Raw genomic sequence first — 143,648 nt, forward strand, 5'->3', positions numbered from 1 at the left:
GTGGTGGCTGGGGCATTACCTAACATGGAAGGACATTGTTTAAAAGTTCCATTTTTACTTTCCATCCATTTAATTTCCGCCAGGAGGAAGTCAGTGTGATGCTGCCTTTGTTATGTTGGCTTTTGCAGGAGTGGCACCCAGCCACTGGGCTGCGTCCTCAGCCCCACTGCCTGTCTTTAACAGAAGAAGACAGATGGCGGGCACAGGCGGGCGTGGCACACGTGCATGGAGGCTGAGGCAGGAGGATGGAAGTTCAAAGCCAGCCTTGGCATCTTAGGGAGTCCCTAAGCAACTCTGCAAAACCCTGTCTCAAAATACGAAAAGGGCTGAGGATGTGGCTCAGTGTTTAAGTGCTCCTGGTTCAACCCCAGCACCCTCCCCACCAAAAAAGAAGTGTCAGGCAGAGCCTCCGGTAGGATCGTAGTTGGGTTTTCAGTCACCCTCTTAGGGCACGCCATGCCACTTTTCCATTAAAAAAGTCAGGCAGCAGTGTTGAGGGTGAGCAGAGAGCAGCCGCAGCTGGCAGTTCTGGCCCTAAGCCCATCAGGACCTCTGTGCCCACTCTCCACTGGGCCGGCCCCGTAGGGCAGCTCAGCCGCCAGGAGGGGAGGCCGCTCTGCTTCATGCACTGGCTGACCAAGTGTTCAGGGCCCGGACCAGATGTCCAGGTGCTGGGACTGCAGTGAGCTGCCACCCAGGAAATGGCCCTCCTGGGAGCAGCGGCCTCCTGGAGGCGCACACAGCCCAGAGATAAAGGAAGTCGACATGGGGTGGGGGGCAACTGATTAATTTGTCTATTGAAATGGAAAGCATACTTCAACACCACCAGCTGTGTAGCACCCACTCTGCTGCCAGCTCCCTGCAGCAGGCTGCAGGACCCCACGCGACTGGTGACTGTCTTGGGAGGAGAGCTGTGGTAGACACTGCAGATGGTACCCTGACTTCTAGGCCATCCAGAATAAGGACTGTTTCCCAGCTTCTCCTGCAGCCAGAGGGTCACGTGATCATGTCTGGTGCCTGGATGGAAAGTTGCCTTGTATGTAAGTCTTCTAGGACATGCTCTTCAAAAAGGCAGCTTGAGCCAGGCACAGTGTCTCACGCCTGTAATCCCGGCGATCTGGGAGGCTGAAGCAGGTGGATTGCAAGTTCAAGGCTAGCCTCAGCAACTAAGCAAGATCTTCTTTCAAATAAAAATAAAAAGTGCTGGGGGGTGTGACTTAGTGGTAAAGTGCCCCTGGATTCGATCCCCAGCACCAAAAACAAAAAAAGGAGCTTGATCAGTGGCAGGCACCTGTAGTCCCAGCTACTCAACAAGCTGAGACTGGAACATCGCCTGAACCCAGAATTTCAGAGCAGCCGTGGGCAGCTGGACAGCACATAAAAAAAAGAAAAAGAAAAGAACGGGAGCTTGCTCTTGCTGCTGAGATTCTTCTCCCAACTGGCCTGCCATGAAGGCTGGGCCTGGAGCACGCTGAGACTCTGAGGGAGAAGCCAGGTGAAGGAGGCTGGGCAGCACCGAGGGCCGGGTCCTGTGCTCAGGGGCCTGTTGCGATGCGCTGCCTGCGCTGCCTGCCTCCAGGTTGCCAGGTGAAAAGTTCTTGTTTTGCTTAAGTCACATTTTTTTTCCCATTTGCTTTTTTTTTTTTTTCTTTTTGAGGCGGGGGGCACTTACCCACTGAGCCACATCTCCAGCCCTTTTTATTTTTTTAGAGACAGGGAGTCTCACTAGGGTCTCACTAATCGCTGAGGCTGGCTTTGAACTCTCCATCCTCCTGCTTCAGCCTCCAGCTGCTGGGATTACTCATACTTCAAAGTAAAATCCGGGGCAGCAGACTCTTTCTAAGCCTATCTTTTTTCCCATGCTGAGAATCCTGGTTATCAAGGGCACCAGGGAAGCCACTACTAATTTTGGCTTTTGTCACCATGACTAAACCTAATCATGACTGCTGGGAGGGGCTGTGGGCCTGCCGCTGTGGCCCTGGGAGAGGGTCCGGTCACTCCCGCGGAGGGCAGGGAGGGCACGAGGAGCCCTGTGGGTTCCCAGGGCAGGAGGTGGGGTGGACTCCCAGGACCAGCTCCTGCTGCCTGTCACTCTTGGGGAAGGGAACCTGCAGGGGACCGCTGAGGACAGTTAAGCCACAACGGGCACAACAGCCACCACCTCCTATCACCAGGCGCCTCTGTCCCAGGTGCTGGCCTCTCCTCACACCCTCACCTCTAGGGCCACGACCTGGGGATACCATTTGGCTTCTTTTCTTCCTGAGTGTCTCTTTGGGAATGAGGGGACAGTTTGAACTCCCCCAAGATAGCCCTCTTTCTCTTGCCCCCGGGTCAGGCCCACCCATCAGCACTCCTCAGGCAAGAGGCGGGAACAGCCAGGAATGGCCAGATCGGGGGTGCGCCATTTCCCGGAAGGACATGGCCTCCCTCCGTGAACACGACGGGTTCTCTTAGCAAAGGTGATGCCGCAGCAGGGGGAGGAGGTGGGGGACCAGGCTGGCACACAGGGGTCAAGGGAGTGTGTTGGTACTGTGGGAATTCTTCTGTTTTAAAACATTTAATTTGTGCTTTTTAGGTACATACGACAGTAGAGTGTATATAAAGGACATGTCACACCCGGAGTGTGGCTTCCCATTCTTGTGGTTGTGCACGATGTGGAGTGACACTGCCGTGTATCCAGATATGCACACAGGAAGGTTCTGACCCTTCCATGTCCCCCGCCCCCATCCTCGTTTGTAGTCCAGCTCCCCCCCCACCCCGTGTTGGCAGCCGCCCAGCTGAGGACGTTAGCCTTGTGAAGCTATTCCACCACCTCCACACCTAACGTACACCGAGTTTACAAAATGGGTTATATCTTACTTCTACTTTTAACATTTATCAGGCGCTTTGGAACAGCTAGAAAGTCTAGATTTTTTTTTTTAAAGTCCTTAGCATCGTCAACTATACATACGGTCACGAGGAGGAAAACGCACCCACAAAACACTTCTAAACGCCCAGACAGACGAGGTGTTTCAGGTGAGGACGCCGTTTGTCCACTACGTAATGACAGTCGTCTTGAGTAAAGGGCACACGTGTAACAGTAGTTCTAATGTGAAAAGGTCTTCAGAATGTGAGCCCTCCGGCCCTCCACCGCCAGGGCTACGCACTCCAGCCCTTCCTAGACTTCCTTTTTTTTGGTACCGGGGATTCAACAACCGAGAGGCCCTCGCCCACTGAGCCGCACCCCAGCCCTATTTCGTATTTTATTTAGAGACAGGTCTCCTGAGTTGCTTTCTTTCCCCCCTGAGGCTGGCTTTGAACTCAGATCCTCCTGTCTCAGCCTCCCAGCCACTGGGATTACAGGTCACTGCACCCGATGCTTAGGAATTTTAACACAAAACGTACAGAATGTTTACGAATCCCACTTTTGTCATATACTTGCAATCTTTTTAGCATCTAGAAAACTAGATGTAGAGTAGGACTCGTGTGTCCTTTATATACACTATGTACACAGCAAAGTAAAACCAAACCCGGGCACGGGACAGTGCTCTGCTGCACCTCGCGTAAGCCACCGGGCTCCCCAGCCCAGCACCCAGTGAGAGCCACTCCACAGGGGGTGGTTACTGCCCCTCCAAATCATTTATATTTTACTTCTATTTTTAACATTTATCAAGCACTTTAGATTTTTCAAAAAAAAAAAAAAAAAAAGTACTCAGCATTGTCAACTCCACATCCGGTCATGAGGAGTAAATGCACACACAAAACACGGTTATAGTATGAAAAACGTCTTTCACATACAAATCGTCTTCACAGGACCCCTCTTGTCACGGTCAAAGTCTTCTCCGTGTCCTCTAACCCAGTATGTGTATTTCTCAAAGCATGTTCGCAAAATTCTACTCCTGAAATTTACATTTAGCTCCCCTGTGGGAAGAGTGGGGACCACGGGGTCCTCAGCTGTGCCAGACCTTCCTTGGCCCCGAGCTCTAAGGAAATGGCTCTTTCTCTTGACTGCTCCCTGCTATGCTGAGAGCTTCCCTCGGGCGTGCAGGGGCATTACGTAACATGGAGTGCTGCCTGGGCGAATCCTGCTTTCCATTCCCAGTCCTGTCACTTCAGTCTCCCTACACTGAGGCCGTGACAGCCACCACCTGTCACCACACTTGCAGTTCTTCTCCGGACCCAGGTCTCTCCAGCATCAGTGGGCAGAGGGGAGGGGGCTGAGGCCTTGTGGGCCTTCTGCAGCCTCCAGTCCCAGGGGGTCCCTTGCTGCTGCCACCTGCATGGCTGTTAGTTCAGAAACGGGACAAGGGGCGATAGGGGATGAAGAAAAGACAAACAGACACACCTAGAGAGAAAGCTGGGGACCGGTGGCTCTCATCCCCTGGCGAGGGACGAATGACCGAGCCAGGCCAGCACGTTTATCATCGAGGTTTCCTTTGGGAAAGTTTCTTCAACACAAGCAGGACAAAGGTCGCGGCTGGGGGCAGCCCAACGTGACCAGACTCTGTTCACAATTCGTCACCCCTGCAGCTAGTGTCTGGAGTCAGAAGTGACAGTCCCATAACAGGCTGGGACCTCTTCTGAACAGGGCATCACCACAGCTAACTGGGCAGTCTCACCTGGGCCTTTGCACAAGTTCCCAGCTCAGATGTGCTCCTGTCGCCGGCTTGAGGACTGTAACTTGGATCGCTGCTCCCAACACCCTGTCTGTGGCTGGTGGCACCTGGGCAGCCCAGGCCAGGTCATGTTCTGGGGCGACTTCTCCCCCTTCATGGCTGTGGCGGGACGGGATGCGGTGCAGGCCTGGGAGAGACGAGGCCCGCCCCCGCCCCCATGGGCCAGAACAGGGAGTGGGTTCGCCTCCCCCCCCCCCTTCTAGATTCGTTTTCGTTTTCTTTTTTGCGCCTCTTCTCACAGAAGCTTCAGATGCCCCTGGACGGACGTGCAAGCTCAATTCATGCCCACCCACTGCCACTGCCTCCTCTCCCAGGAGGGGACAGGCAGCTTCTGCGGCTGTGTGGGCTCAGTGGAGACGATCTGCTTAATTGTCAGGCAACGGCCACCACAGGTGCCATCCTAGGTGGCCCTGCCACCAGCTTGGGAGACGGGCTCCTGTACCCGTGAGAAGCCCAGGCGGCCACCTCGGCCTCATATTTCTCCTGGGGGCAGAAGCAGGAACCAGATCCCGGCCCTCGTCACACCAAGTCCCCGTTGCCAGGCACTGCCCTTCACGGGACTGTTCGCTGCTGGCCCAAGAAGCTGTGTGACCAGAGTGAGCCCAGGAGTGCAGGACCTGTATGTGCAAAGCCACGGGAACACGGACACAGAAGCCCGTTCGGATTCGGCAGCATTTTTATTTCTAAATAAATATCCAGTGACATGACTTTTCCGATCCTGAATCCTCAGTCCAGGGAGACAAGCAGGGGCCCAGCAGCACAGCCGCCCCACCCAATGCAGCCACCATCCCCTGCAGCCAGGGCCCCCAATGCCTGGCCCCAGTGTTCCCTGTTTAATTGTTTTTTCCTCCCTGGGGTCCTTAAAGAAAAAATAAACAACAATAAAAAACCCAAACTTAATTACACACACCTTAATTTTTAGAGAAAATATGAAAAAAAATACAAGACTCCTATTGGCTGTGAGAATAGATCTGGCCTTGTGGGAACTGCAGCGGAGGGCACTGGAGCCTCTGGTGGAAGCTGGGGCCTCCCAACCATCCCTCCCTTGTCATGTGCAAGTGGCTTCTTTCCTCTGGCCACCAAACACATTTTTCCTTCCAGTCCCACAGCCCCGAGGGGCTCCCAGCAGCCTCTTGCCTGCAGAGCTGAGAGTCCACACCGTGGGTAAGGGCCCTGGGATGGTGGGGAAATGGGATGGGGCAGGCCATGTTAGAAAGTCCTTCCTTTGTGGCCCATGAATATGCATTTGAGAAACGGCAGGAACCGGCAAGGAGCTAGCTCCTTATTCTCTGGGAGCCTGTACTTAGGCCTGGGCCCTGGAGGTGGGGTCCTGGGAGGACACCCTAATGACTCTGGCTGTAGTGTTGGGAACATCTCAGATTGAGCTTCTGACACTCCAACCAGCAGGGGAAACACATGGCTGCATTTTGGAGGGAATGGGGAGGGGACCCTATTTTGTATTTTAAAATCCTACCCTACAGCAGAGAGCTGTGAGATCCTCCAGCTGGAATCAGGGGCAACTCTCTACCTGGGCTTTGCCAGTCCCTGGACTGCGAAGCTAGTGAGGTCCTGGTAACAGCTACCCTGCTGAGAGCTCTGCCGGGGTGTGGGTCCATGGAAACAGGGACCAAGACTCAGGAGGCCAGGTCTTGCTGAGGGATAGGGATATCTGGCCAGTGTCAAGGAGGCCCCCACTTGCCTGTTTTGGCATCCACCGCACACAAAGGCATATACGGCAAAAGAGGACGTCTGCACTGACTGGGGCTGCCACGTTCTGGGCCAGGCAGGGCCCTGCTACAGCCCCACTGTGAGAGGGCCGGTGGCTTGGGCTGAGGACTGGAGGGCTTCGGCTCTGCTCCTGGGCTGAGAGGCTGGGCACCAATGGGCTGAGCCGTCCCCAGCCTGGTCCAGCCCACAGCTGACTTGACCTCTGGGGACTCAGGAAAAGCTCCTGAGGACTCCAATCTCAAGTTGCAGGGTGTGGTTGTTCCAAGAGGCCCTACAACCACAGGTGGCACTGAGTGTACGATTTATCCCAGGAAGTGGGGTGTCGGGGGCACAGGCCTGCTGTGGCACATCTTGGTTTACTGGCTACAGGGCCAGCATTCCCAGGGGCACTCATGGCTCTTACCTCACTCTAAAGCAATACCTTCTGAGCCACAGCTGTCCTGTCTCTTGGCTAGATCTGAAGCAGGCGGGAAGGTATAGCAAAACTGGATCCTTTTATATCTTCTACGTTTATTTACCGCCTGAAGTGATACTCCACCTGAAAAACACACCTGCAGGGCCTTCTGCTTACTACAAATCGAAGCCGGTCACCCTCACCTCTCGGGTTGCTCTTCCAGGCTGCTAAACCCTCACTTACCAGCAGGGGGCAGAGGAGACTCACAGGAGACCCAGGCTAGTGCTGGTAGCGCCCAGGAAAGGTCTCACCCTCCCCACCAGCAAAGCCTGGTGGCCTTTCTACCAAACCCCACAGATGCTCCCCACCATGACATTCTCAGGTCTCAGCAAAAAGTGGGAGGACAAGGCATGATGTGGCTGGGCCACTGGACCTGATGACAATAGTCTGAACCGAGAAGACTCCTTCTGTCTCATTGCTTCATCTATAAATTAAGATTAAAAAAAGAAAATCTTGGCAAGTTACTGAGCTTGCAAAACAACCAAACAACCTTCATCTCTGATATCAGACCCTGGATTTCAGGGGAGAAGAGAAATTAGCTCTGAGCTGGGCTAAGAGATCAATCTGGTCTCAGCTCCCTGCCTATTCTCAAGCAAGGGTGAAGGTCCCCTTCTTCTCTGACCTCTTCTTCCACAGCAAAGAAATGGTGGAAAACAAAATTATGCAAGGCAATGGGATGGCTTGAACTATGGGGTCAAGGTGTGGGACTCTAGGAAGGAAAAGACCACGCTGTAGCTCTATCAAGCACAAACTCACTTCTCATGCATAAAAGCAAGCGCGGCTTCCTGCCTGATGGCGACAAGTTCTAGGCAAGGTGAGCAGTGAGGGCTGGGCCTGGCAAGAATCCTAGGGGGTCTGCGGTCGGTCCTTCCTGACTCCAGAGTCACCCTGCCTGGGGCATAAGACAGAGAAATACACCTTCTACCACTCCAAGGCATGCTGGCCCATAAAGACCGTGGGCCCACAGTGTCCCACTGAGAGCCAAGGACATGCACGTGATGAACTGAATCACCTGAGGGTTCTGCTCTCGACTCCAGCTGGGACCCAGAGCCATAGGGGAACGTTGTCCACGCCTGTGGATGGGCGTAGTGGAGCAGTTACACAAAAGGTGGGTGGGAACGGGGTGTGGGTCACACGCAAACGACTGGCAGCTTGAGGCGGCAGGGGAGGCAGGGCCCGAGATGGTACCTCTGGGTGGGGAGCTGGCACCCCAGCATGGGAGACGGGCAGAAACCAAGATGGTAGGGAACTGAAGAGAACAGAACCCTAAACAGCAGTGAAGGTGGCAGCAGGTAATGGCAGGTGGACATACAGCTGGCAAAGGACCTCGGCTGGATGAACGAGAACAACGGAGCAGCAGGACCCAGCGAGGGAGATGGGATGCCGGCCGAGGCAGGAGGCTACCAGACTCCTGGACTTGGTAAAAGTGCATGAACTGAAACAGAATCAAGGCAGCCATGGCTGGCTGCAGACACCATTTTCCAGCTTCTCTCTAGGGGGCGCTCTGACCCCACAAAAGAGCCCAATGCCCCAGCCTGAGACCCAGGGCTGCAGCTTCCAACCAGGCTCTAAGAAGGGCCCAGCCTCAAGGTGGGCACCAGTGTAAACATTCACGATACGCCCCGAGCAGGGCAGCAGCTGCCTGCCCCGGGAAGACAGGCGGTGAGGTGCCAATCAGAGGTAAAGAAAAAGGGTCGCTCAGCTTTTCCTTCTCAGGGGGTTGAGGTTTCTGGCTTTCTGAGCCTGCACGAGGGTCAGACCCTGACCCCCAGGCTCCAGGCTCAGCGCTCCCTGCAGGCCCTGGCTCGGGCTTCCCTGTCCAGGCCGAACCGCTCTCTTAGGGGCTGCACAGGGGCTGCCGAAGCAGGAGGGGGCACTACCCGTGACAGCGGCCACTCCACTCTATGGAGGCCCTGCTCAGTGAGGAGTGGGGAGATGAGAGTTTCCAAAGGCCTGGAAAACTGCGGGCTAAGAAGATTCCGCAGCCTCACGTCACTCTCCTTCTGACACCCTGAAGAGGCTGCCAAGTGCAAGTACTTCCAGGGCCACGCTCGGTGTCTGTGGGTGGCAAGGCCCGCCTGGGCCCTGTCTGCCAGAAGGCGCGGCACCCAGCTCGGTCAGAACAGCTCCTGCTCGTCGTCCTCGGAGCCCGACGGGCCCTGGCGCACCTCCTCATACCACTTGTTGGTGAGGCTCTTCATCTGGATGCGCCCATGATGGAGGTCCTGGGGCGGGAGATGAGATGAACCTGGTCAGTGTGGAGGAGGGGCTTCCCCTGGGCTTGGGGGGGGGGCAGGACAAGGCACCAGGCAACGGCACAGTGTTAAGCAGCCAGCTTTGGGGGCACCAGGAGGGACCCCTGAGAAACAGGATGTGAGGAGGCAGATGGTGTGAGGATAAAAATGTGGCACCTCTGCCCCTTTCAGCAACTTAGTGAGACCTTGGCTCAAAATGAAAAATAAAGCTGGGCGTGGTGGCTCATGCCTGTAATCCCAGCAGCTCAGGAGGCTGAGGCAGGAGGATCGTGGGTTCAAACCTCTTGCTTTTAGAAGATTAAAAGGGAGGCACTGAGCAACTCAGTGAGACCCTGTCTCTAAATAAAACACAAAGTAGGGTGGGGATGTGGTTCTGTGATCGGGTGCCCCTGAGTTCAATCCCCAGTGACCCCACCAACTCCCCAAAAGAAAAATGGCCAAAGATGGAGCTCAGCAGTAGAGCACCCCTGGGTTTAATTCCCAGCATCCCCCAAAAAACAAACAAAAAAACCCCCAAACCCCTGCAGCCTCTAGAGTTATCCTCATGCTGGCTGTGTGGCCTCTTGGGCTGGAGCGGGGGCTACTCCCTGGGCCTCAGTTTCCTCGATGTCAGGGAGACCACGGCTGCCTCCTGCAGGTGGCTGGGATGGAAGGTGGTGCTGCAGCGTGCTGACAGCTGGCACCACGGCCTGAGCAGCAGAAGGTGCTGGGCGGCTGGAAGAGCCCCAGCCCCAGCGCAGGGCGTCCACACCGCCTAGCAGTGCACCATGGCTCCCTGAGGCCCTGGCCTGCCTAAAACTTAGCCCAGCTTCAACAGCTGATCAAGGCCCGGAGCCATCAACCAGGAGAACCTAACACGTGAACAGGCTGTGACCAAGTGAAGAGCAAATCCGCAGCCCAGGGAAACAGCAGCTGCACCCACACCCAGCCCGGGAGGCGCCCTCGCGACACTCCCTCCCCCAGCCCTCGGCCAGCCCTCCTGAGGGGAGGCAAGGTCCCACCTCTTGTGTCAGCCTCCGTGTGAAGAAGGGGTTCAGGTACTTGGCGTCCAGCCACATGAAGCCCTTGAGGTCCTGCCGCCGGATGTAGTGGGCCTCGTACTCCTCCTCGGTGAGCTCCGACAGGTGCTCGGACTCGATGGTGTTGCCCTGGGGGACAAGGCAGCCGGATGCGTCAGCGGGCACTAACTGGAAGCCCCACACCACTACCTAGAGGCTTCTGCCCCAGGTCACCAGTGTCCCCAACCCGAAGTGCCTCACACCCAGGCAGGGTGAATGTGGGTACAAATAGCCTCCTGGGAGCCCACGGGAGGTACGACAGTCTCTAAGAACATCATGGATGCCAGGGACACCTCCTGGCGAGTCAAGTCAGAGCAGGGGAGAGGGGAGAACAGCTCCAGAGAGGGGTGAAGAAAAGAGTGGCTCCGGAAGGGAGGACCTAGGTCTCAGGCACTGTGCATCTTCCTGCGCTCCCCAAAGCCTCACCAACAGCCACCCTTGGCCAGGAGGCCCAAAGGCCAGCAGCACTGGGAAGCAGGAGTTTCTGCTCTGCCGGAGGAAGCCGGACGAAGCCATGGAAGGTGCCTGCCAGTCCACCACCTCGCCTCCAGCAGGCGTGCTGGCATGTGCTCGGGAGTGGGGCGAAGGAAGTGCCTTCGGACGCTGTGGCCCACGTCAGCATCACCTGGAGGGCTTGTTGAAGCCCGAAACACTGGGCAGGAACCGCAGTTTCTGTCTCAGTAAGTCTAGGGTGAGGCCCGAGAATGTGCAGGTCTAAGTGCCCAGTGATGCTGCTGGTCTGGGACCCCACTGTGAGGACCACCAATGTAGAAAGTGGCGATTTCGAGGGCTGGGGCTGGGGCTCAGAGGTACAGCGATCGCTTAGCACGTGCGAGGCACTGGATTCGATCCTCAGCACCACATAAAAATTAATAAATAAAAAATAAAGGCATTGTGTCCAACTACCACTAAAAATAAATATTAAAAAAAAAAGAGAAAGTGGTGACTTCGAGCTTAGATTGTGGGAGCTGTGGGACCTCAGCTGGGTGAGTGGGACTCTCCTGTGCCTCAGCATTCCTAGAGGCAAAATGGGGACCAGGAGAGCATCTGCTTCCTGCAGGTACTCAGGATGGCCCGAGACAGGCACATGCCTGCACCCAAGAGAGGCCCCGCAGCAGTCCCCCTGAGGACCCCTCCTGGCCCTCAGCCAGCTGGCTCTCCAGGAGTGGTGGCAGCAGCAGCAACTTGTAAGAAATGACCATTTTGGGGGGCCTCCTCTAGACCTCTAAAACCCTCGTGGTAACCTTGTGACGAGCCTGCCGTCCATTCTGATACTCAAGCAAATGTCTGACCCCCATGAGAGATTTTGTTACAAACAAATAAGAAAGCTGGTGGGTGGGGAGAGAGGCCTGGGAGCTGCGAAGGGCCCTGCAGAGCCCTGCCTGGCCATGGAAGCTTCCTTCCAGTAGCACAGCCCTGGCTGGGGCCCAGTGTGGGGACGAGTTCCAGAACCACCCAGGCCTGACCTCCATGTTAGACCAACAGGGAAAGATTTCTGTGACCAGTTACCATTGGCCTCAAATATGGGAACCAGAATAAGATGCATTTCCTGAAACGTGGTGGGGGCGGGATGCAGGAGCCTGCAGGGAGGTCAGCAGGCCCACCTCTGCACAGGGCGGCAGGGAGGCACCAGGGCTGTTGGCCCAGAGGGCCGCCTGGTGGCAGGAGGGTGGCTTGCAGGAAGCAGAGGTGGGCAGGGAAACAGGATTCTCAGCTGGACTGCAGCGGGCCCTGGACCCCTCCAGCCCTAGTCATGCCCTCCCTGTCCTCCAGCCCCCAACAGGAAGTTTTCAGCAGACGACATGATTTTGAAACCTTCCAGCCCTGGGTCCCAAGAGGTGGCTCTGCTACTAGCAGGGGAGGAATGCCCCCAGGGCCCCAGAGGGAAGTACCAGAGCTTGTCCGTGGCCTCTGTGGCCTCATCAAACCCCGAGTCCGGACAGCCTGTCCACCCCAAAGTGCCTTGCTCCAGAACTCCAGTTCCTCTTCAGCACAGTGACTGCACTGTGCTCCGCGATGCGTGCTCGTGCATGTGTATTGCGAGCGCGCACCTGTGCATCATGGAGATGCAGGGCACCCTAGAAGCCAGGTTGTTCCCTGCCTTCTGGCAGCAGGCAGCAACCAGCGGGTCCCCAGCACGCCTGCCCCCGCCCTGCCCGGCCGGCACTGACCATCTTCTCCGTCTTGCTGAGGTTGACGTCCTTCTTGCTCCTGCGGCGCGCCTTGGCGTCCTCGATGTCCATGAGGCGGATGAGGGGCATGGTGCTGCCGCCCAGCAGCAGGATGGTGAAGAGCACGATGACGATGGTGGTGGTGCCGATCAGCTGCCGCTTCTCCATGGGCTCCAGGTCCAGGTGCAGGCTCAGGGCGTAAGGGATGGCCCCCCGCAGGCCTGGGGGCGGCAGGGTGGTCAGGGGAGCGCGGGGAGGCAGCAGCAGCGGCTGCCCACCAGGTTGCCTGCACCACAGCCCACGCAGGCCGCAGAGGAGTGGGGACGGGATGGTGCCCCTCCACCCGCTCCACGGCTACAGACATGTGATGAGGCCACTGACCCGCTAGGCTGCAAGGCACAGGTGCCTGTGCAGGGAGGCCACCAGGCCTGTGACTCATGCTGGCTGCTGTGGGCCAAGCGCTCCCGGGCGCCCCAGGCCTAGGGCTTTGTGCACAGCAGTCTCCAGTGCGCTCCACCACACACTGAGGAGCCAGGCCAGAGCACATTCGTCCCACCCGGGGCCACCATGAACAGCAGCAGCACAGGCTGCAGTCGGGAGGTGCCCCCTGAATCTGAGGAGGCTGCCTGTGCTGAGCCCCCGGCAGTGCTGGCAGGGCTCTGGCTGCCTGGTGGTGGTGACAGGCTCCTGGGGAGTGACAAGGGTGTGGACTGAGCAGGAGACAGCCCTTCACTCAGTCAGAAACTTCTGGCCACTCTGGCACCCCACAGCCAGACACAGGTGGCCCTGCCCCTGCCCTTGGGAGCTTCCAGAGTGCCTGGGAGGAGTGACCATCAACAAGGATGCAGGAGATGCTGAGTGCTGAGACAGAGGGCGGGGCAGAGACAGCGCAGGGCCCACACAGGTCCAGGATGGGGCAGCGGGTGGTGAGGGACACAGGCAGGGTCCAGAGCCAGAGGATGAAGCCAAGGGATGTGCTTCCCCTGCTGCCCAGCCAGCGCTGCGAGCCTAGCGGCCCTAGACCTGTCTCAGTGAGGCCATGCTGGCCCCACGACATCCAGGGAGGCACTCGGCAAGGTCTGCTCAGGGGAGCCCGATGAACCCCGAGCTCCCCAGGGAGTGATGACCTCGAGCACAGCAGGGCTGGGCTATGTCCTGAGGTGGTGCTGGCCGGAGCCTGAGGAGACCCCACAGGGGAGAGGGCAAGGGGCCTGCGGGCTCAGGCAGTGTGGGCAGCAGAGGGAGCCTAAAGCCAGGAGGTGGCTAGGGCGGGGGCTGACTGGGCCCAGCAGGTTGGCTGCAGGTGGCACCGGTGACCAGGTAAGGCCAGTTCCGGGGTGCTGGACAGGAGATGAAGAAGTGGAGACAGTGAGTGAGGGTGGCCTGCCCCAGGTGGCCATGGTGGAGGAGGGGACAGGGATGGGACTGAGCTGAAGCCCGGGAAAGAGAAGAGGCTGAAATGGGAATGGGCGGAGCCAGAGAGGCAAAGTCCTCAAAGAGGATCCAGAAAGACCTGGAAATCATAGAGGAAGGGCTATCAGAGGCCAGCTGGCCTCACCCCCAACACGCGGCTCTGCAGCAGCTGTCCTCCTGCCCTCACTCCCAAATATGGAGCCCCCGTGGCTTTGTGAACTATCTGACACAGTTCTTGGATTTTCTTGGGAGATTTTCACGCCCTGGGATCGACTACTCCAAAGAGTTTTTCTTTTTTGCACTGCAATTCTTATTACACATATAAAGCACAATTTTTCATATCTTTGTATATAAAGTATGTTCACGAAAAGAGTTTTTCTTCATTGGCAAAAAGGATTAAGAAAAAACCGGGGCTGGGGCCAGGGCACAGTGGCAGAGCGCTCGCCTGGCAGGGGTGGCCAATGGGTTCGATCCTCAGCACCACATAAAAATAAATAAAATAAAGGTATTGTGTCCAACTAAAAAAAAATAAAAATTAAAAAAAAGAAAAAATTGAGCTTCTCTCGTTGTATATGAGTCCATGTGTGTACACACACACACACACACACACACACGTTTTTTGAAAAAAGAGAAATCTGAGACAAATTTCCATTTGTGCCGCCAGAGAGAACATTATAAAGCATGTTGCTGTATCCAACCCACATGGAAATGTTTCAGTTATAATATTTAAACACGAAAGCACAGAGAACTCTATGTGTTGTTCAAAAATAAATTTAAAGATGGCTGAGGACCCGGTTCTCTAGGAGCCAAAGATTTATGGAGTCATTTCCATCCTTGAGGAAGTAGAGAAACATGATGGAATGGCAGCTGAGACTCTGAATGAGAGCGTCAGAACTCTGTAACTGAAGGAAGAAACACCCAGCATTAGCACACAGGCCTGGCGTGGATGGTGGCAGAGCCTTGCCTGCATGTGCTGGGCCTGGGCCCCATCCCAGCCCTGGATGACAGAGAATCACCACGTGGTCTGTGAGAATTTTAACTTCTACCTCTTTTATTTTGAGCCATTATGACTTCAGCCTAGAAAACCAGAATTGGCCTGGTCACCCCTGGGCTCACTGGCCTGTCCAGGAGAGGGGTGGACAAAGGAAGGGCACACCCTGGCTCTGTCTCCTGTGGTCACAGGATCCCAAGCATGCCCTCTGTCCCCCAGATCTCAGACTACTGTGGCCAGGTCGCATCTGGTAGGGGCCTGGCTTACAGTAAGGGCCGTTAAATGGGAGTTTTTTGGGGGCGGGTACCAGGGAATGAGCTCAGGGGCACTTGACCACTAAGCCATATCACCAGCCCTATTTTCTATTTTTTATCTAGAGACAGGGTCTCACTGAGTTGTTTAGCGTCGCCCCTTTGCTGAGGCTGGCTTTGAACTCGTGATCCTCCTGTCTCAGCCTCCCCAGCTGCTGGGATTACGCGTGGGTGCCACGGCACCTGGCCAAGTGGGAGCTTTTATTAATTTTGGCTTATGAGGCAAGTTGGCTTTCAGGATTTCTAGCAGGTGGCTTCAGGTTCTCCCCAGCTGGTGTGCACCTTTATTATAAAAATTTTTCATCCATTTACTCAAGATTTGACTTACCGCTAAACCACATGATGAACATCATCTTCGGGGTGATCTTGTGATCGCGGAAGAAGTTCAGGAGGTAGGAAAGCGGGAAAATGTTGACGGCTCTGCCGAACAGCACGAGCACCTGTTAACAGCAGAGAGCCAAGTCCCAGAGGGACACGTCAGCTTCTTCAGGTCCCAGTTTGCCCAAGTCAACGCAGACCAAAAACACACCTGTCACCACGCACCAGCCCCCCTCAGCCATGAAAGGTGTGAATGGTACAACACCAGGCAGAGCCAGCAGTGGGTGGCTAGAGACACAGGCCTGGATGACCCTTGTGGCTCCGTTTTCTCTGGGATCACAGGTGCACAGCATCATGCCCGCCTGGTTCCAAAGTCCGAAGAAAGGACCAATAAGTGTCAATGAGGGTTCTGGTAATGACAGCAGAACAGAAGCCAAAGGCCTTGCAGAAACATCCAGAATGCAACTTCAGGGCAACCTGCCTCCGATGGTGGCCACCATGGGACAGATCTGCGCTAATCCTCCCCATGGGGAAAACTCTGGAGGGATAAACCAGGTGTTTCTACCTCAGCCACAGGGACCACGCTCCTCAGGACAAGGAGGACAAGGAGGGAAGGACTGAGAAGGCCTACCTGGGCATTTTTCTTTGAGCAGAAAGAAAACATTCTACAAGGGGGCCACACACGGCCTAGCCCGTTGCTATGGCTTTTAGTTCCCACCATCTCCAAAGGCATTTAGTCTTAACGAAAAATAGTTTTATGGGGCTGGGATTGTGGCTCAGCGGTAGAGCACTCGCCTAGCACAGGCGGGACCCGGGTTCGATCCTCAGCACCACATAAAAATAAAGGCATTGTGTTGTGTCCATCTACACTTAAAAAATATATATTTTTTTAAAAAAATAGCTGTATGGGGTGGGCTGGGGACGGAGCTCAGTGGCAGAGCGTTACTTAGCAAGGCCCTGATCCCCAGTACTGCAAAAAGAAAAGGTAAAAACCAAACAAAATATAGCTTTATGTAAAGCTTGAATCTTGCCAACCCCAGCCTCCACATGAACGTATTTTAATCCTATTTAGTTTATTTCTCTTAACAAACATGACCTGAGTGTGCTTTGAGTGGTACGCCTCAGAGGGTCAGGTTAACAACGACTGCTCCCAATTATCCAGCGGTCCAGTGCCAGGGGCTGTGCTAAACATTTCACGTGTCCTATCTGCCTGTATCTGAATCTTGCAGCAGTGTTATGGAGTGGGTGCTACCTCCATTTTACAGACAAGCAAACCGAGGCAAGCCGAGGAACTGGGTGAAGCTGACTGGGCAGGAAGAGGTAGATCCAAGGTGTGAACCTGGTCGGACCCCAAAGCCCACAGTCTAGACCACTGAGCTGGGTGTGAGGGTGGAACTATCACTACCTTAACAAAACAGGGGCTCTGCTAGCCGCAGGGCCAGCCTGTGCCTGGTGCTTGGGGGGACTGAGCCACTGCCTGGGGTGTCCTCCCATGTTCCTCCCAGCCCATGGCTAGGACAGTCACCTCCCAGGTTCACCGTAACATCGAATCTCAGCTCCTACACTTTGTTTCAGGTTTAACCAAAGGTGGTCCCTTGACCAAGGACGACAGTAACGGCCACTGTACTTTCTGTAAAAGGCTTTTGCTGCTGTTCTCTTGTCCTGAAACCTGAGTTTGGAGGACAGACAACTGACAAACAGCAACAAGCTCCGGCCAAGTGAAAGGCAGAGAGAAGAACCCAGATGTCAGGGAGGACATCTTTCCCTAGGGTTCCTTATGTCCTCCACGGCTCTCCTGGGTGCCAAGCAGGAGGTCCTTACCAGTTTGCACTTGGTAGGTAAAAGTGCTTTAATAAAGTCTGCTTCCTAATAGCTGGGTTTTAAGTGGAACTGGCAATAAACAAAAAACAATTATGCCACACTCCAACAGGAAGGAATGTCTTGTAAATGCTTGAAATTAATGAGGGACCCAAAAAGATTAAATTAGGACTTAAGAGTACAGATCAGTTATTGGGCCTTGGGCTGAAAAAGAATGAGCCCGAACTGAAGAAACAGAGACCAAAGGAGAAACACAGGCAAGGACCTGGAGGTGTTGGGCCAGATGCCCAAATGCTAGCGGTCTCTGCTGTCACTTGAATCAGATGCTTGAGGGAGCTGGACCTTTCTTTCAAATGCTAAACATTTATTTTCCCTCCCAGTCCCAAAAAGGATTCCATTCTGCTGTAGATGATTACATTTCCCTTTTCCTTATTTATTTGAACCCGGGGTGCTTTACCACTGAGCCATGTGCCCAGCCCTGTTTTACTTTTTATTTTGAGACAGTGTCTTGCCACGTTGCTGAGGCTGGCCTTGAACTTGCATTCCTCTTGCTTGAGCTTCATGAGTCACTAGGATTACAGGAATGTGCAGCACTGGGCCCAGCCTCTCTCTTCTTTCTTAAAGGTATATTTCAATTGTTTTACTGCCACCCTCAGCCCAATTATAACCCTGTTTCCATGTCATAAGCATCACCTGGGTAACTCCCCTGGGTGATTCTGAGGAAGTCACCCAGGGTCTGGTAATCTTTACTTTAACCACTATCTAAGGTCATGCTTATAAATAGGCACATTTGGGGAAAAAAAAAAAAAAAAAAAAACTGCAGTAAGAAGGCAGTATACATCCATTATAAATTTTCCAGAAAAAGGTCAAAGAAAAAAATCATCCCCATTTTAACAACTGCTGTGAACATTTGTCAGTATTTTCTTTTTTTAAAAAAATGTATTATGAGAGTTTTTTTTTTTATTTTTTAAAAGACGTTAATGGATTTTTATTTTATTCATTTATTTATATGTGGTGCTGAGAATCAAACCCAGTGCTTCCCACATGCTAGGCAAGCACTCCACCACTGAGCCCCAGCCCCAGCCCCATCAGTATTTTCTTACATACATGGTTATAACAGGTTGCATAATCAATTTTGAAGTCTGCTTTTATCACCTAACATAAAATTGTATAAATTCGGGCTGGGGATATAGCTCAGTTGGTAGAGTGCTTGCCTTGCATGCATAAGGCCCTGGGTTCAATCCCCAGCACCACAAAAAAAAAAAATAAGAAAAAAAATATATATATGAGTTTGTTCTTCTTAGGAGAGACCGTAACATTCAAGTGCACTGAAAATTAAAAACTATGCACAAGTCCTTTTCCAGGGTTATTCAGCCACTTAATTTCAATCCCCCCACCCCACCCCGTCCCCCTTGTATATGATTTTTAACAAAAGAGACTTTAAAAACATAAGTGTGTCTATGTAGCTGTTGACTCTGAACAGTTAACAGTTACATAAATGAATCCAGAACATGTTATTGATCTACAAATAAGTATTTAAATTAAAAAAAAAAAAACAAAAAACAAGGAAAATACTTACTATGCACCAGATGACAAAGGAAATTTCAAACTTGTGAGGGAAACTAAAAATGGACAGGCCAAGAAATGCAAACACACATGTTTCTGAAACAAACCAAAGAATGGATTATTCAGCCCCAACTATTTTCTTCCAATACAGCGCAATACTATTAAGCAAACATGCAGAAGTCATGAGCCAATAAGGCACTTTCTTTTCATTTTCTGGAAAATACTGCAACCCATATTCTGGTCAAACTGTGCTTGGATTCCTTCTTTTCTGTCACACTAGCTACATGGGCTGTTCTCCAGGATTTCCCAAAGTAATGAGTCAACTGTCAAATACGAACTTCAATAAACACCATCCCACCCAGGGAAGATGATAAACCAAATCTGCCCATGTGCTCAGCACTGTTCTTAGCAAGGGTCCTGATAGCAGCCAAGTGGCAAGAGTTCAGAGCAAATGGCTGCAGGCGCCAGATGACAAGCATGAAAGGGCTTTTGGTTAACTTCCCCGCCAGTGCCACAGTCAAGTGACAGGAATGAACATATTGACTGCTGCTGCAGGTTAGAGAGCAGCCCGAGCCCAGCAGGACTTCAGGAAGAGATCCCCTTCCAGCTCTGGGCTTTGCTCCACAGAGCAAAGGAGCCCCGACTTTCTGTGGGCCAGCAGTCACTTGTGTATCTTAAGAAAAAACACTTTATAAATTTCTGGGCACCCTGCTTAAACTCTGATGACCTCCAGAACTGCCGATTAACCAGGGAGACACGGACTATATTTTAAAATAGCTGAACATCATAAAGCATTAAAACTGTTTAAAAACATTGCAGTAATGTTTTTTCTTCAAACATGAATCTTTTCTTTTTTGGTGCATGCTGAGGATTAAATCCAGGACCTCACACATGACAGGCAAGTTGTCTACCACTGAGCTACACCCCAGCCAAATGTATATATCTCTCTCTCTCTTTTTTAAATATACTTTTTAGATATATAGACCTTTATTTTATTCATTTATTTATATGTGGTGCTGAGAATCGAACCCAGTACCTCACACATGCTAGGCAAATGCTCTACCACTGAGCTACAGCCTCAGCCCCATATATCTTTTAATTTTTTTTTTTTAATTTGAGAAAGGGTTTCACTAAGTTGCTGGGGCTGGTTTCAAACTTGCAATCCTCCTGCCTCAGCCTCCTGAAATGTGTATCTTTTTAAAGTGAGTCCACAAGCTGAACAATATACTCACCCTTATCCTACTTGAAGGTTTTTTCTTATCTATTAAACATTTTTGTGATCTTTCCAAATCTGCACATTTAGAACATTCATATCTACCTTTTCCCTGGCAGTCTAAATTCTAATCCTGGGTGTATCACGGTTAACCCACCCTCTGCAGATGAATACTTAGTTCCATTTGATATTACAAGCTACAACACCACACCCCTGCACACAGGTTAGATTCCTGAAGACTGAATTGCCTGGCCCAGAGAGTACGTGCCTTTTACATTCAGACAGATAACTGCAAAAGATTCTCCAAGAGCAGCCCCTCCCATAGCTTGATTTCCACTCACCCTGCCAGAACTGAATATCACCAACTTGCCAATTTGCTTAAAAGTTGCCAATCTGATTGATAAGTGCCAAATAGAATTTGACGGATGTTTTGTTCTAGGTTCCTGTAATTGTGAGGATGAGGTCAGAATCTTTAGCCTGGGCTTTTGGAGAGGAATACTGTGGAATAAACACCCACCGGCCCTGGGATACAGAGGCCTGGCTGCCGGCGCCAATTCCTGGCAGAAGGCCACCAGGCCTCACCTGGGCCTCCTTGCCTCCGCATAGCCAGCCCTTCCTCCTGGAACTACTGCTTTAGAATGAGACAAGGCCCCTGAAGTGCCAGGGGATACTGGTGATGACAGCTTGGGCACAGTAATTCAGGGCTAGTGTAAAGGGACAGTGTGACTGGCTCCTTCACTCCCGGGATGAGCCAGGGAGGAGGCAAGTGGGAGCTCAAACTGGAACAGCTCTTCACGGTCCAGCCCAGCTCAGCCAGCACGTGACACCCCCAAATGCACCCTTCAGGATGGCCCGTGGGTAAAGGGCTCCCTGGACGAACCTGGGAATGCTGGGACAGTGTCCCTCTCTTAGAAACCCAAGATGCTCATCTGCTGAGAAGCCCCGGCCCACAGCCTGCTCAGCTCTCCCAGGATCTCCCAAACTCTTCTCCTATACAGCTCTGGGCAGCTGATCCTCTTCAGGATCATTTCCAAGGAGAAGTTTTGGACACGTCCCTTCAATACATTGCATGTCCCACTTGTCGGGAGCGAGGCTGGCCCTGGCGGTGCACAGCAGGGCGACAGCACGGGCAAGGAGCCCAGCGTCTGGTGGAGGTTCTGCCTCTGCTGCAGGGAAATCTCCGCCAACTCCCACCACAGGGCAGGAAGCCCATCAGGGCTGGAGGGCCCAGGCGCCAGCCACCAGGGAGGACTCACCGCACAAGAAGGCCACGGTCCGGAGGGTTTGCTGCATGAGGATCTGGGTGACCGGGGAGAGGTTATGGTGCGTGTAGTGCGACATCACGATGCCCGAGAACAGGATGGCCATGATGCCTGGAGAGGGACAGAGGGGTACAGACATGAGCGGCAGAACAGCACCTGCCATGGGGCGCCCAAGTCAGGCGACACACTCCTGCAAACCCCAGAGCCCGGGGCACGAGGGCTTTAGGAAAAAGGAAAATAAAATAATCCCGAGGCCTCCCAGGGCTGCGGGGAGCCGAGCCCTGGCTCTTCGGCACTGGCGCTGGCTGAGCTCCTTCCCTTCCCGCAGCCTGTCTGCTCGACAGTACCCACCCATGAACTGCTAGGGGGCAAGGGAACACGGGCCACGCAAAGTGCCCACTGTCCCGGCCCCACCACGTGTGCACCGTCACGGCCATCCAGGGGTGTGGGGCAGGTGCAGCTCGGGCGGCAGACAGCCTAAGGACAAGGAGAAGGGGCAGCTTCGGGGGCTTTTTAACTACTTCCCCTTAATCTTGAATTCCCCACAGCCATCATGTAAGGAGGAAAATGTGTATTTAAGCAGGTGACGCGTCTCTTCTTCAAAGCTCTCCACGGCCCACGGCCTGTGCTGCTCAGGCTCCGAGTGCCCAGTCTGTCCCCTGCCCTGCACCCCTCCTAGGCACTTGGCTCTGACTCTTCTCAGCTCACCCCTGCCCAGGTAGCAGGAAAGGGGTCTCCATGTAAAGTAAGGATGCTGGCATTTTAAAAAGCCATCAAACAAGGTGCCAAAACACACGAACTGCACGTCATATTTTATAACAAAAGTTTTAACTCAACTTGTGCCCTTCTGGAGAAGCAGAAGTCAGTTAAACTACCTTTCCATTTACACAGGGGTGAAGACGACAGGATTGTGTCGCAGACATTGCAGCTGCTGAGCTGAGTGTACACACAACGCCCTAAAGAAACCTGGCAAGTCCTGCTCCCTGAATGGCCCAGGTGCCTGCTGGCTGCGTGAGAGGAGCTGGGACGCTTTGTCCCCTCATTCTCTAAGGAAACAGCAAATTCCTTGGCTCTTTCACTTCCCTCCAGGAAGAGCCCAGAAACACTTCCCACAAGGCCTGGGCAGATCTCCTCACCGGCCCTGTCGGGACAGGGGCTCTCTGGAGCTCAGCGTCCCTCTGAATCATGGCTCTACTGGACAAAGGGTGAGCACAACAGAAACTTCAGTTCTTCTCAAGTTCACTTTTCCTCTCCCTAAGTTCCTGTTCCGTACTGGGAGGGAGAGCTGAGCCCTCTGATCTTGCAGAAAATGCAGGCACTGAGGCCATCAAAGGATGGGCTGGGGGTGTGGCTCAGTGGTGGAGCTCAGGCTCCGCAGGTGCAAGGCTCTGGGTCCAACCCCGGCACAAGAGCAAATCAACCAGACAAAGGCAACACCATGCGGAAAGGGCAGGGAGGGAGCACTGGGTGGCCTGGACCCCACCTCAGCTGGAAGACTGGGCGCCGGGTGCAGCGCTGGCAGCCCCTCGGCCACTCAGTCCCATGCTCACAGATCCTGGCTCCCAGCTGTGAAAGGGCTCTTTCCACCAGCTGACTTCAAGAGGGACCATCAATCCTCTGGCAAGGTCAGGCCTTTGTGCTTCTTACTTTGATGTAAAAGTCAACCCAGAGGAGCCCGAGCCACGCTGAAGTCACCACACAAGTGACCTCACACCCGATCGTCATTCCACCCACAGAGAGAAGCTGTCATGGCCATAGGAGTGGACATCAAATACCTATTCTAGAAAGCCAGGGCTGCGGGCAGTCGGATCTGACACAGAGTGTGGAAGTTCTCTCGGGACTGACCACTAGGAGAGCCCATATGGGAGCCTGTGAGACTCTTACCCCCAGGACCATCCTGCCCCAGAGTTCTTCAGGGGGACAGGCTCAGCAAAGAAGGGTTTAGCTGGCCTGTTTACTCAACACTCCTTGGGGGCCACACTGAAAATACAAAGAATAAGCTGGCCTCTAATCCCACCAACTCACAAGGCTGAGGTAAGAGGTTCGCAAGTTTGAGGCCAGCTTCAGCAATTTACCGAGGCCTACGCAATTTAGTGAGACTATCTCAAAATAAAGAGTAAAAAGAACCGAGGATGTGGCTCAGTGGTAAGCACCCCGGGATTCAATCCCCAGTAACAACACAAAGAATCAAGAGTCAGCAACGGGGCTGGGGCTGGGGCTCAGTGGTAGAGCGCTCGCCTAGCATGCATGAGGCACTGGGGTCGATCCTCAGCATCACATAAAAATAAAGATACTGTGTCCCCCTAAAACAAACAAACAAACAAAAAAGTCAGCAGGACGGAGGTGGACAGTGGGAGGGTGGTCATAGAAGACACTCGTTTTTCTGGTACTGAGGATTGAACCCAGGGTCACTTAAAAACCGAACCACCACATCCCCAGCCCCCCTCCTTTAATGTTTTGAGACAGGATCGCACTGATTACGTTGGGCCTTGCTAAGTTGCTGAGGTTGGTTTCAAACCTGCAATCCTTCTGCCTCAGCCTCCTGAGTTTCTGAGAATACAGGCCTGCACCATCACGCCCAGCAGACACGGCCTCTTTACCAAGGGCTTGCAGCCTGGAGGGTTGGCGGCCAATCTTCCTGCTTGTGTTTTTAGATGCCGGGAATCTGCTGCTCATGGGTATTTCCCAACTTTTAAAGACAGCAACTGATTCAAATCTTTAAAAATTCCCTGTATGAATAAACAAACCCAGTCTGGGAAGTGAGTCCGGACGATGCTGTGCCTGTGTGCTTGACCTACTGATGTTGGAAACGGGCCACCCACGGGGAAGAGTGCCCCACCCAGGGCAGTGCCAGGTGGGGCATATGTCAAGTTCTGGGCTACAGGAAAGAGCCTGGGCCAGCAGTGGGCTCCAGAGCCCAAGGGACAGCTCAGGTGTCTCCCCATGATCCCTCCCTATGCAAAGGGGTCCCACCACCACCCAGACCACCCCATCCACTGCAGCTGCCACCTGTACAGGCTGGAAAAACACCACAGGGGAACAGGGTGACCTAAGCTCACTCTTAAGTGAGATAAATGCCATGGCTATTTAAAAAAATACTATAAGGAAGAAATCCTGACACATTTACCTCTTTATTTAAACCTTTATTTAATTTATTTATTTTTATGTGGTGCCGAGGCTCCAACCCAGCGCCTTACACGTGCCAGGCGAGTGCTCTACCGCTGAGGCCCAGGCCCACATTTACCTCTTTAAGCAGGCAAAATCAGCTAGGTGCTGTGGCTCACGAGGCTGAGGCAGGAGAATCACAGGTTCAAGGCCAGCCTCAGCAACTTAGCGAGGTCCCAAGCAACTTAGTGAGACCCTGTCTCAAAATGAAAAATAAAAAGGGCTGGAGATGTGGCTCAGTGGTGTCCTTGAGTACAATTCCCAGTACAAAAGAAGAAGAAGAAGAAGAAGGGCAAAATCATTTTAGAAAGTAGGTAGCCGGCAGGCCACGCATAGTAGCACACGCCTGCAATCCCAGGGACTGGGGAGGATGAAGCAGGAGGATGGCAAGTTCAAAGGCAGCCTCAGCTAGTGCCCGAGTTAAATCTCTAGTACCAAAACCAAACTCAGCAGAGACACAATGCTTCTTGGAGTTCCTTTCACGGCAGTGCAAACGGACCAACACTTAGTAAGTGGCTGCACGGTATTCCATAGTGAGAATCTTCACTCTCACAGAGTGATCTGGAGGCTCCATCCAATCTCTCTCTGAAGACCCGGATTACCACAGCCCAAAGGCAAAGTGCAGGAGAGGAGTGCCCTTCCCAGGGCTGACGGTATGTTCCTGGCCTGCGCGGCTGTCCAGCGGCACCTGCAGCAACTCCAGAGGAGTCACTTCCCTCTGATCAGAAAACAGTGCCTCTTGGACAGAAGATACGAAAAACACTCCCTAAATGGATGCATAAAATGTATCTTCCCAACAGGGACTCAGCGCTAATGGCAGGGGGATAATTTTGAGAACCAGAGGTAAAAACAGGTAGGCGGGCCGTGACTCACAGGTAATGTTCAGTAAGCACCAAAGTTCAGAAAAGACAAAGTTGGCAGATGCCGGGAGCAGTTATCCAGGTGAACTGACTCAGGACTGACAACGAAGCCCTGAGGTCACAAGAGGCCCCCAGGGAAAGCAGCCCTTCCCCCTGCTTCCTCCTCCAGGCAATGGACTGCAGAGGGAAAAGGCAGGTCACCCACACCATTAAAAACCTCACCGCGGGTTCTCCCTGTGCCAGGTACTTAACAGCCAGGATGCAGCCAGGTGTGGTGGCTGAACTTAAGAAGAGCTCCCAGCTGAGACTCCAGGAGGGCAACACCACAGAGAGCCCGGCAGGTTCTGGGAGGTTGGAGCTGGGGTAGCTGCACGGAAAAAGCTCTGCGATTCTCCATAAGATCCCTTGAAGCCTTTGCCAGGATGAGATTCCAAGAGGCTGAGGACAGGACCACTGAGAGGTTGGCCCAGCTGGAGCAGTGATGTCGCAGCACATGGGACAAGAGGCCAAGGACTGAGCAGGGCATTGCTTTAGTTAGCACTGCTTCTCCGGAACTGTCCTAACGAAGTTTAAGTTGACCTCAGGCCAGGGGTGATGGCGCATGTGATTCCAGAGACTCAGGAGGCTGAAGTAGAAGGATTCCAAGTTCAAAGCCAGCCCCGGCAACCCTGCCTCAAAATCAAAAGGACTGGGGGTGTAGCCCAGTGTGGGTTCAATCCCCAGCACCACACACACACACAAAAGTCCAGAACCATATAAAAAAAGACAGTAAAATCTTAAACTTGAGTTCATAATGACCAGCCTCCAATAGAAAATTAATAGCAAGCAAAGAATAGGAAACATGACCTAAAACACAAACAAATTGATAGGACAGACCAATAATTGACAAAGATTGAAGGAATAGGTAAAGAAGCACTTTAAAATACCTATTATAAATATGCTCAAGAATACAAAGAAAAAAATGAGCATGATAAAGAGAAAAATGAAAGATATAAAAACGGGGTGGGGTCATGGCTCAGTGGCAGAGCGCTTGCCTGGCATGTGTGAGGCACTGGGTTAAATTCTTAAAAGAAAGGAAAGAAAGAAAGGTATTGTGTCCATCTACCAAAAAAAAAAAAAAACCAAAAAACAGAGAACTTCTGTAGATGAAACAACACAATAGCTAAAATGAGAAATACACTAATAGGATTAACAGATACCCAAATGGCACAAGAAAAGATCAGTGAACTTGAAGACACACTGGTAGAAACTAACTAAAATAAATCACATATGTATATGTGTGTGTATATATAAATAGTATCTCTATATTTAAATATGTGTATGACTAAAAAAAAAAAAAGAGCACACTGTGGGCCAGTAGCACACATGCAGTCATAACTGGAGTCCCAACAGGGGGGCAGAGAGAAGAAAAGAAGAAATAGCTAAAGAAATCACCAGTTCAATGAAGGCTATACACACCTAAACTATCAACCCAAAAATCTCCAGGGGGCTTCCCAGAGGAATCCCCAGAGAACCACACCCAGGCACATCCAAACCCAATGGCCATGCCTCTTCTGGGAGGGATAAGCTCTTTAAAAATTAAAATAAGAGTCATCAAGGAACTGGACTCTGTCACATCCTGGTGGGAATGTGACATGATACAGCACTTTGAAAAACACTTGGCAGGTTTCTAACAAAGCAAAATATATATTTACCATATGACCCACAACCTTCCTCCTGATATTTAACCCAAGATAAATAAAAACATGCATACATGTTCATAGTCCCAAAGGTAGAAAGACCCAAATGTCCTTCAAATGGTGAATGGCCAGCAGACTGTGGTGCCAAGAAGCGTTTAAGTTACTGATGTGCGAGAACACACACGCTTCTCAGGAATAGCACAAGTGAAGGAAATGAGTCCTGAGACCAAAGACACACGAGCTCCTTCACCACCATGTGGAGAAGGCGAAGCTCCAGTGACCAGAAGGTCAGGGCGTGCCAGGCTTGGACAGCCTGAGGGCATACGGGAACCCTGTGGGGAGATGGAACGTTCCACATGTTGACTGTGGTGGCAATGTGACTGCATATGGTTGTCAACGTCCACAGAATGTATACTTGGAATAGGTACGTTTACTACAGGTAAGTCAAACTTGGACCAAGATTTAAAATAAAACAAGAAAGAACAGAAAAGAAAAGCCTCCCTGTGGCAGAGAGCTAGCCAGCCCCACAGCGGGGGCTCCTTCCAGAACAAGGCCTCTGAAGGGCCTGCAGGGTGGGGTCAAGGCAGACCCTCCCTCTCCGCTGTTCAGCTGCCCCTCACACAGGGGAATCGGGAGCCAGGCTCCAGGTGCCAGCACAGCCTCCATCTCTAGGCCAGCGCCCTAAAAACTTGCAGTGGACACAGGCTCACCTCCCGCTGGGAGGAAGGCCTGTCCTGCATGCCTGACGCGGAGGGGGAGGGCTCCAGCAGCACTACCTGTGAGGGGCCACCCCTCCTGCAGCTGGGAGCAGGGTTTCTAGAATCCCATCCCAGAGCCATCTCCGCTGCTGGAAACCACACACCCTCCTCCCCTGGGTGCAGGGAAAGGGCATTTGAAGCTCAGGGCCACCACTTACTGCCTGTGCATCTCTGAGCTGATGACTTAACTTCCTAGAGCCTACTCCACGGGGCTTGTGGAAAATTTAAAAAGTGAACCCAAGCTGGGGCATGGTGGAGCACACCTGTAGTCCTAGCTACCTGGGAAGCTGAGGCAGGATGCTGCCTTCAAAGCCAGTCTGGGGAACACAGTGAGACCTCATCTCAAAAGACAAAACAAAATGGAACCCTGAATACAGGTTCACTGTGTCCAACACACCCCACCGTGATAGCATCACGTCACACTTTCTTGTGCCTCTGAACAGCCCTTGGTATGTGGTTTCACGATGACCTGTTTTGGAGGGACCAGGTTAGAGAAGCATCGGTTGTTGAATCAAGTCAACTACTATGCATCACTACTCTGCCAATTTCAGCTCTGACCTCAGGCAACATATTTCATTTCTCTCAACTTTGGGTTTCTCATCAGTATAACAGGGATCCTCACAGTACCTCCCTCCCACAGCCACCTACCTACAAGGGAGCCTCCTAAGACTGACGGTTAAATGAAAGAAGGTGGGTAAAGACCCCAAATGGCTGCGCCCTGGAGATGGTCAGGCCTGAATCTCTAGGCACCATGAACCCTCTTTAAGCCTTAATCCCTTCTGAGTTGACTCTGCCTCTCACGATGGAGAGTGACCCAAGTGAAAAACTTTTCGACAGAAGGACAATAAGCCATTGCCATAGTATTTCTAGGGTCTGTCACTTACCTGAGAGTGAGATTCCTTCTGCAAGCCCATAAGGCAGATAGGCAAAAATGATCATCATGCCAAACTCCAAGGAAGGCGTTTTCCTCAAGTCAATATGCTTTAGCACGTAAATGGCAATCGTCAAGGAAAACGAACCAGGGGCTCTTGATAGAGAAATCATAGAACTGCAGCTTTCCAAATGCATGAAGTAGACAAAGGAAATGAAAGACTTGAGCATCCCAAGGTTCCAATGGCAAACTAATCATCATGGATGCTTCCTACTCCACGGGGCTTGTGGAAAATTTATTGTTATAAAAAAGGGAAACTAATAAAACACTAAAAAGTACAAATTCCTATGATAAATAGGGGAAAATTCAAATCAATTACTTAAAAAATGCTGACTTAGAGGACTGGAGATGTGGGGTAACAGGACAGTCTGGGCTGCAGACACACAGAGGGACAGGCCACAATGCTAGGCCACCTTCCCACCTCCTAGGAGGACTCAGATGGGACCGTCAATGGGTGCCTGTTTCCAGGGACTCAAGGCCCAGTTGAAGGACTGTGTCCCCGTCCCTGCACACTTCTATACCACAGCCTTGTGTAAGGAGGGAGTCGGTGCCCGCTCACATGCTGCTCACGGGCCTAGACGGAGCTCAGGGACCCATCACTCTGCCTCACTACGCACATGCTCTGCAGAGAAGAAGCTCAGCGTGCAGGAAACGCTGAACAGGAAGGCTCGCTCTCCTGCCCATTCTGTTTATTGGTTCAATATGAAAAGCTGTCAGCCGCCTCGAGAGAGCTTTAGGCTTCTGGACAGAGGAGCCGATGGGAAAATTCAACAGAGTGGCAGGAAAACACTCCAGGCAAGAGTCTTCCGGCCATCTGTGAAACAAACTGCTTATGGAAGAGGGCCAGGTGGCCACGTCCCGGCTGGCGGCTCGGCGCGTGCAGAATGGTCTGGTGCCGGCTCATATTTTAAACATGATGGATTTTCAACGGCAGTTGAGGCGCCTTTGCCTTGACAGGCCTCTTTTCTGCTCTGGCTGGAAAAGCTCACGGTTGTTTAGAAACAAAATCAGTGCAAATAACTTAGACGGAGCTCACTTCCAAAGGCCCTTTCCAATCACGTTCAGCTGGGAAAAGATTCTGTCAATTCCACATTTTGGAAGAAATCCCATTTCCAATATTCTGTATGTGCGAACTGAGACAGCCGACAAGGAAAGTCATCGGAATGCAGTCATTATCCTGACAGCTGAGAACGTCCCCGGTCACACCTGATGACTCCACAGTGCACAGTGTTGTTAAGCTTGGAAAGTGATATCCTAAATTTCATGTTAAATTTTAATTCCTTGAGTCTAGAGTATTTCTCAAACCAAAACTAAACATGGCTTCCTTTAAACAAAATCTGGATTAAACTGGCCCCGAAGGAGCAGGAAGAGCCAGCTCCCAATGGGTGCCACTAGAGGACCCCACCCTGGATCACACCAAAAGGATATTAATGCAGAAATCAAGCCAGTGAGGGTGCCGAGTGCCGCAGAGCCAAAGAACATTTTGAGGAAGTAGCCAAGGGCTTGTAAAAATGTTTGCCACCCACTGACATCTGACGTATTCTTTCTTGTTAAACCTTCAGCTGTGCTAGGAAATAAAGGATAATATAACGAAGTCAAAATGTTATATCAGGCACAGTGGCACATGCCTGCAATCCCTACGATTCAGGAGGCTGAGGCAAGAGGATGATAAATTTGAGGCCAGCCCTGACAACTTAGCAAGACCCTGTCTCAAAAATAAAATCAAAAGGGCTAAAAGGCTGAGGATGTAGCCCAGAGACATAGCGCCCTGGGTTCAATCCTCAGTACCTCAAAGAATAAAAATCAATAAAAAGTTAAAATATTATAGACAATGTTCTTAGAAATTCAGAACTTAAAACTTATTTCTTGCTTATTTCCTTATTCCTTCATTATTACACTGTTCAGCCAGTCAGATGTGTATCTCCGTTCCCCCAGTGTGCCTGGGATGCTGCATTAGTTTCTGGGGACTGGGCGATAAGAGCAGCGTCCAGCCCCCCAGGAGCTCTCCCTAGTCTGAAAGAGAAACCCAAGATGGAAATGAATGGGGGGGGGGCAGGGAGGGCTGCAGAAACACGGCATGGAACTCCCACTAAGGGGGGAGTCAAGGAAGCTTCTAGAACAAACGTGGGCTGGATTTAGATACAGGATAAAGAAGAGATCAGGAAGGACCCTGCGGGGGTGGGGAGGCAGGGAGCCCAAGCGGTGGACGCACTCAAGTGCTTGGATCAGTGCGGCTACAACACAGGAGCAGGATGTGGGGACAGGTGGGGGGCAGTGGCAGGAGACAGGAGAGCAGCAGGCGGTAGTGTTTCACCCTGACGATGGGACAGGTTTTCATACCAGACACCTGCAGTGACCCTGAAACTGAGACCATGGCAAAAAGCCAGGCTGGAATGGAGCCGCCCAGAGAAGAAATGTCAGAGGTGCAGGGCGAGGGGAGGATTGAGGAGACATTAAGGAAGAAGACTTGAAAGAACTCTCCTTTCGCTCTAACAAAGACTAAATAAAATGTCAGAAGCCATAAAATTCAATTGTGGGTTTTGTCCTCAAAGGGAGGACACCATTCCCACGCAGCCATTCTATTCATTACACATCCTCCTCCACCCAGTCCCAGGACTCTCAGGACTCCACACACCTCTCTCCTCCCCGCCTCCTCCCTCCCAGAGTCACTCCTCCCCAGTTTCTATAGACATCCTCCTCTTCCTGCAGGCCAGCTGGGGCTGAGTTCCGCAGCCTGAGCAATGCACGCAAGCAGGCCAGCAGCCAGCTCCAAACTCCTCGGTGGTGTCCTGACACTTCCAGGAGGAAGCCCCGTCTTCCAGGTATGACCTAGCTCCCTCACCTACCTGAACTCATCTCCCATTCAGGTGGGCCACACTGTCACTGGTACCTCCCTGGAGGTCACCTTTCATCTTCCCTGGCCCCAAGTGAAATCCTCCAATGGACCCTAAGCACCCAGTGTCAGTGCCACTCCCCCAGGATACCTACACTGACCCCGTAACACAAGCCAGCCCAGATACTGGCCTTCGTGGTGCCTGACTGCTTCACACCATGTGAAAACTGCAGGGAATCATTTCCATGAAGACCAAGCCTCTGTCCACCTGGATCACTGCCACCCGTCCCAGGTCTATCTAAAGCACAATCCAGCACATGAAAGACATTCAGCACATTTTTGTTGAATCAGTAAATAAAATCAAGAATCTCTAGCAGCACCACACAGCTTCATCGATCAGCATTTCATTTGAAAGTAGAAAAATCTCTGTCAACAGGGCAGCTTGGTCAAGTCACCCAGGAAACCTTTGTGGAGACTCAGCACAGAATAACATAACAAGGATTCTGAAACGCCTTGCAAAAAAGAAACCTAACTTTCTTCACACCAGTTTTCCACTTTCCTGAATGTTTGATCTCCCCCACCTCCTGTTTTTTCCAAAAGGTTACTAGCTCACGAATGTGAGGCCAATGAGGGCTCTCCCTAGAAAAGTGGTTTGGAAGGTCAAGGTCATCTGCAGTTCCCCACAGGGACCTGGGGATCACATACTTGACCCCAGGCCTGCAGCCCCACCCTTCTCCACTGCCTGCCAGAACACAGGTGTCTCTGGCTATTTTCTTTTTATACAGAGGAGGTGAAGACCCAAAGACCAACTAGGATTTAGAGCGGACCCAGGGCTGGCCAGCAGGCTCTGAATGCCAGAAAAATGAAAGCAGGATCTGGGTTCTTCCTGGCTTAGCAATTTTTTCTTCTTTCTTTCTTTTTTCAGTACTGGGGGTTGAATCCAGGGCCTCGAGCATGGCTAGGAGAGTGCTCTGCCACTTAGCCACATCCCTACCCTTTGCAGAAACTTTATTTTGAAACAGGGTCTTGCTAAGTTGCTGAGGCTAGCTTCCGACTTCAATCCTCCTGCCTCGGCCTTCCAAGGCAATGGGACTATGGGGTGTGCCACTGCCCTGCTGGGTTTTAATTTTTGTATATAAGGTGGAGGCTACCACGTCTGACCCTCTTGTTCACTTCTCTAGGGTGGCTTTCACCCAGCATGCATCAAAGTCATCAAGTCCAACTTGTTTCTGAGCAGCATCTGGCACCAGAGGCAGAGGACTGACAATCAGCCGTTAGCATATCTGTAGTCAAGGAGGCTGACTTCTGAGGGGCAGGGTCGCCCCAGTGTTACCAATGGCAGAGGGAAGGAAGTCTGGGAACTGGATGCATGCAGTCCAGAGATCCCACTGTGGAAACAGTCACCACAGGCGATCTTGGCCTCAGAGGCACTTCCACTAAGAAAGAACCTTTGTCTATATACAATGACGTCATCAGCTCTTGTTTTTCAAAATATCTCCTAATCTCTGGCCTTTTTGCAGCAGAGACCTGGAAAAGCTCAGAAAAGGTCGTGACAGATCTTTTCTCTTTAAATAAATGAGAGATGAGACAATTCAGTTTAGCTCCTAATGTATAAAAATAACTCATGATGTTAACTCCAAATCAGGCAAAATTCCTTATCACAAATTTTCAATATGTTACCAGGATATGAGATAAAAGTAAAAACCAGAGAGCTAAGCGGCTTTCAGAATAGACCTTAGATAAGAAGAACACACTGTGCCAGGCACGGTGGCATATGCCTGTGATCCCAGAAGTTGAAAGGATGAGGCAGGAGGACCATAAGTTCAAGGCCAGCCTCAGCAACTTAGCAAGGCCCTAAGCAACTTAAGACCTTGTCTCAAAATAATAATAATTTTAAAAAGGGCTGGGGATGTGGCTCAGTGGTTTAGTAACTGTGGGTTTAATCCCTGGTAACCCTCCACCAAAAAAAAAAAAAAAACCCTCATTGCCACCAGATTTGTTTTTGTTTTTGATTCTGGGGATGGAACCTAGAACCACACATATGCCAGGCAAGTGCTCTACCACTGAGTTACACCCCCTCCCTTTTAATTTTGAGACAGGGTCTCACTAAGTTGCCCAGGTTGGCCTGGAACTTGTGATCCTCCTGCCTTGACTTCTCAAGTAGCCAGAATTATAGGCAACTTCTAGTACAGGCACCCAGTGCCATAGATTTTTTTGAAAGGTCTTACGGCATGCTATATGATAATTTCCTAATAAAACTATATAAGTTTTTGCTAAAATAAATGGAAAAAAAAAAAGGTATAGGAGCTGGTCCAGAGTCTTACAGCTGAGGGCATCGACAGGACTTGAACCCAGGTCAGCTTGACTTCAAAACCTGGGTTGGGGCTGGATGTACGGCTCAGTGGTAGAGCACTGGCTTAGCATGTGTGAAACCCCCCAGTTCTGTCCCCAGCAACAAAGGGAAGAAAATGGGCTCTCTCTACTACAGAATACCATATTATTCCAACATATGAATTCTGACATCTTATGATTCATCTTTAATTTCTCAGATCCTATCAACCAGGGCAGTAATACCAGTGAATGTTTGAAAACGATCTGTAGTTTTCAAAGTAGTTTTACACCACAGCACCTGCAGGTGGGATGCCTGTGGCTATGAAAACGAGGGCCTTGTGCAACAGCTGGGAAGCAGGAGAGGAGGGCCTCTTGATCACCTTTTTTTTTTTTTGCTCCCAGGATGGAACCCAAGGCCTCAGGCATGCAAAGCCAGCACTCTGCCATTGAGCCTGCACCCTGGTCCTGTCTGTTGCTTCTGTCTCCAACAATGCTTCCCACGGCCTGGAGAACACACAAAAAGCCAAGAGGGGCCAGCACAGCGACACACCTATCACCCCAGCTACTCAGGTCGAGACAGGAGGACTGCAAGTTCAAGGCCAGCCTGGGCAACTTGGCAAGACGTTGTCTCAAAATAAAGTTTTTAAAAAGAGCTGGGGCGATGGTTGACCGAGAGAGTGCTTGCCTAGTAACGTGAGACCCTGGGTTCATTCCCCCGAACCCCTCCTGCCCCGCCTACAAAAAATAATAATAGTTTTGAAACCAACTGAATCAGAGACTGAGGTGGGACCTGAAAATGTCACATTGAATAAGCACCCTCAGTGATGCTAACAAGTTGAGCCCAGAAACCACCACTAACAGTTCAGAAGACTGGATTCTCCTAGTCACTCCTGGTCCTGATATATTCCTATGGCACAGAATGGCTTGTCAGTGCACAAAGATAGAGAACCACAGCAGGTGAGCCAACTACCCAGAGAACAAGCCACTGTACAGGTAGCTGCGTGGAAATGTCTGAAACTTTTTTTTTTTTTTTTTCTTTTTTTGGTACTGGAGATTTAACCCAGAGGCACCTAAACATGGAGCCACATGCCCAGTCCTTTTTTTTTTTTTTTATTCTGAAACAAGGTCTCACTAAGTTGCTTAGGGTCTCACTAAATGGCTGAGGCTGGCCTTGAACTTGCAATCCCCCTGTCTCAGCTTGCCAAGCTGCTGGGAAAACAGGCATGTGCCACTGCACCTGGCTGAAACATTTTTTTTGATGCTGGGGATGAACCCAGGCCCTGGAGAATGCTAGGTCAAGTGAGTGCTCTACCACTGAGCCATGCCCCAGTCCTCTTCTGACAATTTGTTCCTGGGACTGTTGGTTCTATGACACCCACACTTACTTGGTCAAGACAATGGAGACGGCATCATTGAGAATACTTTCTCCAAACACCAGCATGTTGAGCACGGGGTCCACATGCAGAGCATTGAAAATAGCAATAGTGGCCACGGGGTCAACAGCAGATATTAGGGAGCCAAATGCGAAACTGGAAGAAGAGAGAAGGAAATCTTGAACACGATGTGCTTGGTCCACACAGCAAAGCGTCGCAGTCAGTGCCTGTTTCACACAACGTGAGGTGCACCAGCTAGAGTACTGACAGGAGCTGGTGTTGGCCCACTATATCTGCTGACTGGCCTTGCAGGTGGAGCAAGTCAGACCCATTCCAGAAGGAGCTGCTAGAAATGGTCTGGTGTCCCCAGCAGCACTGTGACTTTATTTTGCCCAATGCTGGATGGAAGACTTTTGCCTACATACATCACACACCAACCAGCCCTCCCAGTCAGAGCAGTTGAAGCCCAGTGGTTCACAACCTGCTGGGCCTGACCTCTGCCCCATGCAACTAGGTGGTCTTAGTGCCACCCTGTGACCAATGCCAGTCTCCAGATGGCAATATCTAAGAAAGTGCCAAGCTGGGCATGGTGGCACATGCCTGTAATTCTAGAGGCTCGGGAAGCCAAGGCAGGAGGACTGCGAGTTCAAGGCCAGCCTCATCAACCTAGCGAGGCCCTAAGCAACTCAGTGAGACGTCTCTAAATAAAATATAAAAAGAACTGGGATGTGGCTCAGTGGTTCAGTGCACCTGGGTTCAATCCATAGTACAAAAACAAAGAAAAAGCCAGGGCAACTCCAGGGGGTGGCTTGGGTGGCAGACACCAACGCCGTGCTGGCTCCCAACCAGGCCCTTAGGACTCACGGACAGTGCCCAGGATGACGGAATTGCCTCTACCAAGTCACCACTTGAATTGTTCCAGCCACTGAGGATTATCACAACAGCAAGCTACCTGTGGCACACACTGGGTCCCAGCCCTGTCCCAGGCACTCTGCACACAGTTCCTCAGCAATCCACGCAGAGGGTGTGGAGACAGCCCGGCTGCTGCCTGGCTACAAAGGCCCGACGGTAGACGGGGTGAGGGGCTCATCCAGTCAGTCAGCTAACGAGGGGCAGGATCAGACTCGAACACAGACTAACTATCTCCGTCCTGCTCCACCCACCTGGGTGGCTATGGCACTAGCCAGAGACTCAGCCAAATTTAGAAAATGGCAAAGTGTGACACAGGAAGTAAATGGGATGATGTGAGAACCAGTAGCCTGGCAGAGAGAGGTGTGTGAGAGCCCATCTGATTGAGGGGTCAGGAAAGGCCTGACCCCGTGTGTGCAAGCACCTACATGACAAGAAGCAGCGGGCAGGCCAAGGTGATGGGGGCAGAGGTACATCAAGTATCCCCAAGGTGGGAGCAAGCCTGGCAGGTGGAAAGCAGAGGAAGGTGTTCATGGCAGGGTGGGTGGCCAGGGCAGGAGACCTAGAAGTTTGTGAGGGAGGTGGCCCAGGTCCCCTGGGGTCCTGTGGGCCCTAGGGAGTCGGGATGATTTACTGATGGCCCTCCTTGGCTCCTCCTGGGTATGTGCACTGGCCTACAGTGCTTCAGTCCCCTCCCTGCTGCGACAGCTTCTCTCGACAAAACAGAAAGCCTGGGGGGTCTGGCCCTGCAGCAGAGTCGCAAGCCAGACTGTCACCAAGCTTGCAATCTGGGAGAGAAAGGAGCGACACTCAGCTTGGGGCAGAGAGTGCACTTCATGGACTCTGCCATCACCAAGACTGCCCACGGGGGTCCCACCTGGCTGCCCTGCTCATCACTCTCCCCTCAGTCACTCTCTCTCTGGCCCTAGGGTTTCCACGGCAGCGCCCTATGGAGTGTGAATCCAGGCAGGAGAGCCTGCAGCACACGCTGAGGACAGACCCCGGAGAGCAATCCCTGCTCAGGCTCAGCTCTGACTCCACCCGACCTGCGTGTAGGCTGCCTGTCACCTTTGCTGTCACCAGAATCCATGAAAGGCACAGCCCTAACACCTGTGGAAGGAAGGCAGGCAGGGCACGGAGGGGCGTGAAGAAAGGCGACTCCCAACCACCTGCAAGTGGGAGGCCCAGACTGCAGCCCTGCACAGCAGCCCAGCCTGGCCTTCGCTCTCACCTGGCCCTAGCAACAGGGCAGGGAGCATGGGTGCCAGCTGGGGGCTGGGTGGGGCTGTGTGCTGCACCCACGTGCTGGCTTGGCTGGCCCTCTTGCCACTCCTGAGCAGAGCACGTGGGTGCACAACTCAGCATCCACACCTGTCTTGGTGACAGCCACACCTCCTACTCCCCACTCCTGTCGCCACGCGGCTCTAGATGTGTCACGAGGCCCAAGCTTGGACAATGAGAATATCACTGGAGGTCTGCGGTGCAGCCTTTTTGGCAGGGATGCTGACAAGAGGTGACGTGAGCCTGGAGCCATTGGTACTGCCACCCAGGGCGAGCTCACCAAGGAGCAGGCCAACCTGAGGGGGTCTGGGCTAAGGTGCAGTGACAGACAGGCAAGACTCCCACATGGTAGTCCCCATAGGGTGTTATGCTAGATGCCATCACCTTGGGGACACTTCGGTCCTGTAAACTTCTTCCTCAACAAACTTCTTCATCTTTTTTTTCTTTTACCTAAACCAGTTTGCACTAGCTTGAGCTGCACAGTAGCTCTGACATCCTGAGGATCCACAGGGGCACTGGTGAGGGACAGCAACAGGCCCCAGTCTTCAAGGGCCAGGAGCTACAAGTTCAACTTAAAAAAAAATGGGTCTTCTTTATTTTAATCACCTCAAAAGTTAGCAACATCAACAAAATGCAAAGAAAACTGTGGGAGGCCATCCTCGCACGTGATCCGAGTCACCTCCCCGGCTGGGCGAGAGGCGCTTAGACACATCCTTGTGTCCAGAGCTTTCCCCACCCTTCTCGGGTCCAAGGGCTTGTCTGTGTGGAGGCGTGCCTGGCCACAGCCCCTGAAGACCCAATTGTCTCACCGGACCTTGGGACACTGCCTGCCTTAATCTTCATTGGATGGGATTTTCCCCAGAATTTTTTGTTCCCCAATAAAAGTCCACTCCCTGGCGTGTTCTCTCTCTCGCTGGCCTCTTCAGTAAACCTCGCTATCATAATAGGCAGCTGGAGGCTGGGGGTACGGGAGGGAAGCCGTCCTGAGCTGGTTTAAAGGTAATTAGAGTCTGTCTCTTTAATTCAAACTCCCTTTGGATTTCCCACGAAGTCGAACCTTCACCTGAAAAGTTGAAAAAAGCCGGTGCTGGCCCAGGCTAAAGAAAACAGCCTCAGGTGGTGAAAAACCCGGAATTTTATTTAGGGTGCACTCTCTGTCCAGCAGAAACATCATTAAACCACCACCTGTGCCACGGGGTCATCTTTGTGTTTTCCGCCCTGCACAGGCTGCATCAGGTGACCTGTGGGTCTCATTGTGGCCTACATGTGCTTTTGGGAAAATGGCATTGCTGTCAACAACATCAACAACAAAAGCCTGGACCATTCCAGTCAGGTGCGGTGGCGCACACCTGCCATCCCAGCACCTTGGGAAGGTAAAGGAGGTAAAGCCAGCCTCAGCAACTCAGCGAGGCCCTGAACAACTTAGTGAGACCCTGTCCCAAAATAAAAAATAAAAACCGCTGGGGATGTGGCCCAGTGGTAAAGTCCTCAGGTTCAACTCACAGTACCCAAAATAAAGACAAAAACTGGACCATTCCCTATAAACATCTAGAAACTACAAATCTAGCCAGTTTTTAAAATAATTTTAACCAGTGTTGTGCACTGGAGAGCGTTTGCTTCGTGTACATGAGGCCCTGGGTTCAATCCCAGCACCAAAACAAAAACTTCAAACATCTAGTCATTGTGGGCCACATGTCCACTGGCCCACATTATGTGGAGGAGCTGAGAAGCACTGCAGCCCTCAGACACGTGTCTCCAGTGGCCACCGTTCCACCTCCACCACACCTGACACCCGCCCTCTGCCCGGGGCGCGGTGGGTCTGCTCCTACCGTTTGGCTGTAGGCAACTCTCTCCCCTCCCCGACCCCAACACCCCAACCACGGCTTCAATTCAATTTCACAAAAGTGAATCCAGCAGCATCGTCTCTAGCCAGTTGCCCCCAAATCTGGTCGAAGGTCTGAATGTTGGACACCTGCCCTCATGTCAGTGGGGTGCGGGGCATTTCTTTTCACTTGTGCAATCAGGGACCAAATGGGCTTTACTCTGCCTCCTAAGGAACAGGAGTGTGACTCCGGCTACTTCTTCACATATCAATACTTTCCTACAACAAGAGCTCCAATACTCATGTCTCAGGAAGGTGCGGGAGGCAGGGGGGACAGTGGAGGTGGAAAGGGGATGGGACCCGTCATCAGAGGCACATTTCTCATGAAAAGGGTTCTGAATTTTAGTCCTAAGGTACTAGGTTGCTGCTACAGTCTGGAAGCTCTGGCCGCTCGTATTAAGGACCTGGGACTGAGTCCTTGAGCCATCCCCAGCAAGCCACAAGGCCAGACCAGGAACCAAGGTGCAGGGGGACACACCCCCAGCTGCACTGAGCGTGGAGCTTTGCTAGTCTGACCTCCTGAGATCCAGCTGCCGGGGCTCGCTCTTCTTTTTCTTTAAGATGGGGTCTGTGCCCTCACACTCGCATGCCCGGCTCAGCCATCTGAGTGACCGGTACTATAGGCATGTGCCACCAGACCCGGGCTGCTGCTTGCTAAGTGACTGAGATGATTTCTGGATAGACTCCTAGGTAGCAGCTCACTGGGTAGTGTTCCCGGGGGCAGCTGCAGAGTGACATGGACCCATGACAGGCCTACCTCAACCACCCCTCCATACCTAATCTATCAAGAAGGCAGCCTTTCATCATGACTACTGAAAAGACAGTGATTTGTTGAAAATAATTCTTAATAATGATAAAAGGACAGCGGGGTAGCATGTGGGTGGGGTAGGGTGGAGGGATGGGTGGGCAGTGAACCGACCAGAGCTGGGCACTCAGAGCGGAGGCTAGATGAATGTTTCCACCAGCAGTGCTCTGACTAGACACCTTCAAAAGGGATCTTCACTATTAATTTTGATTCACCTCAGAGACACAAATTAATTCAGAATAGATTCTGAAGCAGAGACCATCAGCAAGTGGGGAGGGAGAGAGGAAAGAGAAAAGTACCACACCCAGGAAGCAATGTGCAGAAAATTCCCCGGGCCTGAGCAGCAGTCACATGGAGCTACAGTGTGAAGGATTTACCTGTCTGTCATGTTGAGTTTAGAGATGACGTCAGCCTGTAAAATAAAACACACAAACACACAGACACAAAAAACCCCTGGAGAACAGCCAAGAAGATTAAAATGTCCATTAGTGCTTTATTACCAACTAATAAGGACATTCATCTTCAGTCCCCAAACCAATTGAAAAATAAAGAAAATTAAGTTTCAGATACAGTGTGCATCAATCAGACCATAGAAGTATGGACACAGGGTACATTTTCCAAGCCCAATTAACTGCATGCAGTTTTCTTCTCTATAGTTTATTCCTCTTTGATACTAGAAGCTGAGCAATGAAGAAAGTGGCAAGGCAGACAGATTTATTCTGGTGCCCTTGAGGCAGCACTAAAGGTGAGGATCAGGTGGAAGGGGCTTTGGCTATCAAGAGAAGAAAACCCCACCACACCAAGCACAACCTGCCAGCAACCCAGTGCCTGAACCTCAACTTAAGTTCTCAGCACCAGGGCAGGCAAACCTGACAATAAAGAAACAGAACTGGGGGCGTGCATGGATGCACACGGTGTCAACCTACAGGAACCTGGTCTCAATTAATGCAAATTAACCAAAGTACAGAACACCCAACCGATGCCACTGTGAAGTGGCTCAGAATGGTGGAAAATCCAGAGCACATAATTCTACAGGTGGACTGTTTAGAATTGAGCGAACAGATTCAGAATCATATTTGACTTAAAATGTAAATTTTTATTAAAAAACAACATTCAACACCAATTCTACCTATCAGACAACATAACTGATAACTGTTAGCAAATGAAAATCATGATGGTATATACTCTGCTTCATTTTTAGATGTTTAAGACAACATTAGTTTGCAAATAAGATCAATACTTGAGAGATAATAGGAGAGATTCACTCAAGTCCAGCTTCTTGGGGGACCCTTGGAAATGTCCCCACGCTTCTGCCACATCTCCTGTGAGTTGGGATCTCCTCTAAAAATTGCAATCCCTGCCCAGGAGGTGCCCACCCTGCCTCCCACACAAGCTCCTGAATCTTCAAAGGCTTTCAAAGATGTTTTTCTTACCTGACCCAGAAAATAGATTCCTCCACCTACTACAAAAGCAGAGATCGCTGTACCAAAAACAGCAAACAGAGTGATGGAACCAATATTCTGAAAGAAGTTACCCTGTGTGAAAGAGCAGAGAGCAGAGAAACGGTCAGAGGGCTGGCCTGCCGGGGAGGGTGGCCCTCTCTGGAGCTCCACTCTCAGGGAACCATCACCTGCCCTGTATGGCAGGCTGGGAACCAGAGTCCTCCATACCCACGTCGACATCCCCATGCCGTTCATGTCTCCCTGTGCCCCCCTCCTTGAATCACCTCTCACCCAGACCCCAGCTTCTTACAGCCCTCGCCAGCACTCTCTGAGCACTTCCAGAACGATCTCTGCCAAAGACAAATCCGATGGTGCTACCTGCACCCAACTCCCTCTGCTCCAGATGCAAATCCCAACCCTATCGGCCCAACCCCTGGTAAAGCCTCTGACCCCATCTGGCACCATGCTGTCCTTTGTTCTCTGGGTTCTGGTCCACATGGATGTCCTGCTACCTCTCATCACCCTAAGACCTCAGTGCACCTCCACTCCTCCTGAGCAAAGCCTTCCCTGCGCCTCAGCCAGCTCCCAGCTGGGCTCCTAGTCTATGTTCTGGGTGCACAATGGCCCTCTCCTGGTGGCGCTGACCTGGCTGCAGTTTTATAGTTATTTATGTAACTATTCAATGTCTGACTTCCTCATAAGGCTGTGTGCTCAATGGGGACAATGACATTCGCTTTGCACACACAGTGACTGACACATTGCCTGTCAGATGTCACTTGGTATTGAAGGAACCAACTGTGTCCCATGTCTGATCAAGCAAGTCCAAACGCATATAATTATAATTTTAATTTAAGAAAAGGTGCACTACTAGGCTGGGGATATAGCTCAGTTGGTAGAGGGCTTACTCGCATGCACAAGGCCCTGGGTTTGATCCCCAGCAACACACACACACACACACACACACACACACACACACACACACAGAGTACGCTCTTATAAAGAATGCCAAGATAACAGGTTATCTTACTGTCCAGTTCTCTTCAATAATTTTGTCTCACTATTGGTATCATCTCAAATATGACAGATAAAATATATTTACATCTATCCTTCCCAACATTCAAGAGAAAATATTTCATCCCAAGTAGCAAAGTGACATCTTTCAAATCTCCACAGAATGAAGAGATGAGGCTGTGGAATAGAATCCTATGGACCCGACCCAGGGACCACTGCCCAGGGGGCCTGATGACTCTTGACTCCTAGTGTGGGGAAGATGTCCTCTTTTTTTTTTTTTTTTTTTGAGAGAGAGAGAATTGTTTTAATATTTATTTTTTAGTTTTCGGTGGACACAACATCTTCATTTTATTTTTATGTGGTGCTGAGGATCGAACCTAGCGCCCCGCACTTGCCAGGTGAGTGCACTACCATTTGAGCCACATCCCCAGCCCCAAAGATGCCCTCTTTTGCTCAGAAACTGTCACACTATGGACACCAGGAGCTGCTATGTCAAAGTCACTCTAAGAGTGTCCTCAGCTTGATGCTGATTGACCACCGAGCCCCTCTCTTTGAGGAAGCTGCTTGGCAACTTCGTTCTGGCTGCCCACACCGCTCACTGGGTCTGTGTTTGGCAAATCAATCTCGGGTACACAAAGAGATTTTTTTTTTTTTTTAATATTTATTTTTTAGTTTTCGGCGGACACAACATCTTTGTTTGTATGTGGTGCTGAAGATCGAACCCGGGCCACACACATGCCAAGCGAGCGCGCTACCGCTTGAGCCACATCCCCAGCCCCCACAAAGAGTTTTAAAATAGCTCAATGAGAAAACAATGTTGAGTTCTGTTTCTAAACAAAGGACTTTTATCTGTGAGTCTTTGTAAATGGCTGGGGATGTAGCTCAGTTGGTAGAGTGCTCGCCTCATATGCACAGGCCCTGGGTTCAACCTACACACACACACACACACACACACACACACACACACACAAAAGAATAGTAATCACTCCTGCTCTGTTCACAGGGATCTAATTCTGATATGATTTATATAATTGGTTAATATTAACCTAGATATTAAAATTGTCCTAATTCAAGCTACTCTGCCAGAAGAACTTCCCTATGCTACACAGCAAATTTGTCTATTTCTCTGACATAATTAACATTATGTGACATTTACAACTTAAAGAACCAGTAGGAGTTGGTGTGTAACTCAGTGGTGGGGTGCCTGCCTAGAATACATGAGGCATTGGGTTCAGTTCTCAGCACCGCATAAAAATAAACAAATAAAACAAAACAAAGGTATTGTGCCCATCTACCAAAAAAAAAAAAAAAACAGTAGCTGCTTACTTCACACACTGCTGCTGACAGTCTTACTGAAATGTGTATTCTAAGTCAAATTTAAATTAGCAAATGCAGTAATATTAAATAAAACATTCAAAGTCAACTTCCTATCTTCTCAGGGGGAAGGTGGAAGTGGACAAGTCTCTGAATTGATATTTCCTGCTCACATCAGACTGTCCCATCCCTCCCTCCCTCCCTCCCTTCCTCCCTTCCTTCCTTCTTCTTTTTTTCCCCTTGGTATCAGGGATTAAACCCAGGAATACTTAACCACGGAGTCACATCCCAGCATTTTTTATTTTTTATTTCGAGAAAGGTCTCACTAAGTTGCTTATGACCTTGTGAAGTGGCGGAGGCTGGCCTTGATTTGATCCTCCAAACCATCTCCCTCAAGTCAGTGTGAGCACTGGGACCAGCCACAGAAAACAGACATACTATAAAATCAAGTAAATAAAAAACAGGAATGTTTTTCTAAAAAACTATTATTTTCCTCAAATTTTAAACAAGCCTGTCTCCTCTCCCTCAAAAAAGAACTAGAAAATAAAAATTGTACATACTCTAATATTCAAAATGTCATGTTTTAAATTCAAAATGAGACCAATTTCTTCAGCATTTAATATATATATTTTGTTGTAAATGGACAAATACCTTTACTTTGTTTTTATTTACTGTTATGTGGTACCAAGGATGGAACCCAGGGCCCTGCACGTGCTAGGCAAGCGTTCTACCACTGAACCATAACCTCAGCCCCTCCTCAGCATTATTTTTTTTAAAGTATTTTTTAGTTGTTGATGGACATTCATTTATTTATTTATATGTGGTACAGAGGATTGAACCGAGTGCCTAAGATGCTAGGCAAGCGCTCTACCACTGAGCTATAGCCCCAACCCTCTTCAGCATTATTTTGAAATATTTTCATAATCTGCTTACAGTTCTTTTAAGATTTGTTTACAAAATGAAGGAGTGAAGAGATGTTGAATTTGATTTCTTTTTGCTTGTTTTTTAAAAAATAATTATCTAATGTTAATAATGTCTGAAGGGGCTGGGGATGTGGCTCAAGCGGTAGCGTGCTCACCTGGCATGCGTGCGGCCCGGGTTCAATCCTCAGCACCACATACAAACAAAGATGTTGTGTCTGCCGAAAACTAAAAAATAAATATTAAAAAAAAAAAAAGATATTGTGTCCATCTACAACTAAAAAAAAAGTTTAAAAAATCTCTTTAAGTTTAATAAGTCATTATTATTCCTGGTAATGATATAAACATCATTAATATGAGGAAATAACATTATCAATATCAAGAAGCAGCAGCAGTCTACTTAATGTGGGGGCAGTAATTCGCCCACATCCTTTCATGGAATGTACATCTCAAAGCCATATGGAAGAGGGTTTTGGTTTTGGGGATGGGGGTTGTTTTAATTTCTACCTCCTAACAAGAAATCTGTAGGAGGCAGCACAAGAGCAGAGCTGCATCTCTGGCTCCCTCCTCTCCCCCAGGGTTGGTCTAGCTAGCCCTGGTCCATCCAGCCTTCAGTTTGTTATCACATTCACAAAATACCTACAGCATTACAAATACTTCAAGCTGAATCAACTTATTTTAAAACTTAAATGCCTCTATATTTAAGGAAAACTCAAAGGAAGAAAAATCCAGCCGTATACAAACAGATTTTTAAAAAGAAGACAAGAAAGTGTTGCACCGGGCATCAGAGGGCAGACAGCAGCAAGGCCAGGAAGCAGAGCCCGGGCAGGGGTGGTGCTGCTGGTCTCCAAACACAGAATGGGCAACACATCTGCAGGAGGCGCAGCTGGAAGCCAAGGGGAAGGACAGGCCTCCAGCCAGTCAGGAGAGGGACCAGGGAGGGGGGGGAGTGGGGTAAGGGACTTGTCAACTGGGGGTGGAGGCCCACAGAGGGGCACTAAGAGGAGAGACAGGAAAAATGGGCCTGAGAAAGGAAAAAGGTCCCACAAGGCGAGAAGCCACAGGCCTGGGCACATGTTCCTCATCCCAGGACACAGTCTGTCCTCATAACATGTGTTAGTCTGTGTCCAACAAGAGGAATCCAAAGTAACTGTCCAGGCGGGGGCTGTGGCTCAGTGGCAAAGCGCTTGCCTTGCACACGGGAGGCACTGGGTTTGATCCTCAGCACCACATAAAATAAACAAAATAAAGATGTATACTTTTATATAAATACATGTATATAAAATAACTGTCCATGTGCCACTTAAAATCACTTTGGAACACGCCTATAATCCCAGCGGCTTGGGAGGCTGAGGCAAGAGGATCACAAGTTCAAAGCCAGCCTCAGGAACTTAGCAAGGCCCTGTCTGACCATCTTCCTGGGCAAAGTACCCCCCGTGGAAACACTAGCTCAACAGGCCACTCTACCTGAAACTTCAGAGCAGCCAATTAAGATCACGTCCGCTCTTCTCTGGCTTCCCTGGGGCAACTATAGGGTCAGGGAGCCACCACTGCTAAAATTAACCCCCAAGCTCTTTTGAAGATGCACCTGAGGATACTGTTATGTCAGCTGAACATGCACAACAGAGCCAGATTTTATTCTTTTGCTACTCACAATAAAACAATCTCTTCCAATATCAGTATCAGAGAAGGTTGAGTCTCCACAATTGTCACTGAGCATTGGGTTTCAATATTTACCCAACTAGCAGTTGTTTTTGAAGAATGTTTGGAAGAACAAGGGGTAATTTTATAGCTATAATTTTCCTTGAATTTTGTTACAATTGTTAGAACAAAGCAAGAGTCATCTTTCCATTTGAGAGAAGAGGAATCTGAAAGAGAGGCCATGTAAGTCACCTATGATCTCTCAGTTACTGAGTGACAGAGCTGGGATTCAAGCCCAGGCAAAAGAAATCACAATGCACTACAGATCTAGGGAGCCTGGATGGGTGCTAATATAGAGGTAAAATAGCCATTGGTATATTATAAGCACCTGATAAAGGTTAGGTATATGACAACACTGTGATATATGTATTACACATATAGCTCATTTAAATCTCACCATACCTATATAGTAGGAATTACTATTTTTTTTTTTTAAGATATTTTTTAGTTGTTGATGGATCTTTATTTTTTATTAAACCTATTTGGATATGGTGCTGAGAATCGAACCCAGTGCCTCAGGCATGCTAGGCAAACACTTTACCAATGAGCCACAACCCCAGCCCCAATATTTTCTCTTGATAGCTGAAAATACCAAGAGTCAGGAAGTTGAATGGCTTTGTTAAGGTAACAGTCAGCAAGTGGCAAGCTTTTCAGGAACTGGCCCCAGAGAGAAAAGTTGCGTCCAGATACCAGCAGCTAATGCAGGTCAGGTCTCACCTTGTGCAAGGAGTATCCAGACTCAAAGATGATAGGCGGCAGCAGGAGGAGGAAAAACATATTAGGTCGAAACATTTCTTCTTCCTAAAAATATAAAAAGAGATTTGTATAACCAAGAAATCCATTCTTCTCCCAGGGTCTGGCAGAGGGGAGATGTCTGAGGTTTGAGTGTACTGCCTGATACTAAAACCAAGCTGAAGGAGAGACCGAAAGTAAATTAGTCATCTGCATTCTCAAATGTAGGACAAGCAATTGTAAAGGGTGCCCAGCAAAAGAAACAGCACAATGAACTGCTACCAAACACTTACTGGTGTGCTAAGCTTACTCCTTGGAAGGAAGGAAAATTAATTTTAATATACACAATTTAAATTCAGATAGAAAGCTTTCAAAATCGAGTGCACAAACTGGAACCTTGGGAACAGGGCGGCAGTGGGCCTGAGAAGCCCGCTCGGGAGGGCCAGCCCGCAACGTGGCGGCAGCTCGGCCTACTCCCACCACAAGCACCTGCTCTTTTCCTGCGTCACACTGGGTGCCTGGGAGGTGGCTGTGACGCAAGCCCCTTGCCAGGCTTCCAGACTTGAATATGAAGTGCTATGGCTCCAGGATCCGTGTCTTCTGGGACATGAGGTCATAAGAATTCCATCTCTGCATTAATCTGCCTAATTTTGTTGGGATTTGGGGAAAAACAATAAACCCCAAATGGCTGCATGCGGTCCCCAGGCTACTCAATACTGCAAAACCAGGCCTCCCTCCCTCTGAATGTTTCCATGTCACAATCCTGACAGTCTGATTTCTTGTCAAAATCCTAACTCAAAAGAATGACTAACTGTATTCTTACAAATGTAGCTGCTATCATAAAGACTAAAATAACATTCAAAAAAGGCTCAAAATAGAAGCAAATGATGACTCTGAAATGCCCTACTGAGTCTGAAAATAACCCCTCTGCAGCGGTGGCACTCCTCCGGGCACACACAAAAGAAAGGGCTGCCTTCGCGGTGGCCACTAGGATCTGCGCAGTCAGGCCCTGGCAGCTCCTTCGGGAGGTTCAAAACCTAAACCCCGGGACAAAGGAGCGCGCCTTCAGGGAGCCCGCACAGCTCCCCTGCCCGTGCCCCCCGCACCCCCCAGGCTGGTGTAAGGACAGGCCAGAGGTAAGGGGAGAACTGAGAAGGGTTCCCGCCCTGAGGGAGGGCCCCAGTGCAGCCAAACTGCAGGAGCCAGGAAAGGACAGACACAGAAGGCCACAGGAAGACAGAGGCAGAGACAGAGCTCACAGCCACAAGCCACGGGGTGCCTGGGGCCCCAGAAGGATTCCCTCCTAGAGCCTTTCCAGCAGCTTCGGGCCCCAGACTGTGAGGGACAAACCTGCAGCTCAAGCCACCCCTGTGGTAGGGAACAGGGACATGAACACCCCTCCTCAGACGGCCAGGCTCCTTCCACAATTTCTCCCTGGAAATGGTCTGAGGTGGTTTCGGGTGGCCATTGAGCAATGGTGTCAAATCCACTCCCCCACGGACAGAAGGTCAGCCCCTTGCCATTCTTTTCCAACCTCAAAAGTTTGGCCCCAACGTTTGGCATCGCCATGGCGACAGTCTCACTCTACTGGGCTGCCCCCTGGACAGAGGGAGCAGGCCTGAGCCCAGGCGTCAGCAGGCACATGTCCTACTTCACTTTTACCCCATTTATTTATAAAACAGCACTAGGGGCTGGGGTGCAGTTCAGCGACAGAGGACAGGCTTCGCTTGAGTGAGGCCCTGGGTTCCATCCCTAGCACCACACCAGAACAAAAACCCACCTAATGTTAGTTTGTTTCCTTCCAAATAAATGCGAAAGGAGCTGGGGGGTGGTAAGGAGCTGGGGGTGGCTCTCTCCTAGCAGGAAGGAGGCCCTGGGTTCCATCCCTGGCACTGCAATAAAATAAGTTGGATACAGTATATCACCACCAGAGCAGCAGTATTCAAGTAGCCAAAAGGTGGAAAGAACCGGGACTCCACCCCCAGAGGAAGGGGTAACAGAAGTGAGAGTTATTCAGCCATAGAAAGGAATGAATTTCTGAGAGATGCAAGCACATGAATGCAGCCTGGACGCACCATGTTAACCAAAATAAGCCAGATACGGAAGGGCAGATGTTGCATGACCACATGAATACAGGGCACACAGGCTATGGGGAGGGGGACAGAGCTGTGGCTTCGAGAAGACAGTTTTTGTTTGGAATGATGAAAAAGTTCTCAAAATACATAGGGGGATGGGCATACAACACTGTGAATGTATTTAATGTCACAGAATTATCTGCTAAAAAATGGCTAAAATATAAATTTTATGCATGTTGTACCATGAAACATTTTTTTAAACTGCCAAAAATATACATAAATTAAAAAGTAAGCTGATACAAACAAAAATATCGGCCAAGGATGTAGCTCAGTGATAGAGAATTTGCCCAGCATACATGAGGCTCTGGATTTTAAAAAAAGGAAAATATTAAGCATGTGATAATACAGGCAGAAAGCAGCAGATTCAGCAGGACAGTTTACAAACAGGACTCTGTGGAAGGAAACCATCAGGCTCCTTCACTGTTCTTCTCGCACACTGCTCTCTGTGCATCCGGTTTCCAGAAGGCTGTCCGGCTTCCAACTCCAGCTCTCCACAGATGCCGGCTCCCCCAGGACGCCGCCCCACCTGTCCAGCCTAGAACTTTCCCACACACTTTCTACTCAATAAGGATGCTCAAGTTTAAGTTGAAATTCAAGTTTCAGCTGGTCCTTGTACTTCAAATGATGCTTATACCCTAATAACCACCCTGTAAACACAAGGGGATGTACATCAGCGAACTGAGGAACTATAGAATAGTGGAGAGAATACTGAATATACAGGGCACAGGGTCTGAACCAAGACTCAGTTCAGCCACTTCCTCTCTAACCCTGCCAACACTGGCCATGACCCAACCTCCTTCATGTGTAAGGAGGTGGCAATGATAATGACTGGTCAACCTAGCTTGTCAAGCGGCTGTCACAAGGACCATAGGAGCTAAAGTGTATCAAGTGCTCTAAGCTCCACAGTGCTGGACAAGTACCCTTCATCACCTCATCACCCTCAGCTGGCAGAGTGCGAGCAGAACACTCACTGTTCAGGCTTAATGCTGATTAGTCTTCCCCATGAAGTCGGTTAGTGTAGGATTATCAAAAGGCAAGTAACAACAAACTGACAGTCAGATGGTGCGAGATTTATGCATTTTCTAAAAATTCACATGTAAAGGAATCAACCTGAATCTTACAAAAAAAAAATGAATAGGAGCTGGGACTGAAGCTCACTGGTAGAGCACTTATCCAGCACAAGAACCTGGATTTGGTCCCCATGCCAAAAAAAAAAAAAAAAAAAAAAAGTTCATGGAACAATATAAATAACTTCAGTGACAATCCAGTTAATAAGAAAACTAGAATAAGCATTAATGCTACTAAAAAAACAACCAGAAACTGTGATCATATTACAAAATGAACAGTTAGGCAAACTTACCTTCCAATTTGCCAGTTTTTTAAACTCTATAATTTTTATAACTGCTCCCATGAGGATACCTAGAAGAGAGAAAGTGAAGTTTAACATAAATTTAGACAGGAGAAAGACTATTCAGGCTTATAATTCTAGAGAAACTGAATATTATTCATTGTGTTTTAAATGGTTTTCATGGAGCTCAGCAAGTTTTATATCTGAAAAAATAAGAATAAAATATTGGCTGGCCATGGTGGCGCACACCTGTGATCCCAGTGACTTAGGAGGCTGAGATAGGAGGATCACAAGTTCAAGGCCAGTCCAGGCAACTTGGTGATATTGTGCCTCAAAATAAAAATAAAAAGGGCTGGGGATATATAACTCAGTGGTAAAGCACCCCTGGGTTTAACCCCCACAAGCGCCCCGCAACATACATGCACACAAAAGAGAGGAAATTAGTCTATCATTATATGAGTCACTCGAGTTTCTCACTTGCATCGCAGATAAACTAAGAAGTCTACAGGAATCTGGGGGAAGAAATTTTTGCACAAGGTACTCTGCCTGGCATGGAAGATGTAATACGTATCATTCTTCTACATACACCCACTCTATTTTTCCTTTTTTGTTGTTGTTTTTGTTTTTAGAAGCATAGAGATTTCCTCAGGGAAGCTGAGACACATTCAAGGGAGAATGTAGGCCATCTCAAGAGTGAGAATGTGGGCTGGGGTTGTGGCTCAGTAGTAGAGCATGCATGAGGCACTGGGTTCGATCCTCAGCACCACATAAATATAAAATAAAGATATTGTGTCCATCTAAAACTAAAAAAAAATAAATATTAAAAAAAAAGAGTGAGAAGCTGCCCATATGCCCATTTTCAAGGTAAAATGGCAAAACCTTGTAAGACAAGTTTGTCCTAGCATTAAAAAAAAAAAAACAAAAAAGAAACCCAAGATCACTTTCTCACAGACTCAGATGGCAGCTCTATGTTGACTATTTAGAGATGAACTCAAATGCTGAAAATAACCCAAAGTAAAAAGTTCTGTGAAATCCCTGGAAGAAACGAGATCATCTAAGTACAGCGTGTTTCTATAAAACTGACAGGCTCGTTAATCTCTCCTAAAGCACCTACCAAAAATAATTCTCAAAGATGCACCTTGGGTTCATTTTTTTATTGCTGGATTACTCACTAGATAAACAATTCTTAACCCCACTGCTCCATCTGAATCATCATAGGGGCCTTGTGTAAAACAAAAGAAGTCCAAGCTCATGGCAGAGCGCTTGCCTAGCATGCGAGAAGCCTGGGTTCCATCCCCAGTCCCAGGGGGAAAAAGATATTTAGGCAGAACTCCAGGCCTAACCCCCACACTCTGGTGAGGGTGACACTAGGAAGGTCTGCAGAGCATGGCCCTGGCGGCACTCTGAGGAAGACACAGAGGAAGGAGCTTCCCCAGCACCAACAGAAGGCTAAGCAGGGACACCTCACTGGGTGGAGGAACAATACCAGAACACAGACGTTTATCAAGAAAAGGATCCTTATTGGCTGCAGTGGCACACGCCTATAATGCCAGCTTCTCAGGAGGCTGAGGCAGGAGGATGGCAAGTTTGAGGCTAGACAGAGTCAGACCCTGTCTCAAAATAAAAACAAAAAAGCTGGGAATGTAAACTCAGTGGCAGAGCACCGCTGGGTTAACTCTCCACTACCCAAAAAAAGAAAGGAAAAAAAAAAAGAACCTAAAGTTGGGCACAGTGCTCACACTGTTATTTGGGAGATTGAGGCAGGTGAATCCTAAGTTTGAGGCCAGCTTCAGCACCTTAGTGAGACCTGTTTCAAACTAATACATAGAAAAGATCGTGGGGCTGGGTGCGGTGGCGCACGGCTGTGATCCCAGTGGCTTAGGAGGCTGAGACAATAGAATTGTCTCAGCAACTGTGAGGCACTAAGCAACTCAGTGAGACCCTGTGTCTAAACAAAATACAAAAAAGGGCTGGGGATCTGGCTCAGTGGTTGAGTGCCCCTGAGTTCAAACTCCAGCACCAAGAAAAGAAAACGCTGTGGGGGAAGCTCAGTGTTAAAGCACCCTGGGAACAAGCCCCAGTAACAAAGCCCAAACCAAACCAAACAAAATGAACAAGAAAAAGAAAAGGACCCTCCCTGGCAAAACAGCGTGTGTGCCCTCATGTGCACGTGTGGGGGGGTGAAGACAGGAGGTAGGTTCATTTTAATTTCAGAAACTTCTACACTATTTGAGTTGCTATGCAGTAGTAGACTAATGATAGGGGGTGGGGACGTTGACCAGTGGCAGAGCGCTTACAGAGCATGTGTGAGGTCCGGGGCCACCCTCAGCACAGAACACAGCTCTAAAGGGAGTCAGTGACACAGCAGCCAGCACACTCCCCGCCAGAGTGGCCAGCCAGCAGCCCAGAGGCTCTTTCTTCTTATGTTTTCAAGCAGTAAACCATTTATTTCCGGGTGTTTTAAAACACTTCGTTATGACTACCACATAAAATGTTATAATCAGTCCCCTCTAATCATATCCCACCCCAGCTTAGTTCATCTTCTAACGCAAGATAAAGCCATCTTGGTAAGTCTTGGGGACTGTACCACCACCCCCTGTTCTCTCTCAGAGATATGCCTATATACATCTATGCATATGTATGTGTGTGTGTGTGTGTGTGTGTATTTAAAGGACTGAGGATGTAGTTCAGTGGTAGAGCCCTTGCTTACCATGCAAGTCTTGAGTTCAATCCCCAGTACCATACAACCCCCGCCAAAAAAAAAGAGAAACAGACAGACAGACAGAAGTGCTATAGAGCTCCAGGAGACCAGAAATTGCAGAGAATGATGGTAGAAGAACTTACATTGTCTATATTTAAGCACACAGAACCCATACATTCTTGTGTGTATATGCATGTACAGAAACAGCACACCTGAGTACACTGATATAAAATGTATGGTACTGTATCATGTTGCTACTTGGATCATCACATATAAAGCCACCTCATTCCTTTTAACTGCTCTATGGAGTAGCATAAAAATGCCACAGTATAATCTATATTTGGCCACACATAAATGGCCAAAAAACACGTGTCAAGATGCTCAACATCATAAATCACACCCACGAGGATGACTATACTGAAACAGTAAAGAATAACAACATTGGCAAGATTAGAGGCACTGAAACCCTCACATATGACTGATGGAAACAGAAAACTGCTAGGGAAGAGAGTTTGGTAATTCCTCAAAAAATTAAGTAGAGCTTCCAAATGACCCAGCCATTCCCACTAAGAGAACTGAAAACATATGTTCATATAAAAGCTCGTACACGGAGGACTGAGGTTGGGGCTCTGCGGTAGAGCGCTCGCCTTGCACGTTCGAGACCCTGGGTTTGATCCTCAGCACCACATAAAAATAAATAAGTGAAATAAAGGTATTGTGTTAAAAAGTAAATATTAAAAAAAAAAAAACAAGCTCGTACATGGATGTTCACGACCGAATTATCTTAATATTCAGAAGGTGGGAAACCCCCACACCCATCCACTAATAAAAGGACAGACAGAAAGTGGTGTGTCCATACAAGGGAATGTCACTCAGCGGCAGAAGGGAAGGGCGCACTGACAGGCGCTGCAGTAGGGAGGGATCTTGAAGATGTAAGTGAAAGAAGTCAGAAACCAAAGGCCCCACGTTTACTGTTCCATTTACAAGAAATGTCCAGAACAGGGAAATCTGTAGGACAGAAATCCTCGCCTGGATCTGGGGAGGAGGATTTGGGGGATGATAGCTAAAGGGTACATGGAGCTCTTTCTTGGGGTGATAAAAATGTTCTAAAACTGACTGTGGGGATGGTTGCACAATTCAATGAATATACTAAAAACTACGGAACCGTACATTTAAACCAGGTAAATCGTGTTATATGAATTGTATCTTAATAAAGCTGCTGCAGGTGTGGGGGCTGTGTCTCAGAGGTAGAGTGGTTACCTAGCATGAGCAAGGCCCTGAGCTTGACAGTTTGTTGACAAGTATTGAAGAAAAAAAAAAATTAAAGCTGTTACAAAAAAAAAAAAAAAATCACAGATTATATAATTGCACTGATATGAAATGTCCAAGCAGGGCATGGTGGCACATGCCCATAACCTCAGCAACACAGGAAGCTCAGGCAAGATCCCATGTTCAAGGCCAGCCCCAGTAACTTAGTGTGACCCTCAGAAACTTAGATGTAGCTCAGTGATAAAGTGCCCTGGATTCAATCCCCAGTAACAAAGGTGGTAAAAAAATAAAACAAGGGAAAAGTCCAGTACAGGTCAGTTCATGGAGCCAGAGGGCAGATTAGTGGTTTCTCGGGACTGTAAGAAGGGGATGTGGGCATGGGGTTTCTTTTTGGGGTGATGAAAATGTTCTAGAATAGAGGGGATAGCTGCAAAACCCTGTGAATATACTGAAAAGCACTGGATTGTCACTTTGAAGTGGCAAAGTTTACGTACGACGTGTGAATAGTACTTCATTTGTCTCCAACTGCTGCTGTCAACGAGAGTGCTGCAATGAACGTTCCTACCTGCCACTTTGTCTGAAAGAGTGTCCCTAAGGCTGATCCCGAGACTAAGAAGGGCTAGATTATAAAACACAAGCACTTTTATCTCTGAAACTGTTGCCAAATTATCCTCCAAAGTGGCTGTGCCAACTTACACCTCTGCATGAGAGACTCCACGTCTTCACCAGGGTGGATATGAATAACCAGCAGACACTGACATTTCTGCCAACATGATGGGCAAGAATTATACTTCAATGTTTTAATTTGTACTGCATTCAGCAATGATTCCTGATGACCACGGAAGTTGAACATGGTTCCAGATTTCATTTTTAAAGCTAGTATTTTTCTGCTCTACTGAAATTTCAACTTTCTTTTCCCCTTTTAGGTGCATGCCAAATTTTAATAACAATTAGTGCTTTCCTAGGTGCATACAAAGCAGTTCCACCTGAGAAGTCACTCTACTGCCTGTGCCTGTGTCTATGTTATTGCCTATGAGGGGCTGGGAAACTTTACAAAATATAATGTGAATATATTTTGTGAGTATATTTTATGAATAACAATAGCTGATCACCAGAGAAATCCTTTTGAGATTGATCCCAGGACTAAATTACAGTGCAGTATTAAGTCGGCAAACTTCTACTTTATGTCTTGAGGCTGAGGTTCAAAGTTAACTCAACCTAGTCTACAGAGAGAATATACCCTGATACAGTTTTATATATTCCTATCAGTAAGTACAATTTAAGCATGCATGGCTACAGATTTTTATTACTTTATGCAAGTGCTACTGTACTAATTGTTTCCAATGTTTGTTGCTGTTGTTTTTTGAGAGGGGTCTCGGCTGTGTTGCCCACACTGGCTTCAAACTCCTGGACTCAAGGGAGCTTCCTGAGCACTGGAACTACAGGTGCACGCCACCATGCCTGGCTTCTATTTGTTTCTGTAGTACTGGGGACTGATCCCAGGGGCATTCTGCCTCCAAGTTACATTCCCAGTACTTTTTTTTTCCCTTTACATCTTATTTTGAGGCACAGTCTCACTAACTTGCTGAGGCTGGCCTGGAATTTGTGATCCTCCTGCCTCAGCCTCCCAAGTTGCAAGGATTACAGGTCAGTTGTTATGCGATGGGGTCTTGTTATGTTGTCCAGGTCCGTCTCCAACTCTGGGCTCAGTGACGCTCCTACCTCAACCTCCTGAGTTGCTGGGACTACAGCAACTTAGCCACTGAGCCCGATTCTCTAATACATTTTAAAATATATGCACACAAAACCAGAAATTATAAAAGAGTGCGATTAAAAATAAACAGAAACCCAAGTTCTCACATTTTCTTTTTGGCTTTTCATGCCCACATCTCATCAGGACAGCATAGACTCATTCAAAGCACAGAAGCAGCTAATGGTTATTTGTTGAGCTCCTTCTCCCAGGATCTGTCACTTTAAATTAGTTTTAATCCTCAAGAGATGCTGTAGGGAGCAAAGCTCAGAGTTTAAGTAGCTCGTCTGAAGGCTCAGGGCCAGCAAGCCTCGCCAGTCTGCTGGCTCCGAGTATATTCCACCTCCACAAGATGCGAAGACAGGCAGACTGGCTGCCACCCATCCACATGGTCACTATGAACGGCATGGCCACTAAGAACTGCGACAGCGACTCTCTCCCCCAGAGTGCACTGCTGGGCTACGATTACCACTGTAAAACATGAGTATCCCTGGTCATGAAGGAAAAAATACTGAAAATGCATTAATAATCAGGTTGCCAAACAGTATGCACAGTATGGTCCTAGTTCTTAAAATATACACACATCTATTTATTTGTGCTGTGCTAAAAATACACAAGCACACCCACATCCACACTGTGCAGGTGCCATGCTTATATGTAAAGCCCATTTTTTAGCTCATTCTCACAACTAGCCTACAAGGTAATAAAACCATATAACAAAAAATGATAATAATTTGTTATAGCTTGGATGTGAGGTGTCTCCCCAAAACTCATGTGAGACAGTGCAAGAGGGTTCAGAGGAGAAATGATTGGGTGGTGAGAGCCTTAACCCAATCAAAGGATTAATCTCCTGAAGAGATTAACTGAGTGGTGGCTGGAGGAGGCGAGGCCTGTGGGGAGCCGGTGGCTTCGGGGTCTATATTTGTATTTGGCAAGTGGAGTCTCTCTCTGCTTTCTGATCACCAGCGAGCTGCTTCCCTCTGCCACACTCTCCCACCGTGATGTTCAGCCTCACCTTGAGCCCCGGGGAGTAGAGCCAGCTGCCCATGGACTGAGACCTCTGAAACCATGAGCCCCCAAACAAGCTTTTCCTTCCCTACAATTGTTCTGGTCATATCTTTTAGTCACGGCAATAAAAAAGCTGACTAAAACAATAATATTAATATTAATTATTTTTATTTGATTATTTGTTACAAAACTAAAAAGGTACAAAGGAGTATAAAAGGTACACAGTGAAGACATGAGTCTCCCTCCTCCATTCCCTTTTCTCCTTTCCAGTGTTAAGATTTCTTGATAATTCTACATTTTTTCTTAGTGTCTGCACATTTACAGTCTCATCTATATACATGCATGAACATGTCAAGTTTTCAAGACAAATGATATTTAATATTCACATTCTTATCTACTTATTTATTTGGCTATATTAGGCACTGAGCTCCATCCCAGCCCCACCCCCCTTTTGTTGAGACAGGCTCTCACTAAGTTGCCCAGCCTGTCCTCAACCTTGCGATCCTCCTGTCTCAGCCTCGAAGGTAGATGAGATTACAAGCGTGCACCACCAGCCTGGCTCACTCTGACTTTTAACCTTAACGCGTACCTTGGCAACCACTCCACAGCAGCACATACGGGCCCTTCCCCAGGGCACTGCACCATCCCAGCTGTCGGGAGTGGTGGCTGCTAAGTGCTCCCACCTGTACCTTGCAGAACACTGCCCCTAGCTGTGGGCAGACCCCATGTGCGAGTTGCACGTGCCCCACCTAGTTAGTAGCCAGTGATCACCTGGTGGGGTACAGAAGCCTGGACCTCTTGCTTTAAAGAGGAACAACCCTGGCTGTGCTCCTGCCCCTGCCCACCCCCACTCAGGCTAGTCACCTGAAGCCACGACCCTCCTCAGAATTATTCCTCAGGGAAGCCCTCTCACAAAGTACCTGTCCCCAGCCACATCTCAGACTTTGCTTCTAAGAGAGCTGGTACCACGGATGGAATGGTCGCAGGAAGCCCACTTGAAGGATGTGGATCCTGGAGTTGGGTGTCACTCAGCAACTTAGTGCAACAAGGACCCTGTCACTGGTGGTAGGTGGGCTGACACCCCTCATGTGGGTGGCAGTGCAGGTGCTAAGACTCACACCTGTGTTGGCTGGGTCAGGGACTGTGGAGAGAGATACCCGGGTCCTGCGGTCTCCTGGCGTGGGAGAGATTCCAGGGAACTTTGTGGTTGGTGCTGAATTTCTTATGCTTTAAAAAGAGGAAATGACCGGGCCAGGAAGCAAGGGCTTCCTGGTAGCACTGGAGACGCTCATCTCCTGCACCTGGAGGGCTTAGAGAGCCGGACAGGGCGGAGGACTTGAGCAGAAGAGCACGCAGCTTCCAAGGAAGCTGACTCAACCAGGCAAGTCTGCGTTTCTCCCCCCAGGGGGGGACAAGTGGGCTCTGAGCCTTGGGGCAGGGGTGCTTGGGGAGAGACACACAAGCACCTGTAACTAGGACCCATGGTTCCCATGCACCCTCTCAGCCTGCCCACACAGCCCCGTCTCCTTGTGGGAATAAAGGCACCCGAGGCTGTCTCAAGACTACACGGACACCCCAAATGAGGCAAGTTCCTTACAGGACAAGGAAAAGCCAGGCACAGTGGTGCATGCCTGTAATCCCAGCAGCTTGGGAGGCTGAGGCAGGAGGATCAAGAGTTCAAAGCCAGCCTCAGCAAAGCAAGGTGCTAAGCAACTCAGCAAGACCCTGTCTCTAAATAAAATATGAAAAAGGGCTGGGGATGTGGCTCAGTGGCTGAGTGCCCCGGAGTTCATTCCCTAGTACCAAAAAAAAAAAAAAAAAAAGGAAAAGCCCTCACTCAACCCCCAGCCTAGCCAGTCAAACCTCAGCAGTACAGGGCCTGCCACGGTGGGGGGGATTAGATACAAAAGGACCTAGGAGACCCCATTAACACGCACCAGCGCAGGAAGATCAAAGATGGGGGGAGCAATGTAAAGCAGGGTACAGGAGAGCCTGTTAATCTGGCGCCCCTGACATGATGCAGCACTACAGCAAGAGCTCCAGAAGGCGGCCCTGGTGCAGGAGGCCCCAGAATGTGGAAAGCGATGGTCCAGATGAAAGAAGGCATAGGTGCCAGAAAGGGACTGAAAGGTTCAGAGAGACTGACATGCAAGAAGGGACTCTCTGCAGATGGTAAACCCACGCGGTGACTGTGCTCCTCAGGACAAGCAGCCACGATTGCACTGGTAAAAGGGGCACCTATGTCACTGAAAAGCCCCAGGGGCCCAGTTAACAAAATGAGGTGTGGGCCGGGTGCAGTGGTGCAAACCTGAAATCCCAGTGACTCTAGAGGCTCAGGCTGGAGGATCACAAGTTTAAGGTCAGCCTCAGCAACTTGGTGAGACTCTGACTCAAATTAAAAAACAAAATGGGGGTGGAATATAGCCAACTATATATCTCAGTTGGTAGAGTGCTTGCCTTGCATGCACAAGACCCTGGGTTCAATCCCCGGCAACACACACACACACACACACACACACACGGCTGGGGATGTGGCTCAGTGCTGAGGCACCCCTCGATTCAATCCCCACCTGTCTCACGTGCCCACCAAAAAAAAAGGTGCTGTTATGGCACTGGGGACAAAGGAATTCTGGAACTGCAGAGGCAAAATGACAATACTTAGCAAGCCAAGGCAAGACCCCCAGCAAGGGCAACCCGCGGAGACCTGTGGAAACCCTGGCTTAACGTAACGTGTCCCATCAGAAGGGATCAAGAAAGGAAAGTTAGAGTTCATGTCAAAATGGAAAATCACAATCCATTTCCCAATCCCAGACCCGAGCCAGTTCCGAGACCTAGAACCCACAGACTGAAGGAAAAAGCAGACCATAAGGAAGGACCCAAGACACCATAGCAGGTGCAAAGGGTGACGATGGTCCACCCACACAGAGGAGCCCGGCAGCTGTGCGACACAAAGCTAGAAACCCGGAGGGGCAACATTCAGGGCTCCCACGGCTGCTAGAAATGGGAGCCAGACTGACACTGATACCAGGTGGCACTGTGGCTCCCCCAGGGGCAGGAGCAGATGATGAGGTAAGAAGTGCAGGCTGGTGCAGCCCACCTAGTGCCGGCCTCCCTGCCAACTCAGCTACTTGGCAGTTGTCTCCCAGTTCCAGGGGTGTCCTGGCAGCTGGCAGGCTCTCACATTAGTGATCGGTTGGTACTGGGGACTGAACCCAGGGTGCTCTGCCACTGAGCTACATTCTCAGCCCTTTTTACTTTGAGATAGGGTCTTACTAAGTTGCCGAGACTGACCTTGAACTTGAATCCTTTTGCCTCAGCCTCTCGAATGGCTGAGATTATAGGCATGCACTACCATGCCCCACTCACAGTAGTTTTGTTTTTTTGGTTTTTTAAAAATATTTTTTAGTTGTCAATGGACATTTATTTTATTTATTTATATGCAGTGCTGAGAATCAACCCCAGGGCCTCACACATGCCAGGCAAGCGCTAGCATGAGCCACAGCCACAGCCCCTCACATTAGTTCTTGACCAACCAAGTAAAGGCTACTGTAGCAGGAAAGGTCAAGAGAAGTGCCTAGCCCGGATCCCTAACAACTCTGCCCAAACAATACAGCACCCCAAGGAGAAGGGCAGAGATCACTGCCACCCTGAAATACTTAACACAAAAGTAGTGGTCCCTTTAGTCAACCAGTGTGGCCCCTACAAAAACTGGCAAATGCAGCAGATCAATGCAAACTGCAGCAGCTGTGCTGTGGGGCCCTGAGAAGAACCCGGAGGGTAAACCTCAAGCCTGTGGTGTTGGCTCTTGACCTGCAAAATGTGTCCTCCTTCACTCCCAACAGGAAGAAGCATCGGAGACGGCCTCAATTCCCAAAGGACAGAGGAGAGGATGCACTCATGGTCTTGCTCCAGGATTAGGCTAGTGCCTGCTTTCTGTCATTAACGTAGTTTGAAAGGCGCTGGACTACACGGACGTTCCACAGAGTGACGTGCTGGCCTGCTATACCAACAACATCCTGCTAATCTATGGGATGAGAAATTAGTAGATGCCTTCATGAGACACACATGCTTCAGAGGACAGAAAGGTCCAGGCCTGCCCATTAGAGGATTTAGGGCTCAGGGGTCTGGGGCCTGCTGTGACATTCCTTCTAAGTAAAGGACAAGAGGTTGTACCTTCTTTTTCCTAGCACTAAGAAAGGCACACAGAGCCTGGGGCCTCTTCTGGATTTAAGGTAACTCCCCAAACCTGAGGAAGCCACGTTCCACTTCCTGGGTGTGCAAAAGGTTGATGGTGCCTAGTGAGCCCAGAAGAAAGGACCTGGCAGCAGGTCCCGCGCCGTTCAGGCAGTCCTGCCACTCTGGCCACATGATCTGGCAGACCCTGTGGTCCTGAAGGTATCAGTGGGAGGAAGGGACGCCATGTGGCATCCTGGGCAAGCTCCAGGGGAAGGTGGCTGAGCACAGATCTCCAGGGTTCTGAAGCAAGGTCATGCTATTTGCAGTAGAGAATTATTTGCAGTTCAAAAAGTTGTACCTGGCATGGGGCCTGGCAGAGATAGAGCATCTGAGCAGGGACACAAATGACCATATGGTCAGAAATGTCCTTCATAAGCTGAGTTGTCAGACCTACCAAGTTACAAGCTAGCTGGGCACAGCAGTAATCCAATCGGAAGATGAGGTGTTACATTAGAGATCAGCCCTCTGCAGGTCTAGAGGACAGTGTGCTATGTGGACAGGTGGCCCATTCCACCATGTCACTTTCCACTGTTACATTGACACCCTCCTTTGCCTCCTATATACAGTGTCACTGGCAAATTCTTACAACCCCAAGCTTGGTGCAGGATGATCCAGTCAGCCCAACCAGCTTAGTGTGTACAGAGAACATGTGACAGTAGCCATGATGGCTGAGCTGGAAGGTGGACATGGGTCCAGGACAGGAGCTCCCTCCCATCAAGGCTGAGCCCACTACGGCCACACTGCAGGGAGCCTGGGCAGCCGCAGAGACTGACACTAATCACCTGATACAGCAGCCTCCCATGAAAGGACCAGCTGGCGGCATGCAGCGACCTGAACATTAGACCCCTCTCACCTTTGGAAGGGCAGCAACTCATCCTGACTGGCGCTGACACACAGTATGTCTTTCAACTAGCCCACAAGTGTCTGACCCACCAGTGTGGGGACCTACACAACGAGTCAAGCTAAGAGAATGACTTTATGGCAATCACCCAGAAGCTGCCAGTCGCCAAAGTGGCAAAATGACCTCCTACAGACAGAACTGAGACAAGACTGGATGTCCCATTCCATGAGGATTGGAGCCAGGATGCAATATATTCCTTAAAGGCTATCATGGGTAGTATGTCCCCAACAGTAAGCACTGATACAGTAAGCAATGGGTAGAAGTGGCCACACGCAACATCATCCCCAGTGACCCCCTTGGGAGTGGATTCCTACTGAGGCCATTTCTCACCCTGGAAGGCTAGGCTTAGTGGATCAAGAGATCCTGGCTTCCAGAGGGGGACATTCCTAGGGTTCACCCATTGAAGAGTCACAATGCTGCCTTCCTCGTCACTCTGGACTCCCTGTGCCAAGAGACCAGAAGGCCTATTAGTGGAGGACACGCTGGCAAGGATCATGAGGGGCAGATCTGCTGCTACACAGGATTATCTATGTGACACTTTAAAACCCACCGTAAAGGATTTTCCAAAAACAGTTTACATACTTGGGGCCCTTATAAAATGCTTTTGAAGTTGGGTGTGGTTGGCACACCTGTAATGCCACTGACTCAGAGGGCTCAGCCAGGAGGATTCAAAGTTGGAGGCCAGCCTGGGCAATTTTTCAAGACCCTGTCCCAAAGGACTGGGATGCAGCTCAGTGGTAGAGTGCCGCTGGGTTCAATCCCCAGTACTGGAAAAATAAGATGCCTGAACCATGTTTTGTGGCTATAATTATAGAATCAAGTTATAATGGACTAATTTTGAAAACCCATCTGTGATTCTACTACCTACTTGCAAGTAGACATCCGAGATACCCTTAAAGGCAGTCCTTGCAGGGAGGTGGGAATCAACACCTCAGGTTAGTCTGTTTGGGGGGAAAAAGGCTATTTGTATGGTTTTTAAAGTAGCTCACTTTTTTTTTAGAGAACTGTAATCCTTTCTAATCTTCAGATGAGAATGTTAATGTGGTAAAAGAAAAAACAGGCTGGGCACCGTGGCACGGGCCTATAATTCTAGCAACTCGGGAGGCTGAGGAAGGAGGATCATGAGTTTAAAGCCTCAGCAACTTAAGGAGGCCCTAAACAATGCAGCAAGACCCTGTCTCTAAATAAAATATAAAAAGGACTGGGGATGTGGCTCAGCGGTTACGTGCCCCTGGGTTCTATCCCTGGTACGGAAAACAAAAAAGTTCAGCCTTTATATGGCAAGTGTCAGAAGACAATCCTTTAACGACCTACTTCCTCCCTTTTTTAAAGTGTGGATGACCTCACTATCTTGGCATATACTTTTACTTGAAGACCAAAGTATAAAACACAACGCATAGATGATAAAAGGCCAAGCAAGAAAGATGACCATAAAACTAGACGAGTTTTAAAATAAGACTCTAGGCAAAATCATGAAGTTGGCACCTGCAGAGCGCGCACTAAGCTAAGGCCGCGACACGGTAATGGGGCATCACAGGGATAAACTGTCACTTCTAATTCAGGATGTCAGAAACACTGAGGCTCCAAGACCATGCTGACAACCCCCTCTTCTGGCATATGAAAGCCTGGAAAAGCCTTCCAGTCTAACATGGTTTTCTTGTCAATCTGACAACTGCTTAGGCCTTGGCCACTGAGACAGCTACCTGAATACCAACAGATGAATACCTGTGTCTCAAAATCAGCAGGCAGTTACCAGGGGACAACATAAGCTCCGTCAACATTACTTAGAATAATAGTTTTAAAAAGTAACAAAAGCTGTTACGGTCACATTTAGGATTCTCCTCTGATAAGTTCTTTTTTTCTTTTTTTTTTTTTGTGTGTGTGTGTGGTGCTAGGGATTGAACCCAGGGCCTTGTGTATGCGAGGCAAGCAGTCTACCAATTGAGCTATATCTCCAGCTCTCTAAAAAGTTTGTTAAAAGAACTTAAGTACAAATAAGAATATAATTGCTGAGCATGGTGGTGCATGCCTATCCTCCCAGAGGCTCGGAAGGTTGAGGCAGGAGGATCGTGAGTTCAAAGCCAGCCGCAGCAATGGCAAGGTGCTAAGCAACTCAGTGAGACCCCATCTCTAAAAAATAAAAATACAAAAAAGGGTTGGGGATGTGGCTCTATAGTTGAGTGCCCCTGAGTTCAATTCCCAGTACAAAAAAAAATTTATATACATACATACACACACACACACACACACACACACACACGTATATAAAATTACTGTATCTGCTTTCCAGAATTACCTTTAGTAAACAATTCAAACTGAGCAATTTATTTTTTCCTCGCATTTTCTACTCAAAACCTCACTGGCAAAAAGAACATTATTCTTAAAGCTGGGCTGGGACTATAGCTCGGTGGTATAATGCTTGCCTGGTATTCAGGAAGCCCAGGGTTGAATCCCCAATACCACAAAAACAAATATATATTAAGCTGGGCGTGATGGTGCATGCCTATAATCCCAGTTACTTAGGAGGCTGAGGCAGAAGCATCACTCAGCAATTTAACAAGACCCTCTCTCATTAAAATAAAAAGACCAACGGATGGCCTGCCACGGTGGTGCATGTCTGAAATACTAGCAACTCAGGAGTCTGAGGTAGGATCACAAGTTCAAAGCCAGCCTCAGCAACTTGGCAAAACCCTGTCTCAAAACATAAAAAGGGCTGGAGACGTGACTCAATGGTTAACCTCACTGAAGTTCAATTCCTGGTACCAGATAAAAAAACCCACTTAGGGCTATAGCTCAGTAGCAGAGTGCCTTCCTAGACGCATGAGGCCCAGTGTTAAAAATCCATGTATCACACAATTTACATATGTGTGTGTATATATAAAACACACCACAGGGCTGGGGTTGTGGCTCAGTGGTAGCGCCTTGCCTAGCATGTGTGAGGCACTGGGTTCGATTCTCAGCACCACATATAAATAAAGTCCATTGACAACTAAAAAAATATTTAAAAAATAAATAAAACACACCCCAAACATGGTTAAGAAGGAATGATGGGCGAGGCTGGGGAGATAGCTTGGTTGGAAGAGTGCTTGCCTTTCGCCTTGCATGCACAAGGCCCTGGGTTTGAGCCCCAGCACCACACACACAAAAAAGGAATGGTGGGGAGCTGGGGCTGGGGCTCAGTGGTGGAGCGCTCACCCTCAGTGCGAGGCACTTTGTTTGGTCCTCAGCACCACGTAAAAATAAGCATAAAGATATTATGTCCAACTACAACTAAATATTTTTTAAAAAAGGAATGGGAGAGGCACTTTTGTGTCCTATTTACTCAACAATCAAATCAAATGCAATTCATAAAACTGGTTCATCAAAATGTTTTTTTGAACTATCACTAGTGTTCAGGCTAAACCTTGGCATTTGAAAAAGTCAAATCTCCAGCACTCTAACCCCATTCTGGTCTTTTTTCACTCTAAAATAAAGAAAAATTGTGTTATACACAACGGAGCATAATACAATTATTTCACTTCTAAGCCTTGGCCCAAAATACATAGACAGTACATCGGCACTAAAAGGCCAACAAAAATAAGCACATGAACTCAACTAATATGTGGAAATATAAAAAAAGAAAAAAATACAAAATGACTCTCAACTCAGAAAATTATCTAACACATGTATAAGTCCACACATGGCTTGGAAAAGAAGAAACCATGATAAAAATACTCAGAGCTTTCAAACAGGATTGTTTTTTAAAGTACCGTTGTTTATGAAAAGGAAAAAATTTAAAAGCCAAGACTACAGAACTTCATAAAGGACAGAAAGTATCCTAAAAACTTTGAATAAAGGTCAAGGAAATCTCTTTAGAACTTTATACTGATACCGTTTTTATAAAGAATAAAAAAAAATGCCTAAACTCATTTGAAAATATAAAAAAGTATCTGGGCATAGTGGCCCACACCTGTAATTCCACATACTCAGGAGGCTGAGGCAGCAGGATCTGAAGTTCAAGGTCAGCCTGGGAAACTTAGCAAGATTGTCTCAAAATGAAAAAAGTTTTTAAAAAAGGACTGGGGAGGGCTAAGGTCATAGCTCAGTGGCAGAGCGCCTGCCTAGCATGTGTGAGGCACTGCGTTCAATCCTTAGCACCACATACAAATAAATAAAATAAAGGCATTCTGTCCATCTACAACCAAAAAAAAAAAAGGACTGGGGATATAGCTGAGTTATAGAGAGCCCCGCGTTCAATCCCCAGTGCTTCAAACAACAGCAACAACACAACAGGTGAAAAAGCTTCAGAGTGTATCTGGTCCTTCTCTATGCCATTTCTTAGGAACTCAGAATCCTGAGCCATAACACAAAAGGCTCTAAGTGACTGCAGATTATTTGTAACTGCTGGTTGGAAGAAGCAGGCTAGGAAAACTTATCCCTGGAAGAATGAAGGCGGCTTTCCAGCACCTCCGGATGCTTTTCTGGTACAAAGGGCCTTCCTGAAAGCGGTCTCAATGGTTCATTATGATTTGCTCCATGAAGAAACATTTTCCTTTAACATCCTTCGCTTTATGAAATAAGAACTATTTTCATAGCTTCGTCAGCATTTCCAAATTCTAACAAAATGTCCTCTAAAATAATAAAGTTATTTTTCTTTTTTTTTTTTCCCTCGTGCATGGTGGGCAAGTGCCCTACCATCGAGCAACATCCCCAGCCCACTGTCTTTTCAAATACTACTCTTTTCTGGACCCTGGCACTCTTTTCCTAGACACGCTCTTAGCTTTCCAATCACGTGAGTTGGCAAAGAAGTATTGAAAGCAACCCTTACTTTCCATCACCAATCTCAAGTTCCCACACCAGCTCGACAGGCTGCAATTATTTCTGCAGCATCAATGTAGAGACGAACGGTGCAGATGGTTTATCTTCAAGTGACCCCAGCACCACTGCACCCCAATTCTGAGGTGGCCTTGTGGCATTCATCCATCTGCTGCCAGAGGGAAGAGGAGCCGCTGCTGTAAGGCTTACCACACAGCCTGCCTGAGGGCAGCCAAACAAAACAGAAGGCAGGAGGAATGGAGGACCAGTCCAGAGAGCTGGATCCAGGTCAGGGAAGGGAAAGCCAGTGCCACCTGTAGCTTTCCAGTTACATAAGCCAACAGGTGCACCGCTCCACGCCCACCAATCTGTCTTCTCTAAATCAAACTAAGTTTGTTCATCAAATGGAAAGAGTTCTATATTAAGATGCTTTTAGCCAGGTGCAGTGGCTCATGACTGTAATCCCAGCGACTTAGGAAGTTGAAGCAGGAGGATTGCAAATTTGAGGCCAGCCTGGCCCTCAGGGACCAGGTCTCTCCTTAGGGAGACCAGGTCTCAAAAAATAAAAAGGGCTCGGTATGTAGCTCAGTGGTAGAGCACCTCTGGTTCAATGCCCAGTATCAAAAAATAAATAAATAAAATAAAGATGCTTTCAGCTGCAAGTAAAAATAAATAAATAAAGGTATTTATTCTCTCATGTAACAGACATCACTGAGATAAGCAGCTTCAGGGCTATTGGATAAAAATGTGATCAAGCTTCTCTGGGTATGGTGGGACACACCTAAAATCCAAGAGACTCCAGAGACTCAGGTAGGAGGACCGCAGGTGCCAGTCCAGCCTCAGCAACTTAATAAGGTCCTGTCTCAAAATAAAATAATAAAAAGGGCTGGGTGGGCTGAGGTTGTGGCTCAGGGGTAGAGCACTTGCCTAATACATGTGAGGCCCTGGGTTCAATTCTCAGCACCATATAAAAATAAATAAAGATATTGAGTCCAACTAAAAAACTAAGAAATATTTAAAAAAAAAAAGGGGGGGGGAATGTAGCTCAGTAGTAGGGCTACACTGAACCCTGGGTTTAATCTCCAGTACAAAAAAAAAAAAAATCTGGGCTTCCCATCTCTCTCCCCTTCTGGCTTGTCTTTGAGGCACAGTTATCAAAGTGGTTTCAAATGGCTACCAGTGCTCCAGGCACACATCCTCAATCCACAGTATCAGAGGGAAGAGTGGGAAATTTCCCTTGTTTCTATTGGGGAAGGGCACTTTCGAAGACCAACCACCCCAGCGTACTTCCTGTTACTGTCACTGGCCAGAAGGGAGCTTCACACTACCCCACTGCCTCCACCATAGGCAAGGAAGGGTGGAGTCACCATGCTGGCAAAGACAAAGCGTGACTTGAACAGCCCCCTCCTCCTGGAGCATACACCGTGGAGGACACCTGATCAATGTAGGGTTCTATTTCCAAGGAAGAAGAGGGAAACGACTCCTAGGTAGGCAAGCGACAATGTCTGCTCTAGGTCCTAACATAAGCACTGGTGTTTGGTGAGACAGTGAAGAACACAACTTTCCAAACCAAGTTATGAGAATTATCATTTTAATTTTCATGTACATCCAACCTAAATAAACAACAACCATAATTTTTATTCTTAAGAAACTATGAATTAACCACAAAGCCATAAAGTCCTTGATGTGGTTTTTTAAGCCTTTGCTGAATGTGGCAGAATAATGGGTATTACCTATGGAGGTTATTTTCAATGTGCCTAAGAGCAGGAAAGGAATGTTAATGAGTTAGCCTACCATGCTCAGAGTTCTAAGACTACCTGTTAGCCAAGGCTATTAGAACCTGCCAGTATATACAGCCAAAGAACCTGCGGGCTGAGCTCAGGTTATAGCTCAGTGGCAGAGCTTTTGCCTAGTGTGGGCAAGGCCCTGGGTTCCACCCTCAGCACCAAGGGGTAGGGACCAGAAGGCTGGGGGTGTAGCTCACTGGTAGAGAACTTGCAGAGCAAGCACAAGGCCCAGAGTTTGAACCCAGCACCACAAAACAAAATAAAATCCCCTGTTAAATAAAGAGCAGGAACCCTGAGTAAAACTAGTTTCCAACTCTGTATAATCCCAGCAGGAGAAGCATAAGTTCAAAACCAGCCTCAGCAACTTAGCAAAGCCCTAAGCAACTTAGTGAGACCCCGTCTCAAAGAATAAAAAAGGGATGGGGATGTGGCTCAGTGGTTAAGCACTCCTGGGTTCAATCCCTCGTACCAAAAAAACAAAAACAAAAACATTACTATCCAGTTCTGCCTGCTCCTTAAGATATGGTGGTACTGGAAGTCACAAGGCTTTAATGAAATGGCACCTGAAAGCTCAGGGGCTAGAGCACGGCACTCAGCAGTACTGTGAGGTCTGGGAAACAGAGGAGGGCTGGCACCAGCCGATCAGGACACAGGTAGTGATGGAGCCGGTGAACAATCTGTTCATTTCCGAAGCTAACACAGACCATAACTATGTTGCAAAAGAATTACTCATCCCAGGGCTAAGGCTGTGGCTCAGCGGTAGAGCGCTCGCCTAGCATGTGTGAGGCCCTGGGTTCGATCCTCAGCACCACATAAAAATAAAATAAAGATATTGTGTCCAACTACAACTACATAAACAAGGTATTAAAAAAAAAAAGAAAAGAAAAAGAATTACTAGTCCAGTAATTGAGATCCAAAGGCAAAGAAAATTAACTTATAAAGCATCAGTGGTGATAAGGAAAAATTAACAGTAGGTAAGTGGAAACTAGTAAAAACAGCTAAAAGAAACAGATAAAAGTCTCAGGTGATCTTAGGAAACTACTTAACTGTGCCTTGAGCAACTACAAACATTTTAGACTAGAATTTAGTATCACTTGAAGTCCCTGCTTCTTTCTTCACAAACCACTTCAATGAACCTGCACGTGTGTTCATACCTATTATTACATAGATTCATTCTCCCAAATTAAAAGCTAATTATCTTAACAATTATTTGCCACAGGAAACAGAGAAAGTTAAGTGGGGTAGACTGGAAACCAAGGCATGATAGTGCACCACCCACACTCCCAACAATCTGGAAGGCTAAGACAGGAGGTTAGCAAGTTGGCCAGCCTGGGTGATTTTTTTTTTGATACCAAGGATTGAACTCAGGGGTGCTCGACCACTGAGCCACATCCTCAGCCCTATTTTATATTTTACTTAGAGACAGGGTCTCACTGAGTTGCTAAGTGCCTCACTAAGGTGCTGAGGCTGGCTTTGAATCACAATCCTCCTGCCTCAGCCTCCCAAGCTGCTGGGATTACAGGCCTGCACCACTGTGCCTGGCAGCCTGGGCAATTTAATGAGACTCTCAGCAACTGACCAAAATCCTGTCTCAAAATAAAAAGGACTGGAGAACCAGGCACAGTAGCACACACTTATAATCCCAGCAACTAGGGAGGCTGAGGCCAGGAGGATCATAAGTTTGCAGCCAGCCTGGGCACCTAAGCCAGACCCTGCTTCAAAAACAGAGCTGGGGATGTCGCTCAATGGTAGAGCACTTGCCTGGCATATGTAAGGCCCTCAATTAAATTCAGTTTCAAGGGGCAAAAAAATAGTGATCCTGTAAATTAACTATCAACCACCTGCCTTAACTAAGGAGGACATCAGCCTAGTTGAGCAGCAGAGGCTAATGTGCACTAAGGGCAGTGAGAAGCAGGAGACCACAGAAAGGCCTTTGCTATGTAGACGGACTGCTGCATGACCTGCAGAGGGTAACCACCACTGTCTGAGCCCAGGTTCTCATCTTTAATGTGCGCTCATAACACCCTACGCAGGCTACAGGGAGGAAGAAATGGAATCAAATACCCAATGCAACTCTTGAAGTTTCCAGCACTAAGGAGGCACTTAAAAAAATGGTGGTTACTGTTATCACTTTTATTATGAGATCACCAATAAGCACTTACCTAGAGAAACAACAGCAACGCTCTCTGGTAAGAAATGCAATCTGTATCGGATCAGTAAATGCACCAATATGATGCAGATAGCTGTGGGAAAAAATAAGACAGTGTTTAAAAAAAAAAAAAAAAAGCCCAAATTTGAATAAACATCAAGTTCAAAGCAATGTTTATTGGGGGGGGGAGCTATCAGCATAATAGACACTTGGTAATGACACAGTAAGCTTCGATTGTATTTTCATTGTCTTTTTAAAAAATTTTTCTTTTGTTATTCTAATTAGTTATACATGACAGTCAATGCATTTTGACACATCATACATAAATGGGGTATAACCTCTCATTCTTCTATATATTATCTTAGCTTTTAACCTGGAAGTAAACTTAAACTTATAGTTTTTATAATATTTCTCTATACTTCTTTGTATGCCTGAACTACTTTGTTTTCTGGTAGCTGATGTTTCAATAAACTGCAAAAACTTATACAAGTGTTTAAATTACATAGATTTTCCTGATTATGAGAAATGGTCCTATTTTTTTAAAACTAATTTTCAACTGGAAAACTCTAAACAGTGAAGAGGAAATCAATGAAACCATTTTTACGCAAATATAACTGCAACAGGTTATGTAGACATGAAATATTTTGTCACCACCTGACCAGCTCTCTATTATGAAGAAAGTGAGGATGTTTAAAGGTCAATACTTTGTTTAGTGAAGAAAACATCAAAGAGATTCAAAAATGGGATACTCCTGCTCCCCAGCTGGCTACAGCTGGGCCGAGCAGTTCCCCAAGAGTCCAGAACTGCACTGAGCACTCCCCAAAGTTGGCTCACTGGATCCCAGCTCCGCCCTGGGCTAGCTGTCCTCACCATTACATCCTTTGGACAGAGAAAAGCGAGGCTTGAGGACGCCACACACAGGTGGTGCTGCGGCCCTGTGCTCTGTGCCACAGTGCTCTCTGCCACCTCCCACCTGGCTGGCAGCCTCCATTCCTCAACCTCCAAAACAGGACTCAAGCCTCACTTGTCTCACAGGGGTTCTGCCAGGAAACAAGAGAAGAGGATGTAAAACTATTTTTAAAAAGAAAGTACTGCAGCAGGGCATGGTGGTGCACGCCTGTAATACTAGGGGCCGGGGAGCAGAGTCAGGAGGATCACGAGTTCCAAGCCAGCCTCAGCAAGGGCAAGGCGCTAAGCAACTCAGTGAGACCCTGCCTCTAAATAAAATACAAAATAGGGCTGGGGATGAGGCTCAGTGGGTGAGTGCTGGACTTCAAGCCCCAGTACCAAAAAAAGAAAAAAAAGTAAGCATCGCATAATACTTCATGGCCCAGACCTTAGTACGCAGTCTCTGTCTTTCATTAGGCTCCTTGGCGGCACACCATCTGCTAATCACAGTATTATCTTACTAGAACTGATTTTTTTAAAGGAAATGCTTAAACAATCTGCATAACTGTTAACACCCTCAGAGCCCACACTAACAAATGAGATTTCTTCAATCCCAATAAAAAGCACCAGGTGGCCAAAGAAAGCAAACAGTTATACAGAGTTATCCCTCGTTCATTCTGTGCTTCACACTATTAATCTGTGATGTTATTTTAATATAAATATTTAACCTAGTTAGAAAATCTACATTAAATAATAAAAGCATGAAAAAAGTCCCCAGATGCAAGTACAGCGTGTGCTGATGAGCATGCGCTGACCGGAGGAAAGAGCACGTGAGCATGAGGAGACAGAAAACGGCATCAGTTTCTGCTCTTTCTTTGCACCAAGCTGGATTTCTAAAAATTAACTTGAAAAGTTTACTCATATAAAAAGCAAATGATTATATGCAGTTTTAAGGGGAAATTGTCTAAGCCACTAACAAAAAAACTCTGAAAAGACAACCCACAGAATGGGGGGAAATATTTACACTACTATATATGACGATGGACTAGTATAGAGAATATACAGAGAACTCCTACATCCAACAACAAAGAGCCAACACAGTTTAAAAATGGGTGAAGAACAGACATTTTTCCAAGTAAATGGCAAGTAAGCACAGGAAAAGGGCTCACCATCAACAGTCCTAGAGAAACAAAACCAAACCACAATGGGACGAAACTTCACATCCTCTCGGATCCATCCATCTTATTATCTATTGACCTATTCATGCTGGGCTTGAACCCAGGGGCACTCTATCACTGATCCTCAGCCCATTTTATTTTTGAGACAAGGTCTCCCTGAGTTTTATAGGCTGGCCTTGAACTTGTCATCCTCCTGCCACAGCCTCCTAAGTGGCTGGGATTACAGGGGAGTGCTACATGCCCAGCTGGGATGGCTATAATAAAAACAACAGCCAGGCGTGGTCATGCATGTTTGTAATCCCAGAAGCTCAAGAAGCTGAGGCAGGAGGATTGCAGATTTGAAGCCAGCCTCAGCAATTTATTGAGAGCTAGTGAGATGCTGTCTCAAAATAAAAAATAAATAAAAAGTGCTGGGGATGTAGCTCAGTGGTTAAGCATTCTTGGGTCCAATCCCTGGAACAACAACAACAAAAAAACAGAATATAACAAGCATTGATAAAAACATGGAGAAACCAAAACTCTTATAAAATGGTGCAGACTGTGAAAAAGAGTTTGGCAGTTCCTGAGAGTTAAACAAAGTAACCATTCGATCAAACAAGTTCACTCATAGGTAAATATCCAAGAGAAAGAAAAACACTGCCAAGTGCATTAGCACATGTCCATAATCCTAGCCATTCAGGAGGCTGAGGCAAGAGTATTGCCAATTCAAGACCAGCCTGAGCAACTTAGCCAGACCCTGTCACAAAACAAAAAACATATACTCCATATATGTATAATATGTCCAAATATACTCTGTCATGTATATCTAAAAAGAACAAATAAAAAAATTTAAAAATAAGGGTGGGAGATATAGTTCAGTGATAGAGCACCCCAGGTTCAATCCCCAGTACCTGCTCCACACACACACACACACACACACAAAAACAACTGTACACAAATGTTCACAAAAGCACTATTCAGAATAGTCAAAAGGTGGAAACAATCTAAGTGTCCATCACCTGATGAATGAATAAACAAAGCCATACAATGGACTATTATTCAGCATAAACAGGAGTGCATTCTAAAACATGCTCTGACATGGATGAATCCTTAGGACATTATGCTAAGTGAATAAGCCAATCACAAAAGGTCTCACATTGTATGATTCCGTATATATGAAAATATTCTTTTGGGGGGGTACCAGGGATTGAACTCAGGTACATGCAGTCACTGAGCCACATCCCCAGCCCTATTTTGTATTTTATTTAGAGACAGGGTCTCACTGAGTTGCTTAGCACCTTGCTGTTGCTGAAGCTGGCTCTGAACTCACAATTCTCCTGTCTCAGCCTCCCAAGCCGCTGGGATTATATGCATGCGTCACCACACCCAGGCTATATGAAATATTCTTAATAGGTAAATTCCTAGAATCAGAGAGCAACATGGTGAATGCTACAGCAACAAAGACTAAGGAGTAACTGCTTTTAATGCTTTTTTTATAAAATTTTTTTAATAGTTGTAGGTGGACAGCATGTCTTTATTTTATTTATTTTCATGTGGTGCTGAAGATCAAACCCAGTGCCTCACACGTGCTAGGCAAGCGCTCTGCCACTGAGCTACAGCCCAGCCCTAATGCTTTGTTTTAATGCTTTCCTTCTGAAGTGATAAAAATGTTCCGAGCCAGACACAGTGGCACATGGGATAGCTATAATTAAAACAACAGCCCAGAGACACTCAGCCAGAAAGTCACAAGTTCAAACCAAGCCTGGGCAACTCAGCAAAGTCCTGGCTCAATACATTAAAAAAAAGCCTGGGATGTAGCTTAGTGGTTGAGCGCCTCAGGGTTCAATCCCCAGAAGCATAGAAAAAGAAAATATTCTGGATCTAGATGGCTGCACAACACTGTGAACGGAATAAATGTAGCTGAATTACACACTTTAAAATGGTTTAAATGATATTTTGTTTATTTTATCACAATTAAAAATGAAGTGGATCTAAAATCTACTAACATGAAAAAAGAAAGCACAGACCATTCTGTGAGAAAAAGCAAATTACAGAATTCCGTTTATGTTAAAATAAACTCCAAACTATATGTGCTTGCACACCCGTATGTGCTTATAAATGGACATACGTGCATATACATACATGCAAACATGCCTTCAAGTACAGTAAGGGGAAAAAAACGGCAAGAAGGGATGAAAACTTGTGTGGTACAGAAGGAATGCATCCCATAAACTAATGTGCTTCTCTTTTTTTGTGCCTGACCTGGTAATTATGGAAAATACATTAAAACAAACCTGTCAATTTTAATAACTCCATTAAGTTTAATGGCCCATAAGATGCACTAAATGATGTTAATTGTTAACTCTAGTTTAAGTCAATAATAATGACTCATCATTGATTCTAGTGAAGTCAAAGATCAGCCAGGTTAAATGCAAGTCAACTGAATTCAAGTTTCTAAAAGTCAAAAGTAACTATAGAGTTTTGTCATTCCTTCATAACAAAGAGGAAACATCATAATCCTGTGATATGCTTATAGGACACAAAGTTACAATTTCATTTGATTTAACTAAAATAGTAAACAAAAGTGGTAAATGGCTGGGGCACCCTGTTCCACGTGTGCAATCTAAACTACTTGGGAGGCTGAGGCCAGGTAGTGAGACCCTGTCTCAAAATATATAACTATAAAAAGGGCTGGAGATATGGCTCAGTGACAGAGCTCTCTTGGGTATGATCCCCAACTCTGCAAAAGTAAAACAAAAACAAAAGCAAGCATTATTCCATTCTGTCAATGCCTACTGATAAGTAAGTAAAGACACTAACTCATCCAAGAATCTGATTAGGTGAAACAAAACTCACAGAACAGCAGTGTGACTCTAGAGTCTAGGTTTATGATCAGTTTGAAGAGAAAACAATCAAGAAAAATACCCAGCACTATTAAGTACAGTTCGGCCTTCCCAGCCCCCAAGATGAGCTAACACTGGGCAGGATTTTGCTGAGATTAGAAGGCACATTATCGAAACCTGTTTTGTGATCTCCAGCACAAGTTAATCTTAAGTGCCCCACATCCTGAAAGTTTTAATTTGACATTTCATCCTCCCTTAAAAAAAGTGATCACAGAAGTTTCCCAGGCTGCCTTTTCTATTCTCTAACAGAGCAGGCTGCCAGCAGTGTCAACAGACTAACCACGCTCCATCCTGAAAGATGACGTCAGGTCCTGAAGAGTTCTTAATAAAGAAAAGAACTGCTTTTCTTCTTTGTATTCAATTACTTTAACCAAAGGAAAAGAAAATAAAACCAAAGAGTCCTTGATTATTGGAAGTAATCCACTAGAGACCGTTCAATTACATTTACTGGGTAAAAAAATGGTCCAGGTGTACTACGTCCCACACATTGTACACTTCGCATTGTGTACTTTCTCATTATTCAATTTAAAAGTTTTTTAAATTCTATGACGGAAAAGGACGAATCGTAGGATTTCCAATAAACTACTATACTGTTAAAACTCTTTGACCATTTACCACAGTCTGAATATAAATGTGAACAAAATTACACTTTTTCTCCAAAACCAGTCCTATTAAACATCAAAACAATACTCATAAAAACCCAGTTCCTTTCACTCCTCTGAAAAGGTCTAATCTAATTAAATGACATCAATATCATTAAGGAAAAGCAGCAAATGTAAACATGCAAACTTCTGAAATGAGAGTCTGGACTTGGGTCCCGTCACCCTCCAGGTTCTTTGTGCCTACTCAGCTAATCTAAAGTGACTGTACAATTTCTCCAAAACAGTTGTCCTCTGTCCATCTCCTGTCTCTGGGAGGCACTGAAGTTTGGACCTCTTTATCTAGACCTCCTGACTGGCATCTGGCAACCTGGATATCAGCCACTAGTCTCCACCAGCCAGGTATGCGATTGTTCGACCTCTCTGGACCCACTGGAGGAGGAAGGTGAACAGGTAAGATTTTAACTTGGACAAAATTAGCCCATTTAAACAAAAATATAAGAAAGGAAAGAGCACAGAGAGTGTGCAGAGATGGCAAAGGTCACAACCACAGTCAATGGGAATGACAGTTGAATGGTGTCTGACACAAGGGTTCGGTCTTTCACTCAAATATACCCAGAAACCTAATAAATACAAGAGACAAAATGCTGCTCTGGTTGAAGTAAGTTAGGGACAGGAAGTCAGATGTGTTCTCACTTGGCTCCCCCTACCTCCTGCCCACCACCTTCACACATGGCACACACACACACACACACACACACACAGATTCCTATGAGCAAAATACGAAATCCACTAATGGTTGTTCAAGATCCTTTTTGGGTTAAAAATTCTTTAATTCCTTCTTTCAAAGGTCAGGATACGACACTAAGAGCTCTTCAGAACTGCTTAGCCCCATGATTCCATAGACCCTTACGGTGTTATGACCACTGGCCCTCAGTGTTGAAAGTGGAACCACATGGCAGGAAGGCCTGACGGAGACAGCGATGACAGGGTCAACCACAAACACTCCTGAGGGCAATGGTGGGCTCCATATTCACCTAAGACAAGGAGGCTGAAGAAAATGGTCATGCCACTTGACTGCTCCTCCTGCTGGGCCTGCTCGCCCGTCTGCACAGGGAGGATGGGCTTGGCAGGGGTCGGGAGCACCAGTTTGGTCGTGACACCCAGGGTGGTGTGGAGGGTGACATTGAAACCCTCATGAGTTGTATTGGAGAACCTGTTGGAGAATATAAAAAGCAGAATTAGATGACAGAAAGGGGTCTCAAGTATCAATACACACACCTCAAAATGGAAGAGAACCTGGCAAAGAATTTCATGGGATTCACAAGTCTCCCAAAGAGAAGGCAGGCCTCAGAAAAATGGAGATGAAGGAAACCCCTGCCTGCAGGAGGGTAATAAAGGCCTCAGGTACCTTTGATTATAGCCTCCCAGAGGCCAGGAACAAGGGCAAATCTGGGCTGGTATAGAAACGAAATATGTCCTGCTTTTTTACACTTGATGGGGGCAACTAGTCTCAACACATCCCAAGGTCTATTACTTCATGCTTTTATTTATCCATTTTGTGTTCTTTGTATTATTTCTGCTTGTGGAAGAAACCACCTGAATTTGCCCAATTGTCACTCTGGTCAGAATGACCTACCCTACCTTACAAAATCCTACTCAGATTTCAGAAGGCTCAGGTTACCTGCTTTATAATACTCCACCCCACCCAGTGTACCCACCCCATGGCTTCTGTGCCAAGGCTCTCTTTTCATATTGTGTTGGGACTGTGAACTAGGGCAACACTGATACGATAATAATGGTTAATTGTGATTGTAACAGTTGGTATTTACTGCATCCTGCTTCATTCCAGGAAGAAGGTAACACACTACCTCTCCAGGTTCCATACCTTGACCAACATCCTTATTAGTCAATGGCAGAATCAAGCTTCAACCCAAGCCTGACAGCACGGGGCTAGTCCAGTCTCTTTGCTTTGTGCTGTTGAGGACTAGTTCAGTGTCTGGAGCAGATGCCCAATAAGTCAATCGACTGAATGACTTGACCCCCACGTGGCCAAGGGCTATTGAAAGGTTATCAGGTGAAGAAGTCCAGTATCAATGGGTACCTTGCTAACCTTCACATACTCATTCCACGAACACTGACAGGGTGTCTAGAACGTGCAACAGATGGTGGCCTGCAACGATGGCGATGGACCTTGGCCACAAAGGCCTGGAGGACACAGACGCCCTCCCTACCTCATCACATGGAGCTCATTCGCCTGTTTTCTACACTCTACCCCTGCTGCCTTTCTTTCGTTCACTGCAAAGCACAAAACCCTCTCTTGAGAAAGGGCTTTTGAACTCGTCACCCCTCCTATTCCTCCTGTTTGTTAAAGTTTCTGCTCAAGCGACACTTCTTCCTGGGAACTCCGCACCCGCACGCTACTCCACTCCTTGCATTTATCGGGCCGGGGCCCACCGCGTGGGTCCCTGTCAGACTTCAGGCAGCTCCTGGTCCGCCTCCCTCACTACCATGTGCCTCGGGCCTGCAACTGCGCCAACCGTCCTCGGATGAATGAAACTCGGTGAAGGGGACGGACGCGAACCGATCGTTAGAGGAGGCTGCGGCTGGCGAGGCAGCGAGCGGGCTCGGGGGGCCCGGAGCCTTCCTGCGGCGAGGCGAGGAGCGCGCAGCGGCCTCCGCAGGGCGGAAACCCAGACGGTGGAGGTGGGCCGCGGCCTCCGCAGGGCTGTTCTCGGGGCGCCCCAGCCCGGGGTCCGACCTCCGGGGGCTGCAGAGCCCAACCGGGCCCACGTCCCCATCCCGCCCTCCCCGTGGGCGCGGGCAGGGGCAGTCCTGACAACTGGCACAGGAACCCCGCCTTCCGGGCCAGAGGCTCGCCGTCACCCGCCGGGGCCCAGCCCTGCCGCCTCCGCCGCCCCGGAAAAGCCCACTCACTCCTCTTCCGCCATCTTCTCCCCCATCCTGCGGAGCCTCCAAGACCACCGAGTTTGGAGCCGCGGGGCTAGCGGGGCCCACGGTCGCTTCCGGCTTCCGCTGGAGGCGCGGGCGGGCCAGCGCGCGGGGGGCGGGGCCTCGACCTCGCGAGGGTGACCCTCTGTCCTGACATCTCAGTGGCCTGAGGGTGGGAGGAGGCGCGTGGGAGGGCCCTCCCGGGACTGTCCGGACTTACATCCGGTTTGGGCCACGTGGCAGCACTGTCCCGGAGAGTCGGCCTTTTCCCGATTACCGGGCGGGGACGATTTGGGGGAAACTTCTGTGAGGTCACTGTGACTCACCCTGAGGGCAAGCACTCTCTACCCAGCGCCCTGACATTCATTCGGCTAAAATCCGGGACAAAAATCCCCTCCCAGCCTCATGCTTGCTAGGAAGCGCTCTACCACTGAGCTACATGCCCCCAGCCCCTGATTCAACAAATTAGTAGTAGGCGCCTACTATGTGCCCAGCAGTGCAGTGGCGGGTAGGGGGACCCCATCAGAAAGGCTATTGTAAGGCTTTGGGGTTTGACTGACCGCCTCTGCTGCCCTGGTCCGAGCCATAGAATCTCATCTGGTTAATCACACACTCCCTGAATGTCTGTGCCGGTTCCTGAAGGTCTTCCATAGAGGTCAGAGTGATCCTTAAACTACAGTCACGCTTCTGCTCAGAACCTGTAATGACTTACAATCTTAAAGCCCTGGACCATCTCCAGGAATCAGCTCTGCCCCGTTTGCCCCAGTAAGCTGGGTCTCGGCCCACTCCCTCCCCACTTTGTGCTGTTATCAGGGCAGCTTCCTCCCTATGCTTGGAGCCCTGAGAGCACCACTTGCCCTGGTACTTGCCCAGCCCTTGGTCTAGAATGCTCTGCTCCTAGGCAACTGCTTGGGCTCCACCTTTACCACCTTCAGCCTTTTCCATTAAGTCTTCCCTGACCATTTAAAATCCTGACTATTTAAAATCCAAGGACCCCCACCGTCCCTGAACTATTTTTCCGTAGATCTCCTAAAATACCATGTATTCTGCTGGGCATGGTGGTGCTCGCCTATGATCCCAGTGAGTTGGGAGGCTGGGGCAGGAGGATTTCAAGTTAAAGCCAGAAAAATAAAAAAGGGCTGGGGATGTGACTGTGGTAAATTACTCCTGGCTTCATATGTTCATATATATAGTGATTTGCTTAGATAGTTATTGTCCATCTTGCAGAATGAGAGTGGAACTGAGATAGGGAAACACCCTCAAGCAATTGAAATGCAGAATCAATCCATTGAGATGCAGAAAACACAAATGGGCAAATCTTGGCCCATACTCTAGGCCTGTGTCCCTGTAAAATAAGGGAAATAAATACACAAGCACTGGAAAAATGGCACAGAATTGTGCAGCTAAAGTCTAGTCCCTGATACAGCCCTTCTATAAATATTGGACCCCCCAGTCCGAGTCAGAGCTGCGTCTCCCTCTGCAGACAGCCCAAGTCTCTCTTGAATGTCTACCTTCCTCAATAAACCTATCTAAACCTTTGTCTGGCTCTTGCTGAAATTCTTTTCCTTTCTGTCATATGTGGCAAGAACCCTGTTGTTGGTCCTCAATTGAGTTCCCTCTCTTTTCTGGGAACTCCTGGGGCCCTTCTCTGGAGACATCTCTTCTCCTGTGACAGAATCTTCATGAATACAGAGATTCTTGTCTGTTTTGTTCTCCATTTTATCTCCAGTGCCTAAAACGGTACCAGGCTCGTGGTAGACACTCAATAATAATCATCATCGGATAAATAAGTTCATTCTAAGTGCTTCAGGGAGTCACAGAAAGGGTTCCTTCCAACAAATGACACAGCCTTGGCTGCTTGTGGAGTGTTGACTGGGTGTGGTGAATCTAGGGGAGAAGCCCCAAGACCAGCCAGGAGGCCTTGGCAGTCATCTGGGTGAGAGCTGATGGCATTTGGATGAAGGTAGTACCTGGAGTGGCAGGTGCGGTTGGACTGGGTGCACATTGAAGGCAGGGTTTGCTGATGGACTGGGGCAGTTGAAAGAGGATGAAGTCAGAGTTTTGGCCCTGAGGAGCTAAACTGAGAAATCCGGCTGAAACCCAGAGTTCTCCATCCACCCTCCGAGACCTTTTAGGACTCTTGTCAAAACTGAGAGAATGAGGTTAGATTCTGCTGTTTTTTTTTTAGCCCTTCCTGTGGGTGTGATGTGAGGCTATTGTTTCCTTAATTCCTTCCATAGCTTTCTAGACGAAACTGTCATTATTCAGGAACTGAATCACCACAGAGAAGTCAAGCCACTTGCCTGCAGTCACACAAAAGCAAACCTTGAAGCTGGAACTGTCTCTGTCTCTCTTTCGTGTGTGTGTGTGTGTGTGTGTGTGTGTGTGTTGTGCTGGAGAAGGTCTTGTGCATGCTAGAAAAGCTCTCTATACCACTGAGCTAAACCCCCAGCCCTTTTAAAATTTTATTTGGAGGATGGATATAAAAGTGCACACCTGTAATCCCAGCAATTGGGGAAACTGAGGCAGGAGGATCCCAAATCGCAGGCCAATCTGGGCAAGTTAGGCAGCCCCTGTTTCAAAATAAAAAATAAAAAAAGGCTGAGGGTGCAACTAGGGTCTGTTCCTGGTTCAGTCCCCAGCACTACTGTAACAGGGGACCCTTTTATGCTTTGAATATAGCCCTTGCTGCTCTGCCACTGTGACTGATTTTTTTAAAGGACGAGTTTCTCTTTCTCTGTTCTCCTCCCTAACCTCTCCCCGTCCCTAATCTCAGGGGAAACAGGATTACCTTTCTTCCCCATCCGAGTTATCTGTCCTTGAGCACACACCCACCATGGGAATGAAGTAATTCAGATTTGGGGGATGGCACCAGAAGATCTCAGAAATGACTCTCTCCCAAATTAACAAGTGAACCTTTGAATCACCTCTTTAAAAGCCTCCTGTTCTCCTTGATGAGTAGAATCACAGCCTTTGGGACAGGAGCCCCCTGAGTTTTTCCTTTGCAAGCAAAATAATAAACCTTCTTTTTCCTTTTTCTCAAAACTGTGTCCTTGTTACTGGATTGGCATCAGGGACAAGGACTGAGCTTTGGGTAACACTAAAAAAAAAAGGCAGGGGGCAGGGAGCTAGGAATGTAGCTCAGTAGTAGAGCACTTCTGGATTCGATCCTCAATACTGCAAAAAAAAAAAAAAAAAAAATTTGACACAGCGACTTCCTGGGCCCTAAATCACTCAGGCTGGCCCTGAATTCTCCTCAGCCTCTCAAGTGGTTGGGACTACTAGTGTAGGCCACCATGACCAGCTCAGGTTATTTTTTTTAAACCAATAGCCCTGTTTCTCTGTACTGCCTAAGTTTCTCTGGCTCTAAAATAAAAGTAGACCCAGAGCCTTATGGGAGACGAAGTGGGTGGCAGAGGGTGAATGCTTGGTGCTCTCAGGCCAGACCTGTTGAAGGAAATGGAGATTTACAAAACCCTCAGGGAAAAAGGGAGCTCAAGTCTCTGACCTGGTGCAATCCTAACTGACCAACTCCTCCCACAACCTGGCCCCGCTAAGCCCTGTGAAACTCAGACCCTGTTGTAGCCCGTGGCCTTGCTGCCTCTTGAAAGTGTGCCCCTCTGCTGCTTAATAAAGCATCGCGGATTCCTCAGTTTCTTTTTCTTTTTATATTCTCTTTCATTTGCTTTCACTTGTTACCCAAGAGCTCAAGGCTGTTCCTCTTTCTCTAGCCCCAGAAAACCCCACCTGGCTGCAATTCACCAAGGGCTGCTCCTCTCTACCCACTCACTGCCCTCACCAGTCAAGCCCAGATCAGCACTTGGCAACAGTCCTTGGACTGCAGCCCCGGCCTCCTCGGGCCTGCTGCCAGCCCTGAGGCTGCAGGTCACCTGCTCTCAGGCCTGTGGTCAAGTCCCAGGTGCTTCTCACCTATTCCTGGGAATTAATCTAAACTCTCAAGGTCATGGCCCCAGGAAGACAAATAAAGGCACTGGACATGCAGTTCCTGGGCTCAGGGCTGTGCCAGGCCCAGAAGTGCCAGCCTGCAAGTTGCAGTTCTGCCCAAGCCTGGGAGGCCTCAGGGAGTCACCACAATTTTTGTCAGCACCCCTCTTAGAAGACTGTCGCCGGTTAGAGAGAAAGCGCCTGCCTGGGTTCTCTCTGCCTGGTCTGCTCTACCCACTACCTCCAACCTTCCGCCTTGTTATTCCACCTCTTGTCATCTCCGATGTCACCTCCTGGGTGAGGGGCCCCTTTCTGACCTGCAAACTTTTCCTCTAAAGACAGTAAATCCAGGCTTTGCAGTGAGAGAACAGTCCTGGAAGACATAAGAAGGTGGGGCCAGGTTCCAATAAAACTTCATGAATGTTGACATTTGAATGTCATGGTATTCTCACATGTCATTATTTTCACTCTTCTCTTTTGGATTGTTTTTGACCATTTAAAAAATGTAAAGCCAAGCCGGGCACAGTGGCACACGCCTGTGATTCCAGTGGCTTGGGAGGCTGAGGCAGAAGGATCAAGAGTTCCAGGCCAGCCTCAGCAAAAGCAAGGCCCTAAGCAGTTCAGTGAGACCCTGTTTCTAAATAAAATACAAAAAAAAAGGGCTGGGATGGGGCTCAGTGGGCAAGTGTCCCTGAGTTCAATTCCTGGTACAAAAAAAAAAAAAAATGTAAAGCCACTCTTAGCCGTTGGGGCATATGAAAATAGGTGGCAGGCTAGATGTGGCCCACAGGCTCTGACCTCTGGCCCAAAGTTTAAAACACAAGCAAGTGTCTCCGCGGCATTTTGCACTACCAGAATTGTTCCTTCTTCCCGGCTCCTCTGCTACCTTCTCTCCTGCCTTCCTGAGTTTATCACCTTTCCCTCCCTGGGACACAGCTTGGGAAATCAAGGATTGGAGTCTCTCCTGTGTCCTTCCTCCCGTGCCTCTTATAACGTTTCTTGAATACCTCCTCTGCTCCAGGCATTGTTCCAAGAGTATTGCGCTCAGTCATTTATTTAATCCTTATAATAATGGTGGAGAGCAGGCTGTGCCCTGCTGGGCATTACTCCACAAGGTGCTTTCAGGCTGTGCCTGACCTGGAGTTACGCCATTTTACAAAGCGGTGATTTGCTGTGAGTTACTCCCTTTTGAGTCTAAGGGCTGAGGTGGAATGACCCCACGTCTTATTTGTACAAGTAAACAACCTCCTGCCTCACACCACCACAAGAAACAAACTAAATCAACAATGCTACAAAAATGACCCCGGGCAAACTCAACAGGTTAATCAGAAGCACACAGGTGCACGGTCGTATCCAATTTATATGGCAAAAACCAGGCCTGTAAGTTCATGGAGCCCACCAGACCACCCAATGAAGCAATCCCCTCAACAGAGGCCCATAAAAGGAGGCCACCCTGCGACTGGATATGGTGGCACGCTGACCCCGTCACCTGGTCACTAGTCACAAGCCTTGCCCAGGAAAATCTTTACAGTGACAAATTTCCAAATCTCTTTCCTTGGGCTTCAGCAGAGCATGGTTTCTCCTGCTGGTGAAGACCAGGCATGACCCACTGTGACATCTCAAGCAGACACTCCTTCCGTCCAGACCCTGGCTTAGAATCAATTCTGTACCCTGAACAAGGGCTTCTGCTGGTTGCTAATCTCACCTGGCCACCCACAGAGACTCTGCCTCCCATGTAGCTCACTATCTACCTTTGCCCTTGATTCAGTCTCCCGAACCCCTGTGGCCACCTTAACCCTTTCTTGGCCTGTCTGTAACTTGTGCATATATAATTATGTACAGTGTGATGTGTGACTTGAGTGTTATGGACATTGGTAGTTAAGATTGGCATAAAAGAACTTGTCATTACGTAGCTTATGACCACCAGGTGACCTGTGAGTATTTGGTGAACTGCTGTGGCTGAAAGTGGTGTGGCCTGGGAGTTCATGGCTGGTTGCCATCCCTTGCCTGACCTTACACTGACATCGTGACCTAACCCGTTTGGCTGTGGTCTATGTGGATGGCATGGCTCATTCATGACAATAACCCTATAAGAGAAATATTCTTTTGAGCCCAGGTTTACGGAGGTGGAACCCTGAAGTCTTGCTCATCACTGTTTTCCCAGAGCTTAAAAAATGCTGGAGCTGCCAGGTGTGTGGTGGCGCACGTGGGAGGCTGAGTCAGGAGGATCACAAGTTTGAGGTCAAACCGGGCAACTTAATAAAAAAAGCGGGGGAGGACCTCAGGATGTCGCTCAGGAGTACACCACTCCTGGCTTGGGTTCCTAGTACTGGGAAAGAGAAAGAAAAGAAGAAGAAGAAGAAAAAAAAAAAAAAGACAGAAAATTCTGAAGCTGTCAACAAAATCAGGGACCACCAAAGACTCCTTAAGAAGTTCGCTATTTCATATTATTTTAAAAGAGCCTAGGGCTTGGGGTTGTGGCTCAGTGGTATAGTCCTTTTCCAGCATGCATGAGGCCCTGAGTTCAATCCCCAGCTCTGCAAGAAATGCATGATTAAATAAAAACCAAAAATAAAAAGGGAATCAAAGTGGTCACACGTGGATCAGTCAGGGTTCAGAGACGCAGGACCAGTAAGAGAGATATATTAAAATATAGATTTATATAAAAATATCTATGGCTGGGATTTGTGGCGCTCAGTAGTAGAGCATTTGCCTCGCATGCACAGAGGCCTCGGGTTTAACCCCTAGTACTTCAGGGGGGAAAAAAAAGACTTATAGCCAGGAATTGTTACAAAACAGGACAACCTGATTGTGGCCTAGTTCTATTGGTTAGAAGCCACAAGGGGCTAAAATCCTGGGGTGGGCGAGGCTGCCTTGCAGCTGGAGGCCGTAGGAGAGTCCGCCTCCCTGGGCTCTCTGCTTCTAGAGGCTGTCCCAGTCCCACAGGGCAGGCTGGGAAGTCCAACACTGAGGGGTGGCATCTGGCTCGTGGCCCATCGTGCGTCTTCAAAGCCAGCAACTGCATCCCCCATCCTCAGCTTCCTTCACCTTGTGGGGACAGTGGACCCTGAGGTCCTGCCTTCCTCTCTCCCTTACATGCACTCATCCAGAAAATCAGACAATTTCCCCATTTCAAGTGACCTGACCATCCGCAACCTTCGACCTTCCGCCATGTAACACAGCATGTCCACGGGTCAGGGGCTAGCACGTGCCCACCTTTAGAATGGCCATGTGCTCACCTTGAGCACGGCCATTTTTCTGCCCACCACACCGCAGGAAAAATAAGATCTAGGCTGGATTCACCTTCATTCATTTATATCATTTAGTATTATTTAGTATTAATTTGTTATTGTTGAGAGAGAAAACGGAAGAGAACTGTACATGATTTCTCTCCCTCCCTCTCTTCAGTACTGGAGATTGAGCCCAGGGCCTTGCACATGGTAGGCAAGCACTCTACCGCTGAGCTACATCCCGCCCTGAGTTCCATAGCTTGAATGTGTCTTCCTTTTAAAAGCCTGTGCTAGAGTCTTAATTCCAAATGCAATACTATTAAGAGGTGGGACCTTTAAGAGATGATTAGGCTTTCAGGACTCTGCCCTCCTCAAAGGATTAATGTCATTATAGTAAGAGTAGCTTTGTTAGAACAGGAGTGGGTTCTCTATGAAAGGATAAATTTGGCCCTCTTTTGCCCCTCTCTCTCGCCTTCTCTTTGCCCTTCTGCCACAGAATGCCACAGTGAGAAGGCCCTTGCCAGATGCCACCCCTCAGTGTTAGACTTCCCAGCCTCCAGAATTGTAAGAAATAAATTTCCTTTCTCTCTAAATGTCCCAGTCTCGGGTATTCTGACATAGTGACAGAGATTGACTGAGAAAGGACTCCCTCCCAGCCCAGAACAAGCCAGCCATCCGGGAGTTCATGCTTCTTAACAAACAGCTAGTGGCCACTGGAGAATCCATGCCCCACTCCCTCACCCTCTGCGTGGGGCCAGTCTGTGCTGCGCGTCCTCAACTATTTCCTGAGACTCCCCCATGGGATCAAGCTCAGCGTGCCCACAGTGGTGGCTGGCTTGGCACCTGTACTGACTTCTTGCTCTTTCCTGTCTTAATTCTCCCCCATTCCTGCAACTGAGCAAAGCAAACTGAGACATTCCTCTCAGGGACTTCTTAGGGTAATCACACGTGGTAATCACTACTGAGGGGGATCCTGTTAAATGTCCCCCATGTTTACCAGTGATCAGCCTCAGAGGTAGCATGAGGAATGGAGAGGGGAGTCAGGCGAGGCCCTGGGGAAGATATGTAATTTCAGCAATGGAGAAAGTGCCGTGTTCAGATTAGCCAGCAAGACTTTGGGGAAAAGATGACAGAACAAACGTATGTTTTTACTTTTGCAATACCACTAAGCACCACTGGATTGACAAGGCAGGGGTTTACGATTATGAAAATAAGCCTTCATGCACCTGAGAACAGGAGAGATTATAGAACATTTTGTATAACAGCAAGTGGATAGGTTAGTAGGTGAACCACTCAAAAGAACTGGGAATACAGAATTCTGAATTGGTACGGGGAAAGCCAAGGCCAACCTGATTTACTCCCCAAAACTCCAAAAGGCTCAGGAATTTTTGCACCAGGTACTATTGAAAATGAAATTGAAATGAGTAGGCACCTCCAGAGAGGAGGGTATTAAATAAGGAAATCAACTAGAAGTCCACTTAAGAACCAAACTTTCAGATCTTGCCAAGAAACATTATTACAAAACTTCAAAATATGAGAAAAGAACCCGTGAACTTCCAGAAGAGACGGGGAAATACATTACATATAAAGTATCAAAATAACCTTAGACTTAATAAAAACTTAGAAGCAAGAAGGTGAGAGTAATGTCTTCCAAATTCCAAAGGAAAATGATTTTCAACCTAGAACTCTATACCCACTAAGCCATCGTCAAAGAAAAAACAGAATAAAAACATTTTTAGCTACAGAAAGTCTCAAGATTTCTACTTCCCATATACCCTTTCTCAAGGTGCTTACATCAAAAAGATAAGGGTCAGCTGGGCACAATGGTGTACATCTGTAATCCTAGAGGCTTGGGAGGCTGGGGCAGGAGGACCGTGAGTTTAAAGCCAGCCTCAGCAACTTAGCAAGACCCTAAGTGACTCAGTGAGACCCTGTCTCTAAATAAAATACAAAATAGGGCTGGGGATGTGGCTCAGTGGTCGAGTGCCCCTGAGTTCAATCCCCGGGACCAAAAAAAAAAAAAAAGCGGGAGGCAGGTCAAGTAATAAAGAATAAGACCCTTGACGCAGGAAACAGAAACTCAGATTGGGACTGAAGTAAGCACAATCCCTAAATGGAGACAGCAAAAAACCTCAGGATGGTGGCCCTATACCAAAGAGTACGCGGTCCAGCAGTTCGCTTATCTGAGACTCCAGGGTGTTTTGTCCAGGAGGTAAATGGATAGAATCATGATAAATTAGAGAGGGTTGAGAGGACACTTGGACCTCCGTCAAAGAGTTTGCAGTTGAACTGACAAGTACTGAGAAAATTAGGCCAGGGTGGGGGCAGGAGAGGAGGATAATTAATAACCAAGGAAACATGAAAAGCTGAGCAGGAAAAGCCAAGGCCACCCCAGTGCATCATGGAGCTCAGCTGCAAATGGCGCTTACATGATCCCCACGAGGTGAATGGCAAGTATCGACCTCACCCAAGTCACCATCTAGCTACATTGAGAGGACGGGGGAGGGCAAGGGTGTGTGTGTGTGTGTGTGTGTGTGCTGGAGCACCCGGGTGTGGGAGGGCAAAGCCCCCAGAAGCCTCGTCATCTGCAGTGGAGAGCAGGTCTGACTGGAAAAGAGAAATTAACAAGTTGCAATACAAGCGTGTTACCTAGAGGCAGGAGTAAAAGGAAAAAAAAAAAAAGTTCAAGGTGAGAGGGGTAATAGGAAGAGTGAGTAAAGTGGAGATTTCTTTCTTTGGAAAGTGAATTGAAACTTGACTCTTCAACTTATGTGTATGTATGACCTCAATAAAAATAAAACCTAAAGCCAGGATGGGTTTGCTGTGGTTTGTTTGTTGTTATATCGGGGATTGAACCAAGGGGTGCTCTACCAACTGAGCTACAACCCCAGCCCTTCTCATTTTCTATTTTGTGACAAGGTCTCTCTAAGTTGTTTTGGGCCTCACTAAATTACTGAGGCCGGCCTCAGACTTGCAATCCTCTTGCCCCAGCCTCCTGAGTTGCTGGCATTGCAGGCATACACCACCACACCCAGTAAAATATTACGTTTTTAAGAGAGAGAGAGAAAGCAAAAAGATCAGCCCAGGGCAGCCTAGAAACAAGATAATGTTTCCATCTGTCACCAGGGCTCAGGGTGGGGACGGTGGCAAAGACACAAAGGTGACTGTGGGGAGGAGAGGAAGAACTGATAGGCAAGGTGACTCACACAATAGGGCATGAGTCAGTGGAAATACCAAGATGCCCCTGGTCTTGACTTCCTGTGTTCAACTAAACCTGACAAGCTGGCATCTTTCTGGTTTATGGAAGTGACTGGGGGTTACTGGGTGCTGCCAGCCCCAGAGCCGTGCCGGCTGCTTTACCTGTATTTTTTGCTTTGATCCCTACCCGCTGCCTCCTGCATCAGATCATGTTACTCCTGCTCAAATTCACCTGGGGCTCCCCTTTGATGGTGAGCCAAACTCCAACGTCTATTAGTGGTCTGCAAGGCCCCCTCTGGTCCACTGCCTCCTCCCAGCTCACCCAGCTCCAGCTGTACAGACTTCTCCTTGAACATGCAGAGCTATCCCTGCCTCAGGACCCTTGCACTTGCTGTGTTTGTCTATATAGCTGCCCTCGAAGCCTGCCAGGTCCCATCACAAATGTCTGTGCCTCAGAGGAAACCACCCAGCCTGAGGTAGTCCCTCCACCTGCCCAAACCATTGCTGTCTTTCAACGTTTTACTTTCTTGACTTCATGGCTCATAGCACTGTGTGAAATTTTTGTTCTTTCAAAAAATGTTTTAAGGGGCTGGGGATAGGGCTCAGTTGGTAGAGTGCTTGCCTCGCCTGCGCAAGGCCCTGGGTTCAATCCCCAGCACCACCACACACAAACAAAATGTTTAAAAATTGTCATTGAAATATCCCTAATACATGACCTTCATCATTTTGAAGGGCACACGTCAGTGTATTCCCGGTGCTGTGCCACTGTCTCCACTCTCAGATTCCCGAACATTCCCATCACCCTGACAAGATTCTGATTCCGTGCACTTCACCCCGCGCCTGTCAATCACGAGCTATTTTCTATTTCTGTGAATTTGCCTGTTCTGAGAACTTCCTATGAATGGAATAAAAATGTGGCATTTTCTAACTGGCTTCTTTCACTTAGTGTAATATTCTATTTCTTTGAAAAATTTACTTCCTTATTATCTGTCATCCTCATTAGACTGAAAAGGGCTCTAGTGCGCAGAATAGTACCCGGTAGAAGTCATTAACCATGGATGAAGCACCTACTGTGTGCACACAATAGCACAAAGAGCTCCCTTTGGGGTGACTGTCTCTCTAACCTCATTTCCTCCTTAGGAATCTTCTGGGGTCTCCTCTGGCTTCACCTCAGGGGCGGTGCTGGGTGGAGGGATGGCAGGCAGGTGTGGGGAAGGCTCCCCTTGGGAACCCAGCAGACTCCAGGAAGGACACCTCACAGCAGCCCAGGGCCTCAGCCGGAATGGAAGCAGGATGGCCCCACGAGCCACCTCTTCCTGAGGGGTGTCCCTGTCCCTCTGATTCTTTTACAAGTCTGTGGGACATTCAAAGTATTTGCCTTTACTTCATTATTTACACCCAAGGGCGCTGAACCACTGAGCCACATCCCCAGCCCTTTTTATTCTTTATTTTGAAACTGGGTCTTCTAAATTGCTTAGGGCCTAAGTTGCTGAGGCTCCCTGGAACTTGCATCCTCTTGCCTCCCGAGCTGCTGGGATTATAGTCCTGCACCACCAGATCGGCAAGTCATGTGCCTTAAATGCAAAGATGGAAAGGGCCGCAGGACCCGCAGTGCAGAGGGCCGCGAGTCGGGGGTGCGCGCCTCGGTTGGTTCTGCAGCTGCAGGGAAGCGCACCTGCCAACCCCAGAGTGAGCTCAAAGCTGGCTTCAGAGGAGGACTGGACGGCGACCTCCCAACGCGCCTGTGACACTGAGCCTAGCACCCGCAGAACCCGGGGCCAGCAAATAAATGGGTATTGTCCCAACGGGACAAGATGCACACTGGCCTTGCTGCCTTCAGCCTGACCTGCAGGTGGTTTGCTTTGAGGACCCAGGGCTGGCCAGCTCCCTGGAAACCGAGGGTGACCAGAGGCTGGTTGAACTGGAGCATGAGACACAAAGTCCAGGGCTTCGTTCAAAATCCAGCCCCAGTCTTCGTTTTGCCGGCAGGTCCCGCTAGCCCTGAGCCGGGGTGGCCGGCCTTGCCACCCCCTGCGGCGGCACCTGGGTGCTTCCACCGGGAGGAGGAACCGGACCCAGGGCTGAGCCCTGCCGCTTACACTTGGGCAACCTTGGATCCGCGTCCCCGGCTGGCATTCCAGAGTGTTCTCTTCGCATCAAATAAACCAGCATGCAGCAGCGCTGAACCCTCGTGGTGCACGTGGACTCCCACGGACGTGTGTGCCACTGCAGGGTGACTGCCCCGCTGGGCTGAGCCTGTTCTGCCACTCCTAGGACAGAAATACAGCTTGTGGTGACATCGAAGCAGTTTTCTTACCTCATTTATGGCCCCAAAGGGACCTTTTTTTCTGTCTCTTTCCTAATGGGGGAAAATTAGGGAAACCTCAATCGTCCATTGACAGGAGAATAAAGGTGGATCCTGGGAACATGCCTCTCTGTATTAGCTTGGGAAGGGGCCTCCACTGGGGCTTGACCACAGAGTGCGCTGTTAAGGTCCCGGGGCCTTGAATCCTGGCTGGGCCACCTACACCTTGACCTTGGGCAAATCACTCACCTCTCCGTGCCTCAGTTTCTATCTGTAAAATGGGTGCCAGGCACCATGGCACATGCCTGAAATCAATCCCAGCTCATCGGGAGGCTGAGGAAGGAGGATAGAACACAGAGATCAACCTGGGCAACTTAGTGAGAACCTGTCTCAAAAATAAAATTTAGAACTGGGCATGCGGCTCAGGGGTAGAATCCCCTGGCTTCAATCTCTAGGACTGGAAAAGAAAAAAAAAAAAAAAACAAAACAGTGCTCATTACCCAGGACTATGGTGAATATAAAGTAGATTCACACACAGAGAGCAATGGCATATGCACTGTAAGTTACTCAATGAATCTTAGGTATTCCTGCTTAATAAAAAGCACAAATTTACTTTGGAGTTTGAATGTACTATGTGCACTGGGAAGAAAGCTGAGGTAATTTACAAAATGCTCTAAATTTGTGACCATTTTTCACTCTCTTCATACTTTTCCAAGGTGTTTGAAAAAAAAAACTTTATAGTTATGGGTCAACATTACTTTCATAATCAGATGAAAGTGAGCCCACGTGGGGGTGGGCTGCATGCTGAACAACTTCACCTCCGGGCTGCGGTGATCGCTGGGCTATTTGCCTGACCAGATCTTTGAGGTTCTTGAACACAGTGTCACCCTGGTTTACTCAAGTCCTCTCCCAGTGAATCACAAGGAGACTGTGAAGGCCAGGTGGGTCGGGCGGGCGGGTCTCCCAGCCTTCTCAGTGTTCTGGGAGGGATGGCTGACTCTTCCTGCCTCCGGTTTCGTTTGACCATTGATCTCACCCACAGCCATTCAGTGGGGTTTAGTGGCCCAGTCAGTCAATAGATCTCCATGCATTCATCTCAAAGGCCACCAGACCACGTCTACTGCCCTGAAGAGGGGTCGGCAGTGGCACTGTTCAGTTGAACCCACCACGACAGGATGGTGTTTGTTCAACAAATCTGTGCCAGGCACCTTGGCACACTCCTGAAATTCCAGCTGCATGGGAGGCTGAGGCAGGAGGATCATGAGTTCAAAGCCAGCCTCAGCAACTTATCCAGACCCTGTCTCTAAATAAAACACCAAAAGGGCTGGGGATGTGGCTCAGCCGTTAAGTGCCCCCTGGGTTCAATCCCCAGTATTAATGAATGAATGAATGAATGAAAGGTATTGTGTCCATCTACAAATCAAAACACTTTTTAAAATTAAATTTGAATTTAAAAAAAAATCACATAGTGAAACCTGAGTGTAGAGGTGGGACTAGATTCCCTGCTTCCCCAATTTCCTTTCGGGTTCTTATCGCATAAGTTGAAAGAATAAGTTCCAGGACAGTCAAGGGAGGGAAGAGTAAATGGAGCAGGGTGTACTTGAGGCAGGGGAGAGAGAACTCACTGGGGTGGGGGGGCGGCTGACAGCCGGAAAGTCCTTTTGGTGTGGGAGCTCGGGTGGAGCAGGGGGCACATCTCCGGTAGATGGCATTGAAAACAGCACCCAGGTTATGGCCTTGAGTTCTGATCCTTCTCACCTCTGGGACAAAGAAGCTGTGCCCACAGGGAGCATCATGGCCTTTGACATTTGAAACAGGCCTTGGGGGTGCTCGTTGGTATTTCTGGGGAGGGGGTAGCTTCAGGTCTGGCTTTTGCATCTGGAGCCAGCATTTCTGATCACTGACCACTGACAACTCTTATTCAGTAGGGTGTGGTGGTGGCACAGGACTGTCATCCCAGCAGCTCAGGAGGCTGAGGCAGGAGGACCCCAAGTTCACAAGTTCAAGGCCAGCCTCAGCGACTTAGCAAGGCCCTAAGAAACTTAGGGAGACCTGGTCTCAAAATAAAAAATAAAAATGAAAAAGGGCTGGGGATGTGGCTCAGTTAGTTAAGTGCTCCCAGGTACCAAAAAAATAAAAAATAAAAAAGCCACATAGGGAATGCATTATCATTTTGGAAAAACTTGAAATACTGGCACATAAGATAATCCCAGGACCCAGGGTTGTGACTCAGTGGTACAGCGCTTGCCTAGCATGCATGAGGCACTGGGTTCGATCCCCGGAACCATGTAAAAATAAAGTAAAGGTGTTATGTCCATCTACAACTAAAGAATATACATATAAAAAAAGATAACCCCAAATCTCACCAGTACTTCAGTTATACAAGTTTTGGCCCTTCTGCTCAGTCTCTTTGTGCCTGGGTTTCGTCTGAACAGCATGGTCAGGAAGCCTCTCTAAGGAGGTGGCATTTGGGCTGAGGCCTGAAGGAAGAGATGGAGCCACCATGGGAAGAGTAGAGGACATCACATGTACAAGGGACAGAGGACAGCTGGTAGTACTCATGAGAAACAGAGGAGGTGTCCAGGGAGAGGACATTGGGGAGGTGGAGTTGAGTCAGGTCACAAAGGGCCTGAATCGGGGGCCATCTAGCCGCCTGGTCACAGGTGTGGGCGGTGACTTTGGTATTTTCTGGTTTGGAACTGCTGCCCGTCCGCTGCTAAGAGATGCCTCTCAGTTCTTTAACTTACACTGCCTGCTGGGGAGGAACCTTGAAGGTCTTTCCCTCCATCTATTGGCCAGTCAGGTGTCTGCTTTGGGAAAATGCCCTTCACAGCCTTGGCTGCGCCTGGATTCCTGGTCTTCAAAGCGAATGCCCCCGGGGGCAGGATCTGTGCCCTGCACCGTGTGGGTGGGCACTTGGTGGAAACAGACCAGATGGGGCTGGGGAAGTGGCCTGGTACGTGCTGGTGGTGTTCTCGTTGGTGAGGAAGTGGGGACGTCAGAACACACATACTCTGCTGTGAGGTGGCCAAAGTCCACAGCCCGGTGACCAACATCACCACATCCTGGAGAAGCTCTAACAGGTGCAAAGATGGGTGTGGCCACTTTGCCCAGCAGAGGCCAAAGGTGGAATGCACTGAACAGGCCAGGGCAGGGGCTGGGCGAACCACAGCGCACTTCCCGTAATGGGATACAAACAGACATTGAAGATGAAGGCGTCACAGGGCAAAGTGTTGACCGAGCTTGCACAAGTAAACTGTTAGTATGCCGCCATTTATATAAACATTAAAGCCACGAGAGATGTCAAGCATAAACTGTAGTGGTAGGCTGCAATTCAGACGCTGGCCACACTCCAGCCGTCAGAGAGGCAGCCCAGGTTCCCTCGGGCCCTAAGATAAAGACATGGCTTCTCTGTGCTCACCGGCCCCTCCACTCGCACCACCCTGTCTCGTCCATTCTTTACCTTGTTCGCCACGTGACCGCGGGCAAGCTGATCGATCTGTCTGGGCTTCAGCTTTTTCATAGGTTAAGATGGAAAAATAGCAGCATAAGCTAATGTGGGTGGGGCCCCCTCCCCTCGGGCACTCTTTTTTTGTATCCGGATTGAACCCAGGGGTGCTGAACCACTGAGCCACATCCCCCAGCCCATTTTTTTTCCTATTTTATTTAGAAACAGGGTCTCGCTGAGTTGCTTAGAGACTTGGAAGTTGCTGAGGCTGGTCTTGAACTTGTGATCCTCATGCCTCAGCCTCCTGAGCCTCTGGGATTACAGGTCTGCGCCCCAGTGCCTGGCTTGGGCACACGTATCACCCATCATAATAACCCTCTGCAGTGGGCTCTATTATTACTTTCACTGTGCATATGAGGAAACTGAGCCACATAGTGGCTGAGAAATTTGCTCACGGTCTGTAGAACTTGACTTATAGGATTGCTGCAAATGTGTACTATGTGATCTACGTCAGCAGCTTAGCAAAAGAGTTGGCTCAATAAATATCATCACTATTATCGTGCTACTGCCCTGCTTGTCAGCCCAAGGGCTCGCCATTGCCCTTAGGAGAAAGTCTGAACTCCTTAGCGTTCCCTTCCCACCCCTCTGTTTCCTCATTTTTCCTTGTTCTCTGTTCTCCAACCAACTATCTTCTCTCAACTGCTCCCATACTTTCTTCACCGTCTTCCCTACCACTGGGCCTTTGCACATGATGCTTGTGCTTGCCTTCAGTACAGTTCCCACCTGCTCTTCTTTGCCCAGTTGTCCTCTATGCATCTTCACTAGTTATGCACAATGACACCTCTGTCAGGTGGTCCTGTCGGAAGAGCTGAATCTTCCTGGAATATATGTTTGCTATTTGCTATACTTTCTCTGAAGTAATGCTCCACTCTCCTGGAATTTCTTCTTTGTGTTGTCTTCCCCCTCAACTCTGGGTGCTTGGAAAGTGGGGGACTTTTCTGACTTTATCTTTGCTGCAGACCTACAGCAGGCAGTGCCGCCGCCTGGCTCACTCCACATTTAGCCAACTCCCCTTGGTGTGCCTGCTTTATAAAGCCCAGGAGGGAAAAAGCCCCAGTTCCCAGACTCCCCTGCCGCGGGCACACCTTCTGCTCCTGGGTTCATCCTGCTGAGCCCGGGAAGCAAGAGCAAGCAGAGGCACCAAGCCTGGCAAGTTCAGCGGCAGAGGTGTTTGTCCTCCAGCAGGGGAGTTCCAGAGGCCAGTCCCTGGATTCTCAGCCCCAGGCAGAGGTGGCAGCAGCAGCAGCGGTGACATTTCAGCAGAACAGCTGCTCCTGGCCACGGCTCTGTCCACTCCTGGGCGTCAACAACTAGGCCTTCCTGCTGGAGAGCCGGGTGCTCGGTGACTGCTGGGGAGGGGGAGGGAGGAGCAGCAGCCCCGGGCCCCTCTCTGTTCCTGCTACTTTCATCCACAGAAAGGAACATCTCGGTCTGAGTCACCGTCACAGGCCCTGAGTGGACAGAGTTCTTCAAAGGTCAGGGACAGGAAGATGACATGGAACATTCTTATCACTGGCAGGCCTTGCAGATAAAAGAGTACGGAGGGACGGGCTGCTCTGCGCAGGGATGGGGGATGCCAAGGGGTGGGTGCAGTGCGGAAACCACCCCACAGAGCGCGTGCACTGCTTTTTAGTGGAAAATGCTCTGAAAGAACGCTGACCTGTGTGTCAGGCGGAGCTTGGGAAACACTGGGGTCGGGATCCTGCTAAAGCAGCTCTGAGACAGGGTTTGTGTGCCAGTGGTTTACTTGGGAGATGAACCATCCCAAGAAGCTTGGCTGGGGATGGGACATGAGGCGGGGAGGGACATTCCCACTCCCGGGGAGCCGTGGGACTCCGTGTAGAACCCTCCTCGGGATTGACCCCTCAAATGCAGGAGAGGAGGGTATTGCTGCACCCACTCCTGTCAATCACTGGTTAAGAGCTGCTCCCAGGGGAGGGTGAACCCCGGGCGTTCTCCCCCTGTGTGTCCCTCTGGCAGAGAAGGGGGGTGCTGGAAGCCATCAGGTCATTGTGCAAGAAAATGATGAGTGCCAAAGTGGCCAGGGCAGATAACAACATCACCTGCTCCAGTGACTTAGGCCAAAAAAGGAACCCAATTGATTCCACAGAATAGCATGTTCAAGAGCGTGTCACTGCCTTCAGGTGCGGCTAGATCAGGGGCTTGGAAGTTTCAGGCGCTCGGCTCCGCCTTTCTCTCACTCCCCCAGCAGTGGCCACTTCCTCTCACTCGCCCACCAGAGCAGAAGGAAAGAGAACAAAACAATATTTTCTCAATAATTGCTGCAAAAACCCCAGGGCTGATTCATGTGGGCAAAGGGATGCGGGGTGCTGAGGGCCCAGCATGGAGCCCTGGGGCTTTCCTGGCACCCAGGATGCAGTCAGCCCACGGGCCTCACAGGGACAGAAAGCAAAGACGGGGCTCCCGGGAAATCGGGGTGCTATTAAGAGGACATGGGGGGAGGCCAAGAAGACAGATGCACTACCACCCCTCCAAGAGCAGATGGGGGAGCCCACCCTGTAGGACCAGGGGCTTCCTCAGCTCCTCCAGGGAGACAGCGACTGCCCAGCGTGGGCCCAGGGCTTTCCTCCAGGAGCTGAGGTCTCCGTCAGGCAGGTCTGTTTAGGCTGCACACGCCCCGTAGTGTCCTTCTGTACCTGGCCTCTCCCAATTCACGCCCTCAGTGGCTCTTACCACTCATCCTGCTGATTTTGTTAAGGAAATCTTTAAATCCCATTTCCTAGACAGAGAAACCGAGAAGTTAAAGAATGTGGTATAAGCCGGACGCAGCGGCGCATGCCTGTGATCCCAGCCTCTTGGGAGGCTGAGGCAGGAGGGTCAAAAACCTGAGGCCAGCCTCAGCAATTTAGTGAGGCCTAAGTAACTTGTGAGACCCCGTCTCAAAATGAAAAGTAAGAGAGAAGGGCTGGGATGCCGCTTAAAGGCCGTGGATTCAATCCCCAGTACCAAGGGGAAGAAAGAAAAGCAGTCATCCGTGTTGAAATCGCAGTGACAGTCATCACTGAGGATGACAGCCGTGAAGGTGGAAGGAAGCAACCGGGTGTGGGGTGGGGATTCATTCCCTGATCTGGGGGCGGGTCATCCTAATTCCTCTCATCCTAATGCCTTGAACATTCGTGGCGCTATCTGTCGCTCGCGTGTGTACTTTTCTGAATGCATGTTCTACTTCAATAACCAAGTTTCCCCCCAAAGCATCTGTGGCCTGTTGGAAGCCAGCAGTGGCCAGGGGCCAAGGGGCCCAGGTGGGGCCTCCTTCCTGAGCAGCCACCCCAGTTCCTGTTTCAGATCCAAGCACAGGCGCCAGCTTCCCCTTCGGTTGCTCCACTGGGCACCCACACTGCGCCTCTGGCCACAACGCTCCCGCTGCCCCTGGACTGTGGCCTGACCATCACATCCGGGTCCGGTCTGATGCCAGCCACCTGATCGTCCATGCTGTCAGCCCCAGGCCGGTGGGAGAGAGAGCTGTGGGCAGGGACATTTCAGTAAGTAACCTTGAGTAATACCCTCAAATCAGCCTCAGCTGGAACCACGTGGGTGGGCGCTCCTCTTTCTTTTACTCAGTAATTCAAACAGCACTCTTGGACTTGTAGGCACCTAGTGTGTCCACAGCTCGCCTCCTGGCTCCGCTCCTGGCTGGACTGGTGACTGAACCCAGGGGAGCTTTACCCCTGAGCTCCATCCTCAGACAACTCTATTTTTTGAGACAGGGTCTTGCTACGTTGCTGAGGCTCTCACCGACTTGCTGAGGCTGCTCTTGAACTTGGGATACTCCTGCTTGAGCCTCCCAAGTCGCTGGGATCACAGTCGCCACCACACCTGGCTCCTTCTTCATTCATACGCACATTAAGTCGTTATTTATGGTGCTGGGGCTGCTAAGCCAGTGCCCTGTCACTGACCTCTGCTCCTGCTGCACTAGGCATTTATGGACACTGAAGAGGCTCGGTGCTGGGGGCTAGGCAGGCGTCTGTGTAGGAAATGCACCCGGCCCCTGCTCTCCCCTTTTGTGGGTCTGAACACTACAGGGAAACTAGGCAGAGACAGGGATGCGGAGTACAAGACATATTTAGAGGGGCTGCAGATTTTGATCAAGTGCTCAGGCAAAGTCTCCTGATGAGATGATGTTGGAATAAAGACTCGTAGAAGATGCGTAGACCACGGGAGTGGGTGAGGAAAGACTGAGAAGGAGCAACCGTCATTCAAAAGTCATGAGCCAACACATGAGCGTGGGGGTGCACACCTGCAATCCCAGCCACTCAGGAGGCTGAGGCAGGAGGAGGGCAAGTTTGAGGCCAGCCCTAGCAAAACCCTGTCTCAAAATTAGAAATAAAAAAGAGCTGGGGACATAGTTCAATGGCAGAGCACTTGTCTAGCATACGCAGGACCCTGGATTCAATCCCCCCAAAGTATCAGAAATAATAATAACAATAACAACAACAATATCATCATTCATGCATAATAACATCATTCACATAGTAGCTACTTTTAAAAGAAGATCATGCCAGGGCTGGGGTGCAGTGAGGCCCTAAGTTTGGTCCCCAGCACCGCCAGAAAGAAAAGATCATGCCACGGTGGAATGTTCTCCAAGATAAACTGTTACCAACAAACCAATGAGCGAAAGGTGCAGAAATATTCATATTTACCTGGGTTAAAACACACGTGACATTTTATAACCATTGCTGTCAAGATTGTTTCAGGCAAAAACCGCCCCTGAGAGCTAAAACTAAGGGGGAAATTCGATGGAGAACAAAATATCTAAATGGCCCTCACGGCCCGGCCACCCACACCCCAAGGGTCACTTTTCAGTCTCGGGGAGACCACATCCTCGGGGGCACTTTAGAACCACATCACCAGTGAGAGGCATCTGGCCCTGACTGGAGCCCAGGTGGCACTGGGCAGCCAGGCGTCACACAACCGCGCTTGTCAGGGAAGGGTGGCACAGGCAAAGGGTGGTCCCAGAAGGGGAGGTGTTCACACGATGGTGGGATTTTCGGAGTGTGTCCCCGTCAGGACACAGGCGTGACTGAGTTGCATGAAGGTGGATTTCCTGAATTTGGCAACAGTGCTGTGGCTGCAGACCACGGCCTCCTGAGCTCCGAGGACACGTGTTGAAATATTGAGGAGGAGACGGGGCAGGGCCCCTCTGGTCTCTCCTAAACGGTTTGAGAACAAATGTCATTGGTGGTCAGTGTGTTAACGACATGAAGGAAGGGAAACAGACACAAAATACTGAAGACCGGGGGTTCAGAGAAGAGGGTACTCTGGAATTCTCTGAATTATTTTTGTAACATTTCTGTAAATTGGAAAGGATTTTGAAACCTGTACTTATTTATGGTTGCATCTGCGAGAGGAAGTAGTGGATCAAGGAACCAGGGGAAAAGGGCGTCTCTCCCGCCCACCCCTCTTTTTAAGTATTTTTTTAGTTGTAGATGGACACGATATCTTTATTTATTTATTTTTCTGTGGTGCTGAGGATCGGACCCAGTGCCTCATGCATGCGAGGCATGTGCTCTGCCACTGAGCCCCAGCCCCAGCCCCCTCCCTTTTTTCTTGTTGTACTGGGGATGGAACCCAGGGTTTGGCACATGGTAGGCAAGTGCTCCACCACCAAGCTACCCTCCTATCCCTTTTAGTTTAATTTAATTTTGAGACAGGGTCTTGTTAAGTGTCTAGTCTGGCCTCAAACTTGCGATCCTCCTCTGTCAGTCTCCCAAGTAGCTGAGATTACAGGTATGAGCCTCCATGCCTGGCAAGTGTGTATATTTTTCTGTTATTAATGTTTTATTATTATTATTGTACTGGGGATTGAAACCACGAGTATTCCCATGCGTTTCGGACCCAGCCCTTCTTATTTTTAATTTTGAGACAGGGTCTCACTAAGTTGCTGAGACTGGTCTCCAACTTGGAATCCTCCTGCCTCAGCCTCCTGAGTCTCTGGGGTTATAGGCATTTGTCCCCACACCCAGAAGGAGACTCATTTTCTACCCTTTTGTTCTGTTTGAAAGCAGCACCTCATCAAACAGAGAAGTAGAAAATGGAAAAGAAATGTATTAGACACAAATTCTAGGCACTTTGCTAAGCTAGTGATTAGCCTGACTTGATCTTACTTAGTCCTCTCAATTCGGCCCACTGCACAGAGAGGGAAACTGAGGCTCAGAGCAGGGAGGTGACTCACCTAGCGCAGAACTCGGAGCAGGGAGCTAACCAGGTCAGTTTCACTTCAGAGTCCTCAAGACTCAGTTGGGCAGGAGAGGAATTTGTAAAACTCTTCACTGCCTAAAGAAAACAAAAATAATGAAACAAAACAAAACAAAAAACCCGAGTGTCTGCCTTTTCAGCTTTGTGGGTGTGGGTGTCTGAGGTAGGAAATAAGCAGGGTGTAGCTTATAGCCAGGCATGTAACAAACACTTCTTAGAAATCTTCACTTCTGGGTATCGTGATGACATCTGGGATCCCAGTGACTCTGAGGATCACAAGTTCAAGGTCATCCTGGTCAACCTAGCAAGACCCTGTCTCAAAATAAAAAGGGCTGGGGGTGTAGCTCTGTGGTAGAACGCCCTGGGTTCCATCCTCCGTCTCACACACACACACACACACACACACACACACACGTGCACATAGAATCTTTATTGGTCCAGGGGCAGCTCTGCCGGGACTTCTCAGCGCTGGGAGGTGCCGGGAGCTCCTGAGTGCCCTGGGGGGAGGCAGGGGCAGCCCCTGTGTGGGCATATCTGGTAAACTGCCTGAAGAAGGCTCAGAGGACAGGATCCTGACTCTTCCAGCGTCCAGTTACTTGAGATGAGTGATTTGCAGATGTACCGTCTCCCTGGCTTTCACACTGGTCCTCTTGAGTTCTGTCTCTAGAGTTGCCTGCACTTCTGAACCCGCAAGCCCTGGTCCCCTCTGCAGGGCCAGGACTTCTCTCAGGTGCCCTGAGTTAAAAAGGGCGCTTGAGGGGGCCCAGCAAGTCCAGCACAGTGGCTTGTGCCCCAGTGGGGAAGCAGAGGTCATGTGGGCTCTGACCCCGTCACCCGGGAAGTCCCAGAGCCACCTTCTCCCCTTTCCTCCTAGGCGTCTCCCGAACTCCGATTTGGCCGACAACGGATACCTCGATTCCCTGCTGACCCCAAAGCCACGTGGTACCTTCCCTGGCTCTGAGGAGCGGGGCTGAGAACGGCAGCCGATGCCACCCGTGCTGGGTACCATCCTAGGCCTCTTCCTGAAGTCAGACCCCTGAAGCTCAGAGGGTGACCCTACAGGGAGGTCCCACCTTTGTCCAGATGAAGCCACTGAGGCAAGAGAGGTTGAGCACTCTGCCAAGGTCACATCGCCACATGCAGAAGAAGCGTGGAGCCCGAGGTCCCCCCACCTGCCTGGAGTCCCAGCTCTCCTTCGGGGAACCCTGCCGTGGCTGACCATGTGCGTGGGTGGAGCCGACCACCAACCTGGCTCCACTCTTGATGACGTCACCAGCCCTGGCCCACTGAAGCAGCATTGTCCTGGCCATGGTGACTAATTCAAAGGTGATCCCAGCTGTCTCTTTGTGAAGCTGCCCTGAGACCTTTATTGGAATCAATAAGGAGAAAGGTAGTTTCCCAGAGTGGCCAGAAGAGCAAGAGTCCCCTAGATGAGAGCTGCCAAGTCTAACCTTGTCATCGGCTTGAAAAGGAACGCAGCGCAGGGAGAATCTCAGGAGCAACAAAGGACCAGTGACGTTATTTAAGCTCCTGGATCAAGCTGTGCCTGAAATACCCCTGGACTTTTCAACTACATGAACTAATACATCCTGCTCCCTGCCTCGCATTTTTTTTTTTTAATATTTATTTATTTATTTATTTTTAGTACTCGGCAGACACAACATCTTTGTTGGTATGTAGTGCTGAGGATCGAACCCGGGCCGCGCGCATGCCAGGCGAGCGCGCTACCGCTTGAGCCACATCCCCAGCCCCCCTGCCTCGCATTTTTTGGCTCAGGCTAGTTGAACACTAATAGGAACAGGAGTTCAAGCACGAGTTGTGGTGAAGGTCATGGCCACAGCCCACCCCCTGATTATTATTTGTTAACTCTTGTTGTGTAACAGCTTTATGGAGATATAATTCCTGTTGGTAAAGAAGGCACCCAGACTGCTTCTCTTCCAGGAGCTCAGGTCCATGATGCACTGAATGGCGCACGAACCGTCACCTCCAATCCCTGTGAATGGCGCGAACTTTGAATGGCGCACCTCCAATCCCTGAAGTGGCTCAACTCTCACCAATGAAGAAGTAACAGCTCACTTGCCTTGCTCCTCCTCATCCTGTGTTAAGCCCATAAGTATCAATAACCTGTTCGTGTTTGTTCTCTTACTCTTACTCTCTCTCCTCCCTCTCCTCCCTCTTCCTCTTTCCCTCCCCCTCTCCCCCTCTCCCCCTCTCCCCCTCTCCCCCTCTCCCCCTCTCCCCCTCTCCCCCTCTCCCCCCTCCCCTCTCTCCCCCTCCCCCTCCCCCCTCTCTCTCCCCCTCCCCCCTCCCCCCCCTCTCCCCCCTTCTCTTCTGCGACTGGCCGCTACGGTCCTGCTAATAAAATCTCAGACAGGTAAACGGTTGTTGAGTTTACAGAGCTTTTCCATCGTCCTTTACAATTCCCATACAGTATACCCATTCAACGTATGCAACTTCATTCAAGGAAAAGAGCAAAGTGTACAAGTCAAAGGTTTTTCATATAGCCAGAGTTGTATAGCCCACTCCTCAGTCCACTTTAGAGTCCTGGCGTCAGCCCCAGAAGAAACCCCACACCCATTAGCAGCACTTCCCACTTACCGCCAAATGCCTCTATTGGAATCTCTGTAAATGTGCCTATTCTGGACATTTCATATAAACAAATCATTTAACATATGTTGCGTTTTGTTTTCTTTTCAAAGTTAACCTGTCCCATAGCATTTATCAGAACTCCTCTCATTTTTTAGTGCTGCATAAGATTTCACTGTATGGACATACCACGTTTCATTTGAGCCTTTGTTGGTTGTTGGACACTTGTGTTGTTGCCACGTTGGGCTATAAGGAACAATACGGCTATGGAGGACGTACAGATCTTCTTGTGGCAGGTTTTCCACCCTCGGGGTGTTCCTAGGAGTGGAGCTCCTGGGGAGCGCAGGCCCGGTTTAACCTTTTGTTGTGCCGCTGTACTGTAGCCCAGCGTGGCTGCCCCTTCACACCCCAGCAGTGTGTGACCACCCCCAATTTTTGCTTCTACTCTGTGGGAAGAGAGGTTTTCCTGTATCTTACACGGGCTGTAGGGAATGAGAAGCCGTCAGGTTTGTGAGTTGAGACAAGTCTCTCGAGTTTGGGGCATCAAGTCCCATCTGAGAAATGGGGACAGCAAAAGCATCTTCCTCTTGAGGAATCTTCTGAGGATACAGGAGACGCAGCTGCCAGAGACAGGACATAGTCAAGGGACGATGGTGGCCAGGGACCTAATTTTTTTTCTTTTGCAAAGCCGGGGAGGAGCCCAGGCCTCATGATGCTAGACAAGTGTTTTACCACGGAGCTGAATCCCCTTTACATTTTTTATTTTGAGACAGGGTCTTGTGAAGCGGCCCAGGCTAACCTTGAACATGTGATCAGCCTCCCAAGTTCCTGGGATTGCAGGCATGGGCCTCCACCACAGGCCAGACACAGTTAGGACGCTTGTCCTTTGTTCCAGTTAAACGGAACTTGCCTGGGGCTGGGGCTGGGGCTCGGTGGCAGAGCGCTGGCCTACCGCGTGTGAGGCACTGGGCTGGATCCTCAGCACCACATAAAAATGAAATAAAGATATTGACTATAGATATCACCTACAACTAAAAAATAAACATTTAAAGAAAAAATAAATAAATAAACCAAACTTGCCGAATACGTGTAGGGTACACACCTGGCGGTATAATACTTACTAAGGTACACCAGCAATCACAGCGGCTCAGGAGGCTAAGGCAGGAGGATTGCAACTCCAAAGCCGGTCTCAACAACTTTGTCAGGTGCTAAGCAACTCAGTGAGACACTGTCTCAAAATTAAAAAACAAAAATAAAAGAGGGCTGGGTATGTGGCTCAGTAATCAAGCGCCCCTGGGTTCAATCCCTAGTATCAAAATAATAATAATAATAATAATAACAATAATAATGATATTTTTTTAAAAATAAGGAGAAAAAAAAAAACAGGATTCATCCTGTGAGACTTTGGAAGATCTGTGGTCCGGTCTGACATTGCACACCATGCTGTGGATCAGCGGGTGACAAGTCCTGCTGACGGGGGACATGTTGGCTGAGGCACAGCCACTGTGCCAGTCTTGGAGCAGGACAGGGTGAAGCCCCATGACTCAGTTTTGGTGCCCAGAGTGGGACGGGTGGGCGGCAGGGGCGGGAGAGGCAGGGTCACGTCACAGTTCCGTAGCGTGGGCCTTGGCCTCTCTGACCTCCTCTCTTCCTGTCCCTCCACCTGCGGTATTGGCCTAAACTACTTTCCTTTTCCAGAACAAGACCTGTTCCCTTTCTGGTCATTTCCTTCCTGTCACCTGGCAAAGTCCAGTTCACTCTTGGATTTCACTTAAAGGTCAGCTTCTCCAGGAAACGCGTGCAGTGGAGATCTTCTGTCTGGCCTGGGTGACATTTATTTCTTCTGGATCAGAAAACAGCATCTCATTTCTTCTTGGGGAACCATCCCCTCCCCAGCTTTGCCCCGGGGGTGTGGGTCCGGCCCCTGGCTCCAGGGGGCGACTGGACCAGCAGGTTATTACATTCCTCAGACCATGATAATTGGTTGGGATGGACGATCTCCACTGGACGGTTGAGCCTCATTCCTGGGCCTTTGGCTGGAATTACCAGGAAAGAGGAGCTGCCCTTGCTTCAGGTTGCTAGGCACAAAATGAAGACAGTCATGCCAGGCATGGGGCCCACCCCTGTAATCCCAGTGACTCCGCAGGCTGAGGCCGGAGGATCCTAAGTGCCAGGCCAGCCTCAGCAACTTAGTGAGACTCCATTTCAAAAGAAAAAAGAACTGGGGATGCGGCTCAGTGGTAGCAGACCCCTGGGTTCAATCCCAAGTCCTGCCTAAAGGGGGGAAAAAAAAAGAAAGAAAGGCAGGGTTATAAATTGGTGGTAGAACACGGGCCTAGCTTGTGTGAGGCCCTTGATTCTCTGCCCAGCACCGCAAATAATAATAATAATAAAACATCAGACCCCAGGCTGATTCAGACAAACAAAAGCAGTACAGGCTTACTGGAGCAGTGAATGGCAACAATTCAGAAGTGTATACCTGGGTCCCCCTTTAATCAAGCAGGGACAGACTCCAAAGCCCCCAGCGGATGCCCGAGACTCGGATATTACCAGGAAATTTCATCACGCTACTCAGAAGAGTGTGTACCTGGGGTTGGGGATGTGGCTCAAGCGGTAGCGCGCTCGCCTGGCATGCGTGCGGCCCGGGTTGGATCCTCAGCACCACATACAAACAAAGATGTTGTGTCCGCCGAAAATTAAAAAATAAATATTAAAAAAATTCTCTCTCTCTCTCTAAAAAAAAAAGAGTGTATACCTCAAAACTTTTGAATTGCTTATTTCTGAAATTTTCCATTTAATATTTTTGCAATCTGGTTGACCACAGGTAATTGCAATTGAAAAAGGCAAAGCCCCGGCCACATAAGGAGGGGATAATGTAGTTAAAGGCGAGGATTACTTTGCCCCTTCCAATAAATATTTGTTGAATGAATGAACAAATGTCACTCCTATAAATAGTTGACGAAAGACTGATTGAATCTAAACGAAGAGACTTGGCTCAAGGTGACCACTGCCCCCTCCCCCAGGGCAGGCCAGCTGGTTTCCCTGAGCCGCTGGGCCCTGGGCCAAAGTTTTCTTTCTTTCTGGGATGGGCTCCTTATCTGGGAGTCCTTTTCCCTGGGAACCTTGGAGAATGACTCATGGGATTTTTCTTGGACAGGAGTCCCCTAGAGACCAGAGGTCACCTCCAGCTCCTGAAACAGCTGTGCTCTGGGGAGACTTCCCAGGAGCTGAGGGCAGGGGAGAGGCCTCCTGAGTGGCCCCGGTATCACTGTGGAGAGCCTGCTGGCCTGGGTAGGGGTCTGGGGGTCACCCTACCAGGAACCTGTCATCTCTGAAGTGAGAGAGGCCCCCCTGCAGGACACCTGGCCAGCCCCTTCTTTTTGTCCAGCTGGGGACAGCACTGGACAGCCAGGCGTGTCACCGCAGGCAGGGTCTCACTCAGCCCTGGAGGGTGTGTCTGGGGCACCACCGTGGTGTGGAGGTCTGACTTACTCTGAGTGGATCCCACGTCCCTCACGTCCCTGCCAATGGGGGCCTAGGCACAGGACCTCTGTCTCACTTTCCTTTTTTTCTTGATTTTGGTTGGTTTGATTTTGCTTGTTTCTTTCCTCCTCCTCCTCCTCTTCCTCCTCTCTCTTCTCTCTCTCTCTCTCTCTCTCTCTCTCTCTCTCTCTCTCTCTCTCTCTCTCTCATTGTATTTTCCCCTTCCTGTGGTGTGTGTGATTCTGGTCAGTTCAGAACCTCAGTTTCTTTCTACAACGCGGTGGTTCTCACATGTGGATCTTTGCTATAGGATTGAAAAGAACTCAGCTCCAGGGCCGGTGCTCAGCAGGAGTCAGCGACACGTCTTAACAAACACAGGTTGCTTAATGGTGGTTTGAGCACACCTTCATCGTTTTCAGGGTCACTTGATGCATGACAACGACCTTCTGAACCCTGCTTGCCCACCCAGCTAATTTCTTTTGGCAAAGGACTGAATGATGACCTTCAGATTTCATTTGAAAAGCGACATAATTTCAAATTGTTGGGTGTGTGTGGAGGGGAAAGTCCTGGGCTTGATCCCAGCACCTTGGAGGGAGAGCGAGGGCAGGGTGGTATCCGAAATCCACCCTGGAGCAGATGCTGGGCTCCTGCCCTTTCCTGACACCTCCCAAGCCACAGGTCTGGGCTGGGGCCAGGCCTCTGTGAGCCAGGGTCCCAGGGGATTTTGTCAGCTGGGGAATCTGAGAATCACTGGTTTCAGGGAGACATTCCCATCCTCTTGCGCCTGGACAGCCGTCCTTCTGCCAAATCTCAGTCTCCTCATCTGGAAATGGTGATAGTATTCCCCACCTCAGAGGTTCAAAGCATGGGTTAAAAATGGGTCTCAGCTGAGGGTGACTGTGCTCCCCGGGGGACATTTGTCAAAGTCTGGAGACATTTTTGGTTTTCGTAGCTTGGGGAACGATGTTACTGGCATCAAGTGAGTGGCCGTCAGATGCTGCTGAGGTGCCTCCAGAAGTCAAGGCCGAAGGTCAGCGCGCGGAGGTGGGGAACTCTGGGTTCTGTGTGTCAGGGTGTCCTCAGCGCTCCGTGGAGAGCAGGCCAAGGAGCGTTTTCTATGACCCAGCGCACACCTGAGCTGCCCACTGCGGGGACCTGCCCAGGCGGGGGGGAGAGTCCAGCGCTGAATGGAAAGAAGGCCGGAGAGCAACACTGGCGAGCCGCCGAGGGCAGCAGAGCAGGGCGGCAGAGGCTCTGCGGGTGACCTGCTGGGAGTGCCCAACTGCACACTGCACCTGGAAGTGACCTCGGGGTCCCGACAGAGACCATGGGTGCAGGCGGCCAGTGAGAGAGAGAAAGAAACGGTCGATGTGGAGGCGCCCCTGGAGGCTGAGGCAGGAGGATTGAGGGAGGAGGATGGTGAGTTCAAACCCAGCCTTAGCAACTCCGTGAGGCCCTAAGCAACTTCCTGTCTCAAATATGTATATAAAGGGCTGGGGACGTGACTCAGTGGTTAAGTGCCCCTGGATTCAATCTCCAGTTAAAAAAAAAAAAAAAAGATTAGTAAGAAATATCCAAAAACTGGCCCAAATGTCAGTAGTGCAGGCTGCGTGAAAGGCAGGATGTGTCAGAATGTCACTGTTATTGGGGTGTAAGAATCACCCCCAGTTTTCAAGGGAACAGTTTTCTTTCTTCTCCCCCCGCCCCATGTGTGGTGCTGGGGATTGATCCGAGGGCCTTGTGCATTTGAGGCAGGCACCTTACCAACTGAGCTACATCCCCAGGCCAAGGGAGCAGGTTCAACAGGGAAAACTTTCCAGATTTTGTGTAGACAAGTCCAGCCGTTCCCGGGACCGCCTGGGAGCCACGGGGCACTCTAGGGACACTTCACAGGTGTCTTGCTTTCATTTTTGCAGCGGCCTCAGCATCCCAGAGAAACACTGTCCCTGAGCTGTGTCCAGCCCCTTAGCCTCGAGTTTCCTGGGGTCCCATTGTCCCACGTCCTCTGCCCTCTGCTGAACACAGGCATCTGGAAGGAGCCCGTGCTCTCAGCTGAAGATCAGGCGCGAAGGATTTGGAGGGGTGCTCTGGTTTAGATGTGGCCTATCCCCAGGGCTCACGCACTGAAGGCTTGGTCCTCAGTGTGCCAGTGTTGAGCCGATGGGACCTGTGAGAGGCGAGACCTCGCAGAGGTGACTGAGTTACTGGGTGCTCAGCCCTTAGAAGCAATCGACACAGTTCTCCTGGGACCTTGGTTAGTTTTTGCAAGGGGATGCTCTAAAAGAACAAGCCTGGCCAGTGAGGTGGAAACAAAAGTGATAAGCACAGCTTCCATGTTATTTCCTTAAAGCACGGACCATGCCCTATTCCCTCTGCACACTGGAATGTGGATGGGATGGTGGGAGCTAGAGCAGCCATCTTGTATCAAACTGGCAGTCATGTGTTAAGGAGAGCAGAGCCACCAGAGGGAAGGAGCCACCTTAGCCCTGGATTACTCAACTCAGACCATTATGCAAGACAGAAATAAACTCCTTTTTTTTTTTTCTGTGAATGTTTTTGGAGCATCCATTTTATATAAGGTTTGAGAGAAATAAATAGAAATTTATTAAGAACCGTCTTTGCTATCCCAGGAACATGGGGTAAAGTAGAGAGAAGAGCAGGGCAGGGGGAAGGGTCCCAGGGAAAACACCCTCTGCCGTCTCCTCCAGGTGGGGCAGTGGGGCCTCATCTCCAGAGGGCTCTGGATGCCCTCGGGACTAGAACTGAGGCAGAGTCCACAGCGGGCTGCACAGCCGCCCCGCAGCTCTCCCACACAGGTGAAGTCCCTCCTGAAGACACAGACATGCTGGGGGCAGGACTCCGTCGTCCCAAGGTGCATAGCGTTGTCTGATCATCTTTGTTTTGTCTCCTCTCTGCACAATGGAAACAAAGACACCCAGTTCCCAGCGTGTCCACGACTGTGACCTGGCTACACCTGGCTCTGCCTCCGCTCCCGCCCCACCACGGGGCCACATCCCTCTAAGCTCCTTTATGTCCAACCCCTGTCCCTGCTCTTCCCTCTGCCTCGCGGGCATGTCCCCTGTCCTGCCAGGGCTGGGTGCTCTTCCTCAGTTCTTTGGGACAGCAAAACTTCTGTCCCTCCTGGTCTCTTTCTCTTTCTCTCTCCCTTTCTTTTTTGTAGTTGTAGGTGGACAGCAAGCCTTTGTTTTATTTGTTTATTTGTACGTGGTGCTGAGGATCAGACCCAGGCCTCACGCATGCTGGGCAAGCGCTCTACCACTGAGCCCCAGCCCACCCTCTTTCTTTCTTTCTTTTATTCTTTCTCTCTCTCTCTCTGTCTTTCTTTCCTGCTGAGGTCCTTCTCTTACACCTTGATTCCAACGTGTTCACTCCTCAAAACACCATACCTGGGTCAGGCCCATGCTTGGGCCATCCACCTCCTCGGTGTCTGTTAAGATATGGCTGCAGCAGACACAGACATTCAGGTGGCTGATTAAGTATATTTAAGACCTTAGTCCATTACCCCATCAAGTCCAGTAGGCTCCCTGTGCCCCCAAATACCTCTGGCCCATCTTTGGAACCGTCTCCAGAGGATTTTTCTAAGACATCTAGTCGGTGCGAGTTCCGCTCATCTTGAGTTTGACTTGAGTCTGACTCCTGTGTAAGGTCTTCCTACTTCCTGTGTAAGGCCCGAGGGTCCTCCAGATCCGGGGGGACCGCACACGGCCCTTCAAGAACATTCGGGAAACACGACATGTTGGCCACTCAGCCAACTGGACGGAGCTGGAGGGAGCCTGCAGGAGACCAAAAGGCGACATGTCCTGCTCAAGCCACTAAGGGCCTCTTCAAACTCGTTGAGGAGCTGAGTCTCCTGAAACTGGTGGGGGAGAAGAAAGGAAAGAAGGCAATGGGTGTTGATTGCATAGTGCTGCTATGTGTCACTTACTGTCTCAGGATTTATCTCGCTCAATCTGTCCCTTTAGCCTCAAGGCTGAAGTCATTGTTCTCAAGTGTCATGAGATGAGAGAGATTCACTCTCTCCTTGGTTTGAATGCCCTTTGTGGTGGGCACAAAGACCCGGGCACAGGAGGTGCTGAATAAACATATAGAATGAGTGTGAACACCGAAGCTTGCAGAGTTCAGGGCCAGGTCTACAGTGACAGGAAGTAAAGGTAAGAGAATGGATTTGAATTTAGCATCATTTTCCCTCAGTGCCTGCATAGATTCCACAGGCTGAGAAGCTCAACCTGCCTCCTGTTATGGTCTAGATCCTAAATGTCCCCCAGAAGCTCAGGTGTGGGAGACTTGGACCCTCTGCAGCAGGGTTCAGAGGTGGGGCCTTTGTTAGGAGATTGGATCCTGAGGGCTGTGCTCTCATAAACGGATTACTGTCCGGATGGAGTCATAGCTTAATCAGCCACTGGGAGGTGGTGCAGACGTCAGGAGGTGGGGCTCACCAGGAGGAAGGAGATCTTTGGGGACATGTTTTTGAAGGGTATATTTTGTCCCTGGTAACTCTCCCTCCCTTTCCGCTTCTTGACCACCATAAAGTGAGCTGCTTTCTGTCCCCACACACTCCCCACCCTGATGTTCTGCCCTGCCAGTGACCAAAATCAGTGGAGTCAAGAGACCACCCGCTAAAACCTCTAAAATCATGAGTCAAATCTTTCTTCCTCTTCAGTTGTTTTTCTCAGGTATTTTGTCATGGTAACAGAAAGCTGACTAAAACAGAAAGCTGGTATCAAGAAATGGGGTCATCACTCTGATTATATCTGAAGGTGTGGTTTAGAAGCCTTTGGAACTGGTTTGTAAAAAGAATTTGGGAGAGTTTGGAGAAGCAGACTAGGACACTGAAAGTGGGCTTGAGAGGTGACTCTGGTGGTACCCCAAAAGACCAGAATGCTGACTGGACTGTGAGAGTACAGACTGTGCTGAGGAGAGTTCTGATAGAAATGAGGGTTCTGTTCAGAACCGGGATAGAGGCCATTCATGTGGCAGTATGGGAAAGAACTTGTCCGTAGTTTGTCCATGCCCTGAGACTTTGTGTTTGTCCATGCCCTGAGACTTTGTGTGAGACAGAGTGTGAAGAATAATCAATCTGTCAGAGGAAAGGCAATGCAGAATTCAAAGTCTGGTGTGGATATTGATGGATTTTTTTCCCATCAGGTTTTCAGTGAGGATAAGGAGCAAAAAGCAGAGCAGAAAGATTTTAAATGCTTGCAAGTTTGATTAGAAAAGTAGAAAATATGAAGTCAGGACTAAGGAGGACGCGTGGGGTTGCTTAAGAAATTAGCCCCTTTAAAAAGGAGCCAAGTAGGACCTGGTCAGACCTCACCCATCCCAGGCGGGTGTAAACTAATCGGAAGCACTTTGAGAAGAGAGCCCCCAGGCATGCTTGGGCCCAAGGCTGCCTACATGATCCTTCCCCCAGGATTCCTTTCCAATGTTCAGCCGTGGAGGCATTCAAAGCCCCCTCATGGCTGCCGCTGGGGCCTTCCAAATGGGTCTCATTTGTAGGCATACAGGAAAGCTAGTGAACTCCAATCTTTTTAAAGTGATAGTTCTTTTGGATCTTTAATATTACAACCAAGCTGGGTGCAGGGGTGCAGTGATTCTGGAGGCTGAGGTAGGGGGATTGTAAGTTTGAAGTCAGCCTTAGCAATTTTAGTGAGACTCTCAGCAACTTAGAGAAATGCTGTCTCAAAAAAAAAAAAAAAATAGGACTGGGGATGAGACAAAGCACCCCTGGGTTCAATTCCTAGTATACCTCAAAAGTTAGAACCAGGCCTAAGTCTTAAGCAATATACTATCTAATATGGTAATAAGGTGAGAATCATAGTCAAGTGTTCCCTAACATATCTGAGATGGATAGCTCGTGTACATCATTATCTCAGTGTGGCCAAACACTGCCAATCTCCCTGTGCCCACTGTCTGCACTGGAACCCCTCAAAGCTAGTTGACTTCACCTGAAGAATGGCTTATATTAGGACAATACCCAATACAGACACAGGGTTCATCCCAGGAGAAGCTCAGGTAAGGTAGAATCAGCTGAGGATCTATCCGATTCATGTCTCTCATCTCATAACCACCCTGAACAGGAGGGCAGTGATGGAAACACTGTTACTGTACTGTAGATCTCTCCTGCTGCTTCTTACCCTCAGCATAAACTATTCACTTCATAGCCCAAAGTGTCTGTTTCAGCTCTTGCCATCAGGTTCACGTTCCTGCCAACAGTTGGAAGGCTCACCACCATTTCTAAGGATACATCCGAAAAGTCACGCACATCACCTCCACTGGCATCCTACTGGCTGGACATAGCCACATGGTCATACCTAGTGTCCAGGGAAGCTGGAAAGGGCAGTCTCTTTACCGTGGCCATGTGCCCAGTTAAACTTGAGGTTTCTATGACTCACAAAATAGAGGAAATGAGTTGGGGGAAAGGGGTGGCTGCAGAGCACACTACAGTCAGCTGCTCTTTATCATCCAGCTCCTGCTACCAGCTACTTGACATTTGTCCATTTAACTCCGTCACACTCATGGCAGATGGGAGTCATTTTCTGCATCCTCCAGATGAGGAGACAGAGCCTGGAAAGGCCAGGGACGAGCCTCACATCATAGGTGAGAAGTGGCCAAGCCGCATTCGGCCCCGTCTGTGCCCCCACAGCCACTGTGTGGCTGAAAGACTCAGAAGTCCAGGGGCAGCCATTGGGCTCCCCAGACCAACGTCTGATTGGCCCGCCCAGCCTCAGGGCCTTCTTCTGGTGACAGCGGCCAGTTGTCCTTTGGAGATGTAGCGAGTGCTGTCGGCGCCCTGGCTGTCACTCGCCCGCTGGTCCACCTTCAAGGTCTTGTCTGAGGACTTTCTTCCAACGGACACCCCTGGCAGCAGCTCTCCGACAATGACGAAAATTCTTCAGCAACCTCAACCCTGGCTGCCAGCGCCTCTGGGGCCACCGCTCCCATCATCTCTAGTGGTGACACACTGATAAGGCATCCTGTGTCACCGCCTTCCCCGCTGTCTCCTTTCCTCCTCCCCTAATGGTGCTTTCTGGGACCCCCTCCAAGTGACCCACCCGCAGGAAGTCTTTGTCTCAAGGCCTGCTTCTGGGGATCCCAGACCAAGGGATGGGACCACCTGCTCAGGCTCCCTGGTCAACCTCCAGATGGGCCCATGATTCCCACCTGACTAAGCCACCACCAGCCTCCTTCAGCTAAGTGACAGGTCAGGGATGGCTTGTGACCCCAAACCAGGCCAGGGACGGCTCTTCCAGGATTTCTCCCGGAGCAATTGAGGAGGAGCAACCATCGCTGCTGGGCTCCGGAACTGCTGGCCTTATCAGAGGACAGCTGTCCTGAGAGGAAGAAAAAACCCTCCCGGCTGCAGTGCACCAATAAAGGTCACTGTCATTTGGGAGGCTCAGCGGCTCTCCTGCTCTCCGTGGGCAGGATGGCCCCGTGGTTTTCCCTAGCTGCCTTCCCTGCCTGGCCTCTGTGGCCGTTGGAGTTTGCAACCTCTGAGGTTGGCTGGGAGGCAGTTCTTGCTTGAGTTTCCAGTTACTTTGTAACCATGCGTCAAGGACAGCTATGGGAAGCGTGGTGGCCAATAGCCTGATTGAGAAATCAACTGCCTTCCATTTTCTCAACTCCAGGTCATTGGGAAAGAATGAGAAGTATTTCCCTACCTTTGCCAAGAAGGTAGTGGGGCCTGTGATCGGGCTTCCTTTGCCTCCCAGGCAGAATCCGCAGGCCATCCTTTCCCGGGGCCTGGGCCAGAATCTCAGAATCTACTGGGCAGGGCACCTGACACAGGGCCTCAGAGGATCTTGTTTCAAAGGTCTGAGTCTTACGCCCCAGCCCAGATGACTTAGTCATACTCTTTGGGGACAGGACTCAAGAATTGGCCTTTCAAACAAAGCCTCTCAGCTTCTCTGAGAGTTGAAAAACTTAGAATTCTTTTACTCCTGAACAGTAGAAGGCCCATCTGAAATTGGCTTATAAGAAAAAAAAGCAATTTGTTGGCTCAAGTATCTGAAGAGTCCTGGCTTCAGGCCTGGCTGGCTTTAGGAGGTGCCCGGACAGACACAGCATCTGCCATCTCCTGGTGTCCGGCTTCAGCCCAAGCTGCCAGCAAGATGCAACCACAGTTGCAGGCCACATCCTGGCAGGAGCGAGTCTGGTGGGGAACGGGGTCATTTCCTGGGAACTCCGCTAAATGGCCACCGTTCCCTGTGATCAGATTGACCTGGTCACGGCCCATCTCTCACTCACTCGCGCAAGGAAGGTGGCCCCCTAATTGTCCCAAGTAAGGAGTGGGACAACCCCACCTGAACGGGAGGGACTGGAAGAATAGCGGGTGCTGAGGCCGATGTGGGGGTGCTGAGCACAGTGTCCTGTGTGGAACCCCTGGTCTCGGCCGAGATCTCACTCTCCTATTTGGAGGCTCGGAGATTCGGGGCCTCCTTGTAGGTCCAAGTTGCTCTTTGGTCCAGATCACAAAAGACCCCACCAAAGCCGTGAAGCACACCCTGGGGATCCCTTCACCCTCTTGCTCCTTGCCAACAGGACCTAATTTTATTGAGACAAAGAGCAACATGCCAGTCCCAGGAGACGATTCTACTTGGTCTGAGTCAGGCTTGCCAATCCTCTGACCCTTGGCCTAAGACTTGGGGGAAGCACAGGCCCCCATCCTGGCCGTGGAGGATCAGGAAGTCTGCTGGGGCCTGCTGGGAAGGATTTCCCTCCACGTGAACTCAGAAAGGAGCTGTGGTGCCCAGAGGGAGTTGGGGGATTCATCTGCAGCCTAGGAATGTGGAGCACTTTGGGGAAAATGCTCCTGTTTTTGCAGTAACAGATTTGGCCATCACTTTGGACCTATGGCCTGTCATCGCTGGCTGCTGCCCGTACTCAACCGCCACCAACACTTGAGGCAAAGGGGACCTGTGCCGTCTCCAGCTCTTTTATTATTTAGAGTAGAGGTGTCATTTTTAAGGGACAAAAAAATTGCTTTCACACACATTCTTGTACATGTGGGTGCCTCTGGGAGTCCCGGTGGCCAGGGTTCACCTTGGCCAAGTCATCGTTCCATGCACACCAAGCTGAAGAACCTACAAGGGCCACATTCAGGGTTCCGGCCCTCTGGAGGAGCCACATCTCAAAGGAGTGGGGCTTTACCAGGTTTAATGCTGGTGAGTTTGAAGACACAGTGGCTGAGAAGTGGCTCCCTCCAAGGCTACACAGCCAGACACATCTCCAGTCATGGGCTCCTGCACAAGTGGCAGATGCTACTGTGTGTCCCCTCCTTAATCAGGCTCAAAATAAATTTTACATCCTACCTGCTTCAAAAAAAAATTTTTTTTAAAGACATTTGGAGAGAGACAGAGGGAGGAAAGGTGTTGACCCCAACTCCTTCTCTCTCTCACACAATCTTGCAGCCCTTGGACATGGGAACTGCAGTGGTCACTGCCTGCAGCCCAAAGCACCCTCCTAGATCCACCTGTAGGCGGGGAGGACAGACCAATTGAAGCTGCCCTGCTCTCGGAGGCCCTCTGGCTCCAGAGCTGGGCAGCCCCTTCCACCCCACCTTCTGAAGGTCGCTGAGAAGGCTGCACTGGAGGAGCCTTAGTAATGCTTTCAGACCCCGCCACTCCGCTGAGCTCTGCAAACTTCCTTTGTCTGTGAGCTGCAGGCCTCAGGCGCATTCACAGCCTAGAGGGAAGAGTGGGCGGGCCCAGGACATTTTCAGTTTTTATCTGTTAAGAATTTAAACTTACAGAAAAGTTGCATAAAGGAAAACAGGACAAAGACTGCTGAACTGGATTCACCTATTAAAAATATTTCACTCCACGTTCTTTAGCATCCCACCTCCACTAGTGTGCGTATACATAATTTCCAGATTTTCTTTTTGCTGGGCTGGGGATCAAACTGAGGGTCTCATGCATGCCAGGCAAACGCTCTACCGCTAAGCCCCGCCCAAGCCCATGAGCTAATAATATCAAACCTTGGTGAGGGGGTATGTGATTTATCATTCTATCCCCACTTCTTTTAAAACTGGGGATTGAACCCAGGGGTATGTGACCACTAAGCTGTACCCACAGCCCCTTCTTAAATTTTATTTTGAGACAGGGTCTCACTAAATGACCCAGGCTGACCTAGAACTTGCAGTTCTCCTGCCTCAGGCTCCGGAGTAAATGGGATTAAAAGCGAGGACCGAGCCCAGCTATATTTTGACCAATTTGAGGGTAAGTTTTATATCTCATAGCACTGATACTTCAATGTCTATTTGCTAAAAATGGGGATGTTGGGGAACATCACCCAGTGCAGCTACAACACTGGACCTTTAACATTGATAAAATTCCTCTCTCCACCCTTCCGTTTGTGTTTCAGTTTTGTGAATGGATCTGGTAAGGACCTAGTTTTTTTCCACCTCCAGCACAGGATCCAGTTTGGGGTCAGGGTGCATTTAGACGTCACGTCTCATTAGTCTCCTTTAGCCTGAATCATTTCACAACCTTTTACTTCCTTTTATGACACGGCCTTTGTTTTTTTTGGTACTGGGGGGGCTGCACACAGGGGAGCTTGACCACAGAGCCACATCCCCAGCCCTTTTTATCTTATTTATTTTTGAGACAGGGTCTCACTAAGTTGCTTAGGGTCTTGCCAAGTTGCTGAGGCTGGCCTCCAACCTGTGATCCTCCTGCCTCAGCCTTCCGAGTCACTGGGATAGCAGGCATGTGCCACTGCACCCAAGGATGCTGTCATTTTTCAAGACTACCTTCTCTCTACTCCATCCTTTTAAAGAATATTCTTCCTTTGGGTTTGTCTGATGTTTCCCCATGATCAGTTTCAGAGTCTGCATTCTCTGCCTGGCCCCTAATCTTGATTCTCAGAAACCCTGACTGTACAATCCTGAGCAAATAGACCTTTTTGAGTCTCAGCTTCCTCGTCTGTAACAACAGCAACAACCAAAGGGCGGGATTAAATGATGATTAAACCCCTTCCCGGGATTTTACTGTTCGTTTTCTTTTTCATTTCTTCTTCTTCTTTTTAAAATGTCCCTTCACATCTGTTGGGGTTTTGATTTTGCTTTTCAGAGATGGGGATGGACCCAGGGTCTTGCACATGCAAGTGCTAGGCAAGTGCTGTACCTCTGAGCTACTTCCCATCCTCTAAGTTCTTTTCCTTTCAAATTTCATTTTGAGACAAGTGACAAGTTTAGAATAAAAGTCAACAGCTTCTATTGATTTCAGATTCATTCATTTAGCATGTATTTCCCGTTCACCCATATTGACCTGGATTATCATTTTTTTTCTTTTTTTGCAATGCTACCACCAAGACACACATAAGACAGTGTCTCCCTAAATTGCCAGGCTGACCTCAAATTTGGGATCCTCCTGCCTCAGCCTCCTATGTAGCTGGATTACAGCCACCAAGTGCAGCTTGCCAGGACTCTTTTTTGATGGGCAGGGACAGAAACCCAACTCCTACTGACTTGAACTGCCAAAAACCCCAAACCAAGCAAAACAAGAAATAAAAGAGGTCTAGGGCTGGGCTAGGTCCAGTGGCGTAGCTTTAGACTCTGTGTCTCCCTTGGTCGGCCTTCCTCTCCGCTGGCTCCATTCTCCAGCAGGCTCTTCCCACATTGTAGCAAGATGATTGCCAACAGCTCCAGGCTTCCGAATCACCGGCTGGACAGCAGAAGTTGGCTCCTGCTTCCCAGTTGTTCCTGCAAAAATCCTGGGGCAGGCTCTCATTGGCCCAGGCCAGGTCTTGTCCCCATGCCTAAACCAATCAGTGGGTAGGAGGGCAGAGCTCTTTGGCTGGAGTCCTGGATCGTGTCTCCACCCACAAAGTCAGGATATGGTGTCTGTCTTTGAACCGTGAGTGTTTAGCAGGAAGGACTTGTTATAGGGACCAGACTGCCTCAAATTGTGGGAGCAGGAGGAAAGTGAAGGTTCAGAAGAGGACTTAGAGGATCAGAGAAGCATCGTCAGTCAAACTGAGAAACCAAGCACACCCAACAGCAGAAGTAAAACTGCAAAGGTGGTTTGTTTTAGTCAACTTTTTTTGGGGGGTGAGGGGGAGTACCGAGGAGGATTAAACTCAGGGGCACTTGACCACTGAGCCACATCCTCAGAGACAGGGTCTCACTGAGTTGCTTGGTGCCTCGCTGTTGCTGAGGCTGGCTTGGAACTTGCCATCCTCCTGTCTCGGCCTCCTGAGCTGCTGGGATGACAGGCGTGCAGCGCTGCACTGGGCTATTTTAGTCAATTTTTTTGTTGCTGTGACCAAAAGTCCTGATGAGAACAATGTAGAGGAGGAAACGTTTATTTTGGCTCCTGGTTTCAGAGGTCTCAGTCCATAGATGGCTGACTCCATTGCTCTGGGCCCACAGGAAGCAGAACATCACGGTGGACGGATGGGGCAGAGGAAAACAGCTCAGGGCCAGGCAGAAGAGAGCAGACAGCGAGGAAGCAGAGAGACTCTGCTCACCAGGGACAAAATGTAAACCCAAAGGGGTGACCCCACGTCCTCCAGCCACACCCTACCTGCCCACAAGGGACCACCCAGTTGCTTCTCCTCAGTGGTTTAATGCTCTGATCTGGTTGAGCCTTTCATGGCCCAATCCTTTCACCTTCACATTTTCTGGATTGTCCCACGCAGGAGCACTTGAGGGACACCTCATCTAAACCATCACAGCAGTTCCTGGAGAGGTCTATGGGAAGCAGTTGCCTCTGTGGGTCTAGAGCCAAGAATCTCTCTGGCCATGGGCCTAAGCCAGCTTTTGGTCAGCAGGGCCAGCAGTTAGGAAAAAAAGAGCCGGAAGCAGCAGAGAGGACAGCACACAATTGAAACCCACCAGTCATGGAAACAGAGAGGTGTTTTAACACAGGAAAGCGTGAGGCAGGCAGGAGGCCGCAGGGGTCCCAGACCTTTCCAGGAATCCCGGAAGGCCTCCTGGAGGCAACAACACTTGAGCTGAGGCCTGAAGGGTGAGGAGAGAGCTCTGTGAAACGGGGGAAGAGGAAGAGGATTAGCATTTGCAAAGGTCCAGAGGTGAGCCCCAAATCAAAGCAGGTGTGGAGATGGGCTAAAAACAGCTGTACAAGAATGAAGGTCAGTTCCGGGTCAGTGCAGGAGCTCTGGGAAGCCAGTGCTCAGATGGCTAGCAGGGCACGAGGTTCCTGGGAGGTGGGAGGAGAGTGGTGGGTCTGCGAAACCTAACGGGGGAGGGAGCAGGACTGGGCAGGGGTGTCCCACTGCAAAGCACGGCTGCCACTGCTCCCCAACACGCGGGGGGACTGCACGTTGGAGAGCCCATGGGACCGAGCTGGCTAGGTCCTTGCACCCCGCCCCCAGCTGGGGGATTCTCCAGCACAGCTGGCCTAGCTGGGCGTGGTGACACAGGCCTGTAATCCCAGAGGTCAGCAAGGCGAGGCAGGAGGATCACGAGTTCCAAGGCAGCCTCAGCAAAGGCGAGGCCCTGAGAACTCAGTGAGGCCCTGACTCTAAATAAAATAGAAAAAAAGGGCTGGGGTGTGGCGCAGTGTTAAGCACCCCTGGGTTCAATCCCTGGTACCAAAAAAGGAGAAGAAGAAGAAGAGGAGCTGGCCTAGACTTGACAGTGGTGACGGGTCCCACAGGAGTATGGCACTTTCCAGGACAACAGCAGGTTCTTTCTTGAAGGGCGGCCACAAAGTGACAAATGTGACTTCTCCTGGGAAGTCCACTTGGAGGTGACAAATCCATTTCTGCCCAGATCAACATCAAGCCCAACAGAAAGAGCAGAATAATTGAGCAATTAGGCTCCATTCAGAAATGGAATCTTATACGCCCCCCAGACGACTCAGTACCACGAGGAATCGCACGGGCACAAACAAGACAGAAGCCAGCCGGGAGTCCCTCACCACGAGGATGACATGAACGAGGGGAATGACAGCCAGGGTTTGTGGTGCTGTCCTCGTGGGCCGGGTGCTGTCACCGGCAGTTCACGTCATGATCTCACTTAACCCCAGCTCTGCTGCCCGGGCGCGTCCCTTGGCCCTGCTCGCTGGGCCTGGGTTCACCTGCCTCGTGGGGCTGCACTAGGATCCTCTACGTGGGTTTGTTCAGTGGATTCAGCAAGTTCACCCCGCGACGCGCCCAGCTCCAAGGATACGCTCAGTGAAGATCGGCTGTCATTTTTATTACAATCCCTCAAATTTCTGAAGCCCAAAAAAGACTATGAAAACCAACAGCTTCCACCAAGTCTGATGCTACGACTCATTCGAGGACAAATCCCGGGCTACTCTGAGGCTACTTGGACTCTTGTGGAGCCCTAATTTGAATAATCGCGAGTCACAGAAATGTGATGGAACGCGGTAGGATAAGTGGCTCTTAAACCTCACCCCCCTCTGAAATCTAAACATGTCTAAATTTGGAAACAATGACTTCTGCCCAAAGATTATGGACTTGTGATACCAATCCTCGTGACAACCCTGAGGCCAGCCCTACGAGATCTTTATTTTGTAGGCAAGGAAACAGGCTCCTGACAAGGAAACAGAGTCCTGACATGAATCTTGTTTTTCTTTTGTCATGATGTAATTTGCCCAAAGCCACCAAACTAGGAGATGGAAGACTGAGAACTTGAACTTGGGTGGGCTGACTCCATGGATGTCTAGATCCTTTTTCTAGGGGATAACCTGGTGCCCACATTCTGAGGACCAGGGAGGCCCCTTGAGCAGGAAAAGGCTTGGTGACTCCTATCCTGCCACCAATGAACTCTGTGTGACCTTGACAAAGCCCTTCCTCCTCCCAGGACCTGTGCCTCCTGACTTGTAAAACAACTGACAAGACTGTCTTTGAGGTCCCTTAGCTGCCAGTCACATTTTCTCTACAGCCTTTGAAGAGGAGTCCGCCTGTGGTGCCAGGTCCCATCCTGGAAATCCTTTGAAATGTCAGGCTGGGCTGGGGGAGTCGATGGGATGGGGGGGTAGGGTCAGGCAGAAAGAATTCGGAATGTCCCTTGATTCTGAGATGCAAGTGCCACGTCATTGTCTCCACCCTTTGGTGAGTGAACCTGCCAAGGACACTGCCTTCTTCCCTTTCCCAGGTTTCTGAGGCTATTTCAGCAAGAGCCAGTCTTGCCAGATTAAATGAATTTCTTTCACACGCTTAAAAGAAATGTAAAACCCAATCGTTCCACTGTCTTTTGAAGTTTTATTACCTAGTTTTGAAATGGTGAAAACTGGCCCAAGATAAACAAAATTCAAGGACAATAAAAATATGCAGGAAAAATAAGTCGGTCCCTCTCGGGGACTGATGTCCCCTTCCTCAGAGGCACTCTGCATGCCCAGCGTGTACATCTCCTTCCCCGAACACTTTTGGGGTCTGTGAGTGCTGCTGGGATGCTCTGGGCAGCAGGCACAGAGCCACACATGACCTATACGTGCTTGATCTCCTCATAAGTACTTGGGCTGTCAAGGAGTCCCCATGGATGCACTCAGGGGCATGTAAATCCAGAGAACCAGATTCTGTCCTTCCTTTGATCTGGCCATCTTAGCAGTGAGACTTGTGAATCCTGACACTGGGTGAGTGAGCACCATGTGCAGCAGGAGTGTCCTACAAGTCACTTCCACACCAGGACAATGAGCAATACCGTCACCAGGCAGAGAAGAGATCGTGAGCGACATGATCCCATCCCACAGAACTGAACGAGATGGATTCCCCACTTCAGCTTCCCCTTAGGTGATGCTGCCCATGGCCCCCCAGTGCCACCTGACACCTGTCCTGGGAGTGCAGGGCAGTCGGGGACAGTGGTCTGCTTGCAGCTGCAGGACCTTACCTCTGCGGGGGGCTGGGGGAGCCTGTGACCCTGAGGACACTTGACTAGGGCTTTGGCAGCTCTCACCAGTTGAAGTCCTGGCGTAAGCTTGTTAGCTTTGTTTCTTTAGGGGTTGATCCACTTCCACATTTGCAGGAAAGCTGGACCGGCTGAGTGATCGGATGTGAAAAGTGAGCGAAAGAGAAAAATCCAAAGTGATTTGAATGTGGGTTTTTTTTTTTTTTTTGGCTTAAGCAACCAGTTGTTTAGAAAATGAAAAAAAAAATCAGTTTGGGGGAGTCAGAAAGCAAAAGTTCAAATAAAAAAATTGAGGTTCCTATTAGATAGCTTCTGGACAGGCAAGCCGGGCATCTATTATCTCCTCTCTTGCTGAGAAGTCCATCACATATTTGTAGGTTGTTTTTGTACCTGTAGCCAAAAGCTTCCCAACAATTGCAGTATATGCATATGTGTGTGTGTGTGTATGTGTGTGTGCGCATGTTACACACACATATACATGTAGATGCCTCTCCTTTTTTTTTTTTTAACAGTACTAGGGATTGAACCCAGGGGTGCTTTACCATGGAGTTACATCCCCAACCCTTTTTGAAAATTTTATTCTAATTTGTTACATATGATAGCAAGATGCATTACAATTCATATTACACACATATAGCACATTTTTTCGTATTTCTGGTTGTACACAATGTAGAGTCACACCATTCGTGTCTTCATGCATGTACTTACAGTATTGATGTCCATCTCATTCCACTGTCTTTCCACCCCCATAAGCCCTTCTTTTCCCTCCCTCCCCTTTGCCCTATCTAGAGTTCGTCTAATCTACCCATGCTCCCCATTCCAACCCCACTATGAATCAGCCTCCTTATATCAGAGAAAACATTCAGCATTTGTTTTTTTTTGGGGGGGATTGGCTTACTTAATGTAGCATTATATTCAACTCCATGCATTTACTTGAAAATGCCATGATTTTAATCTCTTTTAATGCAGAGTAATATTCCATTGTGAATATATACCACATTTTCTTTATCCATTCACCTCAAAAGAGCACCTAGGTTGGTTCCACAGTGTAGCTATTGTGAATTGTGCTGCTATAAACATGGATGTGGCTGTGTCCCTGTATCACGCTGTTTTTAAGTCCTTTGGGTATAGACCTAGGAGTCGGATAGCTGAGTCACATGATGGTTCCATTCCCAGTTTTCCAAGGATTCTCCACACTGCTTTCCATATTGGCCACACCAATTTGCAGTCCCACCAGCAATGTGTAAGTGTGCCTTTTCCCCCACATCCTCACCAACACTTATTGTTGTTTGTGTTTTTAATAGCTGCCATTCTGACTGGAATGAGATAAAATCTTAAAGTAGTTTTGATTTGCATTTCTCTAATTGCTAGAGATGTTGAACACTTTTTCATGTATTTGTTGACTGATTGTATATCACCTTCTGAGAAGTATCTGTTCAATTCCTTGGCCCATTGATTGGGTTATTTGTTTTTTTGGTGGTAAGATTTTTGAGTTCTTTATATATCCTAGAGATTAGTGCTCTATCTGATGTACATGTGGTGAAAATTTGCTCTCATTCTGTAGGCTCTCTATTCACCTCACTGATTGTTTCTTTTGCAGAGAAGAAGCATTTTAGTTTGAATTCATCCCATTTATTGAGTCTTGATTTTAGTTTTTTGCGCTAAATGAGTCTTATTAAGGAAGTCAGGGGTTATGTTGAAGATTGGGCCTACTTTGGAGCCTCTGGTTTAATTCCTAGGTCCTTGATCCACTTTGAGTTTTGTGCATGGTGAGAGATAAGGGTTTAATCTCGTTTCGTTGCATATGGGCTTCCCAGCACCATTTATTGAAGTGGCTGTCTTTTCTCCAATGGCGCCTTTATCTAATATAAATGTAATTATGTGGGTTTGTCTCTGTGTCCTCCCCAACCCTTTTTAAAATTTTTATTTTGAAATGGGTTCTTCCTGTGTTGCTCAGGCTGGCCTCGAAGTTGCCTCAGCCTCCTGAGTAGCTGGGTTTACAGGCGTGTGCCATCTGTCTATCTACACGTCTATCTGTCTATCTATCTAAATACAAATACGCCTGAGACTAGTCAACAGGCTGGCCTCTGGGGCAGAGAGGTGGCAGGAGGATGGGGGAGGGAGGGACAGTTGGGAGACTTACTTTTTCTGGGAACTTTTATTCTGCTTGAATAAAGAAGCAGCAGAGCCATGTGACCTGAAGCTGGCCTGGCTGGAAGGAGGACCCCAGGGTCAGTGCTGTCCTCTGCCTCTGCTGGGTGACTCCTCTGTGTCTCACTGTGGCAGCGCTCTCTCTCTCTCTCTCTCTTAATATTTTTTAATTGTTGATGGATCTTTATTTTATTTATTTGTATGTGGTGCTGAGGATCGAACCCAGGGCCTCACACATGTTAGGCAAGCGCTCTACCGCTGAGCCATGACCCCACCCCCTGTGACATCTCTTTTGACTGAGCATCACTAAGTGCCTGAAAAGATTCCCATGGCCAGGAAGACTGCGTGCACTCTTCATTCCCTCCACTATGGAAACCCCTGTGTGGTTAAAGCTACAATGGGGGCCGGGTGCAGTGGCACATGCCTGTAATACCAGTCGATGGGGAGGCTGAGACAGGAGGATCATGAGTTCAAAGCCAGCCTCAGCAAAAGTGAGGTGCTAAACAACTCTGTGAGACCCTGTCTCTAAATAAAATACAAAAATGGCTGGGGATGTGGCTCAGTGGTTAAATGTTCCTAAGTTCAATCCCCAGTACAAAAAAAAAAAAAATAGTAATAGTCCTGGGTGGTCCCCAGACGACACATCTGCCCCACATGAGTGACTTGCTCTTGCTTTCTTTTGTAATACCAGATTCGTGGGACCCCAATAGACCTCCAAGAGCTTAATCCGATGCAATCACACAAGAGTCTTTATTGCAAGCTCGAGCCTGGACTCACAACCCTTCCCAACATAGCGGTCCCAGGGAGTGAGTCCCGGTCCTTTGTTCAGTGAGATTTTATAGGTTTTTGGGGGTACTCTATGTGTCACAACATCATACAGCAAATCATTCCACACCTCGGGAAAATCAAACAACAACTCTTAGCATTGATTAGCACATTCACTGGCGGGAACAAGTTGGGCAGGAGTGATTGGTTAGTACAAGAGGGGGATTCCTTTGAACTGATTGGTTTAGGCCACGAGGGGTATATGTGCTAAACTACATGGTTTACCATAAACTACTTGGGGGTAATCTGGCATCCCAGGTATTTTCCCTGTCCCATGTTGATTGGTGGTTGCTAAGAGGTTGCTATGGGTCCTCACCTAGCCTAACTGAGTCAGGGACACCTGGTGCAGCAGATCTCTCCAGTTATTTGCAGACAAACAACTCAGCAGGGTGTCTATCTGCCTAGAAAGGCTCTGTGGGTTTTTCCAAGGACAAGGGTCAAGCCCTCTTCCTTAGGACAGGCCTTGGGGTACAAGCTGCTGTTATTTATTTTCAAAAAAGGAGTCACATTAGTTTCTCACTTTCACTTAAGGACGAGAGCTGCTTAGGACTCCAGGGAGGTCTGGGTTCTACCCCAGCTCCATCATCACGTCACTGATGGTAGTGCTGTGTGTCTTTGGGGATGTTATTTATCCCTCTGTGTTTGGGTTTGCTCCTCTGCAGCAGCTGTCTTGCAGGACGGCTGGAAGTGTCAGAGCTGTCGTACAGACTGAAACGTCTCCCCAAGGCCCAGGTGTTAAAGTCCTGGTCCCTGGTGTGGTGAAGGTGTGGGTGATGGAGACTTTGTGAGCTGGAGCCTCACGGGAGGCCTCTGGTTCCTGGGGATGCCCTTGAAGGGGACTGCGGGCCCAGCTCTGCCCTCTTCTCCTGTTTTTCACTTCCCAGCCCTGAGGTGAGGGTTCTGCTCCAGCATCGGCCTCCATCATGATGCGCCACCTCAGCAAGTGAGCCCACTGATCATGGACTGAACCTCCAAAACTGTGACCAAAACAAACCTTTTCCCTTTATAAGCCGGTCATCACAGTTATTTGTTGCAGTGACAAAAAGCTGACCAACACAGTCGGAGACTTGGCAGGTATGATCTGTTGGGCTCTCTGCTTCCTAGCAATCCATCAACCAGTCTGCTCCCATTGCTCCCACTCCCAGACCCCTCCTCTCACAGGGCCTTCGCATATGATGTTCCCTCTACTGGGAATGCTTTTCCCTCCCTCTCTTTGCCTAATTAATGACCACTTATCCATCAGGACCTCTAACACTTGACTGCAACCTTCATGAGGGCAGGTCTATTTTTGTTTCAACATATAGTGCACCTGGCACTTAGCACCACTGGCATTCAGTCATCGTTCACTGTGTGAGGGAACAACTGCATCAGTAAATGAAGGAAGAGATCTATTATTGCTAATCCGCTCGATCAATGTCCTGCAAAGGAAGATAGTAGGTACCTATATCCTATCACCATGGGGACTGAAGACATGCATTTAAAGTGTGTGGGGTGGTGCACACCTGTGATCCCAGCTACTTGGGAGGCTGAGGCAAGAGGCAAGTTTTGGGCCAGCCTCAGCAACTTAGTGAGACGTTATTACTTATTATTATTTCCCACAGGTGTCCAGGTGGCTTCCTGGTGGCTCCAGCTCTCAGCCCTGCTCAGATGGGAGGCCCCTGCAGGCCCTCCACACCTTCACCCTGGCAGCTGTCCACTCACCCATCCCAGCAGCCTCAGTCACACTCCAGAGGAGAGGACTGTGCCAGTCTGGGGAAGCGAATTCTTAGCACCTGCAGGGCTTCTGCGCGGATGTGGCTTCGGTCTCTGTGAACCAGCTCACTGGGCTACAGAGTCCTGCCCATACTGTGGTGTCTGCTCAGTTCCTGGGGATCCCTCTCTTTGAAGCAGGTGTGGGCAACTCCGGAAGCCATGCTTCTAAGCCCATGAGACTGCCCTCCCAACACAGGCGACTGCACAAAGGGGGTACCTGAGTGAGCGGATCAGAAGTCTCTCTTGAAAAATGGGATGATGACCTGATGCCTCTTGTGGGTTGTTATTAAAGGAAGTTCGGTGTGTGGGCAGGTGTGAGGCGGCCATGTGTGTGACATGGGCCTGAGGAAGGAGGGAGACACAGAGAAGCAGAGACAGGGAACCTGTGGGCAGGGACAAAGAGACATAGGGTACTTGACTTTTTAGGTGTAGATCCAGAAACGCGTGAGGCACTTCTGGCCTTCACGTTTGATGTGGTGCCAGCAGCAATCCCAAAAGCCAGCTGGGTGGTATGGTGGACACCTACCCACTCTGCGTTTCTGGTCTTCCAGAAACTGCACCCGAGGCTCCCTGGAGAGTCACCCCGCTCCGAGCTCCTCCCACGAAGCTCTAGCAGAGCCGCTACCTGGTCGGCCTGGCTCCAGGCGGCCAATCACAGCCTTTGAATGCCCGAGGCTGCGGGGATTGGTTCAGAGATAGATTCGCGCTCAGTCAGAGCCAATGAGACTTGTCCGGCCTCGTTGAAGCCGATGAGCGGCCGAGTGTCTGGTCCTGCAGTTGCTGAGAGGCTCCGGCGGTGGTCTTGTCCCCAGGAGGGGGACTCACTGCAGAGCTGGGGAGTGGCTGGAGGTGGAGGGAAGGTCCCTGAGTGTTTCCAACTAAGCGGGCCAGTCCTCCCGTTTCGCCTAAACGAATTTCAATGGGTTTCTGTCTCCGCGGGAGCTTCCGACCCTCAGACAGGGCACCCCTGCTTCCAGGAGGGCGCTCGGGCGGGTTCTGACCCAAAGAGCCCGGACCAGGGCATGGAGCGCGCCCACGTGCCCTCCCCGTGATCCCGTAGGTTCCCGGTTTGGGGCTTTGGATCATTTTTCCGACTCTCTTTTGAGATTCTGCCTGGGAAAAAGAGAAGTGGGAACCCCCGCGCGTCTGGTCCAGGGTTACGGTTGTCATGGTCCCAACGAGTGGGGAAGCTGTGGGTTCACTCCGTCCTGGGATGCAGGGCTTTACGGACCAGGAGGCCGACGCCCACGGTGTCCCTGGTCAGGATACCCAGTGGCAAATGCCGATGTGGAGGACTTGAGAGCCTGGCCTTTACCACCACCTGCGCTGCCGGCAACGGCCCCGGCCCCGCCTGCCGATGTCATCAGAAGTCCCCAAGTCTGTGCTCTTCGCTCTTTGGCCTGCACATTCCAGGTCTAGGTGTTCATCTTGAGAAATAATCAAGCTGGGCGTGGTGGCTTGTGCTGTAACACTAATCACTCGGAAAGCTGAAGGATCGCAATAAAAATTTCTATCAAAATACACTTTTATGGGACTGGGGATGTGACTCAAGCGGTAGCGCGCTCGCCTGGCATGCGTGCGGCCCGTGTTCGATCCTCAGCACCACATACAAACAAAGATGTTGTGTCCGCCGAAAACTAAAAAATAAATATAAAATTCTCTCTCTCTCAAAAAAATAAAAAGTAAATTGACTTAAAAATATATAATTTTAAAAAGGGGCTGGGGTATTCCGAAGTAGAGGCCTTGCCTGGTATGTGGGAGACTTGGGTTCACTCTCTGGTATCCAAAAAAAAAAAAAGGGCTGGAGTTGTGGAGCTGTGGCCCAGGGGTAGAGCCCTTGCCTTGCACGTGTGAGGCTCTGAGTTCCATCCTAGCACCACATAACAACAAATAAAGGCATTGACTCGATCTACAACTAAAATAAATAAATAGGAAGGAAGAGAGAAAGAAGGAATGAGACAAAGGATAGTTGAGGACGTGGGCTTCATAGCACAGGAGTGAACTGGAACCATTCTAAATGTCCTTGAATGGAAATTTAAATAAAACATGATAAGACAGATCACGCTAGGGAAACCTGTATGTAGGTTTATGATCAAGGTCATAGGCTCTGGAACCAGATTATCTGGGCTCAAACCCTTGCTCTCTGCCCTCGTCTAGCTGGCAGATGGACATTGTTGGCCAACTTATTTGACACCTATGAGCTATACTTTCCTTTTTTTGTAGAATGAGGGTTCTCAGGAAGATTAAGGGTTAAAACATTCTTTATCACCCGAGTGGTTGGTAAGGGTGGGCTCCTGAACTAGGTTCTCTGGGTGGGAGTCCCAGCCCTGCTGTCCAGTTAACTTTTCTGTGCCTCATCTTCCTCTTCTGTAAAACGGCATAATAGTGTTATGTTTGTATATATGTATTTTTTTTTGTACTAGAGATTGAACACAGGGGCACTTTACCACTGAGCTAATCCCCAGCACTTTTTAGTTTTTATTTTGAGACAAAATCTCATAAATCCTGAGGCTGGTCCTAAACTTGTGATCCTCCTGCCTCAGCCTCCTGAGTGGCTGGAATTACAGGTGTGCACCAGCATGCCCAGCAATAATAGGACTATTTTGCTACACAAAACAAATAAAGTGCTTAGTACAGGGCCTGTCACATAGCAAGATTTAACAAATGTTAACAGTTATTTTTTGACCTGCAGAAGTCTTGTAGGGTCACCTATAATACTTTTTTTGGGGGGTAGGGGAGTACTTGGGATTGAACTCAGGGGCACTCGACCACTGAGCCACATCCCCAGCCCTATTTTGTATTTTATTTAGGGTCAGGGTCTTACTGAGTTGCTTAGCACCTCACTGTTGCTAAGGCTGGCTTTGAACTCATGATCCTCTTGCCTCAGCCTCCAGAGCCACTGGAATTACAGGCGTGCGCCACCACAGCACCTATAATACTTTTACAAATTCTGTGTGTCCCTTCAGTGGGTAGCTGCTAATGTTTTGGAGCACTTCAGCGTACTCAGTACTGTGCTGAGTTCTGTGTCAAGCTCACTGCGTGCTTTTATGTGGCCTTTGAGCTTGGAGTGCTTTTCACATTTTTAAATGTATTTTTAAAAATCAAAAGAATAACACTTTGTGATGCATAAAAATTCAATGAAATCCAAGTTTCAGAGTCTTAAAGTAAAGTTTTATTGGCACCTGTACGGCTCTACCCATCTGTTTTCTTTGCCCTACATCAGCAAAGCTGAGTATTTGTGGCAGAGACTGATGATTTTCAAAGCCTAAAATATTTACTATATGGCTCTCTACCTAAAGGATTTGCCAAACCCTGTCTTATTTGAGTCTTATAACATTTTTATTCGCTTTCTGCTAATCCCGTTTTATCTACTATCCCATTTTTAATCCCTTTCTGCCAATGAGAAGTCTGAATCCCAGCGATGTTATGCCAGGTTCAGGCAACACGGCAGAAAAACCTAGGAAAGGGGTACAGGAATCCTGGCTCCTGTGTTCAGGGCTGGAACCTCCACTTTGCGTCTCTGCCTGAGACGTGACTGGGAGTCCCCCACCTACAACCTGTTGCCCTGTTGTAGTAGAGGCCGGTGCAGAGCCAGGGACGGCGCAGTGTCTCCTCAAATGGCCTCCAGGGAGCCCTGCCAGCCCTTTTTACCCCTGGAGCCTGGCCTGGCTCACACAGGCTGCTCTGTGAGGCTGTGGGCAGGAGGCCTCTCTGGCCGGCCGTGTTGGGTTACCCCGGTGACATTCAATTGTTCCTAAAAGAGATGGCCCATTTTTGGCAGCTCCTGGTCCTGGATTCCAGGAAGCTCTGCCGGACTCCTTTTCTGTTTGCTGCCGATCAGATCAGCAAGCTGGCCTGCATCACTCTGCCCTTAGTGACTCTGTCTGTTCCTCTGACTCCTGTCACAGGGCCCAGGGTCTCACCCCTGAGAAGATTCCCCGGAGCGTCTGCTCTGTGGGTGAAGGACCCAGGCACTGGCGCTGCCCCTCTGCAGGCTAGTTTGGTGGGAGCTGGGAAAACAGGAAATAGACACACAAACCTGGACCCCAGTGTCTGGGTTCAAATCCCGGCTCTGTCATTTACTGACTGTAATTCAGGGCAACTTTCCGAAACCGGAGTCTCTGCACTATGGAGACAATAATAAGATTGCTCGTATTCGATGGAATAACAAGGCTTCTCCCCCGCATGCTCCCTAGAAATTTTTTCAAAATAAATCAAAAAATAAAAAGAGATGTGGTCCAGAGGTAGAGCGCTTGCTTAGACTGAGTAGATCCCCAGTACCTAAAAAAAAAAAAAAGGAGGTAGATCTACATGGCCTGATATCCTGATATGATATGACTTCCAAAATACAGCATTCAGTGAAAAAAGGGAAGTAGCAGAAGAATACAGAGAGGGTGAAAGTTTACATAAAACACAAAAGTGCAAAATGGCCCGTGAGTGTACATGTATTTGTAGATGCTCAGAAGAAGGTGTCAGGGTTGGGGCGGTTGTCTCTAGCCACTGATGGCTGGCTATTTACTTTTAGATACAAATTAATTAGGATTAAATTTAGAGTTCCTCAAAGCCACCAGTGGTACTTGAAGTGCAGCAGAGGCTAATGATGACATTTCTGTTGTTGCAGAACTTTCTATTGGATGGTGCTGATCTGGAAGGAAAGAAAGGCCAGCTGATGACGGCAGTTACCTTGGCATGGCGGGGCAGGGATTGCAGGAGTCATTTTATTTTTACACATATTTATTGCCTTCACTGTGGCCGCTGTCCTCAGCACTGGGGCTACAGCGATGCATAAACATGGCTGCCTTCGGGGAGTCGCCATGCCAGAGGGTGGTTTGTCAAGTGGAAAAGCAGGGGCCAGGGCCTGGGTACGGAGTGCAGGCCGGTGACACAGGGTGGCCATGACACATTGTTTTCACTTACCTGCAAGTTTTTCAGATGAGGAGACTCCTTACTTGTATAATTTACACTTTGTAAAAGGAAACAAGGGGCTGGGGTTGTGGCTCAGGGGTAGAGCGCTTGCCTACTGTATGTGAGACAGTGGGTTTGATTCTCAGCACTGCATAGAAATAAGTAAATAAGGTAAAAAGGTCCATTGACAACTAGAAAATATTAAGAAAGAAAAAGAAAAAATGAATGAAAGCCCTCAGTTCCAGAGAGAGGAAACCTGGATTCCCACCCGATTCTCACCCTAATGTGCACCTCGTGGCCTAACCCTTCTGGGACTTTTCTTTACCTCTCTTGTGCATTGGGCAGGAGCTCTGGGCCACCCGCCTGCCCTCCTGGGAATGGCTGCATCTGTGATCCTCTCTACCTGTCCAGGAGACCCTTGGAGCCCTTGGGAGGTGTTAACATGGCAAGCTTCTATGGGAACATATTGCAAGAATTGCAAACACACACACACACACACACACACACACACACACACACACACCAGAGGAGAAGGCGGCACAGGAGGCCTCCGCAGCCCCAGAGGCTTGAAAATCCTGCAAAGTGCCTCTGGGCACCTGGGTTAAAGTGATCCAAGCTCCTGAGACTCACAGCTCCAGCAGCGAAGACAGGCCCTGCAGGCCCTTCCTAATGACATTTAGCAGCGCCTACCTTCCCCTTGGTACCTTTACCCAGGCTGATTTATTTAATCTTGAGGACAACTCTGCCAGGTCAGCACAATGTATCACCTCCAATTTATAGATGGGGAAACTGAGATCTCAACTAGCTACCTAACACCTGATTATTATTTTTTGGGGGTACCAGGGATTGAACCCAGGGGCACTTAACTACTGAACTACAGTCTCAGCCACTTTTTATATTTTATTTAGAGACAGCGTCTCCCTGAGTTATTCAGGCTGCCTTTGGACTCCCCATCCTCCTGTCTCAGCCTCCTGAGCTGCTGGGATTACAGGCGTGTGCCACTGCGCCAGCCTAACATCAGATTATTAAGTGGGGAGGCTGGACTTCCACTCCGATGGCAGCCTCCAAAGCCCTGGGTCTTAACCACTGTGCTTCAGCACCTGCTGCATACAGCCAACTAGGACAGAAAACAGAAGAAATCGAGGCTTTGCTTGTTGAAAGCAGTGTCTGCTTGTGTTTGGGGGGCACAGACCAAGTGGGGAGGAGCTCTGATGGAGGTTGCTGGAGTCTCCCTGCTTCTCCTTTGCCAAGCATTCCCTGGATACCCAAGGGACCCAAAGCCAGTGCCAGCTTCTCTGGGCCGTGGGTGGAGCTCAGTGGTAGAGCGCTGGCCTAGGCCCTGTTCCCTCCCTTGCACCACAAAACAAAAACGAAAAATGTCTCCTGCAGCCTGCACCCCGTTTGGAGTGAAAGCCCAAGACTGACTTGGATGGACAAGGCCCTCCCTGGTGGCCCTGCAGCCCTGTCCTCCAGCCTCATCCCCTGCTACCCATTCTCCACTCCAGCCACGCTGGCCACCTTGCTGCCGCTCTGGCCCTCCAGCCTGGGCTCCGGGCCCTGCGTGCCCTGGAGTCTCTGCCAGGACGTCTTCAAAGTCTGTGGGTGTGTCCTGGCCAAGGAGAGTGGGAAGGGGAAGGGAGAGTTCCAGGGAAAAGATGTCACACACAGAGAGAGCACGTGCACCTCATTTCAGAAAAACCAACAAATAAATGAGCTCACACTTCATCTCAAAGCCCTAGAAAAGGAAGAGCAAAACAACAGCAAATGTAGCAGAAGGCAAGAAATAATTAAAATCAGAGCGGAAATCAACGAAACTGAAACAAAAGAAACTATTGAAAAAATTAACAAAACTAAAAGTTGGTTCTTTGAAAAAATAAATAAGATCGACAGACCCTTAGCCATGCTAACGAAGAGAAGAAGAGAGAGAACTCAAATTACTAACATACGGGATGAAAAAGGCAATATCACAACAGATGCTACAGAAATACAGAAGACAATTAGAAATTATTTTGAAAACCTATATTCCAATAAAATAGAAGATAGTGAAGACATCGATAAATTTCTTAAGTCATATGATTTGCCCAGACTGAGTCAGGAGGATAAACACAATTTGAACAGACCAATATCAATGGATGAAATAGAAGAAGCAATCAAAAGACTACCAACCAAGAAAAGCCCAGGACCGGATGGGTATACAGCGAAGTTTTACAAAACCTTTAAAGAAGAATTAATACCAATACTTTTCAAGTTATTTCAGGAAATAGAAAAAGAGGGAGCTCTTCCAAATTCATTCTATGAGGCCAACATCACCCTGATTCCGAAACCAGACAAAGACACCTCAAAGAAAGAAAACTACAGACCAATATCTCTGATGAACCTAGATGCAAAAATCCTCAATAAAATTCTGGCGAATCGGATACAAAGGCACATCAAAAAAATTGTGCACCATGATCAAGTAGGATTCATCCCTGGGATGCAAGGATGGTTCAATATATGGAAATCAATAAATGTTATTCACCACATAAATAGACTTAAAGATAAGAACCATATGATCATCTCGATAGACGCAGAAAAAGCATTCGACAAAGTACAGCATCCCTTTATGTTCAAAACTCTAGAAAAACTAGGGATGACAGGAACATACCTCAATATTGTAAAAGCAATCTATGCTAAGCCTCAGGCTAGCATCATTCTGAATGGAGAAAAATTGAAGGCATTCCCTCTAAAATATGGAACAAGACAGGGATGCCCTCTATCACCACTTCTATTCAATATAGTTCTCGAAACACTGGCCAGAGCAATTAGACAGACAAAAGAAATTAAAGGCATAAAAATAGGAAAAGAAGAACTTTAATTATCACTATTTGCAGATGACATGATTCTATACCTAGAAGACCCAAAAGGGTCTACAAAAAAAACTACTAGAATTAATAAATGAATTCAGCAAAGTGGCAGGATATAAAATCTACATGCATAAATCAAAGGCATTTCTGTATATCAGCGACAAAACTTCTGAAATGGAAATGAGGAAAAACACTCCATTCACAATATCCTCAAAAAAAATAAAATACTTGGGAATCAACCTAACAAAAGAGGTGAAAGATTTATACAATGAAAACTACAGAACCCTAAAAAGAGAAGTAGAAGAAGATCTTAGAAGATGGAAAAATATACCCTGTTCATGGATAGGCAGAACTAACATCATCAAAATGGCGATATTACCAAAAGTTCTCTATAGGTTCAATGCAATGCCAATCAAAATCCCAACAGCATTTCTTGTAGAAATAGATAAAGCAATCATGAAATTCATATGGAAAAATAAAAGACCCAGAATAGCAAAAGCAATTCTAAGCAGGAAGTGTGAATCAGGGGGTACAGCGATACCAGATTTCAAACTATATTACAGAGCAATAGTAACAAAAACAGCATGGTACTGGTACCAAAACAGGCGGGTGGACCAATGGTACAGAATAGAGGACACAGAGACTAATCCACAAAGTTACAACTATCTTATTTGATAAAGGGGCTAAAAGCATGCAATGGAGGAAGGATAGCATCTTCAACAAATGGTGTTGGGAAAACTGGAAATCCATATGCAACAAAATGAAACTGAATCCCCTCCTCTCGCCATGCACAAAAGTTAACTCAAAATGGATCAAGGAGCTTGATATCAAATCAGAGACTCTGCGTCTGATAGAAGAAAAAGTTGGCTCCGATCTACATATTGTGGGGTCGGGCTCCAAATTCCTTAATAGGACACCCATAGCACAAGAGTTAATAACAAGAATTAACAAATGGGACTTACTTAAACTAAAAAGTTTTTTCTCAGCAAGAGAAACAATAATAGAGGTAAATAGGGAGCCTACATCATGGGAATAAATTTTTACTCCTCACACTTCAGATAGAGCCCTAATATCCAGAGTATACAAAGAACTCAAAAAATTAGACAATAAGATAACAAATAACCCAATCAACAAATGGGCCAAGGACCTGAACAGACACTTCTCAGAGGAGGACATACAATCAATCAACAAGTACATGAAAAAATGCTCACCATCTCGAGCTGTCAGAGAAATGCAAATCAAAACCACCCTAAGATACCGTCTCACTCCAGTAAGATTGGCAGCCATTATGAAGTCAAACAACAATAAGTGCTGGTGAGGATGTGGGGAAAAGGGTACTCTTGTACATTGCTGGTGGGACTGCAAATTGGTGCGGCCAATTTGGAAAGCAGTATGGAGATTCCTGGGAAAGCTGGGAATGGAACCACCATTTGACCCAGCTATTGCCCTTCTCGGACTATTCCCTGAAGACCTTAAAAGAGCATACTACAGGGATACTGCCACATCGATGTTCATAGCAGCACAATTCACAATAGCTAGACTGTGGAACCAACCCAGATGCCCTTCAATAGATGAATGGATAAAAAAAATGTGGCATTTATACACCATGGAGTATTACGCAGCACTAAAAAATGACAAAATCATGGAATTTGCTGGGAAATGGATGGCACTAGAGCAGATTATGCTTAGTGAAGCTAGCCAATCCCTAAAAAACAAATACCAAATGTCTTCTTTGATATAATGAGAGCAACTAAGAACAGAGCAGGGAGGAAGAGCAGGAAGAAAAGATTAACATTAAACAGAGACATGAGGTGGGAGGGAAAGGGAGAGAAAAGGGAAATTACATGGAAATGGAAGGAGACCCTTATTGTTATACAAAATTACATATAAGAGGTTGTGAGGGGAATGGGAAAATAAACAAGGAGAGAAATTAATTACAGTAGATGGGGTAGAGGGAGAAGATGGGAGGGAAGGGGAGGGGGGATAGTAGAGGATAGGAAAGGTAGAAGAATACAACAGTTACTAATAGGGCATTATGTAAAAATGTGGATGTGTAGGGGCTGGGATGTGGCTCAAGCGGTAGCACGCTCGCCTGGCATGCGTGCGGCCCGGGTTCGATCCTCAGGACCACATACAAACAAAGATGTTGTGTCCACCGAAAACTAAAAAATAAATGTCAAAAATTAAAAAAAAAAATGTGGATGTGTAACCGATGTGATTCTGCAATCTGTATTTGGGGTAAAAATGGGAGTTCATAACCCACTTGAATCTAATGTATGAAATATGATATGTCAAGAGCTTTGTAATGTTTTGAACAACCAATAAAAAAAAAAAAAAGAGAGACCAAGTAAAAAATGGCAGGTGGCAGGGATCAGTCAAGACAGAGTCTGCAGCTGCTGCTGGGACTTTCTCTTGGAGGCAGTGGGAAGCTATGGGCAGCTTCAGGGCAAAGGAGGAGCACATTCAGGGTTGCTTTGCCAGCCCCCTCAGTCTCTGCAGGGGCTCTCTGCTGCTCATGGCCCCCATCTGGTTTGCCTGTGAGGAACCCTCCATCACCAACTGGCCTCCATCACCAGTGACTCAATAACTATTTAAAAGGCACCTCCTCGCTCCCCAGGAGGTGATACAGCAGCAAGCGTCACTCTTTAGTGGCTATTCATCAACCTCCTCTTCAGACAAACTGTGGAAATCCCTGCAGACTCTAATGGCAGAGGACCCCAAGGAAGACTGCAGGGGAGGTAAGAAGAGTGTGGAGGATTGGAGGCTCTATGTCATCCAGGAGTCCACAAGGGCCTGAGGAGGTGACATGCGGTCCGACATAAAGGGTAAAGTGGAGTCAGGCTGGTGTGATGGGAGGAAGAACATTCTAGGCAGAGAGTAGCATGTGCAAAGGTACAAGGGGGGGAGGGAGCATAGGGTGCTTCAGCATCGGCAAGGAGGCCCAGAGAGCTACAGTTCGTGGAGCAAGGGCTTGTGGGCCACAGGAGGACTTCAGCTTTTATTCTGAATAAAGATGGGAAGGACTTGGAGAGCAGGATTGGCAGGGCAGTCCTGGTTCTTCCCAAGGGAGGCTTGGTGGGGAGACTGGGGTCCCCCTCCTGGGCCCCACCTGACTCCCCAGTGCAGAGTCCTGGGAGAGTGTCTTCAAGCCCGTCCTCAGCCTGCTCTCTGGACTCCCCTGAGCACTTCACTGGGGTCTCCACCTGACTCAGCCATGCCTACCTGAGTGTGCAACTCAGCCTTCCTCTTGCAGCTACAGCTGCTGGGTTGCAGTACCTATTTTGCCATTTATCAGCTAAGGGAATTGGGTAAATCTGTGCCTCAATCTATTCCTCTTCCTCCTCCTCCTCTTCCCCTCCTCTTCCTCTTTCTCTTCCCCTCCTCTTCCTCCTCCTCCTCCTCTTCCCCTCCTCTTCCTCCTCCTCCTCCTCTTCCCCTCCTCTTCCTCCTCCTCCTCCTCTTCGTCTTCTTGTACTGGGGATTGAAACCAAGGACCCTTTATAGCTGAGCTACATCCCCAGTTCTTATTTTTTGAAACAGGGCCTCACTAAGTTGCTGATGCTGGCCTCACACCTGCAATCCTTCTGTCTCAGCCTCCAGAATTGCCAGGATTATTGGTGTGCACCACCATACCTGGCTTCAGTCCCTATTTCTGCAAATGGGGATGGAAAGGTTACTAATTAATAGAGTTGTTGAGTGGATTAGCTAAGTTAATATGCGTGCATACTTGGTGTTGTGTCTGGCACAGAATAAGAACTTAATAAATGCCAGCTGTTTTGATAATTGCTGCTGCTGTTTTCTTTCTTTCTTCCAGCTGGTCCTGGAGACAAGGTCTCGCTAATTTGCTTAGGGCCTCACTGAGTTGCTGAGTCTGCCCTGGAACTTGTGATCCTCCTGCCTCAGCCTCCTGAGATGCTGGGATTGCAGGCGTGTGCCACCATGCCTAGCTCTTTGATCCTCCTCTCTTTCTTTTTCTTCTGATTTTGTAGTGCTGGGAAGCAAAACCAGGGCCTTGTGCGTACTAAGCTCATGCTCTACCACTGAGCTATACTCCAGCCTTGTTTCTTAAATAAGTCCAGGGAGCCCAATCTTCACTAGCAAAAAAACTTTTCCACCCTTTCAAGCATACCAGAGATGTTAAAATACAAGCTTGGGAGTTCTACAGAGATCCTGGTCCCTGGCATAAACCTAGATAAGTTTCTGTTGCTTATAAGCCACCTGAGCCACCCCAAAAGACAAAGCCTGAAAGTTGGCACCCACAAGTGGGGGAGGAGCTGCTGTTGCAAATATTCATAGTGTGGAAGAATCTTTGGAACTAGGAGTTTTGAGGTGCACGCCAAGAGAAACCTACGTTGCCATGAACAGACTATTAATATTAAGGGTGAAAAAAATATATATTAAGGGTGATTCTTGTAAAAGCCCAGAAAGGAAAGAGGAAGCTGCAGAGAGAGCTTACCCTTCTGACCATCAAAGAGAACACTTTTGAGGCCAGGAACAGAATGCTGAGGGGTTATGAAGAGTAAGTCATTCTGATGAGGAATGTTATTGGGAACTGGGGGAGAGGCAACCCTTGTTATAAAGTGACACCAAATTTGACTCAGTTGTGTTGATGACATGGTGCTTCATGAAGATGGAACCTTGTGAGCAGTAAAATTGAATATTGCAGGGCATGGGGGTGCACACCTGTAACCCCAGTGATTTGGGAGGCAGAGGCAGGAGGATTGCAAGTTGGAGGCTAGTCTCAGCAACTTATTGAGAACCTGTCTTGAAATAAAAAGTAGAAAGGGCTGGGGATATAGCTCAGTGGTAAAGCTCCCCTGGGTCCAATCCCTGGTATCACACACACACACACACACACACAAAAAGAAAGAAGTATGTTTTTAAGCAGTGTTGTAGGTATAGATAGTTCTTTCCTAAGTGCTTACAGTAAATGGGAGAAGACAAAAGTGTTCATCAAAAGGTCTGAGCCCTGGCACACTGGGGAAATGCTGTTCAGGAGAGAACAAGGGTGTCACCAAAGGACATTCTGATAAGGTCAGTGTGGGTCTCTTGTCCTAGAGAACTGGGGAATGACTGAAAGGGTTGCAGGGGTCACTGGCCTGCCCCTCCCATCACAAGCCCGGATTGCCAGACCCCGGCAATTTCAAAGGAGGTGTGGGTGCTGTGGGGCCTTGGCTGCCAGTGTCACCCCAAGGCTCCCCACACTCCATTCTGTCTCCTCAGCCACCCAGTTACAGCCCCAGGGAGCCCCGGTATGGCACACGCTGTGCCCCCAAATCTGGCGGGGTACGGCTACCTCCACCTGTTTCCGCTGACGAGTCCTCGCTTCCCCAATGTTGAAGAATAACACAGAGAAGCACGCCGAGGCAAGGTCAGAGTGGAAAGTAGACGTTCATTAAAGGACAGCAGAAAAGACTTCTCCCGGAGGAAGAAGGGGACCCAAGAGGTGGAATCCACGGAAGTGCGGTTGTCTCCCCTTTGTATAGTTCTTTCTGATGGAATGTAGGTGGGAAGGCCGAAGGGTGGGGCACAGGTGGGCCAAAGAAGTAATCTTCATTAACATTTCTTTGGGATGGGCCCTGGGCCTTGGGGACATTAACATTCCAAGAGTTGATTCCATTCTCAACATGGCCTCCATCTTGGACCTTACTTGATATTAGACCCGGTTTACCTAACTACACTGACTACCTAACTTTAAATCTGGCTTCACACCTAGGTTTCCAAGAATGGCCACAAGCTGTGGTGCTCAGGCAGAGAGTGGCTGCAGGGACAGCAGAGAATCCCGCCCCCCCCCCCAGGGAAACGTCCAGCAGAGCTGTGGGGCAGGGCTGCCTTGGAGCCCCCAAAGCACGAGTCCAGCCCCAGAGAGCCCCAGGCTCCCACTCTAACCACCGGAGTGTGCAGAAGCTGCAGCCAGCAAAGCCTTGGAGTCGGGCTGTCCTGGGAGTCTGTCCTGGGGGCAGGACCTCCACCCTAGGGGGTCTGGAAGGCCACAGCCAACCCCAGGGAGCCTGGGGGCAGAGACTTGAGTCAAAGACTGTTCTCAAGCCTCGGGTGTTGGAGCTGCTCGGGGACCTGTTACCCTTCTTCCTCCCAGTTCCTCAGGAATGTCTCCGCTGAGCAGTCGGCCTCCTGTGAGTCATCGAGTCCTGCCCAAATCTAATTTAGATAATCTTTAGATGAGACTTTGGACTTAGACTTTAAAGTTCAAGGAGTGAGTTCAGACTTTGAGGCTGTTGGGACAGAACAAATGTGTTTTGCATGAGAGACAAATAGGAATTAGAGGGCTGGGAGCGGCCTCTGGGAGGGGGTGCCCTTGCCTGAAAGCCGGATTCTCCAGAGTTCGTATGTAGACACTGGAGGCTGGAGGGAGATTTCCCTTCCACCCTCTGAAATTTTACTGGAGTGAATTGACATTACGCAGATTAAATAGGAGAAAAGATACACACATTTATTCACATGAATGGGGTAAAAATCAGAGACAGAACTCACACACAAAATATGAGACTCTCCAGCAGCCAGATGGTGGAGGCTTAAATAACTTTCTGAGCCACCTTAATGAATAGTTTTGAATAGGGAGGTTTTTGGAGGATCTGGAGGTGCTGGTGACCAGGGATGGCAGGGGAGAGGGGAGAGATACCTGGTAACAAAGTTTGTTTCATTATAGATAAAGTCTCTCAGAAGAATAGATGAGAAGTCTGTCCAGACAGGCAGGTGTCCTGGTGTGGAGATCTTTAGTCTTTTCTTTCTGGTTAATCTTGCCTGATTAATGAAATTTCATAATTGTTGCATTCCTTCTGGGAAAGGGACCTCAGAGGAAGCCCCTCCCAGCACTTTGGGAAATAGAGAAAACCAAGAGACAAGACAGTGGCGGGTCAGGGGCATGTGAGGGGCTTCCTAGAGCAACCTGCTTTCCTGGATTCCAAGTCATGGCACTTTGGATCTGGTGTGTCGTAATCTCGGTACGGCGTCTACACACAGAACTTTAAAAAGTATTTCCTCAGGTTTCTTATTACTATAGTGATTTAAGTTACAGCCAACAACTTATTCCAACTTTTCATGGCTGAGAAGGAGTGGGAATGACATCACTCCCAGGAATCAGGGCTGGTCAATTAGACGCAGATACAGCAGTCCTTCAGGTAATCG

General features: G+C 49.0%; 1 protein-coding gene across 3 annotated transcripts; it reads right to left on the reverse strand.

Moving 5' to 3' along the window:
- Nucleotides 1–5,313: 5,313 nt before the first annotated feature.
- Nucleotides 5,314–102,181, reverse strand: Slc9a8 (solute carrier family 9 member A8). 3 transcript variants are annotated; one of them, XM_071608998.1, is made up of 17 exons: nucleotides 102,097–102,181; nucleotides 92,190–92,360; nucleotides 77,803–77,981; nucleotides 71,232–71,312; nucleotides 50,636–50,694; nucleotides 47,126–47,209; nucleotides 41,454–41,555; nucleotides 40,398–40,432; nucleotides 35,156–35,299; nucleotides 30,035–30,173; nucleotides 28,560–28,665; nucleotides 21,208–21,324; nucleotides 18,752–18,834; nucleotides 15,365–15,476; nucleotides 12,322–12,542; nucleotides 10,094–10,240; nucleotides 5,314–9,062 (listed from the first exon to the last, which is right to left on the reverse strand). In XM_071608998.1, the coding sequence occupies exons 3-17, from the start codon at nucleotides 77,831–77,833 to the stop codon at nucleotides 8,955–8,957; spliced, it is 1,569 nt and encodes a 522-aa protein (XP_071465099.1). In that variant the 5' UTR covers nucleotides 77,834–77,981; nucleotides 92,190–92,360; nucleotides 102,097–102,181; the 3' UTR covers nucleotides 5,314–8,954. The 3 variants fall into 3 exon arrangements, with proteins under 3 accessions (XP_071465099.1, XP_027802282.1, XP_027802281.1); XM_027946481.2 differs by lacking the exons at nucleotides 92,190–92,360; nucleotides 102,097–102,181 and adding an exon at nucleotides 82,214–82,287; XM_027946480.2 differs by lacking the exons at nucleotides 92,190–92,360; nucleotides 102,097–102,181 and adding an exon at nucleotides 79,703–79,804.
- Between the last annotated feature and the right edge of the window lie 41,467 nt (nucleotides 102,182–143,648).

Source organism: Marmota flaviventris, chromosome 2, assembly GCF_047511675.1.
Source record: "Marmota flaviventris isolate mMarFla1 chromosome 2, mMarFla1.hap1, whole genome shotgun sequence".
NCBI lineage: Eukaryota > Metazoa > Chordata > Mammalia > Rodentia > Sciuridae > Marmota > Marmota flaviventris.

Excerpts from the sequence above, each read along its gene's own strand:
- Slc9a8 (XM_027946480.2), bottom strand. The coding sequence starts at position 79,728 with ATGGGGGAGAAGATGGCGGAAGAGGA. Across the intron at positions 15,477-18,751 it reads CCTTTGTCATCTGGTGCATA|GTGCTCGTGCTGTTCGGCAG; the intron begins GTAAGTATTTTC and ends TGCTGTTAACAG. Across the intron at positions 9,063-10,093 it reads CACGGAGGCTGACACAAGAG|GACCTCCATCATGGGCGCAT; the intron begins GTGGGACCTTGC and ends CTCCCGCCCCAG.